This window comes from Trichechus manatus, unplaced genomic scaffold (genome assembly GCF_000243295.1).
Source record: "Trichechus manatus latirostris isolate Lorelei unplaced genomic scaffold, TriManLat1.0 scaffold00008, whole genome shotgun sequence".
Taxonomy (NCBI): Eukaryota; Metazoa; Chordata; class Mammalia; order Sirenia; family Trichechidae; genus Trichechus; species Trichechus manatus.
This window is the reverse complement of record NW_004443944.1, coordinates 12,391,403-12,535,581: the sequence shown is the minus strand read 5'-3', so window position 1 is coordinate 12,535,581 and position 144,179 is coordinate 12,391,403. Positions and strand designations below refer to the sequence as shown.

At 42.4% G+C, this 144,179-nt stretch overlaps 1 protein-coding gene across 5 annotated transcripts; it reads right to left on the bottom strand.

Annotated features, from left to right (window-relative positions):
• Positions 1-65,608: 65,608 nt before the first annotated feature.
• On the bottom strand, positions 65,609-142,740 carry ZFP64 (ZFP64 zinc finger protein). Of its 5 annotated transcripts, XM_004370230.2 has the most exons (9): positions 142,387-142,740; positions 138,353-138,592; positions 122,636-122,797; positions 120,663-120,725; positions 115,873-116,124; positions 82,168-82,317; positions 81,840-81,902; positions 69,966-70,217; positions 65,609-66,660 (listed from the first exon to the last, which is right to left on the bottom strand). In XM_004370230.2, the coding sequence occupies exons 1-9, from the start codon at positions 142,430-142,432 to the stop codon at positions 65,951-65,953; spliced, it is 1,938 nt and encodes a 645-aa protein (XP_004370287.1). In that variant the 5' UTR covers positions 142,433-142,740; the 3' UTR covers positions 65,609-65,950. The 5 variants fall into 5 exon arrangements, with proteins under 5 accessions (XP_004370287.1, XP_023598647.1, XP_012414679.1 ...); XM_012559225.2 differs by lacking the exons at positions 65,609-66,660; positions 69,966-70,217; positions 81,840-81,902; positions 82,168-82,317 and adding an exon at positions 108,567-109,883 and having other exon boundaries at positions 142,387-142,432; XM_004370229.2 differs by lacking the exons at positions 65,609-66,660; positions 69,966-70,217; positions 81,840-81,902; positions 82,168-82,317 and adding an exon at positions 108,567-109,883 and having other exon boundaries at positions 138,353-138,586; positions 142,387-142,432.
• Positions 142,741-144,179: the final 1,439 nt, after the last annotated feature.

The following is a 144,179-nucleotide window of genomic DNA, read 5'->3' as shown; positions in this document are numbered from 1 at the left end:
GCAGCTCTAGGGAACTGTACCCAACACCACCATGACAAAGGTGGGGCCACAGAATTTGGAAATAAAACATCTGCCTCCGTGACTTAGCTGTGTGACCTTGGACACCTTCCCTCACCATCCTGAGCCATGATTTCCTTATCTGTAACATAAGAATTAGTCAAGATAATAGACAACCCACCCTAGGAAACTGTATACATTTGTTGACATTTTTAAAATTGTAAATGGCCTTTGTCATCATGGAATTCTGCATGTAAGATATCAACATTGCATAATTCTTAGGCAGCTGTCTTCTTGTTCTTAATCATGGGGCTGAGATACCCATCAGGCCCTACCTCCAAGCTTGATAATCTTCAGATTCCAAAGGACAATGTTCCTCATATGACAATAGCTGCTATCTTCTAGAAGGATCATAAAACAAGAGCACCTAATCCCAGAGCATTGGAATGTGAGCTCAACAGGGGCAGGAATCCCAAATAGACTTTGAGTCAAACCATAAGGCCTGTTTTTTCATCCCTAAGACCCAGACTGTGCAGTTCCCCTCATCCAGTTCTAAGAAGCACCTGAATGGAGAGGTAATGCATGCTAGTCTGGAGCTGGCAGGAGAACCTGGTTCAAATTGCAGCTCCATACTTACCATTTGCAGGACTCAGGCAAGTTACTTAAAAATCTCTGGGCCTCACTTTCCTCGTCTGTAAAATGGGTGTAGTACCTACCTCATATGAGATGATGCATTAAAACTTTTAGTACAGTACTTGGTACACACTAAGTGCTCAATAAACGCTAGCTATTAGTATCAGGCAGCACTAAAGGGCCTCTATTTTCCTGTTTCCTCAGGGTTGGAAAAACTAGCCTGAAAACCTGCTTTACGCCTGGTGTGTATGTATGCATGGGTGTTACTACTGATTCATTTTCTTCAAGAAGTTTAGGTCCATTGAGGTTTCTGGATTCTCTTGCATCAGTTTCGGGTAGTGACGTTTTTCTAGGAAGTCCTTCATTTTGCCGTATGTTTACTTTTTTGACATGAAATTGTTTATGGTGTTAAATTTCAACTATTATTTTCTTCTGTATCAATAGTGAAGTCCTCTTTTTATCCCTAATATTTTTATTTACGTGTTATATTTTTATTTGCTTCCATCAGTCTAGAGATCATTCTTACTTTATTAGTCTTTTCAAAGAACCAGACTTTGGCTTAGCTAAGTTTTTTGTTCTTGAAATCTTTGTTTCCTATTTTGTTAATTATAAAAAAATAATATATATCTGTCTATTACCCTCTTCCTACTGTTTCCTTTGGATTGCTGTTATGTGCTGTTGAGTTGATTTCAATTCGCAGTGGCCCCATGTGACAGAGTGGAACTGCCTCATAGGGTTTTCTGGGCTGAAATTTTTACAAGAGCAGATTGCAAGGTCTTTTCTCCAGCAGAGCTGCTGGGTGGGTTCGAACCATCAACCTTTCAGTTAGCAACTGAGCACTTAACCATTGCCCTACCAGGGGACCTTTTCTTTGGATGACTCTCTTTTTTTTTTCCTTCTTCTTACTGAATAGCTTGTATTTATAAAAAGACTAAGACATGGATGAACTAACATTATCTATCTCATAGGATTACTGTGAAAATTAAATGGGATTATGCATATAAAGTGCTTATTAAGATGATTGGCACATAGTAAGTGCTTGATAAATGTAAATTATATTTACTATCTTTAAGTCAGGTTTATCATCTCTAAACCAGGTTCCTGTTGTTTTTGTTAATTGCCTTTGAGTCAATTTGAACTCATGGCAACCCTACTTGTGCAGGGTAGAACTGCTCCATTGAGGTTTTTTTTTCTTAATATTTTATTGTGTTTTAGGTGAAAATCTACACAGCAAATTAGATTCCCATTCAACAATTCATACACAAATTATTCTGTGACATTGGTTATAATCCCTACAATTGAGAGTGTCAGCACTCTCCCCATTTCCACCCTGCCTGCCCCATTTCCATCCCTCTAGTTTACCACCCCCTCCTTGCTTTCTCATCATTGCTTTTGGGTAAATGTTGACCATTTGGTCTCGTATATTTGATTGTTTAAAGGAGCACACTCTTCACGGGTGTTATTGTTTATTTTATGGCTGAAAGGTAACCTCCAGGAGTGGCTTCAGTTCTAGGTTAAAAAGGTGTCTTAGGATGATAGTCTTAGGGGTTCCACTAGTCTCTATCAGTCCAGTAAATCTGATCTTTTTTATGAACTGGAGTTTTGTTCTACATTTTTTCCCACTCAAACTGAGACCTTCTATTGTGTCCCAGGTCAGAACGGTAGGTAATGTTAGCTGGGCACCATCTAGTTCTTCTGGTCTCCGGTTAGAAAAGCTGTGGCTCGCGTGGGCCATTAGTCCTATGGACTAATTTCTTCCTTGAGTCTTTGGTTTCCTTCATTCTCTTTTGCTCCAACAAGAAGAGACCAAGAATTGTATCTTAGATGGCTGCTTGCAAGCTTTTAAGACTCTAGATGTTATGCACCAAACTGGGATGTAGAACATTATCTTCATGAACTATGTTATGCCAGTTGACCTGGTTGTCCCCTGAGACTATGGTCCTGAGCCTTCAAACCGAGTAAATCAATCCCACCAGGTGTTTGGATTTGTCTAGGGAATTTCCATAACAGTGCCCCCTATGTGCTTTATGGTATATATGAGTATACATATATATATATAATGACGTGGACGAAGTAAAGCTTTCGGGACCTTCACTGCTGATGTGGCATGACTCAAAATGAGAAGAAACAGCTGCAAACATCCATTAATAATTGAAACGTGGAATGTACGAAGTATAAAAATCAAAAACCAAACCCACTGCGAGTCAATTCCACTCATAGTGACCCTACAGGGCAGAGTAGAACCGCCCCATAGGGTTTCCAAGGAGCGGCTGGTGGATTCAAACTGTTGACCTTTCGGTTAGCAGCTGAGCTCTTAACCACTGTGTCACCAGGGCTCTGTATGAAGTATGAATCTAGGAAAATTGGAAGTCGTCAAAAATGAAATGGAATGCATAAAGACTGATATTCTAGGCATTAGTGAGCTGAAATGGACTGGTATTCTGAATCAGACAATCATATATATGGTTTACTCTGCTGGGAATGACAAATTGAAGAGAAATGACATCACATTAATCATCAAAAAGAACATTTTGAGATCTATCCTGAAGTACAATACTGTCAGTGATAGATTGATATCCATATGCCTACAAGGAAGACCAGTTAATATGACTATTTTCAAAAATTTTCAAATTTATGCTCCAACCACTAAGCCCAAAGATGAAGAAATTGAAGATTTTTACCAACTTCTGTAGTCTAAAACTGATCAAACATGCAGTCGAGATGCATTAATAATTACTGGTGATTGGAATGGGAAGTTGGAAACAAAAAAGAATTAGTAGTTGGAAAATATTGCCTTTGTGATAGAAATGATGCTGGAGATCGCATGATAGAATTTTGCAAGACCAATGACTTCTTCATTGCAAATTCCTTTTTCAACAACATAAACGGCAATTAAACACATGGACCCTACCAGATGCAATACACAGGAATCAAAACAACTACATTTGTGGAAAGAGATGATGGAGAAGCTCAATATCGTCAGTTAGAACAAGGTCAGGGTCTGACTGCAGAACAGGCCATCAATTGCTCATATGCAAGTTCAAGTTGAAGCTGAAGAAAATTAGAGCAAGTCCATGAGAAACAAAATCTCACCTAAATTTAGAGACCGTCTCAAGAATAAATTTGACTGAGACCATATAAGTTATGGAAGGACATCAAGGACACCATAAAAGAAGAAAGCAAAATGTCATTAAAAAAATAGGAAAGAAAGAAAAGACCAAAATGGATGTCAGAAGAGACTCTAAAACTTGCTCTTGAACATAGAGTGGCTAAAACGAATGTAAGAAATGATAAAGTAAAAGATCTGAACAGAAGATTTCAAAGGGTGGCACGAGAAGACAAAGTAAACTATTATAATGAAATGTGCAAAGACCTGGAGTTAGAAAACCAAAAGGGAAGAACAGGATTGGCATTTCTCAAGCTGAAAGAAATGAAGAAAAAATTCAAGCCTCCAGCTGCAATATTGAAGGATTCTACGGGGAAAGTACTGAATGATGCAGGAAGCATCAAAAGAAGATGGAAGGAATATACAGAGTCACTGTACCAAAAAGAATTGGTTGATAGTCAACCATCTCAAGAAGTAGCATATGATCAAGAACTGATGGTACTGAAGGAAGAAGTCCAAGGCACTGATGAAAAATAAGGCTCCAGGAACTGATGGAATACCAACTGAGATGTTTCAACAAACGGTTGCAGTGCTGGAAGTGCTTATTCATCTATGCCAAGAAATTTGGAAGAAAGCTACTTGGCCAACCGACTGAAGAGATCCATATTTGTGCTCATTCTAAAGACAGGCGATCCAATAAAATGCAAAAATTATCGAACAATATCATTAATATCACATGCAAGTAAAATTTTGCTGAACATCATTCAAAAGTGGTTGCAACAGTACAACTACATGGAACTGCCAGAAATTCAAGCCAGAGTCAGAAGAGGCCGTGGAACGAGGGATATCATTGCTGATGTCAGGTGGATCTTGGCTGAAAGTAGAGACTACCAGAAAGATGTTTACCTGTGTTTTATTGATTATGCAAAGGCATTCGACTATGCGGATCATAACAAATTTTGGATGACATTGCGAAGAATGGGAATTCCAGAACACGTAATTGTGCTCATGAGGAACCTGTACATAGACCGAGAGGCAGTTGCTCGAACAGACAAAGGGGATACACTGCATGGTTTAAAGTCAGGAAACATATGCGTCAGGGATGTATCCTCTCACCATACTTATTCAATCTGTATAGTGAGCAAATAGTCTGAGAAACTGGACTGTATGAAGAAGAACACAGTATCAGGATTGAAGGAAGAATCATTAACAACCTGCGATACGCAGATGACACAACCTTGCTTGCTGAGAACGAAGAGGAATTGAAGCACTTACTGAGAAAGATCAAAGACTGCAGCCTTCGGTATGGATGGCACCTCAACATAAAGAAAACAAAAATTCTCACAACTGGACTAATAAGCAACATCATGATAAATGGAGAAAAGATGGAAGTTGTCAAGGATTTCCTTTTACTTGGATCCACAATCTGTGCGCTTAGAAGCAGAAGTCAAGAAATCAAATGACGTATTGCGTTGGCCAAATCTGCTGCAAAAGACCTCTTTAAGGTGTTAAGAAGCAAAGATGTCCCTTTGAGGACTAAGGTGTGCCTGACCCAAGCCATGGCCTTTTCAATCACCTCATATGCATGTGAAAGCTGGACAATGACTAAGACTGAAGAAGAATTGATGCCTTTGAATTATGCTGTTGCTGAAGAAAAGTGAATATACCGTGGACTGCCAGAAGAACAAACAGATCTGTCTTGGAAGTACAGCCAGAATGCTCCTTAGAAGCAAAGATGGCGAGAGTTCATCTCATGTACTTTGGACATCTTATCAGGAGGGACCAGTCCCTGGAGAAGGACATCATGCTTGGTAAAGCAGAGGGTCAGCGAAAAAGAAGACCCTCAAGGAGATGCACTGACACAGCGTCTGCAACAGTGGGCTCAAGCATGACAGTAATTGTGAGAAGGGTGCAACACCAAGCAGTGTTTCATTCTGTTACACACAGGGTCACTCTGAGTTGGAACTGAATTGACAACACCTAAAAATAACAATATGAATATATATGCAGCACATACAAACATGTGTATACATATGCCCGCAAATGCATAAACATTCCTTCCCATACCCATATAGCATACATATCTACCTATGTAATCACCCACATATTTTTTGCTTGGTACTACTTTTGTTACAAAATTGTATATGTTATAGCATTTACCATAGTTGTCCTTTATTCTTGCGTACCTCTCAGTGTCTTCATTTACCCTGATCAAAGTAAATGATCAACTTGATCCCCTTGATCCCCTCCCTTTCCCTTCCATCAGTGGGAACCATCAAAAAACTTTGCTTTTGCGTATATACCTATTCTTGGCTTTGAGAAAAGTGGTATGCAATATTTGCCCTTTTGTGATGGCTTTATTTCACTCAGCCTAATGTCCTCCAGATCCATCCATGTTTTGTTCTATGGACTCATCATTCTTTATCGTTGCATAGTGTTCCATTGTATATATGTACCATAATTTGTTTATCCATTCATCCGTTGACTGACACTTAGGTTGTTCCCACTGTTTTGCTATTGTGAATAATGCTACAATGAACATGGTTGTGCATATGTCTATTTGTGTTATTGTTCTTAAATCTCTAGGATATATACCTAGGAGTGGGATTGTTGGATCATAAGGTATCTCTAGCTTTTTGAGGAAGTGCCATAGTGTTTTCCAGTGGTTGTACCATTTTACAACTCCATCAGCAGTGTATGAGAGTTCTAATTTCCCCACAACCTCACCCGTATGTGTTGTTTTGTTTTTTTGGTCAGTGCCATTTTTGCAGGAGTGACATGGTATCTCACTGTAGTTTTGATTTGCATCTCTCTAATGGCTAATGGGAGCCCTGGTGGCACAGTGATTAACAGCTTGGCTGTTAACCAAAAGGTCAGTAGTTTGAATCCACCGGCTGCTCCTTGGAAACCCTATGGGGCAGTTCTATTCTGTCCTATAGGGTCGCTATGAGTCGGAATCCACTCAACGGCAATGATGGCTAATGATCGTGAGCATCTCTTCATGTTTTGTTAGCTGCCTGAATGCCTTCTTTAATGAAGTGTCTGCTTATGTCCTTTGCCTATATTTTGATTGGATTGTTTGTCTTTTGTTGTTGAGGTGTTGAAGGTTTTTGTATATTTTAGAGATTAGACCCTTGTCAGAAATGTCATTGCCAAATTTTTTTTCCCAGTCTGTAGGTTCTCTTTTTATTCTTTTGGTAAAGACTTTTGATGAATTTAAGCATTTGATTTTTAGGAGGTCTCAGTTATCTAGATTATCTTCTGTTGTTTTTCATTTTTAGTTGTTTTTGATAGTGTATTTATGCCAAAAATTATGACCCCTAGCTTTGTCTCTATATTATGTTGCAGGGATTTAATAGTTTTAGTTTTAACATTAGGTCTTTGGTCAATTTTGGGTTACTGTATTTTTACGCAAATAACGTGTGCCTTCTATGTTTGCTAAGAGTGCCACTATGCCAATTTTTTTTACTTGTAGCTGTAAAAAAACTAGCATAGTGTGGTTATGAAAATGACTTGTGGGGAGGGCAAAGTTGGCAGACAAATGTAGAAGGTGAGTGTTATTTGCATAAAAATATGGCAGTTTTTGTGTATGGTGTGAGGTATGGATCCTGTTTCATTTTTATGCAAATGGATATCCAGTTTTGCCAGAAGCATTTGTTAAAGAGACTGTCTCTTCTCTATTGAATGGACTTTGACCCTTTGTTGAAGATCACCTGTCCATAGATTGATGAATTTACTTCTGGGTACTCAACTTTGTTCCATTGATCTATATGTCTGTCTTTGTACCAGTACCAGGCTGTTTTATTACTGTGGCTGTATAGAAAGCTCTGAGATCTGAGGGAAGTATGAGGCCTCCTACTTTGTTCTTCTTCAATATTTCTTTAGCTGTTCAGGGCCTCTTTCTTTTCCATATAAAGTTGGAAATTAATTTTTCCATTTTGTTAAAGAATGTCTTTGGGATTTGGATCAAGATTTCATTATATCTATGGATCACTGTCTTAGTTCTAGTGCCACTATAACAGAAATACCACAAGTGGATGGGCTTAACAAACAAATTTATTTTCTCACAGTTTAGGAGGTTAGAAGTTGGAATTCAGGGTGCCGGCTCTAGGGGAAGCCTTTCTTTCTGCGTCGACTCAGGAGGAAGGTCCTTGTCTCTTCTGAGCTTTTGCTCGTGGGCAATCTTCATGTAGCTTGGCATCTCTTTTCCCCCATCACTGCTTCTTTTGCTTGCCTGTTTAACCTTTTTTATATCTCCACAGAGATTAACTGAAAACACAGCCTGTACTAATCTAGTTTCATTAACATAACAAAGACCCGTTTCCAAATGGGATTATAGCCACAGGCTATACACAGGCTATACACAGGCATACAGTTAGGGTTTACAACGCATATTTTGGGGGGACACAATTCAATCCATAACATCACACCCTTTGGCTCCCAAAAATTTATGTCTTTCGCATGCGTAAAACACATTCACCCCATCACATCATCCCAAAAGTCTTAAATCAATCCCAAGTCCAAAATCTCATCTTCTGAATAATCTAAATCAAATACGGGTGAGACTTTAGGTATATGCCATCCTGGGACAAAATTCCTTTTCATCTGTGAACGTGTGAAATCTAGACTACAAGTTATCTGTTTCCAAAGTTATCTGTTTCCAAAGTACAATGGTGGAACAAGCACAAAGTAGACATTTCCATTACAAAAGAGAAAAATTGGAGAGAAAGAAGGGATAATGGACACCAAGCAAGTCCAAAACCCAGGAGAATAATTTACATTAGCTCTCAAGTCTTGAAAATAATCCTCCGTTCTTTGGGACCATCTGGGCAATGGCCTTGCCCTCCAGACTCTAGGTGTTGGCCATTCTCTCTGGATTCGGGGTGGAGGACCCTCGGCCCTGGGCTTCATCTCCACCTTCCAGGCCCACTAGGACAGCAACTCTGTATTTTCAGCTTTGGGTGGCCCCATTCTCCGAGTTCGTCTGAGTGGTGACCCCACCCCCTTGGCCTGGCAGGCCTCATTCTTCTGCCCCTTGGGCATGGCAGCCCATCCCATCAGCTTTAGGTGGTGGCTCCATCCCCTGACACACCTTAACAGCAGCCCTATACTCTGGAACTGAGTTGGCACAGATCTGACTCTTTGAAACCTAGGAGGCTGTGGCCCCAACCTTTGAAACTGAGAAAGCCCTTCTTCCCGTGCTCCTTCCAACAGTTCTGCTGATCTCCGAGCTGCTCCAGGGATAGTCCTTTTCTTTTCTTGGAGGATACCAGATGTAGCTCCTTTGGCCTGTTTCCTGCCGGTAGAATTTCAAGAGGCAGGCAGTTTTCTTTCCTTTTGTCCTATCTATCTCTGACCCTTTGGTCTAAGCTGAGGGATTTTCTGCTATGGTAGTTGGTTAGATCCTTCAGTCACAGGCTTAATCTCTTTAACAAAATATTGTGTAGCCACATCCTTAGTGAAAATTCTGGAACACATGTCCTTAGTTTGTACAACAGAATTTCCCAAATCTTTAAGCTCTGTTTTCATTTTGCACAGTTAATTTTTAAGTCCATATCTTTCCTCTGACATTTTACTATTAGTGGCAAGGAGAAACCACGTGATCCCTTTAAGCTCTTGCTTAGAAATCCAAGTTCATCACTTACAAGTTCTACCTTTCACAAAACATTTGAACGTAATTCAGACAACTTCTTTGCCACTGCATAAAAAGCATCGCCCTTCCCCATTGTCCAATCACATGTTCATCATTACCTTTTAAAGCCTCATCAGAAGCATATTTAATGTCTACATTTCCAGTAACATTCTTTGCTGGTGCCACATGTATTCTCTAAGATGATAGAGACTTTCTCTATAGTTCTCCTCACTCTCTTCTGAGCCTGCACCAAAACTGCCTTTGACATCCATAATTCTACTAACAGTCTCTTCAAGGCAATCTAGGCTATTAGTATTAGGCACCTTATGACTCTTCCAGCCTCTATCCATTACTCAATTCCAAAACCACTTCCATATTTTAGGCATCTGTTATCAAATTCTGTTTTAGCTGTCTAGTGCTGCTATAACAGAAATACCACAAGTGGATGGCTTTAACAAATAGAAGTTTATTCTCTCACAGTCTAGTAGGCTTGAAGTCCGAATTCAGGGTGCCAGCTCTAGGGAAGGCTTTCTCTTTCTGTCAACTCTGGAGGAAGGTCCTTGTCATCAATCTTCCCCTAGTCTAGGAGCTTCTCAGCACAGGGACCCTGGGTTCAAAGGACATGCGCTCCTGGCATTACTTTCTTGGTGGTATGAGGTCCCCCGTCTCCGTGCTTGGTTCCCTCTTTCATATCTCAAAAGAGATTGGCTCAAGATACGACCTAATCTTGTAGATTGAGTCCTGCCTCATTAACATAACTGCCTTTAACTCTGCTTCATTAACACCATAGACACAGGATTTACAACACATAGGAAAATCAGATCAGATGACAAAATGACGGACAATCACAATACTGGCAATCATAGCCTAACCAAGTTGATACACATTTTTTGGGGACACAATTCAATCCATAACATGCCCTTGATTATGTTGAGGAATTTCCCTTCTATTCTTATTTTTCTGAGAGATTTTACAGGAAAGGCTGCTGGATTTTATCAAATGCCTTTTCTGTATTGCTTGAGATAATCACGTGATTCTTTTCCTTTGTTCTATTTATGTGGTGAATTATGTTGATTGATTTTCTAATATTGAACCACCCTTGCATCCCTGGTATGAATCCCATCTGATCATGATGTATTATTTTTTTGATATTCTATTGGCTAGAATTTTGTTGAGAATTTTTGCATCTATATTCATGGGGGATATTGGTCTGTAATTTTCTTTTTTTTTTTTTTTGTGGTATCTTTACCTAGCTTTGTTATCAGGGTTATGCTGGCTTCATAGAATGAATTAGGGTCTATTCCGTTTTTTTCTTTCTTTTTTTATTTTATTGTGCTTTAGGTGAAAGTTTATAGAACAAATTAGTTTGTCATACAAAATCTTATGCATCAATTGTTTCGTGACATTGGTTAGAATCCCTTCAATGTGTCAGCACTCTCCCCCTTTCCGCTGTGGGTTCCCTGTTTCCATTCGTCCAGTTTTCCTGTCCCGTCCTGCCTTTTTGTCTTTGCTTTAGACAGGTGTTGCCCATTTGGTCTCATATACTTGATTGATCTAAGAAACATGTTTCTCACATGTGTTATTGTTTGTTTTATAGACTTGTCTAATCTTTGACTGAAGGTGAACTTCGGGAGTGGCTTTGGTTCTCGGTGGTTCCTCCAGTCTCAGTAAGACCAATTGAGTCTGGTATTTTTAGTGAATTTGAATTTTGTTCTACCTTCTTCTCTTGCTCTGTCTGGGACCTTCTATTGTGATCCCTGTCAGAGTGGCCAGTGGTGGTAGCCCGGCACCATCTAGTTCTTCTGGACTCAGGCTGATGGAGGCTGTGGTTCATATGGTCCATTAATCCTTTGGACTAACATTTTCCTTGTGTCTTTGGTTGTCTTCATTCTCCTTTGCTCTGAATGGAATGGGACCAATAGATGTATCTTACATGGCCGCTTACAAGCTTTTATGACCCCAGATGCTACTCACCAAAGTAGGATGTAGAACATTTTCTTTATGAACTATGTTATGCCAATTGACCTCAGATGTCCCCTGAGACCATGGTCCCCAACCCTCAGCTCCAGTAACTCGGTCCCTCAAGGTGTTTAGATGTGTTTAGGAAGGTTGTATGACTGTGCCCCCTTTGTGCTCTATTATATATATATATATATATATATATATATATGGATATACGTGCATGTAAAAATATCCATAGCCTAACCTATATATGTATGTGGGTGTCATGGATTGAATTATGTCCCCCCCAAAAATGTGTGTATCAATTTGGCTGGGCCATGATTCACAGTATTGTGGGTTGTCCTCTATTTTGTGATTTAATTTTATGTTAAAGAGGATTAGGGTGGGATTGGAAAACCCTTACATCCCTGATCCAGTGTAAAAAGGAGTTGCACTGGGGTGTGGCCTGCACCACCTTTTATCTTACAAGAGATAAAAGGAAAGGGAAGCAAGCAGAGAGTCGGGGACCTTATAACACCAAGAAAGCAGTGCCCAGGAGTAGAGCACATCCTTTGGACCTGAAGTTCCGGTGCTGAGATGCTCCCAGAACAAAGGAAGACTGATGACAAGGACCTTCCTCCAGAGCTGACAGAGAAAGCCTTCCCCTGGGGCCAGCGCCCTGAATTTGGACTTCTAGCTTATTGGACTGTGAGAGAATAAACTTTTCTTTGTTAACGCCATCCACTTGTGGTATTCCTGTTATTGCAGCGCTAGATGACCAAGAAAGTGGCTATGCTCCTATATGCCCTCCTTCCCCTATTCAGCATACATTTATGCCTGTGTATCTGCTTGTAAGTTATTGTTTTTACTGTCGTTGTAGGGTTGTATATGCTACAGTATTTACTGTGGTTGCCTCTTTTTTTTTCTCTTATGTTCCTCTATGTGTCTTCCTTTGCCTTGGTGAAGTTGTGCTGACTTCCCCTATATTGTGTATTATCTTTCCCTTCACCAAATTAACACTTGTCTACTCTCTAGATAGTGATTTCCCCTCCCCACCCCTCCCTTCCTTCGTAACCATCAAAGGTTGTTTCTTTCTATGTATAAACCTTTTCTTGAGTTTTTCCAACAGTGGTCTCATACAATATTTGTCCTTTGTGATTGACTTATTTCATTCAGCATAATGCCCTCCAGATTCATCCATGTTTTGAGATGTTTCACGGATTCATCATTGTTCTTTATCATTGTGTAGTATTCCATTATGTGTACGTACCATCATTTGTTTATCCATTCATCTGTTGATGGGTCCTTGGGCTGTTTCCATCTTTTTGCTAATGTGAATAATGCTGCAATGAACATGGGTGTGCAGCATATGTCTATTCATGTGACAGCTCCTATTTCTCTAGGATATATTCCTAAGAGTGCGATTGCTGGATCATATTGTATTTCTATTTCTAGCTTTTTAAGAAAGCACCATATCATTTTCCATAGTAGTTATACCATTTTATATTCCCACCTGCTGTGTATGAGAGTTCCAATCTCCCCACAATCTCACCAGCATTTATTGTTTTCTGAATTTTTGATCAGTGCCATTCTTGCAGGGGTGAGATGGTATCTCATCGTGGTTTTGATTTGCATCTTTCTAATGGCTAATGATCCCGAGCCTCTTTTCATGTATTTATTGACTGCCTGAATGTCCTCTTTGGTGAATTTTCTATTCTTGTCTTTCGCACATTTTGTGATTGGGTTGCTTGTCTTTTTATTGTTGAAGTTTTCTGTATATTTTAGAGATTAAACCTTATCAGATGTATCATTGCCAAAGATTTTTTCCCCGTCTGTAGGTTCTCTTTTTATTCTCTTGGAAAAGTCTTTTGATGAGCGTAAGTATTTAATTTTTAGGAGGTCCCAGCTATCTAGTTTATCTTCTGGAGTTTGTGCATTTTTAGTTATGTTTGATATTCTATTTATGCCATAAATTAGGGCCCCTAGCATTGTCCCTATGTTTTCTTTCATGAACTTTATAGTCTTAGGTTTCACATTTAGGTCTTTTATCCATTTTAAGTTAGTTTTTGTGTATGAGGTGAGGTATGGATCCTGTTTCATTTTCCTGTAAATGGATATCCAGTTTTGCCAGCACCATTTGTTAAAGAGACTGTCTCTTCCCCATTGAATGGACTACGACATTTTATTGAAGATCAGCTGTCCATAGATGGATAGATTCACTTCTGGGTTCTCAATTCTGTTCCATTGGTCTATGTGTCTGTTGTTGTACTAGTACCAGGATGTTTTGTTACTGTGGCTGTATAGTAGGTTCTGACTGAGATTGGGTAGTGTGAGGCCTCCTACTTTGTTCTTCTTTTTAGTAATGTTTTACTTATCTGGGGGCTCTTTCCTTTCCATATAAACTTGGTGATTAGTTTTTCCATGTCATTAAAGAATGTTGTTGGAATTTGGATCAGGATTGCATTGAATCTATAGATTGGTTTTGGTAGTATTGATGTTTTCACAATGTTAAGTCTTTCTATCCATAAGCATGGTATGTTTTTCCATTTATGAAGGTCTCTTTTGGTTTCTTGCAGTAGTGTTTTGTAGTTTTCTTTGTATTCCTTCTTCTTCTATGTACTGAAATAGTTTGAGTAGAATTGGTGTCAACTTTTCTCTGAATGTTTGGTAGAATTCTCTCATGAAGCCTTCTGGGCTGGGGCTTTTTTTTTGTCGGGAGTTTTTTTTAATGACATCTTCGATTTCTTTTGTTATGGGTCCATTTAGATTTTCTACCTCTATTTGTGTTAATTTAGGTAGACAGTATGTTTCTAGAAATTTGTCCATTTCTTCTAGGTTTTCAAATTTGTTGAAGCACAATTTTTTGTAATATTCTGTTAATGATCCTATTTATCTCGGTCAGTTCTGTTGTAATATCGCCCATTTCATTTCTTATTTTGGTTATCTGTGTCTTCACCTTTTTTCCTTTGTCACTTTCGCCAGTGGTTCATCAATTTTATTGATCCTCTCGAAAAGCCAACTTCTAGGTTTGTTGATTCTTTCTATTGTTTCTCTATTTCATTTATTTCTGCTCTGATTTTTATTATTTCCTTTCTTCTTGTGACTGTGGACTTCTTTTCCTGTTCCTTTTATTTTTGTACAAGTTGTCAGGTTAAGTTATTAATTTTAGACCTTTCTTCTTTTTTGATGTATGAATTTATTGCTATAAAATCTCCTCTGAGCACTGCCTTTGCTGTGTCCTAGAGGTTTGGTATGTTGTGTCTTCATTCTCATTTGCTTCTAAGAATTTTTAAATTTCATTTTAATTTCTTGTATGACCCAATAGTTTTTCAGTAAGGTGTTATTCAGTATCCAGGTATTTAATTTTTTTCCTTGCTCTGTTGGTGATTTCTAGTTTTATAGTAATATGGTCAGAGAAGATGCTTTGCATCATGTCAATGTTTTTGAGTTTATTGAGGCTTGCTTAGTAGCCTAGAATATGGGAATATAGTCTATTCTGGAGAACAATCCATGTGCGTTGGAAAAGAATGTGTACTGTGCCGCTCTTAAGTGGTGTGTTCTGTGTACGTCTATGAGGTCTAGTTGGTTTATTATTTAGATCTTCTGTATCTTTATTGAGTTTCTTTCTAGTTGTTCTGTCCTTCGTCAAAAGAGGTGTGTTCAAGTCTCCTACTATGATTGCGTAACTGTCTATTTCTCTTTTCAATTCTGTTAAAATTTGTTTTATGTATTTTGGAGGTCTGTCATTGGGTGCATAAATACTTATTATTGTTATGTCTTCTTGGTGAGTTGACCCTTCAGTCATTATAAAATGACCTTTGTTGTCTCTCATAATGGATTTTGCCTTGAACTTTATTTTATCCAAAATTATTATTGCTACTTCTGCTCTCTTTTGTTTACTGTTAACTTGATATATTTTTTGCCATCCTTTGATTTTTAATTTATTTATGTCTTTGTGTCTAAGGTGGGTCTCTTGTAGGCAACATATTGATGAGTCTTTTATTTTTATTATTCTGCACTTTTTCTTGCGCATTTAATCCATTTACATTCAGTGTGATTAATGATAGGTATGAATTAATTGCTGTCATTTTGTTACCCTTTTTTTTGGGGGGGGGTGTTCCTGTTAATTTTCTGTGCTGACTTTTTTTGTATATGGATATTCTTTTTCTATCAATCGTTGTTGTTTTTGTGTTTACTGAGTCTTTTTTATTTTCTTCCTTATTTTGGTGAGTAGATTTATTAATTTTCTTTGTGGTTACCCTGAAGTTTACCTTTATCCTCTTAAATTTAAAACAGTCTGTTATATCTTGAAATTGCCTTGACTTCTGCTCCATATGGAAGTCCTATATCTAAATCTTTTATTCCGCCTTTTTGTTTTGAAGTTGTCCTCATTTACAGCTTAACACCTCTGGTTCCCTGTAGTCAGTTTTGTGGCTTTATTTTACTTTTGTGAAATGTTTGTCTGGGTTGGTATCTGGGTGATGCTGTTGTGTGTCTTGACCTCAGGTTGTTGTCTGTTCTTTACCTGAAGGCCCTCCTTTAATATTTCTTATAAGGCTGGTTTGGTTTTCATAAATCCCCTTAATTTCTGCTTATCTGAGAATGTCTTAGTTTTGCCATCACTTTTGAAAGACAATTTTGCTGGATATATGATTCTTGCTTGGCAATTCTTTTCTTTCAAGATTTTATATATGTCAGCCCATTGCCTTCTTGCCTGCATGGTTTCTGACAAGAAATCAGTGCTTAGTCTTATTGGTGCCCCTTTGTAAGTGATATTTCATTTTTCATGAGCTGCTTTCAGCACTCCAAGTTTGTCTACACAGTTTCTCTGTCTCCTATTGGGAATTTCATGAAGTTGCCTTCCTGTGCTCCTCACCTGAGGTCACTGCTTGCTTTGTCTCAAGATGGCCACACTGTGCTGGGTTGGCTGGTAGGGCACCTCCAGTCCATAGTTCTCCTCATTGGCTGTTTTTGTTCAGTTTCTCTTTCTAACCAATGTTCGAGCTAATTTTTTATCCTTGCTTTTGATGCTCAGGGTTCCAGGATGATCATCTGTATCTGTTTCACTTGCTTTTTGGAGTCTTTGCTGTAGGGAGACAGCATGGTGTGTCTGATTAAGCCTCCATCTTGGGCTGTTCTCTTCTGCTCCATAAAGTTTTCAAGGCTGAGATCTTTTGGAACCAGATCACCAGACCTGTCTTCCGAGGCACCTGTGGGTGGGTTCAGGCTAGTTGTCTCGTCGTTAGGTGCTTAAATGTCCGCACCAGCCAGGGCCACAAAAAAGATTAAATAAGACAGTCCAGGTAATGTGCTTGGCTTACACATGTCATTTGTGATCTGTATTATTACCTGAGTGTACAATATACTTGTCATCAGTTCTAACAGTCATTACTGTGCCTGGGGGTGAGCAAGAGCCTCAATTCATCAAAGGCCCCAGGGCATTCCTTTCCCAGGACCAGCTAAAGGAATCGTGGGGCTCTGTGCAAAATGAGAATGCAGGGCCCTTATTTAAAAAAATGATTAAGAATTTCAAGATGGTGATAGCAGAACATGAAATCCTGTGTAGGGCCCTAGGTTGCACAACCATGCAGTTGGCCCTGTCCTCTCCCAAGGTCACCTGGGTGGAGAGCTGGTATTTGTGTCTTGGAGGATGATTTTTATAAAGGCTTCTTCTTCTGCCCCTTCACACATGTGCATTTGACATTCTTCTAACTGATTCCAGAACCTTGGAATTCTCTCTGACCCTTAAGGGCTGCTCCTAATGCAATCACTAGATCCAGAGTCAGCCCCCAATCAAAGGCCAGGACCCAACCCTGGATAAATTACAGCGCTGTTATCAAGAAGCCACCTTTTTACCTTGTTTGCATATTCCTTATGTTCATAGTCATAACTCAGTGAAGCCAGTAACATTTGCCATCGATAAACTTGGTTGGATTAGCAAGGCTGATGGATTGGCAATTACACCCAGAGCAACTTAAGAAAGTGACAAGCTTCAAATTAGAGGCCAAACCACACCTTTAAATATGCCAGGTTATTTTTTAAAAGAATGTGTCATAGGTTATACTGACATGGCTCAGAGTGGCATTTTTCTATAAGAAATTGCTTAACAGTTTAGCAAAGGCTCCATCAGTATGTGTACTGTGTGCAAGCCGATGAGCATTATTGAAATGTTGTCATTGCTGGAAATGCTGCTCCTGTCCACTATGAACAAGCCCACATGTTCCCCACATCAGAGCCTTCAATGCAGCCAGCATCACTTGAGCACTAACTGTGTGCCAGGTCCCTTGCTGGGAGCTTCACAATGATCAAGTCATTTAGTTCTCTCAACGACCTTATGGCCACTAACTCACAGTTCACAAAAGAAGCAGGTAAGATGAGTTTCCAACTCACCCATCGGACCATAGAACCTGTGTTCCTAACCACTGCTCAATATGGTCACCCTGCCATATAAGCAAAGAGATATAAAGATTCAGGAACAATAACTAAGACATGTGTGTAATGCAAACAGTGCTAAGGCCTTTGCACACATCACTGCATTTCACATCATTTTGGTTTTGTGAGGATGATACGACTATTATTATCCCCATTAGACAGATGAGGAAACTAAGGCTTGGGGAAGTTAAACAACATACTGAAGGACACACAGCTAGTCAGGGATCCATGGAAAAGCTGTATAATGTCTTCAGAAATCAGAAGAGAGGCATTTCACTTTCTTTACAGCAATGGAGAATTGTGCTGCCAACTCTTTAATTTGTACCTATTTATTTTTGTTCAGCATGGAACTTGTCTGCCTTCAGTGCTACAAATGGTGAGAGGTACAGGGGTGGGCGAGGCCTTGGAATCCTGAAGCCACAAAAGAAAACCAAATAGGTGGCTAGATGCCAGTGATAAAAGACTTAAAAATCCTCTTAATTGTCAGCTTCCAAGACATTGCCGGAACAGGTCAGCAACTCTCTTTACAGCAAAGGTTATAAGTAAACACAGTATGTAATAGATACGTACTCCCTAATTACAAACCACGGTCATTGCTAGGTGGTTACAGAATCACAGGAATAGATGATATATGAGGCCTTGTGATGACTGAGGTTCTTTTCCCTTTTTATACATATATGTGTGTGTATATATATATGGAGCCCTGGTGGCACAGTGGTTTAAGAGCTACATCTGCTAACCAAAAGGTCGGCAGTTTGAATCCACCGGCCACTCCTTGGAAACCTTGTGCGGCAGGTCTACTCTGTCCTGTAGGGTCGCTATGAGTTGGAATTGACTAGATGGCAACAGTATACATATATATATACATATATATATACACACACACACACACATACATATGGTGGAGTCCTGGTGGTACAGTGGTTAAGAGCTCAGCTGCTAACCAAAAGGTCGGCAGTTTGAATCCACCAGCCACACCTTGGAAACCCTAGGAGGGAGTTCTATTCTGTCCTATATGGTCGCTATGAGTTGGAATCGACTCAACTGCAGTGGGTTTTGGTTTTCCATACATAGGGAGGGAGTCCTTGTGGCGCAGTGGTTAAAGAGCTTGGCTGCTAACTGAAAGGTCAGTGGTTTGAACCCACCAGCTGCTCTTTGGGAGAAAGATGTGGCAGTCTGCTTCCGTAAAGATTATAGCCTTGGAAACCCTATGGGGCAGTTCAACCCTGTTCTATCGGATCTCTCTGAGTCGAAATTGACTTGACAGCAGTGGGTTTGGTTTGCATTTCTGTTTGTTTGCCAGCTGCACCCTTCCCCCTCAAGGTATTTTCCTAAGCATGCTATGCTAATTTTTTTTTACAGCAACATGTGGAAGAGGACTGGCACCTAGGTGCTCGTGAGCATGTCTGGGGTGGGGCGTGGCTGGCAAACAAACGCAGAAGGCACACATTATTTGCAGAAAAATACGATAGAACATTCAAAGCAACCAAAAAGTACAAAACATAGCATAATAAACACCTATATGTCCACTGCTCAAAATCACCAAATATAACCATTGCATCATAATCTCTTAGGTATTTTAAAATAAAAGAATAAAACATTATCGATAAAATTGAGCCTTCCCAGAAGCTACTGTTATTACGAAACTGATGTTTCCTTCCGCATGTTACAGTAATTTTAATACGTATGTACACACACACATATATCTGTGTCTATAAATGTTATAAGGTACTTTTAATTTATATACATACTTGCTTATTTCACCTATTATTTTGTTTCTGAGATGTATCAATGTTGATAGAAGCCTGGGTAATGCAAGTGGTTTCTGATTGGCTGCTAACATAAAGGTTGGCGGTTCATGGGGTTGCCATGAGTTGGAACAGCCCTGACAGCAATGAGTTACTGCTAACTGATTACAGTTAACCATGTTGACACATATGATTCATTCCAACTGTTGTATCATATTCCCTGTCAGGAACATAACATTTTATTTATCCTTTCCCTCACTGGTGGATATTTAGGCTCTTTGCAATATTTTGCTATTATAGCATCACTGTATGATCTCCTATGGTGTCCCAGCGTGGCACAACGGTTTCAGCCCTCGACTACTAGCAGAAAGGTTGGCAGTTTGAACCCACCCAGAGGTGCCTGAGAAGATAGGCCTGGCAATCTGCTTCCGAAAGGTCACGTCCTTGAAAGCCCTACGGAGCAGTTCTACTCTGTGCACATGGGGTCGCCAGGAATCAACTCAACGGGTTGACTGTGACCTTCTTTGGGGTATGTCTCCTTGTGACCTTCTTTGGAGTATGTCTCTAGGTTGTATGGTATGCACATTTGCAACGCTACCAGAAATGGACACACTACTCTCCGAAACACAATCACAGAGGTGCTTATTCCTAGCCTCTGCCACTTCTTCCCAGTTTGGTACTAACAAGTCATACTTACAGTAACTCTGAACTCCTTGCCAAGCCCATGAGATACAACATGCTGTGGCCTAAGCCTGTATTCTACCTCTCTCCCCTTCCTCAATATACTTGGGCTTCTGGTCACTGTCTGTTCCTGGAATAAACCAAGCTCTTTCCAGCCCCAGACCTTGCCCATCCGATGCCCCTGCTGCCAGTGTTCACCCCCAGAGCTGCACTGTCCGATATGGCATCACTTGCTGCATGTGGCATTTGACGTGTGACCAGTGTGTCTGAGGAACTAAATTTTACAGTTTTATCTAATTTTATTTTAAATTAAAATTTCAAAACGGATGCTTCCTTCAGTTATTAGAGAACTCTTAAGCATATCTGGCACAATTTGGGTATATGAATTTATCTTTTCAGTGATAGGAGCCCCTGAGTGGTGACAAATAGGTAATGTGTTTGGCTACTAACCAAAAGGTTGGAGGTTTGAGACCACCCAGAGGTGCCTCAGAAGAAAGGCCTGGTGATCTACTTCTGAAAAAATCAGCCATTGAAAACCCTATGGAGTACAATTCTACTCTGACACACACGGGGTTGCCATGAGTTGAAATCCACTTGATGGCAACTGGTTTTTTTTCAACTGTAAGCTTCATGGAATCTAAATTCAGATCAAGTCTTTCTGATGAAATTTAGTGTCCAAATCGAGATGTGCTATTAGAGCCCTGGTGGCACAGCGGTTAAGCGCTCGGCTGCTAACCAAAAAGGTCAGAAGTTCGAATCCACCAGCCGCTCCTTGGAAACCCTACAGGGCAGTTCTCTGTCCTCTAGGGTCGCTATGAGTCGGAATCCACTTGATGGCAGTGGGCTATAGGTGCAGAACACACACTGGATTTTGAGGACTGAGTATGAGAAAAAGAATGTAAACTATCTCATTCATAATTTACAAACTAAATCACCTTGAATGATAATATTTTGGATATAATGGGTTAAAGGAAATATATAATTCAAATGAATTTTGCCCATTTCTTTTTTACCTTTTTAAATCTGGCTACTAGAAAAAAAATTTGTTTACATTCAATTTTTTTTCAACGGACTTTATTTTTTAGAGCAGTTTGAGGTTTACAGGAAAATCATGCAGAAAGTATCAGGCGTCCCAACATACCCCCCCTGCACCTAGCACAGTTTCTCCTATTATTAACATCTAGTATTCATGTGGTACATTTGTTATGATTGATGAACCAGGATTGACACATTATTATTAACTAAAGTCCATAGTATACATTAGGGTGGATACTTCCTGTTTTACGTTTCTATGGATTCTGGCAAATGCACAGTGTCATGCATCCACCATTAAGCTACAGGAAAATGTAATGTTACATATGTGGAGGCTTGCGTGTTGCTATGATGCCGAAGAGGTTTCAGCAGAGCTTTCAGACTAAGGCTTTCAGACTAAGGCGACTAGGAAGAAAGGCCTGACAATCTACTTCCAAAAACCATCCAGTGAAAACCCTACGAATCCCAACAGTCCAGTCTGCAACCGATCACAGGGCTGGAGCAGGACTGGGCAGGACTGAGCAACTCCACTTCAGCTGACAACAACCATCACCTGTGGCTCATATTATATTTTTCACGGACAGAACTGACCTGTATCTTCCCGAGGCTGACTCCTTCTCCTTATTCAGATCTTTGCTAGCATCACTTCCTCAATGAGGTCATTCCTAAGCACACAAACTCAAGTGCTCTATGCAGCTACCTTCCGTCACATTGACCTGGCTTATTTTCATCAGACCGTGTTACTACCTGCCATTTTGGTTGTTGATAGGTGCCACTGAGTCGATTCATAGCGACCCTAGGTGGTACTGAGTAGAACTGCCCCATAGGGTTTTCTAGGCTGTAATCTTTACTGGCGCAGATCCGTCAGGTCTTTCTCCCGTGGAGCCACTCGGTGTGCTCGAACCACTGACCTTTTGGTTAGCAGCCCAGTGCTTAACCATTGAGCCACCACAGCTCTTTGCCATTTTGGGGTTGTTGTTTATTTCTGTGGTGCGTATCTCAGCACTAGATCATGAGCACCATCTCAACAGGAACCTTTGCTGCCTTGTTCACCGCACCAAGCCCAACGCTTAGAGCAGCGTTGGCCTCATGGTTTAGGCTCATAAATATTTGTTTTGTGAACTCATTCCAATCATTTCTTAGGAAAATTTCCAAGAATTTACAAAGCAAACCACACGTTCACACACGCTACCAACCCAAGGTCTCTGAACTATTTAACTTGCCATCTAATCTTAAAAGACTACGTTTTCTGGTGGGGTTCCTCCCACAATCTAATCTAATTATTTTTAATTTGCCACCTAGGACAGAGAGGAGGGGAAGAAGACAGACTCGGTTTGGATTCATGCGGGAAGCATGTCTGCATGCAGCTTGATAAAAGATCATGGCTAAACAACAACAAAACATGAATCCATCATTCCTTTCTTGATGGCTACTTTAAATATTTAGCTGAAATTGTCCTCATCTGGGCGTCAGCTGTTTTCTCTGCAAACACCCATAACCCTTGTGTTCGCAGGGCAGAGAGGCCGGGGGCAGCCCCAGCTGCAAGACACCTTTTGTGTTTGCAATTTAAAGCCTCTAGGTTGATAGTTCACATTAACACGGAAATAAATATACAATTTGCGGGTTGAGAAAGCAGTTTTTACTCATAAAATCCTTTGATAGGTTAGCCATGTGGTCAGAGTGAAGCCCCGCATAAAAGCAGCCCAAATAAGGTTAAAGGGCACTCTCTTTGTGGGTCATCCTTTGATAGTTTAGCCATCTGGTCAGAGTGAAGCCCCGCATAAAAGAGGCCCAAATAAGGTTAAAGGGCACTCTCTTTGTGGGTCAAGGGGCCTAGCGAGTTTGCTCTCGTGGACTTCACTAGAAGAATGCCTGACAAATTATTGCGCATTCCATAGCTTTTTGCGTAAGTATTTGATTACAGTGGACAGGAATGTTGTTGATATTTTCCACCTTGAGCCTGGAGGAGGGGAGGATGGAGCTGTGTTCATTAATGCTTCTCAGATCATCATATTCCCTGCCTGCGTGAGGAGACTCGCTATAAGCATTTTATTGAATGATGTCTGCTCTGCTCTGTAGTATCTGTTTATTCAAAAGCCTTTTGGCTTTGGCAAGGGTGTGAAGAGGTATTTTCAACCCCCTTGGGGAGAAAAAGAGAAACACATTACTTTACCCTGAATTACCAGGAGACCTCCTCTGCTATTTTTCTCGCTGCTTAGGAATAAAATAGGAAAGGAAACTGCAATACTTGGAAACCTGTGCTATTTCCGGTGTGAAAGTCAATATAAGGAATCATATTTATAGCTTTATTTCTCAGGGGTGACCACAGACAGAAGGGAATTTGAGGTGATTCAGTATCATTTTCTTTACAGGCCTGGACAAAAGAGAAAATCACTTGATTTTATGGGGTCTTTGATAACTCTAGTACAGTATGCAAATGGCAGGTCTTTGAATGGCTCTAGGGTACCTCTTGGATTTTTAAAAAGTGCCAAAAAGGCTTTCCCTTCGCTTGGAATGAGGAAGAAATAAGATATTATCTGTGAATATACTTCTTGGCGTGTCCTTGGAAGGAGAGTGTGGTTACGGTGTTAGAGAGGAGGAACGTTTCATTCCACCAGAAGTCACAGATACCCGGGACCGCCTTGCCTGACCTTGTGCACAAGATATTTTTTGGTGTATCCGCAATTTTTCCAGCGGCAGTCCAGAAGGAAATGAAGAGGTAGTGTAGGAAGAAGGCACCTGTCGGTCCACCAGGCGGCAAATCCGCCAGTGGAGACCTATATCCTCTCCAACAGACACAGGGTTCACTGTTGTGAGGTGATCTGAGTGTCAGGAAGGCCTTTCCTCACCCTGATACCTCCCTAAGAGGGACCAGAAAGTTCCTAAGGCCTCCTTTGTATTTATTGTGGTAAAATACACACAACATAAAATTTACCAAGTTAACTATTTTAAAGCGAGTGACACTTTAAAGTGAGTGACACTCAGGGCATTCAGAGTGTTGTGCAACCATCCCCACTATCTAGTTCTGGAATATATTCATCACGCCAAAAGGAAACCCATACTCAGGAAGCAATTCCTTGGGCCGCTTTTACAATAACAATTCTACTCAAGGTGGGGACAATGCCATAAGCCTCTAAAGGCACAGTGGGAAATTGTTTACTCCATTCTAGTTCCTTCACAGCAGGATACAAAGTCAGGACAGAGATAAATACACACACATTTAACTAGCTGTATCTGTGTATGCACGTGAGAGACAGAAAGATAGATAAAGTAGATGAGGATAGGAGGAGAGGGGAAGAGCCATCTCACCGTTGCCCGGTTGTGAGAAATTTAAGTTCAGCTGACAGTGAGGGGGCCACAGGTCATTGTGGTCCTGCCTACATGTCCCATTAAAACATCACCTTGGCAGTTCTCGGTTTCCTCAAGGCATCAAAAGTTTGTAAGAATGATTGTGACTTATAACACTACTAAAAGTCATAAAAAAAATAATGCAAGCTCACTCTGACGAGTACTTACTATGTGCCAAGGCTGGTACTAGGTGCTTAGGTGCTTCAGCTCCTTTAACTCACTAAAAGACTGAATCTGCAAAATGGAAAAAATGGTCCATTAACCCATTCTACAGAAGGGGATATTGAGGCTCCCAGAGATGAGGAAGATTATACAACTAATTAGTGCCAGAGCTGTTGGGTCTAAACTCTTAACCATGAAGCTCCATGCTAGGAAGAAAGTGTGAGTTTACTATAAATCATATACTGAGATGCTTTTTAAAAAGTAGTACAGGTACTTAAGTTGTACACATAGAGAGTGATCGCTGAGCTCTTGGCAAGTGTAGCAGACACCCTTGCTTGCCTGCTGAACAGCCATTTCTTCTCATTCTTTATAACAGGACCCTGGTTCTGTGCAGACCAAATGGTGCCTAGCTCCTGGAGTTGTCTAAACTTTTTGGACTCAGGATGACACCAAGTTAGAAATGAAAACTGGTATTTTTAGAGTTTATGTTTTACCTCCTAGTTTGGTGAGTAGAACCTGGGGTCTTAAAAGCTTACAAGCAGCCACTCAAGATACATCAATTGGTCTCTATTTGCCTGGAGCAGTAGAAGAAGAAGCAGGCCTAGGAATCGGAGAAGGAACTGTATTGCAGGTCTAATTGCCTCCATGAATTACTACCTCCTTTACTGTGAGAACAGAAGAAATGGATGGTGCCCAGCTACCATTACTGAATGTTTTGATCCTGGTCATCCAGGACACAGGCTTTTCCTATCCTCTGCTTCACCTTTCTCAGTGTTTACTGATGTCTCACCTCATGGTCCCAATAGATGGATCCTCATCAAAAGGAGGAAAAATGTGAAACAGAACATAAAATTCCTATGGAAACCAGACTTACTGGGTTCATTAAGACTGAGGGAACCCTAGAATCTATTATCCTTCAATAATCTTTAAACCTAGACCAGAAACTATCCCATGGAGTCATCTATAAACAAAACAACAGTTTAGCCCAAGAAATAAAGAATGTCGGCCTTGAACATTTTGCTCTTTTAAAGATTGTCTATATGCAGTCAAACTGACAGCAGTAACTCTAAAGCACAGATGAGAATTTTAAGGGGCAGAGAGAGTAAAAGCCAGTGGTAGTGAAATGAAATAGTATGGTAGAGATAGTGAGAATGGTGACACACTGTGAAGAACGTCACCAACGGCCTCGATCTGCACCTGCAGAAATTGTTGAACGGGTGTGTTTTGTTGTGTATATTTTCAACCAAAAAAAGAATGAAAACTGAGAAACTTTAAAAATTTTTCTTTATTAATTCATTTAAAAATAGCAACAGTAATCCCATTATAGATGAACATAAATAATAATTTTTATAAAATACATTATGAACAACTATATTTTCCAAAAAGAACAAACAACAAACATTTAATGAAAGGAGTGACATGCAGTCTTTTACATTTTTTACAAGACTATTAAGTGCGGCTTCACAGAAGTCAGCAGGACTCTCCTATCTGCTTTTGCATCCAGTCTGCTGTGATATGTTGTTTTGGTTGAAGTATAAGAAAAAATCTGGTTCTCACAGACATGCAGTCAGAAAAGGGAGGAGGATCTTAATGGCTTTTTCAGATAACTGTAGCGCTTCTAACTTGATACCTTCACCAAAATTCGCCAAGTGGTAGTTTCTTAAAGGTTAAACTGTATGACTGAGTAGAACTATGAGAACTGGCTGGTTTACATCAATGATAGCAATTCTGTTGCCTTTTGCCAGTGATTGCTCTTGGGAAGGTCATATGACCCAGCTGTGGCCAAGGAGATGGACATCAGCTGGGGCCCTCTAGGAAAGATTTTCCTCCCTGATAAAAAGAGAGCTACTTAAGGATAAAGCACTTTGGTCCCCATCCCCTCCCCACTTGTTGTGTGAGAATACTATGCTGGCAGCTGTAGAAACCATCTTGGAACCATGAGGTGAGACATCAGTAAATGAGAAAGGTGAAGCGGAGGATAGAAAAAGCCTGTGTCCTCGATGACATTTTTGGCTCATAGGGTCGATTCTGGAGCTGTTCACTCCAGGCTTTTGTTTTCTGAGGTAAATAGTTTTAATTAGTCTTTGTCTAAACCATTTTGAGAGTCCCTGGGTGGTGGCAAACAGTTAATTCTATTAAGGTTGGAGGTTTGAGTCCACTCAGAGGCACCTCAGAAGAAAGGGTAGGGACCTACTTTTGAAAAATCAGCCATTGAAAACCCTATGGAGCTCAGTTCTACTCTGACACACGAGGTTGCCACGATTTGGGGTCGACTTGATGGCAACTGTTTTTTTTAAAAACTATATTGAGTGATGAATGCATCCAAATACATCCTACATGATACATCACATTATCAAAAACACCAGAAGCTAGCAGTAAATTTTGGAAGGTACAGGATTGGGAACTTAGTTCATGACTTTTACCACATTAAATGTTAATGATTGAGAAAATGTTTGCAAACTGAAAACCTAGGAATGTATGTGTAAGTTCTTCAGTCAATCAACAAATATTTTACTGAGCCTGGAGGAGTTAGGATTAGGTCTGGCTAGGCAGGATAGAAGGAGCCCTCATGGTGCAGTGGTTAAACGTTCGGATACTAACCAGTAGGTCAGTGATTTGAACCCACCAGCTGCTCCATGGGAGAAAGATGTGGCAGTCTGCTTCCATAAAGATTGTTGTTGTTGTTATGTGCTGTCGAGTTGGTTCCGACCCATAGCAACTCTGCGCACAACAGAACGAAATACTGCCCGGTCCTGCGCCGTCCTCACAATCGTTGCTATGTTTGAGCCCACTGTTGCAGCCACTGTGTCAATCCATCTCGTTGAGGGTCTTCCTCTTTTTCGCTGACCCTCCACTTTACCAAGTTCTACTCTGTCCTATAGGGTCGCTATGAGTTGGAATCGACTCCATGGCAATGGTTTTCTTTTTTTACGGGACAGGACAGAAAACCCAAAGTTACAGTGGTTTTAAACAAAGAGAGAAGTTTACTTCTTTCAGATAAACATAGGTTGTATGGTACCAGTATGACTTCCCATACTGATTATTAGAAATTGAGGCACATTCTATCTAACTGTTCTACCATTCTTAATATGTGGTTCCCACTATGGTCCAATATGGAAGCATGAGCTCCAGATATCATGTCAACGTTTATCTAGTAGCAAAGAGAAAGGCCAGTAGAGAGACCATGCTCCTTCCCTAAGCCCATTACTGAGAAGCTGCATGTGAAACTTTCATTCACATTTCATTGGCTGGAATGTAGTCACATGACCATACCTCGCTGCAAGGGAAGCTGGGAAATGTAGCCTTTATTCTGGATAGCAATGTGTCCTGCTAACACTGTTTATACGGGAGAAGAGGAAAGTGGCTACTTGAGGACAAGAGCCATTTCCACCACAGTTACCTACCATGTGCCCTTTATGAAACACTGGTAAACCAAACCAAACCAAACTCACGCCGTCAGCTCGATCCCGACTCACTGCGACCCTATAGGACAGAGTATAACTGCCCCACAGGGTTTCCAAGGAGTGCCTGGTGGATACGAACAGCTGATGTTTTTGTTAGCAGCCATAGCTCTTAACCACTACACCACCAGGGTTTCTGAAACAGTGGTAGCACGGTTTATTAACGTATCAGCTCATACCAGGAAAATATAGTACACTTTTTACTCATTCACATATTTATTCATTCAGTAACAATTGCTTCAGAGGTTATTTGTACAACCTCTGAGATATAACAGTCTGGTGACAGGAAAATAAAGCAGAAGGAACTGTTATCAATGAAGAGAAATAGCCTAGTTGGAAAGAGAAGCTTATGCTCAAGAAATAAACAAGCCATCCACAAGCCTTTTTTCCTAAAGAAATAATTGAGATGTGCAAAGTTTTTGCTATAAGGAAGCTCACTGCACTTTTGTATAAACCAGTGAAAAATGAAAAGCAGACAAAATATCCAGCTATTGTTAAGACCAATTATGACAAATAATTAAAAACAGTACTATAAAATGATAATTGTAGCTAATATTCATCATTTACTTTATTCCACACAGTGCCTCAGCTCTTTACATGTGCTAACTAACCGCAGTCCTGTGAGATAAGAGAATGACTATTCCCTCATTTTACAGATGAGGAAACTGAGGCACAAAAAAGTAACTTGCTCCATGTCACGCAGCTGGTAAGTGGCAGAGCTGGGACTTGAACACAGAACCCAAGCTCTTAATCACTACTGATTTATTCATTAATAAGCCTTCTATTGAGCCCCTACCGTGTACCAGTATGTTCTACCTGCATGAGACACATCCTAAGGAAACTCACATCCTAATGGTTGAAGAGGTCAGACAATGAATAACAGAACCATCAAGTTTATCGTAAGATATGTCAGAAGGTTACATGTGCTATGGAAGAAATACAGCAGTGTAAGGGGATCCAGGGCTCAGAGTTGGGGGAGGAAAGGGTGTACATTAAAAGAGAGGGACCAGAACCGTTGTTGAGAAAGGACATTTGAGCAAAGATATAGAGGAGAGGGGGCTAGTCGTAGGGATGAGTGTCTGCCAGAAGAACACCCAGGCAGAGGAGCCAGCAAAGTCCTTAAGATGAACACATCTGAGGTGCTGGAGGAAGAGCAAGGAGGCCAGTGTGGCTGGGGCAGAGACAGCAGGGAGAGGGGGTGATGCTAGAACAAACCAGAGCGTTAGTGAAGGCTGGGAACGAAGGGATGGTCCCACCAAGAGGGTCCTTGCATTTTGCTGTGAAGACTGTGGCTTTGACTCTGAGTAGGGTGGGAGCCACTTAGGGGTGGCTCAGAGGGCTGCCATCTCCCTTAGGTTTATCAGAATCCCTCTGGCTGCAGAGTGAAAACTAGACCTCAGGGGCAAGGGTGGCATCCAGGAGACCAGAAATATTTAACACACAGAAAAATGTTCACATTAGAGCAACAAGTACAAAAAGAAGTTACAAAAGAGTATGCACAGATATGGTACTATAGTTATGTCAGCTGTGACCAACAGGGGAAGCTGGAAGAAGGGCCCACGGGACTTCCCCGTCCGTACTCATTTCCCAATGTCCTGTGAGTCTGTAATTACATCCAAATTAAAAAACAAACAAACACCAACAAAAAACAGAGTATGTCTAGAATGATCCCATTTTTATTTAAAAATATATGTTGCTGGTGGCTGCTGAATTAATTCTGATTCGTGGTGACCCCATGTGTGCAGATTAGAACTGCTCCACAGGGTTTTCAAGGCTGTGACCTTTCAGAAGCAGTGAAAAAGGAAAAGAGAAGAAGAATTGATTCATCTGAACTGTGATGTTGGTGAAGAATGTTGGATATACACACCATGGGCTGCCAGAAGAACGAACAAATCAGTCTTAGATGAAATACAACCAGAATGCTCCTTAGAAGCGAGGATGGTGAGACTTGGTCTTGCTTACTTTAGACATGTTATCAGGAAAGACCACTCACTAAAAAGGACATCATGTTTGATAAAGTGGAGGGTCAGCAAAAACAAGGGAAACCCTCATGAGATGGATTGACACAACCACCACAACAATGGACTCAAACACATGAACAATCATGAAGATGGTGCAAGACCAGGCAACACTTGATTCTGTTATACATAAGGTCGCCAAAGGACAGAGCCAACTCAATATCAACTAACAATAACAGTTTGTTATCCAAACATGTCAGTTTCTGGTGATAAATGGAACAGGGGAGGGATGCCTCTGGGTGGGTTCGAACTACCAACCTTTCAGCTAATAAGTGCTTAACCTTTTGCGCCAGCCAAGGGACTCCTTAGAAATGTACGGTAAAACCTGTGAAAGCCAGAACTTTGTCAGATGGAAACCTGTCAGAAAAAGAAAACTCAAATATTTTCCACTAATAGAGCGATAGAAAAGTGCTAAGACTGCCCCTTGGTAAAGGCGGAAAACTTGGAAGACCTAGAAAAACAAGGCAGCCCCATCGAGTTCTGGCTCTCACAGGTTTCACTGTACATGCAAAGAAATAGCACTGAAATTTTAGCAGGGGTCATTGCTGGGTGATGGAATAATGAGTAATTTTTTCTTGCATGTGTGTTTTATAATTTTTTTTACAACATTCTCTTACTTTGTTTATAATTTAAAGAAAAACCATCCAGAAGAGTCTAAACTTGATGAATCATGTACACAGTAAGGAAATGAAGCATGAGGGTGGTTCAGGACAACAACTCTTTCTATAAACGCCGACCTGCGTCTGGAGTAAGTAGTCGGACAGATTTGAGGAGTGGCCTGACCCAGTGATGGCACATTTGAACATCATCCACTTTATGGCCAAAGCCTTAACATGCTACATCCAGCCCCTAGTCATCACATGTCAAACTTGCTTTGGAGGGAGGCCATCAACCCCCTCCCCCCCCATTCCATTTGTCACCAGAAGCTGACATGTTTGGATAACACACTGTTATTGTTAGTTGATGTTGGGTTGGCTCCGCCTTATGGCGACCTTACGTATAACAGAACAGAATGTTGCCTGGTCCCGCACCATCTTCATGATTGTTGATAGGTTTGAGTCCATTGCGGCCATTGTGTCAATCCATCTCATGAGGGTTTCCCTTGTTTTTGCTGACCCTCCACTTTATCAAACATGATGTCCTTTTTTAGTGAGTGTTCTTTCCTGATGACGTGTCCAAAGTAAGCAAGATGAAGTCTCACTATCCTCACTTCTAAGGAGCATTCTGGTTGTATTTCTTCTAAGACTGATTTGTTCGTTCTATTGGCAGTTTGTGGTATATTCAATATTCTTTGCCAACACCACAGTTCGAATGCATCAATTCTTCTTCTGTTTTTCTTTTTCATAGACCACCTTTCACACGCATATGAGGCGACTGAAAAGGAAAACAAACCAGCCCTCTCCATTTTGTCTGGCACTACAGAATTCTCTGCCCATGCCTCCCCTGATGTTGAATGCACAGCTTTGTTATTACTTGTCTCCAGTCTGATACTCCCTCTAGCCAGTAATCTGCTTGAGGGCAGGAACGAGGTCTCCCTGGGCCTACAGCAGGAGCTGCTATACAATCTGTCAGAAGATGACTTCCACATTTGCTTGTGCAGAAATTGTCAACTCACCTTTGTCCGTTCTGCTTGTCCTCTTAAAGAAGGCACCAATTTTCATCCCCCTCCACAACATTATATATAATACACGAATTAGCAAAATACAAGAGTTACCACTTTATATTGATCCTAAAGGGTGTCCATTCAAACATCAAATGAAGCCTCAACAGGTCATTTCATATTTTTTTCAAAAAACAAAGCCCTGGTTATCGTTGTTTTCCTGCTCTTCCTATCTTCCTTCTTTTCTTTCTAGTAAGCATATACGAAGCATCTCCTATGGTCTAAAATACATACCAAGCAACGTAAAGGACAGTAAAGAGCAAGAAAAACATGTTGCTCTCATGAAGCTTAGAGAGTCTAGGAGGCAATCAGATGCTGAACAAATGCACAGAGACAAAGATGTGCCTGCCTTGGTGATGGGTACCATGAAAGAGTTGTTCTCAGCACAGCGAGAGGGTATAATGAGGGACCCTGACCCAGGTTTCGGGGGTTTGGGATGGGCAGTGGACTGTCCCAGAACAAGTAACTTTGGTTTTCTGGATTTAAGAAAAATCAATATTTATTTCCATATGCAAATGCTTGACAGTACTATCCCAGAAGACATCACGAAGAAGTCTGATGATGATTCCAACCAATCATGACCAGGTTTGGATTTAGGAGTAGAATCAAAACAGGAAAAAATACCTTAAGACCATTAAATTCAGATTTTTTTGCCCCCTACCAACAAGTGCCCTCTTGATTCTGTTATCTTGGGCTCATCATGATCAAGGACAAAGAAAAATTGTCTCAGGCAAGTTCATGCCTCTGAATTTAGGATAAGATGTACACGCAGAGCCAGGTGTGATATGCTGAGCTTCGTACTAAGCATGTATGCTATTTCATTGAATTTTGCTAACAACTGTAGGAACCCCAACCTTACGCTTACCTTGGCTGTAGGACCCAAGGTAATCAAAGACCATTGAAAGCAGCGACTCAAACAGACACATGTACACCAAAGTTACTGCCACACTATTCACAAGAGCCAAAAGGTACAAACAAACCAAGTGCCCATCAACAGATGAATGGATAAACAAAACGGGGTATATCCATACAATGGGGTATTGTTCAGCCATAAAGGGAAATGAAGTTCTGACACATGCTACCACACGGATGAACCTTGAAAACATTATGTTGAGTGACTTAAGTCAGACACAAACGAACAAATATTGTATGATCCCACCTATATGAAATATCCAGAATGGGCAAATCCATGTATATAAAAGACGAGTGGTTTCCAGGGCTCGGGGGAAAGGGGAATGGAGAATTAAAGAAAATAAATAAATAAGACTGGCTGTTGAAGCAGCATGGACGCTTCACTTTCTTGCAAATATTAACCTCCCAACAAGTAGATTAAATACATTATCCTCCATTAAATCCTAAAACAGTGAAAGTGAATGATCCATCTCTGACAGTGTGATATTTCCGGGGGGACAGTGATTATGAATCTCTCTTGGATTTGTACGCGCCATTAAGCCCTGTTAGGAAGAATACTCTCAAGTGCCAAGTGACAATTAATATCTTACTGGCAGTGGCACTCTTGAATAGAAAACTGGGATTTTAATTACACTTGAGCAGAAAGTAATAACTTTCTAGGGCTGGGTAAAAACACTCCTTCGGAAGTAAAGTTGGGGCCATAAAAGCTGGAGATTAGTCAGTCATTTGTAACAGGTAAATGGTTGTGTTTCAACTTCCTGGAGTAAGGGCTGGGCAAGCAGGGGGAGACCTTAGGAGGAGGGAGGAGAGTCTAGTGAGGGAGGGAAAGGTTTTTATGATTTTTTTCCAGGGTTGTGAATTTATAAATAACAATAGTATTTTCCATAAGAAGGACAGAACTTCAGGATTAACCTTTTGACACATTTGTGAGTGTGATGGTTAAGGTTATATGTCAATTTGGCTAGGCCATAATTCTCAGTGGTTTGGCAGATATTATGTAATCATCCTCCATTTTGTGATCTGATGTGAGCAGCCAATCCGTGGAAAGGGAGTTTCCTTGGGGGTGTGGCCTGCATCCAGTATATCTTGATGTTATGGCAAAGCTTGCGCTCTCTGCCAGTTTTGGGTTTGTCAGCCCCTGCAACCACGTGAGTCAGGAGAAGCAGCCAGCCTGATGTGTGACCCACGGATTTGGGACTTGCCAACTTCAACAACTGTGTGAGCCACTTCCTTGAAATAAACGTCTCTCTCTCTATATATTTATATATATACGCTTCACTGGTTTTGCCCCTCTAGAGAATCCAGCCTAAGACAGTAAGTTACCTATGCCCCAGTAAAAGACGCTGTTGTTTGCTCCACGCATCAATCATTTCTGTAGGACAGGCAAACATCGCACCACAAGTGGGAAAGAAAAACTGGGAAATGGTCACCTAATCTTTAAGTGACTTGCGTGGTTCCGCCCGCTAGTTCTCAAGTGGGAAGATTTTATCCCTCAGGGGACATTTACCAATGTCTGGAGATATTGCTGATTGTCACAACCGGAAGGTGGAAGGGGTACTACCCTTTATCTATGCTGCTAAACATCCTACAGTGCACAGGGCACCCCCAAAACAGAATTATCCTAACCAAAACATCAGTAGTGCCAAGGCTGACAAACCTTGGTCTAGGGCTTTGTTGGATGACATACTGGAGGGAATTCTTCTCTTTGCAATTCAGTACAATAGGAATTCAGAGCAATAATTCCTTCTTAGGATGGGGCCTGTCATGGATTGAATTGTGTCCCCCAAAAATGTGTGTCACCTTGGCTAAGCCAGTATTGTGTGACTGGCTACCATTTTCTCATCTGATGTGATTTTCCTATGTGTTGTAAATCCTACCTCTATGGTATTAATGAGGCAGGATTAGAGGCAGTTATGTTAATAAGGCAGGACTCAATCTACTAGATTAAACTGTATTTTGGGTCAATCTCTTTTGAGATATAAAAGAGAGAAGCAAGCACAGAGATGGGGGACCTCATTATCACCAAGCTAGAAGATCCAGGAGCGCATGTCCTTTGGACCTGAGGTCCCTGCACTGAGACTCTCCTAGACCAAGGGAAGACTGATGACAAGACCTTCCCCAAGAGCCGACAGAGAAAGAAAGCCTTCCCCTACAGCTGGCACCCTGAATTCGGACTTCTAGCCTTCAAGACTGTGAAACAGTAAATTTCTCTTTGTTAAAGCCATCCACTTAGGCTATTTCTGTTACAGCAGCACTAGGTAACTAAGACAGGGCCTAAATCATGACAGATAATATCGTTTGGGGAATTACTCAGATCCCAGGAAGGCATGCCATTAACCAGGAAAATACTGGAGATCATTTAGGGAGCAAGGAACATATCATTTCTCTCTACCATAGACATCACACACCCCATTACTTAAGAAATAGCTAAAAAGACATGGAAAACAGAAATAAGATATTTAGTTATTTCCTTTGGTAGTAATGGTGTAGGGAAAATAAGAGAAAAAAGTTGAAGAAAGTCTGGCTGCCTGGTAACCTCTCATTGAAGTAGCATTATGTAAAAGTCTTGGATGGAGTTCCAGCGGGTCTGTGACTCACCTTGAAATTAAATGCAGAATGGGGTCTGTATGTGGAGTTTTTGGGCAGAGGGGCTGCAGTTTTCGTTACCTTCTCATTGAGATCTATAACCCACCATTGCCTCCATGAGCAAACGCCTCCTTTGCCATAAGACCAGAAGAACTGGATGGTGTCCAGCTACCATTACGGAACATTGTGATCAAAGATTCTATAGAAGAATCCTGATCAAAAGAGGGAAAATGCAGAACAGAATTTCATATTCTCATGGACTCTAGACTTTCTGAAACCATAGAGGCTGGACGAACCCCTGAAACTGTTGCCCTGAAATAATCTTTAAACCTTCAACCAACAATATCTCCTAAAGTCTTCTTAAAACCAAACAATAGTTTAGCCTAACTAGTAAATAAGGTCTGCCTTGAGCATTATGCTCTTTTAAGAACTATGTATATGGGATCAAACTTACAACAGCAACTTGCAAGATTAGATAGAAACCTTAGGGGGCAGTGAGTTTATATTAATGAGGGAGGAACAACTCAGAAAAGGAGGATGAGAATGATTGCACAACTCAAAGAATGTCATCTATGTCACTGAATTGTACACGTAGAAACTGTTGAATTGGTGCATGTTTTGCTGCGTATATTCTCAACAACAACAACAAAATAAATAGTAATAATAAAGAACCACCACTGCAAAGGGTTCCAAATATTACTTGTGGCTCAATGCACATATTTTCTTTCTATTTTTTAATAGGTCAGACTTGTACATGATGAAAACCATCTCAACCAGGAAGACAGGAGAACCAGAACCGGGACTAGAGTGAGGGGATGCCTCATTTTACTCAGATGCAGAATTTAAGGGGGTGCCAAAAAACTCGGTAAGCAAGATAAACACTATTTTGATGTAATGTTTAAAAAAAACTCAAAATTAATGGAAAAATCCATGATGAACGAAATATAAAAATTTAAAGTAAAGACAGAATCAACAATACTGATTTTTGCTTTCGCCTCAGGCTGTGATATGGCTCAGAAGGGTACTATGACTGATCTCGGCTGTTAGAAGTTTCTTGGGTATTCTTCCAGAGAGTCTATGCAAATGCAAGCAAATACGTATATATTTACCACCTACATGCCTGCTTTTTTATTGCACTATACACACCATTCTATATCTTGATTTCTTCATTTAATATATCTTTGAGCTCATTCCGTTATCAATATGGAACATATATATTTATATACTTACATATTAAATACTTATATAAATCAAAACCAAACCCGTTGTCACTGAGTCAATTTCAGCTCATAGCAACCCTATAGGACAGAGGAGAACTACCCCATAGGGTTTCCAAAGAGCGGCTGGTGGATTCGAACTGCCGACATATTAGTTAGCAGCTGAGCTCTTAACCACCACGCCGCCAGGGATCCATATAAGTCTATGTAAATATCTATTTCGTATAATTATGCAAGAAAAGCTTCTTACTGTCTTCTGTTTTAAAGAATTGAATCAAACCGATTGCTTTACATCATTAAACTTCCTTCTGCAAAATTTAGTTTTCTCCTTAGAATCCACATCTCTAATACTTAGTGGGATTTTGGTTTGCCAGGTTATCATATAAAAATCCCCAGGAAAACTATACTTAATTACTTCTCTATTTTAAAAAACCATATACCCTCACTCCCTCCTTCCTGGTGCTGGCAAAGCGGCTAGAAATGGTTCAATTGATTTGGGGAGACACCCAGGTAAGCTGAGTATCCTAAAGGGCATGCTGGTCTCCTCAAGTTTCTGGCCACTGCTAATTAGTTTAGAGAGTATAAACCCTTCATATTCTCGAATTCCATTTTCAAAGAAACAGAAGGCTTAAGTCACCACAGATGTGAATGATGTCAACGAGAGGAGTCTCGTGAACTGCTGCCGAAATCATCTGAAGCTGGTAACGCAGCACAAACCCACAACATGGCCCTCTGTTAATATAATTTAGCCAACACAAGAACCATACGGCTTGTGCCTTCATGAGCTCAGTGGCCCCCAACAAATTCTGAAGAAAATATGACTTTTGTTGTTTGAGCTCAAGCTATGGAAAGAAAATTAAAAAAAATAAAGTTGGGAATACGGTTTTCATAGGAAATTTGACCACCCTGTTTGCTGGTATGATTGGTATTTTTCTGATGCCAATAACAGCAGCAATTTAGACATAGTGTACTTTATGTATTACGGTGTTGGTGAAGAATATTGAATATACTGTGGACTGCCAAAAGAATGAACAAATCTGTCTTGGAAGAAGTACAGACAGAATGCTCCTTAGTAGCAAGAACGGTGAGACTTCATCTCATGTACTTTGGGCATGTTATCAGGAGGGATCAGTCCATAGGGAAAGACATCATGTTGGTAAAATAGAGGACCAGCGAAAAAGAGAAAGACTCTCAACAAGATGGACTGACACAGTGGCTGCAACAATGGGCTCAAGCATAAAAACCACTGTGAGGATGGTGCAGGACCGGGCGGTGTTTCGTTCTGTGGTACATAGGGTCGCTATGAGTCGGAACCGACTCGACAACACCTGTATGCAAGTAAATAAAACTTCTCTTTATAGCTTTTCTGACATCAAATTTACTATACATAGTAATTCAACACATGTATATGGAGGGGCTGCTTTGTGTCTGGCAGGATTAAAGGTCAAGATACAAGGATGAAGATGACAGAAGAAACAAAAAAAATCCCAACTGTTACAAAGTATGTTCCACAGAAAGGTAAGACTATGGTCCCACCCACGCCAGGGATGATGCATTTATCCAATTTTTTTCTTCTATGCAAATACTAACGTTGTATTATTTTACAAATCTGAGTTTTTGTGTGTTTCTACACATACAGATATGTAGATATTCTCAATACCATTGTGAAAGGAATAAGAATCTCCCAAATAAAGGATTTAAAAAATATTCCTGTTCAGCTTTCATTTTTACATGAAGATATCCTTAACATTTCTGAAATTTTGAGCCATCCACTATATGTAACAGAATTCTTTGCCTTTTGATTGTGGATAGATGTTATCACTCTTATAAAGAAAATCACACTTATGTGATTAAAAGTGACAGCAATAACAATAAGAGCAACAAGAATGATCCATTACTGACCTCTCACTGTATGATAAATACAGTACAAACCATGTCACTTAGGCTTGCTTTTTTTTTTTAATAATAATAATATTTTATTGTGTTTCAGGTGAAAGTTTACACAGCAAATTAGGTTCCCACTTAACAATGTCTACACAAATTATTCAGTGATATTGGTTACATTTTTCACATGGTGTCATCATTCTGATTCATTCCGTTCTGGTTGTACTATTTCCAGTACTCTAACTTCCCTATCCCCTTACCTTCTCGCCTTTGACTGAGAGTAATTTTTGACTATCTGGTCTCATACAACTGACTTTTTAAACGAGATAACTGCTCATGGGTGATTATTCTTTATTTTATGATCCAATCTGTTATTTACCTAAAAGGTGACCTCAAGGGATAATTTTTTTTTAAATAGTATTTTATTGTGTTTTCAGTGAGAGTTTACCCAGCAAATCAGTTTCCCATTTAAAAATTTCTACACAAATTATTCTGTGACATTGATTATATTTTGCAAAATGTGTCAACATGCTTATTTATTCTGTTCTGATTGTCACATGAGTGTTTTTTCCTTCCGCTTTTTATTTATTTTGTAGTTGTTGTTGAGAATATACACAGCAAACCATATATCAATTCAACAGTTTCTACAAATACAATTTAGTGATGTTGGTTATATTCTTCAAGTTGTGCAATGATTTTCACCCTCCTTTTCTGAGTTGTTCCTTCCTCATTAACACAAACTCACTGCCCCCCTAAGGTTCCTATTTAATCTTTCAGGTTGCTGTTGTCAATTTGATCCCATACCAATGATGAAGTAAAAGAGCTAAACAGAAGATTTCAAACAGTAGCTCGAGAAGACAAACTAAAGTACTCTAACGAACTGTGCAAATATCCGGAGTTAGGAAATCAAAAGGGAAGAACACACTCAATGTTTCTCAAACTGAAAGAACTGAAAAAAATTGAAGCCTTGAGTTGCAATATTGAAGGATTCTATGGGCAAAATATTGAGCGATTCAGGAAGTATCAAAAGAAGGTGGAAGGAATATACTGAGTCACTGTACCAAAAAGAATTGGTCGATACTCAACCATTTCAGGACGTAGCATACGATCAAGAACCAAGGGTACTGAAGGAAGAAGTGCAAGCTACACTGAAGGCATTGGTAAAAAACAAGGATCCAAGCATTGAATACCAATTGAGATGTTTCTACAAATGGATGCATCTCGGGAGGTGCTCATCTGTCTATGTCAAGAAATTTGGAAGATAGCTACCTGGCCAATCGACCGCAAGAGATTCATATCTGTGTCCATTCCAAAGAAAGCTGATCCAACAGAAAGCAGAAATTATAGAACAATATCATTAATATCACACACAAGTAAAATTTTGCTGAGGATCATTCAAAAGTGGTTGCAGCAGTACACTGACAGCAAACTGCCAGAAATTCAAGTCGAATTCAGAAGACTACATGGAACAGGGATATCATCGCTGATGTCAGATGGATCCTGGATGAAAGCAGAGAATATTAGAAAGATGTGTTTTATTGACTATGCAAAGGCATTTGACTGTATGCATCTATTATGGATTGAATTGTGTCCCCCCAAAATATGTGTGTCAACTTGGCTAGTCCATGATTCCCAGTATTGTGTGATTGTCCACCATTTTGTTATCTGATGTGATTTTCCTATGTGTTGCAAATCCTACCTCTATGATGTTAATGAGGTGGGAATTAGTGGCAGTTATGTTAATGAGGCAGCACTCAGTCTACAACATTAGGCTGTGTCTTAAGCCAATCTCTTTTGAGATATAAAAGACAGAAACGAGCAGAGAGACATGGGGACCTCATACCACCAAGAAATAAGAGCCAGGAGAATAGCGCATCCTTTGGACCTGGGGTTCCTGTGCTGAGAAGCTCCTTGACCAGGGAAGACTGATGACAAGGACCTTCCCTAGAGCCGACAAAGGAAGAAAGCCTTCCCCTGGAGCTGGCACCCTGAATTCAGACTTTTAGCCGACTAGATTGTGACAGAATAAATTTCTCTTTGTTAAAGTCATCCACTTGCGGTATTTCTGTTATAGCAGCACTAGATGACCAGGACAGGATCCTAACAAATTATGGATAACAGTGTGAAGAATGGGAATTCCAGAACACTTAATTGTGCTCATGTGGAACCTAGACATAGACCAAGAGGCAGCTGTGAGAACAAACGGGTTACTGCGTGATTTAAAATCAGGAAAAGGTGTGTGTCAGGGTTGTATCTTTTCACCATACTTACTCAATCTATATGCTGAGCAAATAATCTGAGAAGCTGGACTATGTGAAGAACGCAGTGGCAGGATTGAAGGAAGAAGCATTAACAACCTGTGATATGCAGATGACACAACCTTGCTTGCTGAGAGGGAGGAGGAACTGAAGCACTTACTGAGAAAGATCAAAGACTACAGCCTTCAGTATGGATTGCACCTCAACAAAAAGAAAACAAAAATCCTCACAACTGGACTAATAAGTAACATCACGATAAATGGAGAAAAGATTGAAGTTGTCAAGGATTTCATTTTACTAGGATCCACAATCAACACCCATGGAAGCAGCAGTCAGGAAATCAAAAGACACATTGCACTGGGCAAATCTGCAGCAAAAGAACTCTAAACTGTTGAAAAGCAAAGATGTCTCCTTGAAGGCTAAGGTGCGCCTGACCCAAGCCATGGTATTTTCAATTGCATCATATGCATGCGAAAGCTAGACAATGAATAAGGAAGACCGAAGAAGAATTGACGCCTTTGAATTGTGGTGTTGGCAAAGAATATTGAACATATCATGGACTGCCAAAAGAAGGAACAAATCTGTCTTGGAAGAAGTACAACCAGAATGTTCCTTAGAAGGAAGGCAGGCGAGACTACATCTTACATACTTTGGACATGTCAGCAGGAATCCGTCCCTGGAGAAGGACATTATGCTTGGTATAAAGTACAGGGTCAGTGAAAAAGAGGAAGACCGTCAATGACAGGGATTGACACAGTGGATGCAACAATGGGCTCAAGCATAACAACGGTTGTGAGCATGGCGCAAGACCGGGCAGTGTTTTGTTCTGTGGTGCATGGGGTTGCTATGAGTCGAACCCACTTGACAACTTGACAGCACCTAACAACAAGGGCACTAAGCTCGGCAAGACTCTCCCAACCCTAGGCCAGTTGCTCATACAGGGTTTCCTGCCTCTTCTCAATCTTATCATTGAATTTCAAAGCTTTACAAAGCACCCAACAAATTGCTATGGGCAGTTATTCACAGTCTCCTTGATTTGTGTAGGGTTTACAAAGCAAATGAACGCCTGGGTCTCTGGCCACAAAGCCAAAAATAATCCAGATAAAAAGAAAACATTTTAATTATAACAGGGCTTAGTTTTAAAGGTCCCCAAATACTGAATATTTGTACATGGACTTAAAATAATTCCCCTCCACTTTCTGTCAGTTTGTTTGGTTGAGGATGGATTCCATGCTTACTGCTGGAAACTTCCAGAAATAAAAGTTGGGCTCGACCGCATTTAATTCTTTTTAATACACTGAAATGTGGAGGACAATTCAAAACCTTGTCCATATCTGATAACTTGAGCTACCATTTCCTTTATAATGCAAATAAGACACTGTGAGTATTATTAGAAAAAAAATAACTAGATTATATGTAGCACAGCACAGTAAGATTACTTTTAAAAAATGACGAATGTTTCCGCAGGAACTAGCCCTGTTTTAATTCCCAGACAGGCAGTTTTACAGCTTCACAAAAAGTTGACCCTGGCTATTCTCTGAAGCCACAAACAAGCCCTGTACTTCTCCACATTCTTATGAAACGCAGTTTGTTGGTGATTACCCCAGTAGCGGCATCCAGCTCAAAACGGGGGAAGAACAATTTTAACAATGCAAAAATTTCCAAAAGTCCCATGTGGTCAGCCAGGCCGCTCCCACAAAGGGAAATGGTATCAGATCTGCATCATAATTGATCCCCCAGATTTCCATCCACAAAAGAAGGATGTGGTCCATAAGAACAAATAACACAGGGGCTCCGTAGAGAAGCCTTTTAGCAAACTTTCCCCTCCCTCCGCCAACCCAACTCAAACAACCTACACCAATTTCAGCATAATCACTCGAGATAGGATCACGTAGGACGTGTATAAAACATTACAAAGAGAGTAGACAAGCACATCTGCAATTTGTTTCTCCCTGAGATGTGAACAGTCAGGTTTTTTCCATACTCTGATTCCTCAAAACCAAAGCCATTGGAGAAGTCAAAGCTTTTTTGGTACCTTCCCTTCACAAACAACCAGCGAAAGAAAAAGGGAGAAAAAAAGGATGAAAATGAAGGGGAATAAGAGCAAATGGAAGAAATTTGACACGGATAAAAGAAACTAAGCCAGTCATAATGTCTGGGCTTTATTTTTACGGGGCTGTACTGCCCGCTGGGCTGCCTATAATCCCAGCCAGGAGAGAGGCCCCTGCTGGGTGGCTAATTAAAACAATTAAAAATACAAAGACAGTATCAATGGCATTCCAAGACTCAAACAAAGAAACAAAGCATTGAAGATTTAAATTGTCAATGACCAATCTCTCATCAGTCCCTTCCGAAGAGCAGTCAGTGTCCCCAAGACCCCCAAACCCCTTTCTGTTTGGTTACTTGCGGGGCCCTTCTCTCTCCTTCTCTGGAGTTTATAGACATCAAAATATGTCAGAGATGGAGTTAAGGGAAATTCTCTTATAAGCCCACAAATACTTCGTTGTCTTAGCATGTCAGGAGAGTGGATCTCAGTTGAAAAATAAAAACCTGCCAGAGAGAAAGGACTGTGACATTCCTTATGGAATCAATATCTGCAAAAACAAGAAAACAGAAAAGATCCCAAGTCCCTTTTGTCTCAGTTCAGGGACAAAATGAAAGTAGATGTAAAATGTGATTAAATTGTTTTTAGAAAGTATTTTGGGCACTTAAGAATGTTAAAATGTAGCCAGTGTGCTAGAGTACTTCCTCCCTGTATTTTTTAAAAATGATTTGAAGAATTAAACTCATTATCCAACAAAAACGGAATACTTTTCTAATTTTTTAAGCTAAATTTTCTTTTTCCATTCTGGTTTTTTGCAGATTAAACACTCAAAGGGACACTCAAAAGTATAGTAACCCATATATACACACAATGGAATATTCTGCTATAAAGAGAAATGAAGTTTTAGTACGTGCTATAACATGGATGAATCTTGAAAACATTACGTTAAGTGAAATAAACCAAACAGAAAAGGACAAATATTGTATGATTACACTTATGTAAAATATCTAGAATAGGCAAATCCATAGACATGAATCCAAGGAAGCAGCAGTTAAGACATCAAACTACTTATTGCTTTGGGCAAATCTGCTGTAAAAGACCTCTTTAAAGTGTTAAGAAGCAAAGATATCACTTTAAGGACTACCGTGCACCTAACCCAAGCCATGGTGTTTTCAGTCACCTCATATGCATGCAAAAGTTGGAAACTGAAGAACTGATGCCTTTGAATTATGGTGTTGGTGAAGAATATTGAATATACCATGGACTGCCAGAAGAACGAACAAATCTGTCTTGGAAGAAGTGCAGCCAGAATGCTCCTTAGAAGGGAGGATGGCAAGAGTTCTTCTCACGTACTTTGGACATGTTATCAGGAGGGATCAGTTCCTGGAGAAGGACATCAAGCCTGGTAAAGAAGAGGGTCAGTGAAAAAGAGGAAGACCCTCAATGAGATGAATTGATACAGTGGCTGCAACAATGGGCTCAAGCATAACAACAACTGTGAGGATGGCGCAGGACTGGGCAGTGTTTCATTCTGTTGTACACGGGGTCACTAGGAGCCAGAACCGACTCCATGGTACCTAACAACAGCAACATAGAAAAGAGATGAGTGGTTAGCAGAGGGGGAGGGGATGGCCTGGGGATGTACTGCTTTATAGCTACAGAGTTTCTGTTTAAGGTGATGAAAATATTTTGGGGATAGTGGAGATGGTTTGCACAACGTGAATGTAATTAATGCCACTTAATTGTACATGTAATGATGGTTAAAATGGCAAATCTTATGTTATATAACCCACTGCCATCTAGTTGATTGCAACTCAGAGTAGAACTGCCCCATAGGGTTTCCAAGGCTGTTATCTTTATGGAAGCAGACTGCCACATCCTTCTCCCATGGAGATGGCTGGCTGGTGGGTTTGAACTGTGGTCCTTTTGGTTAACAGCTGAGCACTAACCACTGAGAAACCAGGGGTTACCACAATAAGAAGAAACAAGCATAATTTAGTTCTCTGATTATGGTAAAGAGTCTCAAAAAGGGTATGAAACTTAATGCCATGTGCAAGACTGTATCTAGGAAAATGGGCAGCCACTCTGAGTAGCTTACAGCTCAGAATGAAATAGAGTTGTCAAGCATTGATTAAGATGTGGGAAAAGCAACTTTCCCAACTGCTTTATTAAAAAGCAATCTACCTTCCCGGGAACAAACCAGTATACTAACCATGGAAAGGATTCCAGATATGGTTCTGCACACACCTGGACACTTCTTTTCAACCTGCACATTTTGAGAGAGTAGCTCCATGCAGTTGAAGCAAACTCTCCCGACTGCAATCTGAATGGCCAGAAGAGACAGCAAGGCTCCCAGGTGAACCCCTTGGGGAGGGTGCTCGGTTTGCTCTCAGGAGCTGGGTGTGGCCAGTGAGAGCCTGCTCAGTGAGGCCTGGTCAGCTGAGCTTCAGGAGAAAGAGCTCAGGCTCGGCCTGAAAAGGAAGTTGTTACAGCAACTCTGGCTGGTCTTCCTTTCACCATGGAAAGAAGTAACTGGTAAAAGCAAAGCAGGAGGAAGGCAGGTTAAAGTCTAGGAGACAGGTAAACAGGACCTCAGGAGGGGTGAGAGCCCTAGAGGTCCCCTTCCCACTTCGTTTTCCCTCCCCCACCCCTTCTCCTCTCCAATTTCTCCTCTTCATCACCTCCTCCTCCGCCTTTTCTTTCTCCTCCTTCTCCAATACCTCCTCCTTCTTTTACTATTACTTCTCCTCCTCCTTATTTAAGGACTCAGCTTTTGCCTCTTCTTGCAAGGGAATTGAGACTTTCTTCTCTAGGAATATCAACGCACTCCTACTTTGCCATTGTGTTATTTCTTCACAAGTAATCGGAAGACGTGTCTCTTTCCTCGTGTGGAAATATTATCAATAATAATGTCAGAGGTCTTGGCCCAAAGCGCGTGAAACACCAGAAGGTGATTACTAAAAATAAAAATAGGATTCGACCAGAAAGCCTTTTTTCTTGGGGTAAAAATGTTGCCTAATAAGCACTTTTGCTGTATGCAGAGTATTAATATAAAGTACAGCCATTTCTCTATTCATAAATACTCAATTCAGAACTTCTGTTGATTTGAACAAAACTCCAGGCAGAGGCAAAAGTGTGACAACCCTGTCCACCACCAAGAGAGGGCGACAGAGATTGTGCTCTGTCATTTTAGTCTCCTGGCAAGAACTGAAACGCAAATGCCCTTGGGCCAGAGGGAAGCTGACCAGCATCTTCCAACATTTGTGGGCCATGCCCACATACCATTTGCCAGAATGTGTAAAAGTTATAAATCAAGCTAACAAACTCATATATAAAACATGTCATCTTCCTTCAACAAATACACATTCATAATGACAAATGTAAAACACGTGTAAAGCTGTAGTTTATGTCTGATTAAATGTCAGAAAACCATCAAAGATGAAAGAATTATTACTGCGCATGTCTGGGTGTTCTGTTGATAGGTCAATGACATTATTAGTATGAGTAACAAACATAAAGGCGGCACAGTGGTTAAGCACTTGGCTACTAACCAAAAAGTCAGAGGTTCGAACCCACCAGCCGCTCTGTGGGAGAAAGACCTGGAGATCTGCTCCCGTAAAGATTACAGCCTAGGAAACCCTATGGGGCAGTTCTACTCTGTCACATGGAGTCACTATGAGTCAGAATCAACTGGACGGCACCCAGCGACAGCAAATAACTCGTACATTATTATACGTTTATTCCATGGCATCTCCTTTTGTTGCTTCATTTCAGCAAAATCACTCAATACACAGTTATAATCAAGTTTTTACATTATTTACCATCTATTGACCAGGGGTTGGGCTGTGAAATTCTTTTTGTAATGAGTCAGATAAAAAATGCTTTCGGCTGTGTGGGCCATATACAGTCTGTCACATATTCTTCTTCGTCTGTTTGTTTTACAAACTTTTAAAAATATAAGAACCATTCTGAGCTCACAGGCCAGATTTGGCGCTTGGATTGTCATTTGTCAACACTTGCTATCAACAATAATGATTTAAAAGATGAAAAAAAAATCAAATGCAGTTATAGTCAAAGTGTAAAAAATTTGAATATTTACTCATAAAAATTTTAAATTAAGTGTTAAAAACAAAATAAATATTTCATAGATGTTTTCCTCTAAAATATTCAAAATTATCTAAGGTCGTAAGATAAAATACAAACGATAATTAACTGATATCAAGATTTTACATCACAATTACTTAAACAAAACTGAAATATATTTACATTTTTTAAGTTTTAGCTAAACCTTATTAAATATTTTTTACAAAAATAAGACAATTTTCAATCTCAAATTATTTCATAGATTTGACCAGAACGGCTTTTTTCTAGGGGTAAAATGCTGCCTAATAAGCACCTTCGCTGTGTTCAGACATTACTATGATGTACAGAAATTCCTCTATTTATAAATGTTCACTTTAGAACCTTTATTACAGTGAAATCTGTGACAGCGGGAACTTGAAGGGACTGTCTTGATTGTCCGGGTCTCGCCAGTTTTCCGCCTTTGACAGGGTGCAGTGTTACCACTTTTCAATCGCTTGTTTTAGTGGAAGATATTTGAGTTTTCCTTCTCTGACAGTGTCTGCCTCACACAGGTTCTGGCTTTCACAGGTTTTACTGTATAAAAATACAAAATTGTTTTTCTTCTAAAGTATTCAAAATTATCTAAGACTGAAAGGTAAAACACAAATGATAATTGATATCAAAATTGTTTAAACAAAACTAAAATATATTTAATCTTTAAAGAGTTTTAGCTAAATCTTATTCAATATTTTTTATGAAAAATAAATTTTTTTTTAATTTTTATTTTTTAATTGAACTTTAGATGAAAATTTGCAGAACAAACTAGCTTCTCATTAAACAGTTAGTACATATATTGTTTTATGACATTGGTTAACAACCCCAAGACATGTCAGTAGTCTCCCTTCTGGATCTTGGGTTCCCTATTACCAGCTTTCCTGTCCCCCCCGCCTTCTAAAAAATAAAACTATTTTCAATCTCAATATTCAATGTCCATCTAATCTAGTTGCCAATGTAAAGAATTTTAGCATTTACATATAGACCCACAAATAAGCAAATCTAAGAACAGTATAAATTGGTTAATATTGCAACATGTTCCTCAGCTGCCGTGTGCAACTATTACAAATACTGTGCTCTTTGTATACATCTTTGGAAGAAGGGAAAGGGACAATAAGCGAGAAAGGGGACACTCAGTTATTGCTGGGGTTACTTTGCTATGTTTAAGTATCTGTTGCATTCATGCTACGGGAGAGAAGGTGTGGGCAGTTAATTCAGTTATGTTTTCTCTTTCCTAAGAGCTTAGCTGATAATCAAAAGGTCGGCAGTTCGAATCCACCAGCTGCTCCTTAGAAACCCTATGGGGGCAGTTCTACTCTGTCCTATAGGGTCGCTATGAGTCGCAATCGACTCAACAACGTTTTTTTTTTTCTCTTTCCTAAATGCTTCCACTGCTCAATCCCCCCTCACTGTAGAATAGCATCGGTCTGACGTTGGCAGCAGCCCAAGGCACAACTTTAAGACCTTCAGAAACAACAGTCTTTTCTTTCGCACACACAGGACAAGAGGTGTGAAGACGTGGTTCCCTGGGGCCTGAACAATGTTAATCGTGGAGTGGGTGTTTAGTGCTATACGTTACACAGCGCCATCAGCGAGTACCAGATGCTGAGGACAGACCCACCCATAAAAGCTTTGTGTGTGCTTTTTATAATCTGAGCCACTAAATTGAGGTCAGGCCAGGGGCCCCCTCTCGCTCAAGTCTAAAGGTAGACATCAGGTTAGATTTAAAAACAAAAACTCAAATGGGACATAAAGGGCTGCTGACACTGGGCGTCAGGATGAGATGACAGGAAGTGGTAGAGATGGCGGTGATCTGGGGACCCACGTCCTCGCTAAAGAGAACTGCTGGTAATCTGCTCTTACCAAGTATTGGCACATAGAAGGTGGACCTGGCATGGCTGGACTATCTGATTTCTCAAAGAGGAGGCCAAATTTTGGATTTTTACGTTAAAAAAAATGATACTGTTAAATAATTCAAAATAAAAAAATAATATAAAAAGCACAGTTGGGGAGATCACTTCTTTAGGCTAAGCTGGTTGCAAACGCCACCCTGTTCAGCCTTCTGTTCTACTGCATTTTGTTGCATCTGTGGTTATTTTTGAGATGCTCATGATTATTAATTCCTCATTTTGGACAAATACTAAAGCAATGACGGGGTCGAAAGTATAGAAAACGAGGTGGTATATGATTAGGTTAGAAAAGAAAGACAATGGTAAGTTTACACAGGTGTGTGCACAAGAGTTACCTATATACTGTTGCTCTGATTTAGCAAAACATGAACTTAGCAATATTCTGTTTATAAATGTTCTGGAAATATTAGTCTATTTTTGGTTCTGTTTGGATAATTTTTTAAAGATCTTCATAGTTATTGTCATGTGCTGTTGAGTCAATTCTGACTCATAGAGACCCTATAGGACAGAGAAGACCTTCCCCATAGGGTTTTCAAGGCTGTAATCTTTATAAGTCAGTGGTTCGAACCCACCAGCCGCTCTGTGGGAGAAAGATGTGGCAGTCTGCTCCCATAAAGACTACAGCCTTGGAAATCTTATGGAACTGTTTTATTCTGTCCTATAGGGTCACTATGAATGGGAATTGACTAGACGGCAGTGGGTTTGGTTTGGGTTTTCTTTAATCTTGATGGGAGCCGACTGCCAGGTCTTTTCTCCCACAGAGCTGCCGGCGGGTTCCAACTGTTGATCTTTCGGTTACCAGCCCAGCACTTAACCACTGCGCCACCAGGCCTCCTTATCTTCATAGTACTTCAACTTATTTTCAGTAATAGCGGAGTGAGTGGTGAAAAACGTGAGATTATAAAAGTGGAAGAACGAAGTTAGATAGCTGAGGGGAGTATTTCCAGATGTTAAGATTCAGGACACGTAGTCACACCCCTGTGGTTCTGGACAGGCAAACAGAAGATAAGGGGTGCAGGAGAGGGAGCAGAGAAGGGAGCAGGTGATGTTTTAGGCACCTTGGAGCATGAGTAAGATAGCCTAGCGTGGTTCAGCATTCAGAACGTCCCAAGTTCAAAACCCCGGCTTAGGACTTACAAGCTGGGAAAAGTTGCTTCTCCCTCCGAGCTTCTGCTTCATCATTTGCAAGAGGGTGATCATGATGGCCTCCCTCAAGGGCTGCTGTGACAAGGAAATGAGCTAAAGAAAGTCAAAGGAGCCCTGGTGGCACAGTGGTTAAGTGCTTGGCTGCTAATCGAAAGGTCAACGATCTGAACCTACCAGCCTCTCTGTGGGGGAAAAGACCTGGCGATCTGCTCCCGTAAAGATTATGGCCTAGGAAACCCTATGGGGCAGTTTCACTCTATCCTATAGGGCCACTACGAGTCAGAATTGACTCGACGGCAATGGATAATGGAAGGCCTTCCTAAGTGAGTACCCGATAATGCTGGCCATTGTTAGTAGGGGAATGATTGGGATTAGTGGTGGCAATTTGGAACGAGTCTAGGGCGGGGTGGTGGGGGGAGGGGGACAGTTGAAGACAGAACCCTGTGTCGGGGGCATATGTATTCGGGGGTGTATGTATTTACAGGGCAGGGGAAAGAAGCGGAACCCTCAAAAGGAGCAGAGAAGAAAGAGCCAGGAAGATAGGAGGAAGTCCAGCCACGTGAAAACAGAGAGCTTCTTTTCAGAATACAGTAGTGCTGAGAGGGAAAGCAAGATTAGAATTACATTATACAAGCTTTACGGTGCTTAAGAATCACCTAGAGGTGGAGGGAGGGTTGTTATTGTTGGGTGTCATGGAGTCAGTTCCAACTCATAGCCACCTCAAGTGAGGAGAACTGCCCCACACGTAGGGTCTTCTAGGCTGTAATCTTAACGGGAACAGATCACCAGGTCTTTTCTCCCGAGGAGCCGCTCTGTGGGTTTGAACCGCCAACCCTTCGGTCAGCAGTTGAGCACTTAATCATTGTGCCTGCAGGGCTGTTTAAAAATATGAAAACTGAGGCTCTGACTGGAGAATCATTTGTCCAAGGTCACACATCTGCAAAGTGGTGGGGTTGGGGATTCATTCCCAGCTGTTTGATTTCAGGAATTCATTCACTGCCTCTGCAATCCTAAGATACGTAGTATCCATAACGCCCCAGCCAACACTGCCTTGTCCACTTTTTATTTTGGGACACTTAGATTTACAGGAACACACGGAGAGTTCCCGAACACTTTCCACCCTCATTCTCTACCGTTTACATCTTACATCATCATGGTACGTTTGTTAAAACTAACAAATTAACATTGGTACGACCCTATTAAGTATGGATTTTATTTGTATTTCACAAGGGTTTCCATTACCACCCCTCTTCTGCCCCAGGATCCAGCTCAGAACACCACGTTGCATGTAGTACCTTGTACTACCTTTCACTATTTCTCTCCTGTATGTTTACCTCCAGCTACTTCATGAGAGCAGAAACAGGACTGAACATTTCTCTTGGGTCCACTGTAGTACCCTAGGGACAGTGCTGGACTCCAAACAGGGAGTCAACCACCACGTGACCTGATTTATCAGCCTTGGCCTGATTTGCTGAGGTTCTGCCTATAGACGAAAATAGAAAGTTCCAGGGGTCTGGAACATCAGGTGTGCTGATGGGTGTCTTGTAGACCCAGGTGAGGCAGCTCAGCACCTTGTGTGCCAGGTGCTGGAGGAAGTGGGAGATTTGTTCCTAACACCAGGTCATTTCCTCCTTCCTGCCCTGACCTCCCAGCTCTCACCAACAGCCAGGGGAAGCCACGGCCAGCTCACTTACTGACATCTTAAGGTGAGACAAAGAACTGACAGGGCATGCTGGTCCTGAACTCTGAGGTTGCTGGTGTTGTGTGTGCAGCTGAGTCAATTCCCACTCATAGGGACCCTATAGGACAGAGTAGAGCTGCCTCATAGGGTTTCCTAGGTGGCACAGTAGTTAAGTGCTCAGCTGTTAACCAAAAGGTCAATGGTTTGAACTTACCAGCCACTCCACGGGAAAAAGATGTGCCGGTCTGCTTCCGTAAAGATTTTACAGCCTTGGAAACTCTATGGGGTGGTTCTACTCTGTCCTTTAGGGTTGCTATGAGTCGGAATCAACTTGATGGCAATGAGTGGTTTGGAATCTTTACGGAAGCAGATCGCCAGGTCTTTTCTCCCATGGAGCCGCAGGTGGGTTAGAACCGCTGACTTCGGGTTAGTAGCCAAGTGCTTAACCATTGCACCACCAGGGCTCTTTCCTACTATGTTCAGGGCTAGGTATACGCAGTAAATAATAGTCTTAGTCCCTGTCCTAAAAGAGCTTATGCACTTATACGGGGACAGGAGGCACTTCATCAATCAATCAGTTAATAAAATAGTAAACAGACGAGCAAAACGTTAGCTGATTCTGGTAAATGTTACATTTATTTAACAAATGTTTGAGGATCTGTGTGTGTCAGGCACTGTTCTAAATCCTGGAGATGTAAGGGAATAAAAGAGTCCTTGTTTTTAAGGAGGTCACACGGACCCTAATACGTTTGTTGTACTCTGGTGGCCTGGGTGTTGCTATGACGCTGGACACTATGCCACCAGTATTTCAAATACCAGCAGCGTCACCACGATGGAACGGTTTCAGCAGAACTTCCAGACTACGACAGACTAGGAGGAAAGGCCTAGCAATCTACCTTCCAAAATTAGCCAATGAAAACCGTATGGATCATAGAACGTTGTCCAAGATTTTGACTTGCTTACTTTAGATGCGTTATCAGGAGGGGCCAATCGCTGGAGAAGGACATCATGCTTGGTAAAATGGAGGGCCAGCGAAAGCAAGGGATCCCTCAATGAGATGGACTGACACAATAATCACAACAATGGACTCAAACATACCAACGATCACGAAGACTGTGCAGTACCGGGCAATGTTTCATTCTGTTACACGTAAGGTTGCCATAGGTTGTAGCCGACTTGATGGCAATTAACAACAACGTTTGCATCTTTTAAAAATTATAATGTATTACTTATATAATAAAAACAGAAACAAAATTACTTAGAAGAATAATAAATAAATCCTGTATCAATACATCTCTCTTGTGCCTTCTTGTGCAATGCCAGGCACATAATATTTCTGAACTGAAAGCACAGACTTTTCTGTCTTCTATTTAACAGTAGTATGAGCAATAAATTTTTCATGGTAGCTATGGCATCATTATGGGTATTTTGGGATAAGATTCTAATATTAAAGGTTTTGTTCTCTTGGTGCCAGTTTTTGGTTAGATAACACAAAAACCCATTTTATGGATATAAAAACAGAAATGTTGGGTACCAGGATTGTCTATTTGAAAAATGAAATCAACAAACCATGTATACTCTTCACGCCCTTTTACCATGGATGAATTCATTTTTGTATCACAGGTTTTCAGCTATGCTTAAAGGAAGCTGCTTTGCACCAAAATCAAATCTTCTTCCAAACAATTAAATGAAGTTACTGAGATGAGCACTTCTCCTTTCTTCCGTTTTAATACGGCGAGTATTAAGGGATGGCTGGCGGTGGATTTCCTTCATCCTTCCTCCCACTCCTCAACATGGCGCCTATTTATCCTCTGACATAAGGAGCTCTGTCAATTGCTGCACATTTCCAATTTTCAAGTTGCCCTCAAGAATTACTGAAAATCCGGCAAATCTGTGCATTAATTTTATTGTGGCGCCCACCCCCAGCCCCTTTCCTTGATCACTGCTTTGTCCAACTATCAAGATTTACAGTGAAATCTAGAAGTAGAAACAGTCTTGGAGGCTATTAGCAATGAAAGGTAATCAATTGGAAATGGTTCCCTGCCGGGCAATTTTCAGGCAGAGTCATCATCAAAAACCAATTGTGCCAGCAGCTTTTGGTTGTCATGGACATCGCTGTCCAGTTAGAAGTTACAGCATTTGCCTAGTCCTCTGATTTACCCACAGGCAGTATTTAGTATTTTTTAAGCAAATCGAGGCACATGGGATAAAATCCCAACCGTCTGGGGGCAAAAAGGGCAAGATGTGTAAAACTAATTTCCCATTTTGCTGGTTAGTACTAGAGTTATGTGATAAATAAAGTGGTGAACTTTCAAATGATTTTACATACATAGAGTACATACTAAGTTTCCTGACTAAGGGCTTGGTAGATTTTATATCTGCATATTGATGCCTGGTCATGATTCTTGATGTTTCTGGTACACTTTCGTGAAATATATCATCATGTAAACTATGGAAGAAATGACCACGTATGAATTTAAAAAAAAAACTCCTTTACTAATGCTATTAAAAGTTACTAGTGCAACAATAATAATCAGCTTATCTAGGTTAGTAGGATTCTTAAAAAAATAATACCCAATTCTGTAAAAGGTGACAGTGAACTGAACTGTTTAGAAATTGCCGGTAAAAGTGCAAACTGGTACAATCTTTGTGGAGAGCAATTTGGCAGCATTTAGCAAGGGCCTTAAAAATGTTCATAAACTTTGACCCAGTAATTCAATTTCTGGGAATCTATCTGAAGAAAATAATCCTATATACGGAAAGAGCTTTATGCATTAAGATGATAAATGAGCATTATTTGTAGTTATAAAAAATAAGAAGAAACCCAAGTGTCTACTAAGGCAGTAGGAGTTGAGTAACCTATAAGTAGTATATAATTGCATGAAGAAAATATCATGTTAGTTTTGAAGGGGGGGAATATAATTTTCAAATCGTACGCACACTAACATACAGTGACGCAAAAACAAAGCAGGCAAAGCAAAAGACTAAGAAAATACAGCAAAATGTCAATAACTGTTGTTGGGATTTGGGACTAGATGATACACAATTTTACTTTTCAGTATTATTGTATATTTTCCAAACTTTCCATAAACATGAATTTATATAAAAAATAATTGTAATAGTTCCTAAATTGAGATCAATAATTTCTTTTGATGTTAAAGTATCATTAATACATTGCATTGTCTCCTAAGGCAATATTAAGGGACCCCTTTGGATTATGATGTTGCTGAAGGATATCAAATATACCATGGACTGCCAGAAGAACAAACAGATCTGCTTGGAAGAAGTACAGCTGGAATGCTCCTTAGAAGCGAGGATGGTGAGACTTCGTCTCACATAGTCTGGACATCTTATCAGGAGGGACCAGTCCCTAGAGAAGGACATCATCCTTAGTAAAATAGAGGGTCTGTGAAAGAGAGGAAGACCCTCACTGAGATGAATTGACACAGTGGCTCCAACAATGGGCTCAAGCATAGCAACGATTATGAGGATGGTGCAGGACTGGGCAATGTTTTGTTCTGTTGTATATAGGGTCACTATAAGTCGGAACCAACAGGATGCCACCTAACAACAATAAGAGATGCCAGAATGTTCTTTGGGAATACTTCGTTAAATGAAACCACAAGAGTACAAGGTAAGTTATAGACGGAATCAGGGGAAACAATTCAAATAGATTTACTCTGACTGAAAATTTTTTTTTGCAGAAATAACGCTGTCTGCTGAAATGACTGCTTCACTAATTGAATCAACTCCTACTTTATCCTGAAGTTACAATCTCAGAGGAATCACAAAGAAACCCATGAATGCAATCAATCCTTCCAGACTCTTCTTTAGAAAGAAGGGGTTCCGGGCAATTCACCAACTGCATTATATAGACGTCTTTTCAGTTTGTCCTTCAAGCACCTTCTAGAGCCTAGGGGGAAATGAGGTTAAAAACCTCCAAAGGGGGAGGGGGAAAGACCAGTACAGAGGCAGAAACAAACAAAAACAAAACAAAACTAAAAACAATATTCTTGCAAGAAAGAAGTAAAATACGAGATGTTCACAGAATGTTTAAATTCCAAAGGGTTTTACACAGTTTACTTAATGCATCGTAGACATTTACACTATGGACATCAAAGTGAATAAATCAGTATCTGGCAGATAAATTTAAAAGGTTTTTTTTTTTTTTTTTTAAAAAAAATATACTTAATACTTGCTTGTTGTAAAAAGTCTAAAAGGAGCAGAAAGGCATTCAAACAATAGTCACCCTCCTCCCCCCTCCCTGTCTGCTTCACTCCCCAGAGGTGGCGGTTATTGAGTGCTGTAGAATCAATTCCGACTTAGAGTGACCCCATGTAACAGAGTAGAACTGCCCCATAAGGTTTCCTAGGCTGTAATCTTTAGGGAAGCACATCACCAGGTCTTTCTCCTGGAGCCACTAGGTGGATTTGAACCACCAACCTTTTGGTTAGCAGGCAAGTGCTTAACTGTCATGCCACCATTAAAGTTATTCCGTATCTTTTGAGACAGTTTCCATGCATCTACTGTCTTTTTAAACACAAATGGGGATTACACTTTCAGGGTGCTCTGTAACTTCCTTTGCTGTTTTTTTTCATTTAATACTTGACCTCCTGCCACCGTCCACGTCAACACACATGGATCGACCACACCTTTTAATAAGACTGAGGTCATTCCTTGCATGGCCGCATCATAATTTGACCAGCCCTTTACTCAGGAAGGAGTGGTTATGCAGTGGTGGCACAGGGGTTAACCACTGGTGGTGCAGTGGTTAAGTGCTTGGCTGCTAACCCCCAAGGTTGGCGGTTCAAACCCACCAGCAACAGCGAGGGAGAAAGATGTGGCAGTCTACTTCCGTAAATTACAGCCTTGGAAACTCTATGGAGCAGTTCTACTCTGTCCTATAGGGTCGCTCTAAGTCGGAATTGTCTCAATGACAACAGGTTTTACTCATGGAAATTTAAGTTGTATCCAATTAACTGCTCTTATGGACAGTACAAAAATCCGCACAGCTGGACCAATAAGCAACATCATGATAAATGGAGAAAATACTGAAGTTGTCAAGGATTTCATTTTACTTAGATCCACAATCAACGTCCATGGAAGCAGCAGTTAAGACATCAAACAACATATTGCATTGGGAAAATCTGCTGCAAACAACTTCTTTAAAGTGTTAAAAAGCAAAGACAGCACTTTGAGGACTGAGGTGCACCCGACCCAAGCCATGGTATTTTCAATCACCTCATATGCATGCGACAATGAATAAAGAAGACAGAAGAAGTGATACCTTTGAATTCTGGTATTGGCAAAGAATACTGAATATACCACGGGCTGCCAAAACAACGAACAAATCTGTCTTGGAAGAAGTATAGCCAGAAGGCTCCTTAGAAGCAAGGATGGACATATTTCTTCTCATGTACTTTGGACATGTTGTTGACAGGGATCAGTCCCTGGAGAAGGACATCATGCTTGGTAAACTAGAGGGTCAGTGAAAAAGAGGAAGACTCTCAACGAGATGGATGGACACAGTGGCTGCAACGACGGGCTCAAGCATAACCACGGTTGTGAGGATGGCGCAGGAGCAGGCCGTGTTTCGTCGTGTTGTACACAGGGTCGCTATGCGTCGGAACCGACTCAACAGCACCTAACAACAAAAACAATCAACAACAAGGGCAGCACTGCTCTGAAAATCCTTGTACATATTCATTCACATTCTTCAATTAATTCCACGAGAGAAATTCCTACAAACGGAATTGGCTGGGTCAAACCAGATTTGCATTTTATATTTTAGTAGATGTCACCAAAAATGAACTCAAACATACGAGTGACCGCGCAGATGGAACATGTCCCGCAACATTTCATTTTGTTATATATACAGTTGCCACAATTAGGAGCCAGCTTGGCAGCAAATAACCGAGTACACGAATTCTCTTTCCCCAAGCAGTCTCTGGTTGTGGAATCAATGAATAGACAAATTTCTATTCTATCGTGTCCACTCATTCCTAGTTTGTCTATTTATTTTCAAAGTACAAGTATCTTTTGCTTGACCAAAGAGAAGAGGATAAAGAAAGATCTGTGTTGTTGTCGTTGTCAGGGGCCGTTGAGTTGGTTCCGACTCACAGCGACTCCGTGTACAACAGAAGGAAACACTGCCCGGTCCTGCGCCGTCCTCACAATTGTTGTTATGCTTGAGCCCATTGTGGTGGCCACTGTGTCAATCCAATTCAACTATGAGCATCAGAAATTCTATTTAGCAAAGTAAATCCAACATAAAAATTATATAATAAATTCCAAAGTCACATATAAATGATTTGAGGATGAAGGAAACTCTTGCACCTCTTCATAAACCAAAAACCAAACCCATTGCCATTCAGTCGATTCCAACTCATAGCGACACCACAGGAAAGGGTAGAACTGCCTCATTTGGTTTCCAAGGAGCAGCTGGTGGATTTGAACTGCCGACCTTTTGGTTAGCAGCTGAGCTCTTAACCACTGCGTCACCATAGGCTTGGGTAATTGAGAACTGTCTGCAGTTACTAAGTGCTCATTTAGAAGTATAAATAATAATTGGCCTTCGATCTGGGGCTCATGTGCCAGGCTCTGTGCTAGCTCTTTAAATATATTAATTCATTTAATCTTCAGGACAATTCTATGAGGTAGGCATTGCCATTATCCCTATTTTACAGACTAAAAAAATGTGGCCCAAAGGTCTTAAGTCACGTGGCCAAGGTCATGCAGCTACTAAAATGAGGAGGGCAGAATTTAAGCCAGGCATCCTGACTGCAGCCTGTGGGCTCTTCACTACCACGCTATATTCAGAGTTCATCTTTAAGAAATAAGGAATCTCTCCAGCGAGCTCTACAAAGCTTTTCATCATAGCACTTACAACAGGAAAAAACTGCAAGTTCCTTACTTGCCTGAAGGCATTTGAGTTGGAGGTGCTCCTGATATCAAACATACATGGCAATGGCTGGATTTTAAGTTCTCATTTCCAGCTTGCTTGTCTACCTTTCCTCCAGTGACCACATATTGCTTTTGTAATAAGTAGACAAAGTTACTTTAAAATTCTGAAAAGTTCTTAAGGGCAGAGCACTTTCATTACTTGAAACGGCTCATCTCCTTGCCAATGTCTCTTCCAACTTCATGTACCAACAGCCACTTAGCATGAGAAGTATTTCATTGCATCAAACTACAAAACCACTTAGATACCCAGAGGCAAAGTTTCAAACTTGCTGATTGTAAATTATACCAGGTTGGTGTTTCACACATTTCATACACAATTCAACAAACCTCCCCAGTCTGCCCCAATCTGGTGTGTGCTCATAGAACCTAGCACAGCCTTGAACACCACAGGAGTTTACCACTGGCGGGGAGTAAGATATACAAAAAAGTTAAAAGAAACAAAGAAAAACAAAAAATAGAATTTGATGAGAGCTACTGACTGCTTTAGGAAAGAAGAAAGAGAAAGAACTTCTAGTTGGGGCAAGATTAGGTGGTGGCCATTGAGAAGGGCCTTAAAGGATGAATAAAACCAACAAAATCCACCAAATCCATTGCCATTGAGTCAATTCCGACTCATAGTGACATACAGCACAGAGTACAACTGTCCCATAGGGTTTCCAAGGAGCTGATGGTGGATTTGAACCGCTGACCTTTTTTTGGTTAGCAGCCGAGCGCTTTAACCACTATGCCACCAGGGCTCCAAACGATGAATAGAATTTCAATAAAGACCGTGACAAAGAAGTCCTGGTGGTGTAACAGTTAAGTGCTTGGTTGCTAACTGAAAGGTTGGCAGTTTGAACCCACCAGCAGCTCCGTGGGAGGAAAGACTTGGCACTCTGCTCCTGTAAAGATTACAGCCTAGGAAGCCCTATGGGGCAGTTCTGCTCTGTCACGTGGGATCTGCTATGAGTCAGAAATGGACTCGACAGCACACAACAACAATAACAACAAAGACTGTAAACGTGCTGTTAATTGCTGCTTTGGGGCCCTTGGAATACACCTCATTCAATGTAATTTTATGCTTAACTTCATCTACTGAGTAGTACACAGAGCCTTCAGAATGCCTTGTCCCCATTGCCATTGAGTTATGGCAGAAGAGACTTGGAGCAGTTCAGTGGTTAACACCGCAGCATCTTGGGCCCGGTTGCGTGGGTTTGAATCCCAGCTTTACCACTTACTATCTTTATGACATTGGGCAAGTTCCATAGCCTCAGTTGACTCATCTGTAAAATGAGGATAAGAGTGCTTACTACTTCATATAGTCTTGTGATAACTACATGAGTTAAGGAAGGTAAAGCACTTAGAAGAATGTCTGGCACATAGTAATCACGAAACACGTGTAAGTCGTTGCTACTAGAGTGACTATCAACTGTGGCAGGTTACAGTGGGGTCAGTAAACCTTTTCTGTAAAGGGCCAGGTAAATATTGGAGGCTTTCCAGGCCAGATGATCTGTGTGGTAACTACTCAACTCCGACAATGCAGCATGAGAGCAGCTGCAGACAATACCTAAATGAATGGGATGGCTGTGTTCCAGTAAAACGTTATTTATAGACATTGAGGTGTGAATGTCACACAATTTTCACATGTCATGATATATTCTCTTTTTTTTAAAACCACTAAAAAATTTAAAAACCACTCTTAGCTTGCAGGTTGTACAAAAACAGGTGGTGGATTACCATTGGGTGAAACTGGACGAAGTGTACAAGGGAGCCCTCTGCATTATTTCTTACAACTGCATGTAACCCTACAATTACCTCAGTTGTAGACTGAGACTCCAATAAAATATTTACAAAAACAGAGGGCAGTCTGGATTTAGCTGTAGTTTGCTGACCCTTGGGTTAGACTATGGTCCCAATTCTTTACTTCCCTGCACTATTACCTGTGGATTAAATACCCACACCCTTTGCCATATAACTTTGCAGAGTCCTCCCACTGAAGGGGAAATATCTCATTGCCTCATTGATGCTGGGCTTGTTTTGGCCAATGGAACGTTAGCGGACACCACATGAACACACGGCTTTCAACAGGTCTGGGAGTTGCGCTTCCTCTTGCACTCCTGTAGAGCTGCCACGAGAAGATCATGGTATTCACTGTCTCATGGAAGACTTGAACCCAACCTGGAACCTAAGCCAAGCCCATTTAACTAGAAGCCCAGACCAGAGCCACAATAGTCAATCCTAAGTGAGAAAAATGTTGTTGTAAGCCACTAGCTGTTGGGGGGTGGTCTGTTATGCAACAGTATCTCAGCAATAACTCACACACCACTCTTAGCCAGTGAGCACTAGGGTGCTGCTTTCCAGTTTGAGTGGTCCGTGTCAGGGTATACAGTTCGGTCACTCCACTGTAGTCTGCATTTTCTAGATGAAGGGCTATTGATTTGCAAAGGGTCTGACTAAACATATGTAGGAGCATTTTAATGGTCAACCATACCCACTGAACATAAAAATGCAAGAAGAGGAAGAGGAGAGAAAGGTCAGGGGGCTGTGTATCCTGTATGTCTTGACCTCCCCGAAAACCATTTTAGAGAAATAACTTTAAGGAACAAGAAGAGAGCAGATCATTAGTCGGTTCATCTTTAACGGGATGATTACAGGTAATGCACTATAATCTGCAGAAATGCATCTTCACGGTGACTTCAGTGACCCTTGGGGCAGCCTAGTATTGCATGCCTATCTCAGATGGGGCACGTGTGTAGCTGGAAGAAGTAGAGAGGGAAAAGAAAGAGGGGTGATGTCAGTCACAAAGTGGGAAAATCAAGGATTGATGCTGTTTGGTGTGTAACAAGCAGTTTGGGAGAGTAGAGGGAGCTTGAGGGTAGAGAGACAGCAGTCAATGCCATGTCGAGGCATTCCCTGCAGGCAATGGGGAGCCATCGCCAAGTAGTGTCTTCTTTGGCACTAGGGATATCTCCTGGGATCACTGCCTGTGTCTGATCATTCTTCTGCCAGGAGCCTAATCTGTAAAGTGCAGCCTGCATCACCCAGGTTGCAGAGTTCCTATCTGGAGTGGAGATGTTTGCAGGGCTCAGAGCAACATCTGGCACTGGTAGATACTATAATTATTTTTGGCAGCTAATTCAACACAGACAGTCACGATGACAAACTTTAAAACAAAAATTTTATAGATACACAAGATACTACTAATAGTGACTGCCTCTTGAAAGGGAAAAGGAGGAACAGGGATGGGAAAGAGACAGACCTTTCACTGTATATCCTTGGGTGTTGCATTAAAATATTTCTTGGTTAGAGTTTTTGGCACCTTCAATCTTGTGCCCGAAGTGAGCGCCTTGCTTGCCTCACTCTAGTCCCAGCTCTAGAGAATCAAAGAGGTAAATACAGGCAAAGTTCTTAGTAGAGTGCCTGGCTCATTGTAAGTACCTAAGTGTTCCTTAGTCATGATGGCAACATGAATTGAAGCTCATCCTTTTTCTTTAAGGAGGAAATTAAAAACAGGAAACAAAAAAATCACGTTCTGAGACTAAATAGGCAGCTCCTGTCTGGAGGCGAGATGAGAAGGCAGACAAGGTCAGGAGCTGGTTGGATGGACACGGGAAATCCGGGGTGGAAAGGAAGACTGTGCTGTCACAGTATAGGAAGAGCAACTAGGGTCTCATAACAATGTATGTATAAATTTTTGTATGAGAGACTAACTTGAACTGTAAACTTTCACTTAAAGCACAACAATAAGACAAAAAAAAATCACGTTCTAATTGCATTTAGGAGGGAGCAAGAAACCTGAAGCAAAAGAAGGTGAAAGAGGATATCACCTTGATTTCTGGACTCTTCACTGGAGACTGTATGTTGCTGTCATTGGGTGCCATTGAGTCGATTCCAACTCATAGCGACCCCATGTGACAGAACTGCCCCATAAGGTTTTCTAGGCTATAATCTGTACGGGAGCAGATTGCCAACTCTTTCTCCTGCACAGCCACTGGGTGGGTCTGAACCGCCAACCTTTCAGTTAACGGCTGAGTGCTTAACTGCTGCATTACGAGGGCTCCTTGGAGATTGTATAGCTGATCTGAATAAAGATATAGTAACAAGCTATGCAAAAGGGTCCAGTTTTGCCCAGGACCCTTCCTAGGACTCAACTATCTGTTGCACGAAGCAGCACCTTCCTTAAAGTGGCCCCAAGAAATGTAGCATTCTTAATGTTTATTACCTGTCCTTAATCCATGACCTGTTGCTTGCACTCTATGGTCTAGCTCAGGGCTTGCAAACTATGGCCCATAGGCCAAACAGTGGCCTGTTTTTGTAAATAAAGTTTTATTGACACACAGCCAAGCCCAGCATTTACATATTGTCTGTGATTGTTTTCCTTACAGTGGCAGAGTTGAATAATTTTGACAGAGCCTGTCTGGGGCCAGCAAAGCCCAAAATATTTATGATCTGACCCTTTACAGAAAGTTTGCGGACCCCCTGGTCCAGGTGAAGTCAAACTGCAAACACAATCACCTTCTGGATCCAGGTCGATTTTGCAGACCACCATTCCCCACATTTGCAGCCCCTTAGCCGTTAAGGCTGTTTCCCAGGTCCAGACTGCTGTTCTCTGTGTATTTTAAATCTCATCCTAGCAGATTCAGCCAGTTCCATCTCCCACTTACCAAATTATTTAACCCTGTCCATTGCTACCTTCTAGTTTCCTTGCCAACAAAAAAAGGGGTACAACCACCTCCTATTCCTAGAAGTTCAACTCTTGGTTTCCCTTATAACCCACTTTTTTCCCTAATCCTCTGAGTTCCTGCCTGTCTCAACATTGTTTTTAAAATTTTATTTATTTTGACAGTCCTAATTCAGCTTCTCTTGAAGGGAGTTCTCAGCTTTGTGCAAATATTATTTCTGTCTCTCCCAGAAAGTTCAGTCTCTTTTAACGTGCTCTGCAAGTTACACTTACCAATTCAGATAAAAATGCTCTACTGCCACGTTGCCCATCAAGTCAATTCTGACTCATGGCAACCCAGAGTAGAGCTGGGTTCCATAGGGTTTTCGATGGCTGATTTTTCGGAAATAGAGTGCTAGGTCTTTCTTCTGAGGCACCTCTGGGTGAACTTAAACCTCCAATCTTTTGGTTAGCAGCTGAGCGCGTTAGCCTTTGCACCACCAAGGGACCCTTGCTCTATCACCAACCAAAACCAAACCTGTTGCTGTGGAGTCAATTCCAACTCGTAGCAACCCTATAGGATACAGCAGAACTGCCCCATAGGGTTTCCAAGGAGCAGCTGGCGGATTCAAACTGCCAATCCTTTGGTTAGCAGCCATAGCTCTTAACCACTGCGCCACCAGGCTCCTGCTCTACCACAGGGTTTGGGAAATTATGGCCCATGGGCCAAATCTGGCCTGCCACCTGTATTTGTAAAGCTTTATTGGGATACATTTGTTCTTTTACCTATCATCTATGGCTGCTTTTGTGCTAAATGACAGAATTGAGTAGATGCAAAAGAAATTTTATGGCCCCACATGGCCTAAAATATTTACTATCTGTCTCTTAACAGAAAGATTTTGCTGACCCCTGCTGTACTCTGCATCCAAAGTTGCTAAGCAATGGCTAAGGTGAATCTAAGCCCTTTAACTGAGGAGAATCAAGCAGGGGAATACAGGTAAAGTTCTTAGAGCAGCGCTTGGGTCATTGTTAGTACTCAAGTGTTAACTAGTCATGATGGGACTATGAATTGAAGCCCATACAACTGTTAACGGCAATAACAAAACAGTGCCACCTTCTAGAAAGGTTATCTTTCCTGTTTATCTGAAGAGTTATAATTCCAGAAGTTCAAGGAGCATTTATATGTGAGTTTGATCTATGGGTTCCCACTGGAAAGGTCAACGACACTTCTGTTTCTAGAACAGAAAACGTAGATAAGACCTCATGACCAACAGCATCAAAGTAACAACAGGATCTGTACAATAGCACCAGCGCTCACCAGCCACTTTTCTCAACATTCAAAAACAATAGCTCCAAAGCAAAGAAATGATTAATACCATCATAAAGTCTCTACCATCATTTTAATCTTCTTTTTTCTTACAATAAAGAGATTCAACGCTGCGTTATCACCTCCTGATGTAAAACTTAAATAAATGGAGTCAGATTTGTTCAATTGTCATAACAAAATAAGCTATGTACCTCTTGCTATTTCATAAGTGAAATATCCCCGCGCATACAATCTATAAAAATTCGTTTTCACATCCTTTTCCCTAGTTTATCAAAAACAATGGATCTACTTAATCTAACTTAAAAGCACAGATGTTTAGTTTGATGAGGGTGCACGAGAATTTGTATTTAACAAAGATGGTATTTGCAAAAAAGATGCCAACACAGAACAAACAAAGCAATGTTGGATAGATTACATATCCACTGGGAAGCCACAGTCCCTAAAGCTTGGGCCAACTGAAACGTTCATTGATGTAAGCGCTGGGTTTTCACCTGTCCATTGGTTCAGCAAACATTAAGTGCTCCCTGTGACGAAACCATGCTCGTCTGTCCCACACATCACATATCCCAGAACCATGCTCAGGGCCCAGTGGACCCCTAGTCCTTTCTTTATGAATACAAGTAGATGCAGAATTTTGAATCTCACAAAGCAGTCACTGGCTGGTCAAGGGTTAGCTTGATCTTTGGCGCCACCTGCAGATCAAATTGCATTTCACTGCAGTACAAAATTGGGTTTTTTCACTTATCACTGAGGAAACCATGTGCATTTATAATTCAGTTACTGAAGTAGGGGATGAAGAATGTCACACCATAACTTGTCTGTGGAGGAATGTAAAAACAAAAAAAGGAAATGTCCTTCTTAGTTTGCCTTTTGATGGTAAAACACAGATCAAGGACATCATGTAAACACGTACAAGGCGAAGACTCTCGAGACCACCACCCACGTTAAGTAATAGAATATTTCCAGCCATCTGGGGCCCTCCACGTACCCGTCCTCATCTTAACTCCCTTCCACTACACAGATCAGTTTTCTTTTTCTACGTCATCTAAATAGTTCAATAATTCCCTCAGAGAATTTTTTTTTTTTTTTTTTTTAAGATTTAGGAATTCCAGATCAGATTTAAGACTGGAATCCATCATGAAGAGGTGACTCCTACTGGACAGAGCAGTGCCCCATGGCTCCCACCTCTGAACAACTGGCTTAGATCATTCTTGGAGGGAAGATGGCAACGTGGAGAAGTGTCATTACCGCGTTACTTGGTATCTGTCCTCACGCCAGGGTCACTTGAGCCATTGCTTCTAGAAGACTGAAAGGCAGGAAGAGGCATCGTCGGGACTGATAGCCAGTCTGCCTTGGAGGGCTGGGCAACAGCCTTTGTTTGGGATTCCTGACAGCTGACAACTCTCCTTGGCTGAACTAGAGGCCTTGGCTGGGCTCCAGGGGTGCCTCAAGCTGGCCCACGGAGACCAGGGTGCCAGGCTGGCTTGAGGCACTGCTCTCCGATGGAAAAGTGACCAACTCCGAGTTCTTATTCTCACTCTGGTCACTGTGCTGCTTCTTATGGCATCTTAGAGAGTCGTCCCTGACAAAGGAGGCACCGCAGGTATCACAGCAGAAGGCCCTCTGGGTCACTATTTTGGCCACGTGTTGGGAGCTGCTCTCTCTGGGCCCTTCTCTGCCCACCGGGGCCCGGTTCTCCGTTCTGGCCTCATCCCTGTGCACCTTGTCGATGTGCTTGGCCAGGCTGCTGGGCCGCTTGGTGTCGAAGCTGCAGAAGTCACACTTGAAGGGGCGGTCCTTGCAGTGGACCCTGCTGTGCACGCGCAGGGCGGCTGCGCTGGAGCAGGAGTAGCTGCACTCGGGGCACTTCTCGGGGTGATCAGCCTGGTGCAGCCGGCTGTGCTCTAGGAGGTCGGCCCGGTCCCGGCCCTGGAAGGCACAGTGCAGACACTTAAAGGTGTGCTTGATGCGGATGTGTGACTTGAGGTTCGCCTTCATGGTGCAGCGGACGTCACAAAACTCACACTTGAAAGGCTTCTCCCCCGAGTGCACGATCATGTGCCTTTTCAAGTCCGAGCTGATTTTGAACTTGGCGTTACAGAGCCAGCACTGGAAGGGGGTGTCCCCTAGCAACGGAAGGTGTGTTTCCATTAGAGCAGGCAGGCAAAACAGAACTCCCCCCAAACATGCGTCAGAACACCTGGCCGAAACGAGACCGTTGGGTCTTTTGAACTCCTATTACCCGCAGCCTCCTAGGGATGCCAACACGTACTGAACTTGTCACCAGGTGCTGTCACTGTGCTAAGCACTTCATGCAGATTAACCCCTGAATCCTCAAAAGAATCCCATGAGTAGGCACTGTTGCCCCACTTTATAGACAGGAATACTGAGGCTCAGAAATCAAGCGACTTGACTAGGTCAAATAGCAGGGATTTGAACCCACCAAGCATCCTGGTTTTCAAATCTACGCTCTTGATGAGGACATTTTGTCAGTGTCAATTCTAAGCTCTCATTTAACCTGGCATCTCAAAATTGAACATGGAAGATGGAAGATGTGAGATTTAAGTTACATACAACTGTCCCAAATCAAGCTGAGGCTTATGAGCATGCTCACTATCGTGCTTACGTTATATTTTACCAGGGAATTGGCTTGCCTTACTAGTTCCACTGCTTTATAACTACAGACTGAATTTTTATCTATAAAATTAACATATGAATATGGTAGCAGGAGACAGCGGTTGAATAATGAAGTCTCCTCACTAACTTACAGACCCACTCCCAAGAGGCAGTGCTAATGATTTTTAGTTCTTTTGGAAGTTACTTTAAACAAACATCAGTTGACGATAAGCTAAGATGAGACATTTATTCTGCACTCCTGGTACCTCCATCCCCCCCAAACCCCTCCCATGAAGTGTTGGTTGTGATTTTCACTCTTCTACCATTATCTTCTAAGCCAAGCAACAACTTCACATCTGTTAACCCACCAGCTTGAGCGGTTCTTTGAGGACCCCCTTCTTTCCACTACTCCCCACTTGTCAGAAAGAGCTTTATTTTCAATAATATTTGCATCCTGCCTTATGAATTCCCAAGCTTTATCTAGTCGTTTCCGATTTTCAACTTTAGAATCAAACTACAATTTACATTATGACTCTTGTTACTGCTGCTGCTGTGTGCCGTCGAGTCGATTCAGACTCACAGTGCCCTACAGGACAGAGTAGAACTGCCCATAGGGTTGCCAAGGCTGTAACCTTTATGGGAACAGATCACCAGGTCTTTTCTCCTGCAGAGCAGCTGGTGGGTTTGAACCGCTGACCTTTTGGTTAACAGCTGAGCACTTAACCATTGTGCCACCAGGGCTCTTACATTATGACTGAGTATGTGATATTCACCAGAGCCAAATGCTGTACCTTCTCTTTATTACGGTCACTATCACACCTGGGTCGTTTGATAGTGTCTCTCAGAATTAGGTCAAGTCGATTTATCTTACATGCTTATTTTGTGCCACATTTTAACTTGCTTCTTGATTGGATCATGCATTTCGTGAGTAAAAAGATTCTTACCATAATCTCAAAGTCGTCAGGTCTCCTGATTATATAACCTTCATAAGGAATATCTTACAAATTTTCTGAATTTCTGATCTACTGAATTTCTTCTCTTAACTTTCCATACACGTATCTATTTCCTTTTATTGCAATCTCAGCTTTATTTAGATATTCATGTAGTCATATATCAAATATCTCATGCCAAATTTTGTTTTTCTCCCCTCACTTAGTAAGAATTCATCTTCCAGTAACTTCCACTGGAACAATGGCTGGGAGTAAACTCTTGAGTCCTTGCGTATCTTTTGTCTATTCTGCCCTCAGACTTGAGATAGTTTGGCTGGGTATAGTGTTCTAAGTTCAAACTCATTTCCCAACTTTGAGGATACTCTTCCACTGTCTCGTAGGAGCCAAATGACTGAGAAGTCTGTCTACATATGGATCTCCACTGCTACTCCTTTCATCCTGCTTGGCAGCTCATGAGCCCTTTCACTCTGAAGACACATGCCTTCTAGAATTGGGAAATTCTTCTTATTTCTCATTTGAGTTCCTCATTTCTGTTTTCTTTTCTTTCTAGACCTGGTCAGAAACCAGATTTCCAGCTTCTTATTCTTTCTCTGTTCTCTAACCCATACTTTTTGCTCCAATCTCTGGGAAATTTCTTTAACTTTCTATTTCAGCAACCCTGACTTAATTCAGTATCCGTTTGTTCTCATTAACTTTCCACAGAACCCTATGTGGACACAACATTTCTGCCAGTGGGTGGTTGCCAATTAGAATTTAAGGATTTTTGTCTATTACTCAAGTAATCTGTACCTCCAGGGTTAGTTAGTTATGAGACTTGGCCCATCTTATGCCACTCATTTCTCTCAAGTGACTGGTAATGCTTGGCTGACTCTTTAGATTTAGGAAGAACGGATTGGTGTCATGGGTTTCACCTGCTGGCGGGTATATGTTGGGCTGTTCTGCTGCTAGGCTTCTCCCTTGAGCTCTGCAGCCTTGCCAGTTTATATTCTGGTTCTAAGTCCAGAACTTTCAGGCCAGCCAGACATTGGCTGGAAAGGCTAGCTCTCATGTCTGGCCTCCTGCCATTTGTTTGCAAGAACACAGCCTTTTTTTTTTAAACTCAATTTCAAAAGTCAGCAGACTCCTATCTGCTTGCCATCTTTGACAAATCCATTGAAAATTCTCATCTGCTTATGAACTTCATCTCCCATTTTTATGTGCCACAATGGGTCTATTTCTTTTGTATCTTTTTATTTTTATTTAAAAAAATTTTTTAAAACTGTATTTCAGTCGGGTCTCACAAAGGGAAGAAAAAAATTATTTGCAAATTCTAACTTCTAGACCCAAAAGTTTATGCTATGCAATTACATTTTAACTGATTTTGCTGCATGTTTCTGAATTAAGTCATACAACCAGAAAACAAGTTAAATTATTGAAACACTTAGCTTATACATCAAACATTTATTCAACATGTATCTATCCTTTGCTTCTTGACCGTGGTATTGCATACCCATACCCAGCTGCAGTCTACATCCCATACCCGTTGCTGTCAAGTCAATTCTGACTCACAGAGACCCTATGCAACAGAGTAGAACTGCCCCATAGGGTTTCCAAGGAATAGCTGGAGGATTTGAACTACCGACCTTTTGGTTAGCAGCCATAGCTCTTAACCACTGCGCTACGAGGGCTCCGCATTCTACATAGCCAAGTTATAAAACCCTGCTGTCAGACTTGCATGTTTTACTGAAAGCTATTGTGCTGGCCATAGAAAAACCACAAACCTCATAATCACCGCAAAAATTCCAAATTCGTTTACTAACACCACAAAGGTGCTTGGGTTTTAAAGTAAATGAAGGACAAGAACTTAGAAAGGGCCAGGGACTTACCCGTGTGGGATCGGAGGTGGACGGTGAGCTGGCTGGAGTTGCGGCTGGCGTAGGGGCAGAGCTGGCATTTGTACGGCCGCTCGTCAGAATGTATCCGCAGGTGCTTCTTCAGGCTGCTGCTGTCCACGGCGGCATAGTCACAGAGGTGACACTTGTGGGGCTTCACGCTGGTGTGGCACCGCATGTGCATTGTCAGGTTGTCCTTCCGGCTGAAGCACTTGTCGCAGAACTCACACTTGTGAGGTTTATCTCCTTGCAAGACACAAGGATTCAAGGTTAAGGGTTTCTACATCAGAGGCAACATAGAAATTTGACCAAGATGGTAGCCTAGGCATATAGGTTTGCCTCCTCTTTCTGCCCAAACACTCAGAGACAGGAAGATACTGAAGTCTCAATCAGCCCACTGGGAAACAAGAAGGGATGCTGTTGATGGCTCAGAAGTTTTGAACAATCCAGAAGGATCAACTTGAACTATCAGAATCAAAATGAGAGGACAGCAGGGGGCCTAGAAATATCAACACCCAAAATTCATTTTAATACAGCTTTGCTGCCTATTGACACTCTATACAGGGTCTGTCCCCCCTGTTCCCACCTCTCCGATCCTAGCCTTCTCTCTAAAGAGAACCAGATTTCTCTGAATTGGAGGTTGGAGGGTGTGATGACGGTTACATTAAATGCCAGGTGATATATGGCACTCTGTGATTCACTTTAAAAAAAAAAAACCCAAACCTGTTGCCATTGTGTCTATTCCAACTCATAGTGACCCTATAGGACAGAGTAGAACTGCCCCATAGAGTTTCCAAGGAGCGCCCAGTGGATTCGAACTGCTGACCTTTTGGTCAGCAGCTGAACTCTTAACCACTATGCCACCAGGGTTTCCATACATGAATATTAGCATTTATATTTCTTAGGTGAATTGCTTGTTCACATCCTTTCTCACTGAGGAGTCCTCTGTGTGGTCCGAATATCAATCCTGTCCTAGTTACACATTTCTTCTTGGGGGTCATTAGTCTAAACTTCTTTTCTTAATGGTGACTTGTTATTCACGCATTTTAACTTTGACTTAGTCAGATTTAATCTACCTGTGATCTTTGCCTCTCATTTATTTGCCTGTGTGCCTATACTATATTCCTGACTTGGTTGTAGACTGTAACATTTAGCTAATTCAAAATATTTGGAATTGGTGAAGGGTGAGGTGAAGAACTATATAATCTTTGCCCTAATAAATTATCAATTGTCCCAACACCATAAGAGTTCACCCATTCTTTTATCAACTTGAAATGCCACTTTTATTAGGTATGGAATTTGCACATGTACACGGGCCTACCTCTATACTCGAAAAACCAAAAAAAAAAAACAAACCTGTTGCCTTTGAATCAGTTCCGACTCATAGCGACCCTACAGGACTGAGCAGAACTGCCCCATAAGGTTTCCAAGGAGCAGCTGGGCGAGTTGAACTGCGAACCTTCTGGTTAGCAGTCAAACTCTTAACCACTGCACCACCAGGGCTCCTTCTATGCACTATTCTGTCCCTGTTTGTCTATTCCAGTTGCAGTAGCTTTATAGAATCTTGATTTCTGAAAAAGCAAAATTTGATTACCCAAGATCTTCTGACTACTTTTGTGCTTCCTCTCTTGCAGATGAATCTAATTATCCAAAAAGCAGCTGGGACAGTGACAGGGCAGTGCAGATGGCAAGAGGAACTCATCCTGTCACTGCAAACTTCCAAACAATATAATTGACACATCTTTTACTGGAATGATAAAAACATTGACTATAAGAGCAATATATACACTCCACGTAGAAAACTAGGAGAAAAAGAATTCAGGCTGCTCTTAAACCCTCTATCCAGAAATAGTCACTGTTAACATTATCATTTTTCTATTATTTTTTGTTTAAGATTCTACATGGGGGGAAAATTAATAGCATTAATAGGATGCTCCTATTTCCCACTGGCTAAGAGATCTGGAGAACTAGAGCAGCTGAGTATCCTAAGTATCCAGTACAGCCAGGTATTTCTATCTTCTCTTTCCTCCCTCATCCCCCACCCTCGCCCCTTTCTATTGTATATTTGAAAACTTTTTAGCTTTTTACCTCCAAGACAAACTGGGATTTAAGGCGCCCCCCCGCCCCGCCAAAAAGCAAAAAACAACGTAACTTTAGAATAACAGTAGTAAAAATAAGGTCAGATCCAAGTTCTGAGCCTGGTTTCCCAAGACCTGTCCAATGTGATCACAGCCTGGCTTTCTAATTCACTCTCCCCAAGAGTCCTGAGCAAGCTGCATCCTAGGGACACAGCTGCTTTTGATGGTCTCCATCTGTGCCCTGTTCTTAGCGGCGTCTGTATTTGCTTTTCCAGGGCCAGATTAAGGCATGTGAGGGCCCTCAACACTGATAATCTGTGGTGTGCCCCCCTCTGCTTACCCACGCATTCAAACAGGATATGTGAGTTACATATACATGTATATACGTGTGTCTTAGCTATCCATGATGTAACTTTTTAAATGCAACTATAATATTATCGATTGAATGCAAAAGTGGCATATGCCATTTTAGTGGAATGAGATGAAGTGGATTATAGAATTTTAGTGGATGTGGGGTACTAAGATTTTTTTTACAATATACCACATTTTCTACAAAAATATTCCATATATTCTACAACAAAGAAAATGAGTCACTGAACTTAGTTGTTTCAACAATGTAAAATTCTGTTGATCTCCTACAGTGAAAAATTGACTTTCATCAATTGTGCTTTGGAAACCCTGATGATGCAGTGGTTACAAGCTACAGCTGCTAACCAAAAGGCTCGCAGTTCAAATCCACCAGCTGCTCCTTGGCAACTTTATGGGGCAGTTCTACTCTGTCCTATAGGATCGCTATGAGTTGGAAGTGACTTGACGCAACAGGTTTGGTTTTTTTTGTTTTAATTGTGCTTTAAATGGCTCACACTTCAACTTTGATGCTTGTTTTGTAATGAATGCTATAATTACAAATGAACAAATGAAAAGATGTCAAAGGAAAATTTAACGATCAGAAAACAAATATTACAACTAATTACTACATCTTATTAGATAGACCTTTCATCTCTAGCATGTTATAATTAAAAATTTTTTTTGCTTTTGCTCTTACAAACTCTTCAACAGTTTTGCCACAATTAAGCTGCCCAACAATATCTACTTCTATAAACAAGGATAATGACTCGAATCTTTCTTGAATCATTGTTATATGCTGAGAGTTGAGTCTCTTTAGGGATGAAAATGAGTTTTGTTATGTAGTTTGTGATAATTATAGTTACGAATATGCATAAAGCAACTTCAACATTGGGAAATAACACATTGTATTTTATCTACTATTAGGGAACCATACATGCCTATGCGAGTAAAATCTGTCTTTCCTGAATCTATAAACTTACTTCTCATGTAAGAATGAAATTGAAGCAACTTCTCCGTAAAGGTTTGTATTTTAGTCAGTGGGATAAACCTGCATTAATTTCTTGGATGCCTTCCTGCATTCTTCATTAGGTATATCCACATTGTTTAAGAAGGAGAATCTATTTGGAAGAACTTCGTACACTTTTGCCCTTTTTTCATGCAAGATTCAAGTCTGTTAATGATGGTGTTGTATGTGGTTATGCAAAATTGATCTCTGGCACTCTATTTCTGGAGCACTTCTGTTATTTACTTGGTTCTAATGCTTCTGCCAACAGTGAACTGCTTGATAATAAGTATTTGGCGGTATTTGTTGTGTCCTCAAAATTTTCTCTTAAGTTATGTAAATACCCTCTTAATGATTGGTAGAGATCTGTGCATGCCTTTAAATTTACTTCTGACTCTTGGAGACCTTGACTCAGCCAATGAAAATGCTGCACTATATTATCCCACATAACCAACACAAATACATATTCTAGTGTTTGCATTTTGTTGGCGATGTCTTGAGCGTCTCTTGTGGTATCTCCTTTTTGTGGCTGGTCTTCAGCAATATTTTCTAAGGCATCTAGAATCTGAGCGCATGATTCCAGGGTTGCACTCGTTGCTACAGGATGCACCTCCCAATGTGTATTAGAAAGACATTTTAATATTCAATCATTGCCTAAATGTTTCAAGAACTGCCCATCAGTGAGCAGAGGTGGCAAAAAACGTGTAGAGTAACTGAACAGTAGGGAAAAAAAAAATCAACTTCCGGACAACAATCTACCGTGCTACATCCTACAAGATTAAGTGAATGTGCCGCACATGGTATGAAAATGGCATATGCATTATGTTCTAGAATTTTCTGTTGCACGCCTTTATAACGCTCTGAGACACTGGTAGCATTGTCATAAGACTGGCCTCTGCGCTTAGAAAAATCAATTTGCAAACTTCACATAAACAGTGAAGTTCTTGATTTGTAATTTCTGCACTGGTATGACTTTTCAAGCTAGTAAACGTGATAAATCACTCGGCAGGCTTTCCATCTGTGGGATATAACGTATCTTAAAACAATACTTAGCTGACCTGTATGAGAAAGATCAGGAGTGGAATCTACAGACAAACTGAAATATCGAGCTATACTTATTTCACTGAAAAGAGTTGATCAAACTTTATCACTTAAGTTTATTAATTCTTCACACATTGTTTTAGACATGATGTGTTGCCCTTTCTTATGTTAGCATATTTTGAGATGTGACCTGCTAAAAATGATCAAACTATACAACAAGTTCAAGTAACCTTCCCAAATTTCCATTTTGTGGGGACCCAAACCCTTCATTTCTTCTTTGAAAAGATAGTCCACATTCAGTGTTGTTATACCTAATACTGACATTCTTCATTAATTTGTGTTTCCAGTTCATGAGTTAAGCCAAAACCATGTCTTTGGTTTAAATATGACAACATACTATCTCTGTGAACTGTTTTCATGTGAATTATATTCGAGTTGTGCCATTTGCTAAATTCATTCATAGCAAATTGAGAATTAAATGATTTAGGACTGAAGAGTTTGCAAACAAAACAATATACAGAGCTGACTGATGGGGAATACAGTAGCCACTCTCTCTTGTAATTTTCACCATTAACTTTGCACCCTAGAAATATATTCTGACTACAGAACCTTGTTTAACATGCAGAAATTTTTGACACAAATTTTCAGATAGTTTACTGTGATAATGACAATCACTTGGCCCTCTTTAGATCCAATAATTTACATTGTTAGAAGAAAATTATTCCACAAAGTAGGATTAGTGTTTGTTATTTATGGAATCTGCAGATGTGACAATTTCAGATTCTAAAATAGGGAAACGGAAAATACATTTATATAATGTTTATTATCTAAATATTCATTTATTTCCTCAAGGAATTGTTTAATTTCCTTACACAGAAAAACAAGTACTCTGATAAAATATAAATGTGATGTTCTGATAAACACCCTTTATTGCTGTCTTGGAAGATGAATGTAGAAACTCACTGTAAAACAGAAACATTTTGTACAATAAATATTGAATTTTGCATCCTTTTAATGTGTCTAATACTTCGTTTATTAGCATATATAGTAATACCAAGCACTGTGTCCCACACCAACAGATAATAAACTCACTTGATACATAAATTAAGACTTTTTATTTTAGATAAATATTAACATTTCCAGTATTTTTTGGACGTTTGCTATGTTAGTATTCTACTAAGTATTCAGATTGCATCCACGTGTATGCCAAACATATTTTAAAGTTACAAATATTGTTTACAAAACTTAGGACATAATTCTATACATAAATGCTATACAGTTTAAAAGTAACTTGACTGAACTCGTTTCAACGGCCAACTTATTCGACTTCCCTAGCTTTTGTGCATCACCTGGGATTGCAGTTTCCATTGGCTGTTTACCAGGACATGTGTTAAGAGCATACCCTTGTGCTTGTATCATGGCAAAGAGCATTGCTGGCCCCCTTGGCTGGAGTTGCTGGATCAACAGACATGGATGTATAAGGTGGTTCTCTCAAAATGGATCAGAAACCTACTGTCTATTAATATAATCTGTCCTTGCCCAATAACCGTTCATGTTGGATCCAGTTGCACATTGAGTACATGTACCAAGAGTTGGACTCAAACAGCCCACCCCCACCTCTTGTTTATTAGAAATAGTATACTCATAAGAGACTGCTGAGATAAGGCGTTTCAATTACATGGGAGGGTACCATAGGAGACAGACATCAAGGAAGGTGTTGAAGTGGTAGGGGCCTCATAGCTTAAACAACCTTCCGTGCAGGTGCCCTTCTGACCCTGCGTGAACTTTATTCCCAGCCGGCACATTCTCAGGCACTGGGGCTGGTCATCAGTTTCATTCAGTGCCCTGCCAGTTCCGTTCCACTGCAGCTCTCCCTTTTCCTTGCGTCCTGTCTTCTTGGCATCTATGGGTCTTTGCTTTGGACAACTGGTGACCCTGTTTTGTTGATGCCCTAAGCACGTGCTTATCTTGCTTACTGGGTAATCCATCTTTGTGCCTGTCAATTTTATCTGCAGACTCCTGGGGGTCCCCAAGACTCTTCTGGTTGAGTCCATGGTCAAAACTATTTTTATAATAATACCCAATATGATCTACCTTTTTCATTGTTTACATTTGCACTGATTATATAGGAGCAATGGTGCATAGAATTGCTGGTGTCGTAGAATTGCTATGTCATGAGGTCACTGTGAGCCAGGACTGACTCAACGGCAACTGGTTGGTTAGCATGATTCAAGGTAGTGGCACCCACTGTGCCAGCATTCATGGAATTCCTCACCACCATGCTTTCCCACTAAAAAAAAAATCCAGTCAACAAAAAAATTTTTTAAAAAAGCAAAACGAAAAAAAAAAAAATATTCTCATTCAGTATTTAATTTCAAATCCCCAAAGAAGTAAACTTCACCAACATGTCATTGAGTTTATAGCGGAGCAATGTACTAACCTCTGACTGTACAGGGACAGAACACTTTTTAAAAGATAGTTTATTCCAGCAAGATACATGAAGTTAGCATGGGTCAACAGTTAAGGATGAACTCCAACATCCTGTATCGTTTTTACTACTATTCAAACTATAACTAAACACCTGTTGCTGCCAAGTTGATTCTGACTCATAGCGACCCATTAGAGCAGGGGAGAACTACCCCAGAGGGCTTCCAAGCCTGTAATCTCTACAGAAGGAGACTGCCGCATCTTTCTCCCGTGGAGTTGCTGGTAGGTTCAAACCGCCGACCTTCTGTTAGCAGCCAAGTGCTTAATGACTGCACTACCAGGGCTCCTTCAATCTATAGGTATCATTTAATGATAATTTTAAGAATTGCTTTTAAGCTTCTTTAATGTGATAAAGGCTTTCTACAAGAATCCTAGGGCATCCAATCTTACAAGATGTTGTAAAATCAAAGCATTCTCCTTAAAGTAAGGAAAGGGTATGGATGGTTATTTTCATAGCTACTCTTCAAGTCTGCACTGGTGGCCAAGGCCAATTACAGCAAAATCTGGCTTTGAACTATTTTAAAGACAGGTACTTTTCATTAAGTTTTTGTAAATTTCAAGCAAACTAGGTTAACATTGCCTAGTAGAACTTCTCAGGAAACGTGTTTGTATATATTATATATATTGCCAGTTCCATTCAGGGATAGCCTTGATAAAGCAGTAAAAACTTTGACTTTTATGAGATCTCTGCCTTAAGTCTTTTTCATATTCTAGGTGATGACATGGGAAGTGTGCACAGGTACTCGTGTTGTACACCAAGTCGATGGCTGGCACCGTATGACGGTTTGCACTGCACATTGAACCAGGCTTTTTTTTCATGGAGCACCATCTTGACTTGAAAGAATGACTCGTAGATAAATTTGGTAGACATTTTCTTAAAAATGAACTATGCCAGCCCGTCATTTCAAGGACAATTACTGACAATATTTGTTGCCAAGGATAACATTTGAGTTCTTAAGTGAAAGCTAGGATTTTGGAAAACTTATCCACTACCCAGGTTTGCAGCTTCCAAATACTTAAGATTCTTCTGATGAGATAAGTGATATTATTAAAGTTAGTTGTTTTTCCTGTGGTATAATGAAATGGGCCAACATTTGGAAGAATTACATAAAGTGGAGAACCAGTACTTTTCAAAGGACCAATGCATGATATGATAAAACCAAGTATGGGTAAGACTCATTCAAAATGCAAAACAACCAGTGGATTTTAATTTAACAATCCAAAAAGTTGAAAAATACACCTAATGGATTCCACACTGCAACTAATCTTTATTTAAAAAACCACCATTTGTTGCAGTTTGGTGTAATATTAAAGAAAAATATCAACAACTATCTGCAAAGGCTATCAAAATCTCCTTCTATTTCCAATTAGGTATGTGAGTCCAAGCAGCCCTGGTGGCCCAATGGTTAGGTGCTCACCTGCTAACTAAAAGGCTGACATTTCAAACCCACCATGGACTCCATGGGAGAAAAGACCCGGCGATCTGCTTCCGTCAAGAGTACAGACCAAGAAACCCTATGGGGGCAGTTCTGTTACTTGGGGTTGCTGTGAGTTGAAAATCGACTTGATGGCACCTAACATCATCATCTGAGTCCACATTTTTTTCGTATACTTCCAACCGAAATAACACATTGCAACAAATTACATACACAAACAGATATGAGAATCTAGCCAACTACTAAGCCAGACTTCAAAGATCTGTAAAAGTATAAACAATACCACTTCTCTTACTAAATTGTTTTTGTTTTGGAAAACAGTTATTTTTATAAAAATTTTATATTAATATATATTAGACTTACTGTTGTTTTCAAATGAATAAATATTTCACAGTTTGTTTTATTTTCCAGGTAAACATTTTTATTACCCCTACGGCAGTATAGCATCGACAGCATGTTCTAACGCACGTGCAGATGACATAAACGTTGTGTTTAAGGCTGTCAATATTTTGAAAATTTGTCTTTGTTCTTTTAAATCAGTTTTAATTTTAATGCAATAATTAGATAGGTAGAACCCATATAAACACAAACTCTTCGGGGGTCTTCAGTTTTTAAATGTATAATGGTTCTGAGAGCAAAACGTTTGAGAACCCCTGTTCTATCCAGTTGGCAAAGGTCCACCTCACGCGTTAACTAGTCACTGAAGTACACGTCACCATTCCTGCCTCCCATCTCCAGAGGTGCCACAGACACTATTTGGTAATATGGTAATACCAGTTGCCATCATGTCGATTTGGACTCATGGTGACCCCATGTGTGTCAGAGTAGAACTGTGCTCCATGGGGTTTTCAATGGCTCATTGTCCGGAAGGATACAGGTACGCCTTTCTTCCCAGGCGCCTCTGGGTGAACTTGAACCTCCAATCTTTAGGTTAGCAGCTGAGTGCATCAGCTGTACCACCCAGGGACTCCTCCATGGTAACGGAACTTTCTATCTGTAGTTTGTTGGGCACATGGACACTTAAGATTTCATCTCCCTGCCTCCCTCCCAACTGGGAGTGGCCACGTGACTGGCCAACTGGACATGAGCCCAAGTGATGTATGTCTTCTAGGAAAGGTGCCGGCCCTCGTTTCCCTGGCTGTAGTGCAGCCATTGTGGTGCTAAGCTGTCTTAGACCATGCCACTGAGAGCTATACTCCTGGATGGCAAAGAAACAAAAACAAAAGAAGAGCCTGGGTCCCAGGAATCCTGGGAGCGGCCACCACTGTAGCCTGAACCACTTACACCTGGACTGTCACAGGGCAGAAAGAAACTTTGGCTTTAAGCCACCATTAGTTGTGTCTCACTGTTCCACTAGTCACAAGGCATGCCGCTTTGGGGTAGCATTCTCCCTAGGGAGGAATGCTTGTGAGCTCCCCAGACCCTCTTCTATTTTCCATTGGCTAAGAGATTCTGAGAACTATAGCAGCTGCTTCGGACCCAGAGATGTATCTTAAGTATCCAACTAGGAGAGGAGTAACCACTCAAGTTCACATCTACAAGATGAATAATTTTCTGCCCCCCATTTGCACTGTTCATGTCCATCTGCTTTCCTGACTCAATGAGCCCCATCAAGGACAGGGCCTTGCCTTATACTTTTCTGTATTCTCCATCATGCTTTACAATACCTCAACAAACCATCAGTAATCCAGCCCCTGCCTAGGTCAACCTTGGCACTATTGACATTTGAAGCCAGATAACTTGTGGGGGGCTGCCTTGTACACTGCAGGATTTTGGCAGCATCCCTGACCTCTACCCACTGGAGCCCAGTAAACCACCCCCATTCCCATTGAGAACCACTCTTAGGTTATCCTCAAGACAAAGCCACCCACTTTGTTGCCTAAACCAGCCATGCTGGTGGTGCCTCCCCATCTTTTCTCGAATGACTCTTGCAGTCTGCACGCTCCCACCAACATCGTCATCTGGGCAGGCTCATCTTTCATGGTGAGCATCAGACATTTCCTTCACTCAGAGGCCCTTCATGACTCACCCTCCCCAGGTAAAACCAACCCTTCATTCCCTTATTTCTAGAGCACATGCCCACTTCTGGCAGACTGTTAACTGTCCAGAAAAACCTATCCTCTTCTCCTTAATGATAGAGCATCAGAGTTTTAGTGGGACATGTGGCTTCCCTTCCTGAAACCATTTCCTAGTCCCCATTGATGCTGGGCCTGGCAGTGTCAAAGCTCTGCCCATATTCCACTAGTCAGAAAGGATGCTACTTCTGGGTCATGGTCTCAGGGAGGGATGCTTGTGAGCTCCCAGGCCACCCATCTACTTTCCACTGGCTGAGAGATTCAGAGAACTAGAGCAGCTGCCTCGGACCCCAAGATGAAATCTGGTAGTCAGGATGGCAGAGCCGTTCCACCAGCTGTGGACTACTTGCTTCTGAAATGCTACCTGAAATAAACTTGATGATCTTATTTAAAACCACTTCTTTTGATTTCCTAAGAGCAAGCAAACCAACATCTTAACTCATACAGGCTAGTATATACAGTCTGTACTATACACGAGGAATTGGTAAAATTTTTTGTAAAGAACCAGATAGTAAATATTTTAGGCTTCATGCACCAGTCTCTGTCACAACTACTCAATTCTGCCATTTTAGCATCAAAGCAACCACAGACAGTACATAAATAAATGGGCATGATAGTGGGCTGGGTTTGGCCCATGGGCTGTAGTTTGCAGACTCCTCTTATGGATAGAGTCCCTGGATGGTACAAATGGTTAAGTTCTGGACTACTCACCAAAAGGTTGGCAGTTCAAACCCACTGAGAGGTGTCTTGGAAGTTAATGCCTGGCGATCCGCTTCTGAATGGTTACAGTCATGAAAACTCTAGGGAACAGTTCTACTCTGCACACATGGGGTCTCCATGAGTCAGAATTGACTCAGTCACAACTGACAACAACTTATAAACAATGGCGTTCCTTTACTTCAGCGTATCTTATTTCTCTGCATTCTCAGCAGTTAGCACAAGGGTTGCCCCTAAAGTGGCATCTAATCTTATCTAAGATCACTATGGCCACACCACCTCTGTGTGGTCCCCTCCCTCTTCCAACCTCTACAACTTCATCTCATACCCTTTTTTGCTCCCACCCCCAAGCCTTTGTACCTGCTGTCCCTCTGCCTGTAATGCTCATCCTTCTCGTCTGACTACTTACCCCTCTTTTATACTTCAAGTCAAGGGTCACTAATACCAGAAAGCCTTTCTTGACCAGCCTAGATCAAGCCCCCTCCTATAGGTTCTCCAAACACCTCTTCCCTTGTCCCTGCCCCAGTCGCCACTGCTGCCTTGGTGACTTGATCAGTCACCGCCTACTCCACTAGACTGAGTTCCGTGAGGTGCAAGACAGTCTGTCTTCCTCACCACCATGTGCCCAGCCCTTGACTCCTATCTTTTTCACTAACGCAATGAACAAATGAAAGAGTACTCACCCGTGTGGATTCTAAGGTGGCGGTCCAGATCTTTCATGCCATGAACAGTTTTGAAGTGGCAACCTAGAAGAGAAGAAAGAAAACACAGCTCTTCTTAAAACACAGCCTCTCAAGTAAGCTACTACAAAGCTGATGTTCTGGAAGTCCCTCGCCAAGCTCTGGGTGCCACGGGATCAGAACCCACAGGGACAGCAGTATATGCCAGCATAGATGCTCCTATGCCTCCATCACACCGGTAATGCAAGGATCAGCAAGTGAATTAATGAAGAGCTCGCCTAACAGGTTTGGCCCAGAGAAAGGGCTCATGGCGCTGGGCTTTATCCTCTACCTGGATAGCAACAGTTGAACGTCCTCTCTCCAAGGGTGGCTGTTTGTTCCTTTGCCTCTGAGGGAAGAGAGGTGGCAGGGGCCTTCTGGGTGTCACTGCTTTCAGCGGAGAGGCAGGGTGGCTTTGGAACATCGTTATCCAGTTCTGCAGCTGAAATGAAGACGTGAAGTGTTACTTATTTTCTTGGACATAACCATAAACCATGGTAAGTCTTCTATTATAGCAGGTTTGGGCTTATTTCACCTTCTTTCAATACCTCTCCAAAAAAACCTTATAAAACAAAAGTCATGTTCAGCCTAACCAGTCTTACAAAAATCCTGTTTCTCCAATTACCAATTTCGAGGAAATAACAAGGGACAGAGGAACATGGTAACACTGTGAAGATGGGACTGGCAGAACCCAGGCTGCAAAACTTGACAGCCGCGCGTCTCAAACAACGTGGTGGAGACTCAGGTTTCTTTTTTTTTCTTGTACTATAGATGAAGTTTACAGAACTAGCTTCTCATTAAACCGTTAGTACACATATTGTTTTGTGACGCTGGTTGCCAACCGCATGACATGTCAACACTCTCCCCTTCTCAACCTTGGGTTCCCCGTTACCAGCTTTCCTGTCGCCTCCTGCCTTCTCATCCTTGCCCCTGGGCTGGTGTGCCCATTTAGTCTCATTTTGTTTGATGGGCCTGTCTAATCTTTGGCAGAAGGGTGAACCTCAGGAGTGACTTCATTACTGAGTGATAAGGAGACTCAGTTCTTTGTTTAAAATTTCTGATCCATTGCAGGCAGGTATTTTTGTAAAATGTTGTTGATAGGTGCCATCAATTTGGTCCCTGTCTCATGGCAATTCCATGTACCACGGGACTGGACCACTGTGATGCATTGGGTTTTTATTGGCTGATTTGCAGAAATGGATGGCCAGGCCTTTCTTCCTATTCCACCTTAGTCTGGAAGCTCCACTAAAACCTGTTCAGCATCATAGCAACACACAGACCTCCACTGACAGATGGGTGGTGGCTGCGCGTGAGGTGCACTGGCTGGGAACTCAACCCGAGTCTCCTGCACGGAAGGCAAGAAAGAATTCTGCCACTGAGCCACCAACTGCCCTCCTTTGTAAAATAACCATGAACTATGAGGAAAGTGAAACAAGACGAAATAAAAGCCCAGGCAGTATTATTAGCTACAACCAAGAGCTGGATGCCACGGCAAAATCAAGTTGCTGCTTCTAAAGGCTTGCTTTCCATTTTGGAACTTGTTTGTCTCACACCAATAACAGGTCACAGACCATACTCCAAGCTCACTGCTCTACAAGACAAAATGCAGTTGTTTCAACAAATAACTTGAAAGGAAAAAGATGAAGTAGAGAAAGTCACAGATTAAAGACTAAGATGACAATTTGCAATATCAGGACTTTAGCTGGATCCTAATTCAAACATACTTTAAAGGCCATTTGACTTTGCCTTGAGCATCATGTTCTTTTATAAGAACTATCTACATGAGCTCAAATTGACAACAACTCGAAAGGTTAGAGGAGAAGCTTAGAGGGCACTGAGTTTGTGCTGATGGTGAAACAATTTAGAAGAGGCTATCGAGGAAAGGTGCGCACCTTGACGAATATAATCAATGTCACTGCATTATACATGTAGAAATTGTTGACTGATGTGTTTTGCTGTATATCATCTTCACACGCACAAAACAAAAACCACCTGAGACATTCAGAAACACACACTGACTAAAAGTCGGACATAAGGAATTTACGGTTCTTTAAGCTATGAAAATGAAGTAGCTAATTTAAAAAAAAATCCTGTTTTAAGGATACATGTTGAAATATTTATAAGTCATATTATACCTCTGAATTTTTTCTAAATTATCTGAGGCAGAATAGGATTTAAAAACAAAAACCAACCAAGATTGGCCACAGGTAGTTAACTGATGAAGCCAAGAACCGGGCACCTGGGAATTCACTGCACCGGTCCCTCTGCTTTGGTTAAGGTCGAGCCACGTGAAGTCGCCTTTTCATAGGCCAAAATGGTCAAATACCAATAACTTCATATGGTCCAATCTAATGTATTGGCTTAAAAACCTCTCTAACAAAGTACTCCTAAGAGATTTCTTAACCAAATGGACTTAAAGAAAACAACACAAAAAGGTGCTATCAGTGTCTGATCTCAACTTTTAAAAAATGAGATATCAACTAGTTTCTAAATTAAAGGCCAAGGTCTGTTCCCCTCCACCCCCCCGCCCCCAGATGATAACAGAAGGTGGACTCCATCTTCAAGACTAAGCTGCACTTTAACAAGATGCCCAGGTGGCACCAATGTACATTAAATTTTGAAAAGCACATCTCACAGCCAAAAGCCAGAACCCGTTGCCGTCAAGTTGATGCTCACTCATAGTGACCCTGTAAGACAGAGCAGAGCTGCCCCATAGGTTTTCCAAGGCTGTCATCTTTACAGAAGGCTGCCATGTCTTTCTCCCAAGGAACAGCTGGTGGGTTCAAATTGCCCACCTTTTAGTTAGCAGCTGAGCACTTTCATCACGGCGCCACCCAGGCACAACTCAGAGCCAGTGGTCCTCAAACTGCAGCATGCACGAGAATCACCTGGAGGGCTTGTAAAAACACAGACTGCTGGACCAGAGTTTGTATTCAGTAGGTCTGGGATGGGGCCTGGGAATCTGCATTTCTCACAAGTTCCCCAGTGATGCTGATGCTGCTGGTCTAGGCACCACACTTTGAGAACCTCTACTAGGAAGGAAATCGTCTCAGAAGATGCTCAAGGTTGCAGACTAGAAGTTATCAGCTGATGAGAACCCCCACTTGCCAGATCTAAAGCCCAACCTATGCCAGTCATGGAAAAATGCAAACACAATCTTACAACTACATAGCAGTTCACATATTAAAAGAGAAAACTGTCAAAATTCTTCAGTTTTTAATCCTACAGAATTAACAAGATGCCCAGGTGGTTCCAATGCTGAAATCTAAATAAGAGATTGTCAAGCACACCTGGTTAGTTTTAAATTCCAGTTCTATCGCTTGGCTATGAGACCCTGGGTACGAGTCACTCCACTTTACTGTTCCTCTGTTTCCTCATCTGTAAAATGGGGATTCTGGTCCCTATCTCACAGGCTGGATGAAGATTAAATTCTTTAGTACATGTACAAGAATCTTGTCCACAGTAAGTCAGTACTAGATAAACATTACTAGTTTTGTTCACTGATGAGCTACGAGATTCTCGGGGGAGGGGAGAACTGCATTTTGCAATGCAACCTTGAAAAGACACCCGAAGACTGTGAGTGGATTAAAGCTATCAGAAAACTCTACCCGTCCAACACTGGAAAGGATAGCCCAGGCGGAAGTGTCAGGAGCAGGCCCAAAAGACTTCCTTCTTTAAACATCCAGGAAGCCAGGGAGGCTCTGAAGCCCACACCCCCTCTTCAGACCTCAAGTGTAAGGCAGGGCCCCTTTCAGTCTGAAAGTGGGAGTGGGCCACACTGGACCTTAGAATCCAGTTTAGCCCAGTGGGCATTCTAACCCTTTGAGAGACTGCTGATGTTCCCCTTTGCAAGACTGGTTTCTTGCCCTCCCCCGTTTTTCAACTGGTGGTTGCAGGAGGACTACCAAATGACCTGTTCCATTAAACTTTCCCCCAAAAGCTACTTGAGTTGCAAAGTCACATGCAACTTAAGAGGGGCCCAATATTAAAAAAAGTGTCCCTCTTGCTCAGTGTCACAGACCTAAAGTGCACGGATAAAATACATCAGTTGGAAGAGATTCCAGAATGGGAGTTGATTCTGCTCTGCTCCCACAGGAGGGCCACCTAAAGTACTATACAACACAGATCCCCTTCCCCACCCCCGACACACAGGGTGTGGCTTTGGGAGCCCTGTTCCTCACTCCACGAGGACCCTTTAGTTTTAAACTATCTAGCCACATCCTGGAGATACGGATGTTCACCAGAAGGTCGGCAGTTCAAATCCACCAGCCGCTCTTTGGAAACCCTATGGGGCAGTTCCATTGTGTCCTATACGGTTGCTATAAGTTGGAATGGACTCCACAGCAATGGGTTTTGGGTACCCCTGTTCTAGGCCTTGGGTACAAAGGGAGGGGGCGGGGCTTCCCTCTAATAACTGGTTGCATTGATTCCATCCAACAAAGCTTTATTTTTTAATAAGACCCCCCACACACACCAAAAAAAAAAAAAAAAGCAGGGCATGCCGACTCAGGAATCCTACAGGACAGTGTAGAACTGCCCCACAGGGTTTCCAAGGCTGAAATCTGTCTCGGAAGTACAGCCAGAACGCTCCTTAGAAGCTAGGACGGTGAGACTTCATCTCATGTACTTTGGACATGTTATCAGGAGGGACCAATCCCTGGAGAAGAACATCATGCTTGGTAGAGGATCAGCGAAAGAGAGGAAGACCCTCAATGAGATGAGTTGACACAGTGGCTGCAACAAAGGGCTCAAGCATAACAATGATCGTGAGGATGGTGCAGGGCCAGGCAGCGTTTCCTCCTTTTGCGTTGGAACAGACTCGATGGCACCTAACAACAACCTTTACCTAAGCCGACTGCCACATCTCTCTCCCACGGAGCCGTTGGTAGGTTCGAACCATAGACCTTTCTCGGTTAGCAGCCCAGCCCTTAACCGCTGCGCCACTAGGGCTCCTTTCATTTTTTAATACACTCTATTAATTTAGAAAGGAGCCCTGGTGGTGCAGTGGTTAAACATTCGCCTGCTAACTCAAAGGTCGGCAGTTCGAATCTCCTGGCTGCTCCTGGGAAACTGTATGGGGGGCAGTTCTACTTTGTTCTATAGGGTCGCTATGAGTCAGCATGGACTCGACGATAACTGTTTTTTTTTTTTTTTTGTATTAATTTAGAAAGAGTTTCATTAAGCTATCCGCTCCTCCACAACCTCCTCGGGAGGCGTGCTCACCAGAGCCCACCCGACCGACTGTCGGAGAAGTTGGTACGCATGCAAGCAGAGGACGCACCCCCGAGGTCTGAGTCTCCCGGGAGAAGAGACCAGATCCCTCCTCGAGCCAAGAAAATACGGGCGAGAGAAGAGGAGAAAAGTCCAGTTAAAGCCCCCTCCTCCTCTTGCCCTTGCTTTAAAAAGACAAAAGGAAGAGATTTTAGCTAACTAGGGAGGGCAGAGACAAAGTACGAATCTACCCTGTCTACATCTGAGTGCAAGATAATCAGAAAGATGAAGCGCCTCAGAAATGCAGATTCCCGACCCCACCCCCCGAGATTCCGACGGTGCAGGTGCGCCCCACGTGAGTAACTGAGGAATTCAGCTGGTGGGAAAGTCCGAGCCTGCAGGCTCATTGGAAGAATCCACAGACCACAGGGCTGCCTCTGGGGCTTAAGGCCCCCGAGGGTCTCCTCCCAGGTCTCTGCGAAGTCCCTACCCCTTCCGCCAGTCTCCACGTGGCAGCCGGAGACAGCCTGCTAAGTCCGACAATATCACTGCGGGGCTCAAAACCTTCCCACGACTCCCACCTCACTCGGAGCACAAGGGCCTGCGAGAGCCTGCACGATCTAACTCCCCCCGTGACCTCTCAGACCTCACCACCCACCCCTGCCCGGCTCCAGCCTCGCTGAGCCCCGGGCCTCTGCACTTGGCTGTTCCTCGGCCTGGAACGCGCTTCCCCGGCTCCATCCCTCACATCTTTGTGATCTCTACTCGAAGGTCCCCTTCTCGGTGAGGCCTCCCCAGCCCCCTGGGCCTCATACCCCCCGCCTTCCCTGCTTTGTTAGGTTTTTCCCTAGAGTCACTCTTAACACTTCACGTGTTACCGATTTAACCTGTACCGTTCTTTCACGTCCCACTGGACCATAAACACCCTGTTAAAAAAACCCGTTGCAGTCGACTCATAGTGACCCTATAGGACACAGCAGAACTGCCCTATATGTAGGGTTTCCAAGGCTATAATTTTTACGGAAGAAGACTGCGACATCTTTCGCCCAGCGCGGCTGGCGGGTTCCTGCCGACCTCTGCGTTAGCAGCCAAGCGCTTACGCATTTGCGCCGCCATCGAATTTTGTCCGTATTGTTCAGGGCTGTGTCCCCAGTGCCTAGCATCGGGCCTGACACATTGTAGGAACTCAGACGTTTTTCAGACACCTCCCCCGCCCAGGCAAGGGCGCCCAGGGCGCGGGACCCAGAGTGCCCACCTTCCAGCAGCGCCGGCCAGCCCAGCACCTAGGAGGTCAGGGATCCGGGTGACCTCGCACCATCCTTCCAGGGTGTTCGGGGTGGGGGGTGGGGTCGCAGCATCCTTCCAGGGTGCTCGGAAGGTGAACTGCTTTCTTAACTCTTGGGGGGAGTGGCTGAAGGACTCCATGCGGGGAGGGGCGTAACTTACCAGAGGAGGGTGTAATTTACAAGAGGGTGTAACTCACAAAGGGAGGGGGCCTTCAGGTCTGAACCCCAGAACTCCAGCTGGAAGCTTCGCCCACACTTCCACGTCCCTTGAGTGGACCTGGCAGCTGCGCGGGTCCGGGGCACGTCCAGGAACCCAGCCCCCGCGGCCAGGCGCCCGCAGCGCTACTCACCCGGCTGCCCTGGCTCCCCCGCCGCCACCTTTCCCGCCGCCTCCGCCAACGCCCGACGCTCGGGCTGCGGCTCCTCGGAGTTAAGGTGCTGGGGTTTGGCCTGCTTGCGCCGCGACATGGAGCGCGAATCGGGGCTCCCAGAGAGTCCCTCCAAGTGGCCTACTTCACACAACGAATTCCTGGAGTTCGGAAATGAGCCCCCACCCCCCTCGGCCGGAACGCGCATGTCCCGGCAATTCTGCTCATCAGCGGCGCAGCACGATTTATCAGGAGCCCTGACGGCTGTTGGCCTGGAGCCAGGACCTCAGTGGGAAGTTTCCTCGGCGCCCCGGCAGCCTCCGCACCACCTAGGACCTTGTTAGAAATGCAGACTCTCGGGCTCCACCCTAGAGCCGCTGAATCAGAATCTGCATTTTAACAAGATCCCAAGGTGATTCGCATGCACATTAAAGTTTGAGAAACCGTGTCTGCATTTTAACGAGATCCCCAGGTGATACACTGGCCCATTAAAATTTCAGCAGCGCAGCGCTCCTCCAACTTTAATGCGCCCGGAGTCACTGGGGAGCTTGTTAAAGTCGTTAAAATGCAGATTCTGATTCCGGGGGTCTGGGCTGGGGCCTGAGCGCCTGTATTTCTAACAAGCTCCCAGGTGATGGCGTTGCTGCTGCCGCTGCGCAGGTCACAGTTTTAGATTCTGACTTAATTGGTTTGGCCTGGGACCTGGGCGTTGGGTTTTTTTTTTTCTTTTTTTTTTTTTAATAGCTTCCCAGGTGATTCTGATGCGTAGCCAAGGTTGAGACCCACGCGTGGAGGTCGTGCTTGGCTGAGAAGCCCGACCTCAGCTCACGGTTCTCCACTTGGGCTGCAGATTTGAATTTAAAATTTAAATCAGGCTAGAGAGCCTCCAGCTTGAGGGCGAACCACTGTTCCTGGAGGAACCGGTTAAAAATGCAGATTCCGAAAGCTGTGGATTCCGGCGGCGGGGCCTGGAGGTCTGTAGGTTCGCGCAGCGCCCTCTACCCCCACCTCCCCCCACCGTGATTGGCTCACTGGGCCTGGGACCACACATGTGAGGCCTCTGGGGCCCACAGGGGCGCCGGGCCCCGCCCGGCAGGTGACTGAGGCTTTGTTCTGGGGTGGTTGAGCTAATTAGCATTCGTGCTCAGACTGGCTGGGGCCTTGATGAGGCCCGAGGGGACCCCTCCTTATAGCAGATGTACGACATCCTACAGGGAGCAAGAAAGCCACCTTCTCCCCCCCAGCCCCGGTGTTTACTTTCTGCAAATTGGGGAGTTACCTAAAGCAGGGCTGTGCCCCGAACGTGCCTGAGCCTGAGACTCACGTGGGACTCCCGTTAAAAATGATCCAAGTTCAGCTTTGGAGCAGAGGGGCGGGGCCCGGGAACCTGTATTTTTCATCAGTGTGGCGGGGAGTTTTAGGACGTGGCAAGTTCCAGAAAGACCACTTGCACAGGCCCTGTGGGGTTTGGCAGCGTCCTGTAAGGAGCTTTTTGTGAGGTTGCCTTTGGCCAGATCTCGGGAGAGAACCTGCGAGAAGAGCATGTTTACTTGGTTTTTAACATTTCTCAAAAGCTAAGCTCTTTTCCTCCAACTTCGCTCTGATTTCCGAGTTGTGAATTGACTTCAGGGATATCTGTACAATGCTAGCTGAAGTAACTCAAGGTTAAAATCCCACGACACTTTTTCTTTTTTAAACAAGCTTTCTTTGGGATGCGTGTAAAGACATTTGAAAGGATATGTGGTGTTCATATTTAGGGGCCCTGGTGGCGCAGTGGTTAAGAGGTCAGCTGCTAACCAAGAGGTCAGAAGTTCAAATCCACTAGCCACTCCTTGGAGACCGCATGAGGCAGTTCTACTCTGTCCTGTAAGGTCACTATGAGTTGGAATTGACTGGATGGCAAGGGATTTTTTTGGTTGTGTTTATGGTGTCTCCTTTTGGGACTGTTTCAGAAGGCGACTGGATAAACTTGGAACAGTGGCTGTCTCCAGGAAAGCTGAACGGGGTGGGGGATGGGAGGATCCAATATCCTTTTACACTGGTTAAGGGGGGTGTGTGTGTACACACATACATACAGATGTATATATGCATAACATACATATACATACACACACACACCCCTACATATATATGTTGTGTGTCGTTTTGACTCAGAGCAACCCCATGTGACAGGAGAACTGCTGCATAGGGTTTTCTAGGCTGTACTCTTTATGGGAGCAGATTGCCAGGTCTGTCTCTCTTGGAGCTGCTGGGTGGGTCTACTAACCGAATGCTTAGCAGCCAAGTGCTTAATCATTGGGGCTCGGGCTCTCTCTCTCCCTCTCTAACCCAAACCCATTGCCTTCTATTCTGACTCAGCCATCCTACAGGACAGAACAGAACTACCCCATAGGGTTTCCAAGGGTGTAATCCTTACGGAGGCAAACTGCTGCATCTTTCTCCCTGGAAGCAGCTGGTGGGGTTGCACTGCTGACCTTTCTGTTAGCAGCCGAGTGCTTAACATTGCACCACCAGGACTCCATACATATACATACATACATATATATATATATATAACCAGGGGCTCTCTCTCTCTATATATATATCCTTAGTGTACACAATTGGATTAATCAGTCACATGGGGCCACCATAAATCAGAATCAACTCTTCGGCAACTAACAACAATAAGGATCCTTGCTACACAACACACTGTCATCGCTGATCCACCACTAGCCTATGCCTACGTTTATTTGGTTGCTTGTTTGCACCTTGGCTTCTGAGATACAACAGCACCCAGGAACACACCACCCACAACCAGGACCTCAACCACAACCTATATCTCACCATACGTCCCCATCGAAACCCCCTGTCCTCCTCCCCTGCGTCTGATAACCAGCAACCTGAATCCTACTTACTTCATTCCTTTGCTTTCTCTTTCTAGCAAGTTTTATTTGCACCTACATGTATTCCTAAAAAGTATACAATCTTGATTTTTTAAAAACTTTATAAAAAGGGTATGTAATCTTCCAGGATTATTTTTTTTCCCCACTTAATATTATATTGCCAAGGTCAGCTAAATTGCTGTGTGCTGTGTCATTGTAGTTCATCCATTTTGACTGATGGGTGATATTCCATTGTGTGAAATACCAGGTTTTATTCATCTACTCTCCTGTTGACGGGCACTTGGGTTGTGTCCAGGTCTTCGCTATTGTGAACAGGTCTGCTATGCTCTTTCTCGTAAGTGTCAGAGTTTCTCTTGAGTGGACTGTAGGTGACAGTTTACTGGAGAATGCTAAAGTGATTGCACCAATTTATACCTGAACCAGCAAGGTATAAGAGATATGGAGACACATCCTTTCTTGGTATTAGCAAACATTTTAATTTTACCAGTCAAATCAATATAAAATGGTAGCTCATATACGGGAACTCTCTGTACTTTCTGCATAGTTTTTCTGAAAACCTAAAACTGCTCTAAAAAATAAAGCCTACTTAAAAAAAAAAGATCTCACTTTGGTTTTTATTTGCCTCTTCCCTGCATGTATTATTTTACCAAAAAAGTGAAAATTATTAATGTTTCCACAAATATATTTAATGACAGCAACTGATTAAATTTGTCTCATTTTTTGAAAGCATTATTTTAATATTTTGCAATACATCCATTCAAAGTTCTGTCCTAAGTTTTGGTTACCAGGCTTGCTTTTAATGACTTGATTTCAAGGGTCGTAACTCACAAGAATACATAGATTTGAATGAAAGAAAGCTATGCTTACTAAGTCATGATTCTTTTTTTTTTTTTAAATCCCATTCAACAATTATACAGTTGACTATTTTGTTGAAATCCAGCTAGTAAATTTCCGTCTTTCCTGATAGTCAACTAGGGGCCTCTGCAAACTCAAGTGAGGAAGGGGCATCACTATCTCTTTAACAAATGGGTTTCAAATCCACTGAAGCTCTTTACTTGAAAGATGTTTAAACAAGTTAGAAAATTCTGTTGCCGGGTTTAAGCACGCAGATATGAGTTTTTATGGGTGACAACTTGTCATTGTTTTCAGCAACAAAATCACATAACTAGGGAATTATGGCCAAACATGTATTTCAAAATTTTCTCTATAGAATGTTTCCATTGCAACTATTTTCTTTCTTTCTCATTCTTTATAAATCGCCTTTTCCTGATGGGTGGTTTGTTTGGTTTTCAATGGTTGTTAGGTAGTCCCTTTGTCTTCACAGAGAAAGTTTGCAACCTGTGTTGCTTTGTAAAAGAAAAATAGGGATTATCTGTAATTTTGACAACTCAAGTATTTTACCAAGAGATAAACAGTGCACCTCTGAATTATACAAAGATCCTCCTGGTCACTCCGCATCTCTTTACAAGGCATTGGAAAGATTCCAGTACCAGTTGCCATTGAGTCAATTCCAACTCACAGTGACTCCAAGTGTGTCAGAGTTGAACTGTACTCCAGAGGATTTTCAATGGCTGATTTTTCAGAAATATATTGCCAGGCCTGTCTTCTGAGGTGCCTCTGGGTAGACTTGAACCGACAACCTTTTGTTTAGCCCCATAAAGATTCCAGGGACCGTATAATGTAATGACTGAGAGCACAGACTAGAGCCAGCCTGAGTTAAAATCCTGGCTCTGTTACTTACCATCTGTGTGGCCTAGAGAAAGCTGCTCTGTGCCCCGGTTTCCTCATCGATCAAATGGTAATGCTAATACAGATAGGGTGGTTGTGAGGATGGATGAATTTATACAGTAAAACCTGCAAAAGCCAGAACCTGTGTAAGGTGGAAACCTGTCAGAGAAAGAAAACTCAAATGTTTTCCACTAATAGAGAGCGATAGAAAAGTGGTAAGACTGCGCCCTGTCAGAGGTGTGAGACCTGGAAAAACAAGGCAGTCCCATCGAGTTCTGGTTCTCACAGGCTTCCCTGTACATGTAAGGTGCACAGGACAATGTCCAGCACATGGACAGGACTTCCTAAGGGTTAGTGGCTATTATTTATAATAGGGTGAGGGCTATGGTTGTCTAAATAGTTAGCGCTCATCTATAATTGATCATTCTACTTAAGTCAGCACAGATATTCCGTTTTCCATGGAAATAAACTGGAAGCCAACAAGACTATAGCAACACTACTCATCGTTTCCAAGTTGTGGAACTCCCAGGCTTCTGTACCAGTTTCCACCCGTATATTAAATGAGTAAAGTTAATTGTTCAAGAAAAAAAAAAGATAGATCAAAGTAAATTATAATGTGTCACTGAACCCACGGGGATTGTTCTGGGACTTCATGGGTGGGAGCACCTGCTTGGGACATGCTTTTGTAAAACACCTCATGTGACTTGTCTCATTACTGCCCTTACCCTCCACTCTAAATATATGAGTGAGTGAGTATTTACCCAGGTACAAGTGACTCCCAAAAGAGATGTCAAAGCTAGCCAGGGACAAATCTTACTTCGTCTTCATTACTTTTGCTCGTTTATTTGTTCATTTGATAATATCTTGAGTCCACACTATTGCCTGGCCCTGTCGTAGGTGTTATGGATAGTGATGTACGAGACAGATAAGGTCCACCAGCGGCATCTGAGAAGTAACCAAGCAATGAACACACAAGACCATTTCAAATATGGACAGGGACTATGACCAAAATCAAATGGAGTAATGTGATCAGGAGGGACTGAGTGGTAGTTGGGGGGGGGGGCAGTATCTGAGTTTGGGTGGCCAGAAGTAACCTTTGAACTAGAACCTAAGTTACTGATGAAAACTAGGGAGAGAACATTCCTGGTAAAGGGAACAGTGACTTCAGAGACTCTAAAGGAGAACAACTTTGGTACGTTTAAAGCAGAGCAAGGAGATTCAGTGAAGAGGTGGATCCCAGCAAAGAAAAATACGGCTTGTAAAAATTTGGAAAAAATGTTTAAGCTCACTTATATTTAAAGTTATAATTAAGCTATAATTAAAAATGTTCACGTTCACTTATATTTTCAAATTTAAATTGAAATATTGTTTCTCATCTGTTTGAATAGCAAAGATTGATATATACATGTTTGTAAGGGGTGGAAGAAAGGCCTGGCAATCTACTTCCATAAGATTGTTGTTGTGTGCCGATGAGTTGATTCGGACTCATAGCAACCCTGTATGACAGAGCAGAACTGCCCCAAATGGTTTCTTAGGCTGTTATCTTTATGGGAGTAGATAGCCAAGTCTTTTCCTTCTCGGAGCCACTGGGTGGGTTTGGTTGCCTTCCCTTTCCTGCTGACCTTTCTGTTACCGGCCGAGCACTTAAACTATTGTGCCACCAAAGTTCCTTAATAAGGTTACCGCCACTGAAAACCCTGTGGAGCACAGTTCTACTCTGACACACACGGGACCACCATGAGTCGCAATCGACTTGGCGACAGTGAGTTTGGTTTTTTTGAGGTGGAGAAACAGGTGCTGTCAGACATGTGGAAGAGTAAATTTGTGCAACTTCTTTGGAGAGAAACTTGGCAGCATCTACCAAAACTGTAAGTGCACCTACTCTCTGACCCAGTAATTCTCATTTTTGCAATTCACCCTGCAGATGCCTTCACTTGGGCTCAAGGAGAAATGTATGTGCATGGTTATTACAGCAGTGTCTGTGGTAATAAAACAGCCTCATGGTCCTTTCCTAGGGGACTAGGTAAGTAACTTGGAAACCCTGGTGGTGCAGTGGTTAAAAGCTACAGCTGCCAACCAAAAGGTCAGCAGTTCGAACCCACCAGGCACTCCTTGGTAAACCGTATGGGGCAGTTCAGAATGGACTTGACGGCAACAAGTTTGTTAGTTTGTTTTTGAAGATAAGTAATTATAGTCAATATCCATGAAAAAAACTAGATCCCTGACTCACATCACTCACAAAAATAACTTCTAGATGATTTAGAGACTCTAAGCAATGACAACAACAACAACAAAATGCAAACAAACAAACAAAACTATAAACAGCTGGACGGACAGACTCCCCCCGCCCCCCAAAAACAAACAAACAAAACTATAAACAGCTGGACGGACAGACTCCCCATGCCCCCCAAAAACAAAACTATAAACAGCTGGCTGGACGGACTGCCTTCGCCCCCCCCACACAAACAAAACTATAAACAGCTGGACGGACAGACTCCCCTCGCCCCCCAAAAACAAATGAACCTATCAACCTCTTGCCGTCGAGCCTCTTCGGGCTCCCCAAAAACAAATGAACAAACCAACCTATTGCCATCGAGCCAATTCGGACTCCTTGCGACCCTATAGGACAGAGGAGAACTGCCCCACAGGGTTTCCAAGGCTGTAATCTTTACGGAAGCAGACTGCCATAGCTTTCTCCCTCGGAGCGGCTAGTGGGTTGGAACCACCGACCTTTCGGTTAGCAGCCAAGCGCTTAACCACTGCACCACCAGGGCTCCTCCACAAAACCAAAATAGCACTGCTTAATTTTGCTTCTTTTTGAACTTTTTCTAAAAGTATTTTTTTCTGTGACTTGCTTCTTTAAGTCTATGGAATTCAACATGTTACTGCAGGTAGCCATAGTCCATCTTCAGTCCCAATTAATCTCTGTTGTGTGACTGTAACGCAAAAACCAAACCCGTTGCCATCGAGTTGGTTCCAACTCATAGTGAACCTACAGGACAGAGCAGAACTGCCCCATAGGGTTTTCTAGGCTGTAATCTTTACTGAAGCAGATTGCCAGGTCTTGTCTCCCATGGAGCCACTGATGGGTTTGAACCCCTGACTTTTCAGTTAGCAGCCGTGCCCTTAACTAGTCTGTCACCAGGGCTCCTTTGTGTGAATACAGTATAGCCTATCTACACATCTCCGCCAACAGGAGGCTTCCAACCTGGTAATTATGAGCAGTGTAGCGACGGACACTCTTGCACAGGTTTCCTGATACACACGGGAAAGGGCTTCTCTAGGCCCTGAATCTGCATTTACCATGATTCCCAGATGACTCTCCTGCAGGTTTAAGTTTGATAAGAACCAGAATCGGAATGTGCATTTTAACACGATACCCAGGAAATTCTAATGCATAGTAAGTTTGAGAAGCACAGTGTCAGAGTTGAATGGCTGGGTCACAGCTTATGGTAAGACCATGTGAAAACAGCAAGGGGTAGAACTGCGTATGTAGTACGCTACTTTTTGTGCAAAAGGGAAGGGGGTAATGTAAGAATATATTCGTATTTGCTTATGTTTGCATAAGGAAGCACTGGAAGGCCACATAAACATACCAAATGCTGGTGGATCTTCACCCACATCCCCGCCCTCTAACCACTCTGGTGCATGCTGGACTGGCTTTCAATTACAGCACCTGCAGTCCTTGGCTTGAGGGTTTTCTCTGATGGCCAGCACCCACTTTGCCCACCTATGCAATAGGCTATGAATGCTTCTCCCTCCACTACCACAAGAGCAGCCTTCAGTCAATGACTGTTGGGTGCTGGTGTATAAACACCCAAGCTATCCCACCTAGCTCCTCAGATGGATAACTCTGCTGCACATGGTCCACACTGTCTCCCAGAGTTCCCAGTAGGATTCAGCTCCGGTGCCCACAGTGGTAACCGCGTTGATAACACACCCTGTATTGGTTGCCTTCCCTTCCCTGTCTCACTTCCCCACTCTCCTACTGGTGTTTCCTGGGATCGATTCCCAATCGACTACTTCAAGATCTGCTACTGAGGAAACCCCAGCTGAGGGAAAAAGAAATGAATAAAAGGGGTTCCCTCTAGGGAACAGGAAGGTAGCACAGGTGGGAAGGAGGCTTCTCAGTGTTTACCATTATATATTGTTTTGATAATGCGAACACTGTTAATGTAGAAACTATTCATAAAAGACCCCACAAAAACCTCAGGGGTTCTAGTCCTAAAAAAAAAAAAAAAAAGAATAGCAGACTGCTTTGGCATCCACTTGCCATATTGCAAAGGTGTGAGTCGCCCCCCGCCCCCTCTCCTCTTTTCACTGTTCTGTTTGGGGTACAAGTCCAAGGTTGCGAGTGGAATGGGAAAGTTGAATGATGGTGAATTCTGGGGTGTGGCTTTGTGGCAGGGCCATTGGCTGGCTGGCAAAGAGCAAGGTGGACTGGAGCTGAATCCAAGCTATATCACTCCATGATGCCCTCTGGGTAGGGGCAGACAGAGTTGGACTGCCAGGGACCAGTCCTTAGAGAAGGACATCATGCTTGGTAAAGTAGAGGGTCAGTGAAAAAGAGGAAGACCCTCAATGAGATGGGTAGACACAGTGGCAACAAGGCACTCAAGCATAACAACGATTGTGAGGATAGAGCAGGACCGGGCGTTGTTTTGTTCTGTTGTATAGAGGGACGCTATGAGTTGGAACCAATAAGATGGCACCTAACAACAAACTGAGAGAAAATAAATTTCTCTTTGTTGAAGCAAAAAAAAAAAAAAGTTAACCAGCTTCTAAATTAAATCTTTAAAAATTTTATAGTTAGCACTTTGAAAAAATAAAGAGGTTTGTTAAAGGAAGACTATTCTAAAGTACTATTTTACTTATAATTTTTTTGCTGAAAAAATCTTGACTATCCTAAGAAACTGTGTTTTAAAAATACAAAAAAGTTATACCTTTGTGTGTTATAAATAAATAAAGCAGGTAAATGTGATATGTGTATAGATAGATGTGTTTCCAGAGAGCAAAGAGATTCCAATATTCTGGAAGAAATCTCAGCTTTTCTCTGGTTTACTCCTGATTTTTTGAGAGCTGGTGGAAGGCAGTAGTTAAATGCTTAGGCAAGTACTTGGCAGACAGAAAAACTTGTTGCTGTTGAGTTGAGTCTGACTCATAGTGACCCTACAGGACAGAGTAGAACTGCCCCATAGGGTTTCCAAGGAGCAGCTGATGGATTGAACTGCTGACCTTTTGATCAGCAGCCCTAGCCCACCGTAGCTTTTATTAGCTTACTAAGAGAATACAGTAGCCTCTTGGCCAGGCTCCTCCAACTTTTCTACTCATCTGAAAGAGACATGTGCTACTTCCTTGCCATGTCCAACCATTTTCCCATTGGCCACTGGGCTAGAATCAACTGCTTTGTCTTTGTGTTCTATGCAAAGATGGAAGAATGAGTCCCCCTCTTTACTAGAGTTGCTTCATCCGTGTTGATTACAAGGAAGCATGTAATTTGAGTGTTAGCTCTAGATTTAAACCTCTTAGGGCTAATAACTGTGTGACCCTGGGCAGGTCCCTTACCACCTCTGAGCCCCTGGTTCTTTATCTTGGTATTTCCCAAGCTGCCTAGATCAGAAAAATCACTTGATTTTAAATACCCAGGCTGCACTCAGATTCATTCCATCAGAATTTCCAGAACTGGGCTCTGGCAGTTGGTATTTTTAAACAAGTTTTCCAGTGAACCTTACAGCAGGCAAGTTGGGAAATACATCTTTCTCCACAAAATGTGGATAATACCTTCCTCGTGGCCTTCTGGGAAAATTAAATGATGTAATTATGTATACAATTTAGTACTGTTTTGGCATACTGTGAGTCAATAAATGCTCGCTTTTACCATTTAAAAATCATTATTGCCATTTATACTTGGATCAACAATCAACGTCCATGAAAGCAGCAGTCAAGAAAGCTAACGATGTATTGCACTGGGCAAATCTGCTAGAAACGACCTTTTGAAAGTTTTAAAAAGCAAAGATGTCACTTTGATGACTAAGGGATGGTCTTTTCAATTGCCTCCTATGCATGTGAAGGTTGGATAGTGAAAAAGGAATACAGAAGAAGAATCAATGTGTCCCAACTTTGGTGTTGGCAAAGAATACTGAATATACTGGGGACCGCCAAAAGAACAAACAAATCAGTCTTAGAAGAAATCCAACCAGTATGTTCTTTAGAAGTGAGGACGGTGAGACTTTGACTCACTTACTTTGGGCGTGTCATCAAAAAAGACCAGTTGCTAGAAAAGGACATCATATTTGGTTAAGAAGAGGGTCAGTGAAAATGAAAGAAATCCTCAATGAGATGGATTGACACAATAGTTGTAACAGTGGACTCAAACATACCAGTGATCATGAAGATGGTGCAGGACCGGGCAATGTTTTGATCTGTTATACATAAGGTCGCCGGGAGTCGGAGTTGACTGATGGCAACTAATAACAACATTGCCATTTATATAATAAATACTTATTACGTACCTATTATGTGCCAGGCACTATGCTCTGTATTGGGCTATAATGGTGGTAAAGACACATTGTTCCTGCCCTCATGGAGAATGCTCACTGCAGGTGACAGTGATGTGTATTAAGCAAATAGTTATACAAATAAGTCTTTAATTACAATTGTAAAAACTGCCAATGAAACTAAGGTCTACCTTGAGGAGCCTCGGAAGAAAGGCCTGGTGATCTGCTCCCAAAAGGTCACAGCCATGAAAATCCGGTGGAGTGAAGTTCTACTCTGACACACGTGGAGTTGCTATCAGTCTGAACTGACTTGACATCAACTGGTTGGTTGGTTAGTTGGTTGGATGAAAGCACTTACTTAATCGCAGCTTGTTAAGAGATAATGGGATTTAAGAAGGGTAGGTAGAGGGAGAAAAGAAATTTCTAGACGGAATAGAGAAAGCATGGAAAGAAGCTATCGGTGCATTGCAGAAATGGAGAGGAGGTCTATTTGCTTATATTTAACATCCTTCCTTTGTACTAGGCATTGATCTAAGTCTGGCCTTCTCAACCTGGCACTACTGATGAATTGGGCAGGTCTAAATTCTGTGATTTTTTTCCTCTCCAGGGTACCTAAGACCCCATACACATTTCAAACATGAGATTGTTTATTTTGCCATGTGTAGCAACATGCTGCTTCTAAACTTTCTCTGTAATGAATACTTCCACTTCATCTTCACGGCAATTATCAATTACAATCACTCCAAAGCAACTGTGGAAATTGCAACTAGGAACAGAAATCAGTTAGTTAGTCACTAAGATAAATCAGGACAGACAGACACGTTCCTTTTTTAAAGCATTTCCATTAAAATGAAAACTCAGAATTAAAAGACAATGTGCTTTTTGTACTCCCTCCTAAGAATACACGAAGCCCTGATGGTGCAATGGTTAAGCGCTAGGTTGCTAACCAAAAGGTTGGCAGCTGGAAACCACCCAACGGCTCCGCGGAAAAAAGACAGGGCAATATGCTTATGTAAAGATTGTTGTTATTGTGTGCCACTGGGTCGATTCTAACTCATAGTGACCCTATGTGACAAAGTAGAACTGTCCCATAGGGTTTCCTAGGCTGAAATCTTTATGGGTGCAGATCGCCAGGTCTTTTCTCCTGCAGAGCCGCTGGGTGAGTTCAAATCGCCAGCCTCTGATTTAGCAGCCAAGGGCTTAACCATTGTGCCACCAGGGCTCCTGACCTGTAAAAATTACAGCCTACAAAACCCTACAGGGCAGTTCTACTCTGTCATGTGGAGTCGCTATGGGTCAAAATCGACTTGAGGGCACCTGACAACCACCACCGCCGAAAAATACAGTCAGATTTTTCTGTTCGCCTCTCTCCCCCCAGAAGTCTGTGATCTCAAGTTTGAGAAAGTCTGATCTAAACCAGTTCTCAGGTGGTCTTCTGTGATGTTTTCAGGAAGGGTGGTATCAAGGGTCACACACTGCCCTATGGCTTTTCAGGAATTTATGGGTCATTCACAGTGGTTAAGCATTGGGCTGCTAACCAAAGGTCAGCAGTTCGAATACATCGGCCGCTCCTACGAAACTCTATGGGGCAGTTCTACTCTGTCCCATGGGGTCGCTATGAGTCAGAATCCACTTAACAGCAATGGGTTTTTCTTTTTTTTTCGGTCCCATAATAGGATGCAGGGTGACTCTCACCCCCATAGGAAGGGGTCTGTTTGTTTAATCAGATGCCCCCAATCATCATCATCATCCCCCCAAAGGTGGTCTAGTATTTAAACAGAATATTCCAATAGAAAAAGTTGCCATAAAATGCAAATCCAGCCTAAACACACTTGGGTGCCTGACCTTCTGGGACTCCTTTATATTTGCATGTTATCTCCTAACCTCAGGGGTCAGGGCAGAGTCTAGAGCAAGAGGGGACTAACAAAATCTTCAAAAGATTTTTTAGGGGCAAAGGCTGGATAAAAGGACAGTTTATTTGGAAGAATAAATATCTAAGAATTGCTAGGAGAATTTGGGAAAGAAGAGCTAGAAGGAGGCTTTGCAAGTCTAAAAGATATTAAGTTTTATCTTGTTCTTGCGTCTCACCAAGTCGATATTCACTCATAGCGACCCCATACCTTAATGCTAATATAATCAGAACATGTGTTACTGGCAAACTAGAAAAGATATAAAGATCAGTGGGATAGAAGAGAGATTCCAGAAATAGAGCCCAGTCTATACGGAACTTCTTTTACACTGAAGGTGAAATTAGAATCTCAGTGCCAAGGAAAAGGATATTTTATTTAACAAATGGCCCTGGCATTAGTGGTTAGCCAACCCCCTACCTCGTATATATATATAAATATAAATTCTGGCTGTGTTGAGGTATTAACTAAAAGAACAAAACACACACACAAAACAAGCAAACAGACAAAATATTAGAAGACGGAATCCTTCTAATCGCAAGGGAAGAAAGAAATTTCCTAAGAAAATACCAGAGTCACAAATGAAGGGAAAGAATAATCTGACTATATAAAAACATAGTTATTTTTGTATGGGAACAGCAACACAACAAAACTCAAAAGACAAACTACAGATGGGGAGAAAACTCGGCAATACGGGACAAATGGGGGTTAGTACCCCCAACAGCCCAATGAGGAAAATGAGGTAGTTTGAGTCAGAAGTTTATAGAAAAGTGCAAATGATCAACACATTCATGCAGAGATGTCACAGAAATGCAGATTAAAACACCAGCTGGGGCTCCTCTGCCATGAGACCAGAAGAACTGGATGGTTCCTGACTACCGTTACTGAACATTTGGATTGAAGATTTTATAGATCAAAAAGGGGAAAATGCAGAACAGAATTTGAAATTCTGATAGAATCCAGACTTTCTGGGGCCATGGAGGCTGGATAAACCCCCAAAACTACTACCCTGAGATACTTTTTAAACTTTAAACCAAAAATATCCCCTGAAGTCTTCTTAAAACCAACAATAGTTTAGCCTAACTGGTAAAGAATATCTGCCTTGAGCACTATGTTCTTTTAAGATCTATCTATCTGGGATCAAACTGACAACAGCAGCTTGAAAGATTAGATAGGAACTTTAGAGGGCAGTGAGTTTATGTTAATGGAGGAGGAGCAATTCAGAAAAGAAGGGTGAGAATGGTTGCACGACTCAAAGACTGTAATCAATGTCACTAAACTGTGCACATAGAAACTTGAATAGGTATGTTTTCGCTGTGTATATTCTCAACAATGACAACAACAACAAAAATATAAAAACAAAATGAAATCACCAGCTGGGGAAATGCACAAAGACCATTTTCACTTACTCATCAGATTGATAACATCCAGAAAGGGTGATGGCTGGGGCTCATACCACAGATGGACTACCATTTTGAAAAAGTAATCTGATAATACCCATGCAAGTACTAACTATGCAACCTCATTGAAACTCGCTTTTGGGACTCTAACCTAAAAAAAACAAAAAAACCTTAGTATAAGGAACTATGTAGGATGTTTACTGTTGAGGTTTGCAATGGCAGAAAATCTCCAAGCCCCTAAATGTCAAAGAACAGGGAGGTCGTTGAATAAAGAATGGTATGGTCATACTACTGAATATTATGCAGCTCTTAAAAAAAGTCAGAGGTATTTGTATTGACCCACAGGGATGTTAGTAAAGGGAACAATAAAAGCAAATTGAAATATACATAGTGTGATAGAATTGCCATAAACAAATAGAGAAAAACCCATGCATTCGAGTTACAACAAACCACACTTATGATTGTCAGTGTATCGGAGCATTGCGTCTTCCTGGGAAGAAGTTATAGGAAAATGCAAGCAGAGGATATGGAAAAAATTGCTGAGTTATGTAAAAACGCTCCAAGCATTTGATCAAGATAGTATGATGGAAGAGATTGGTGGAAAAATCGTCCATATGGCAACAACACTGACTTCACAACTTGGTATTGCCAATGTGGAACAGCTCATAGATCTCCAAGAAGGGAAATTGACAGATAAGGACTTAGTGGATTTTTTTTTAATTGTATTTTTGGTGAAAGTTTACACAGCAAATTAGGTTCCCCTTTAACAATTTCTATACATATTGTTCAGTGTCACTGGCTCCATTTTTCAGCATGTGTCAGCATTCTCGTTATTCCCATTCTGGTTGTCTTGTTTCCAATAATCTAGCTTCCCTGCCCCCCTCTCCCCTTACCTTCTCATCTTTGCTTTAGGGTAAACATTGACTGTTTGGTCTCATATAGATGATTATTTAAAAGGAACACAGTATTCATGGGTGATATTGTTTATTTTGAGCCAATCTGTTATTTGGCGAAAAGGTAACCTCCAAGTGTAGCTTCAGTTCCAAGTTTAAGGACATCTCAGGGTGACAGTTTGGGGGTTCCTCTAGTCTCTACCAGTCCAGTAAGTCTGGCCTTTTTTAGGACTTTCGGTCTACATTTTTCTCCCATTCTATCTGGTACCATCTATTGTGTCCTTTGTCAGAACGATTGTTAGTGGTAGCCAGAACCATCCAGTTCTTCAGGTCTCAGGATAGATGAGGCCATGGTTCGTGTGCGCCATTAGTCCTGTAGACTGGTTTCTTTTTGAGTCTTTGGTTTCCTTCTTTCTCTTTTGCTCTAGATGAGTACAGACCAATAGTCGTATCTTACTGGCCGCTTGCAAGCTTTAAAGACACCAGATGCTACTTACCAAACCAGGACGAGAACAATATCTTTATGAACTGTGGTATGGCAATTGACCGAGTTAGAACTTAATGGATTTTGAAGAGGAAAGAAATGCTGAAGAAGAAAAAAATAATGAGGAAGAGGAAGGAAAGAAGTTGTCAAAAAAATTGACAGTGAAAGGATTAGGGGCAGTTTTTTCTAAACTAAATCAGGGGCTTCAGTTGCTTGAAAACATGGACCCAAACACTGATCGCTTTGCTAAAGTCGATAGGGAGATTCGGGAAGCAAGGAGATGTTATATGAAATATACGAAACAAATAAATAAAAGCACCATACAGATAACTCTCATAAATTTTCTGAGTAGAAATGCCATCCCCATTCCCAGGAATAATGCAGATGATCCAGAATCTTCCACAAGTTGAGTCATTACCACAACTGACAAAATGCCAGCGTTGTCCAACTCTCCATTATCGGAGTAAATTTTTATGACTTGTGTATTTTTTATGTATGCATGTATTAAAATATATTTGTAAGTTTATATGTAATGTTTCAAACCCCCAAAAACAAATCAAGAATTTATAATAAAAGGCAATAATGATGAAAACTGAAATAAATAAATAAATGAGGTATTCAACTAACCTCAGCACTGACAACAGAGTCGTCAGAACGAAATCCTGTCGTAAGTTGGGGAATACCCGTATACAAAAAGAAAATGGTATGCCCAATTCAACCTAGACTATAACTAGAGTAGAAAACATATACGTAAGCATCGAAAAGATTAGAAGAAAGTCCACGAAAATGGCTACAATTTTTATATCCGGGTGGTAAGATTATTGATTTTAATTTTTTCTTAATATAGCTAGTCCCTGACTTAAAACAGGCTTCCGTTCTGACAACTGTCGTAGATCGGTTCTGAAGTCAGTGGAATACCTCACTTTTTTTTTTTTTTTAAGTTTTGCCTTTTATTATCAGTATCTTTATAAATCTGATCTTTATTTGTCTTTGGGAGTTGGAAACATTACATATAAACTTAGGGATATGATGACTGCAACATTGTATGTAGTACCTGTTACTACCTGTAAGACAAAATGTACAAAAAAATGGACCCTCGTAAGAGCAGTTCCTTGTAACTCGAATACATCGTAAATCGAGGACTACCTATAATATTGTTTTCTAAACTTTCTATCTTGAATACATATTACAATTGTAATTAGGAAAAAATCACTTAAAAGTCGAAAAGAGGGGCACTCTTGGGAAAAAGAAAAATGCAGAAAACATTATTCACGACAACAGAAGTTTCCCAGCTAAAATTCAAGAGCCAAATAGTTTTCTAAAGAGGTGTAAACAATAATTCCAAAGTGCTGAAATTATTAAAATATGAATACAGTATGTTGGAAACTTTTTCTATTTCTTAGCAAAACTATAGTTAGTAATTCATTAGTACTCTTGTTGAGATAAAAATAAAGAAATTCTGGCAAAGAAAACACAGCAAGTCATCAGAATTGTGTTCAAATATTAAGTATCAAAGAAAGAAGGAAGAGAACAATCCAGCTTTAACTCAAACCGTCAAGTTTTTCAAATTAACATTTTGTAATTTCCTAGTTCGTTACTTGAGTCCCTGGGTGGTGCAAATGGTTAATGTGCTCTGCTGCTAACTGAATGGTTGGAGGTTCCAGTATACCCAGAGGCACCTCGAAAGAAAAGCCTGGCAATCTGCTTCTGAAAAATCAGCTCCTGAAAACCCCATGGAGCACAGTTCTCCTCTCACACACGGGGTCACGAGTAGGAGTTGACTTGACACAACTGGTTTAGTTTAATCACCAAAAAAGAAAAGGGTGGGGGGGAATTGTATCTTCATACAAAAGTGAGATGATCTGCATGAAAATTTTGACTAAATAAATTTATGTGTGTAGGAAAGAATCAAAGTGACAACAACACTGGTAAAAACATCTCTCGCAGTGGTGCACATTTGGACTCTTGGCAACCCCACGTGTGTCAGAGAACTGTGCTCCATGGAGTTTTCAAGGGCTAATTTTTCTAAACTAGATTGCTAGGCCAGCCTTTTTCTTAGCCCCAGCACCTTAACCATTTGCAAATGGTTCTCCGAAGTAGAAAAAATGTATCAAAGTGTTCTCATAACGTTCTAAATATACTTCTGTCACAAGAGTAACCACTCCTCACCAATCCTTGCTGACACTTTTTAAGAGCATGTTTCAGTCTCTCGATATTTATTAACTGCCCACCATGAGCTGAAGAGCATGCTAGAGGGGAGGAAGTCAGAGATGAAAGAGGTATTACAACCTTAGAGAAAGAATGTTGTTGGACATTAGTATGGGTAAGTCTAGCTTGCTCTCTGGCGCCACCTACTGGTCAAACAGCATTTAATTCAAAACAATGTAACTTGAATTTCCCTCTTCGCAATACAGTCCTCAAAGTGAGGACTAAGGTGCGCCTGACCCAAGCCATGGTATTTTCAAGTGCCTCATGCATGCAAGAGCTGGGCAATGAATAAGGAAGACTGACAAGGACTTGATGCATTTGTATGGTGGTGGTAGCAAAGAATACCGAATAGACTGTGGACTGCCAGAAGAACAAACAGATCTGTTTTGCAAGAGGTACTGCTGGAATGCTCCTACTAAGTTTGGACATTTTATGAGGAGGGACCAGTCCCTAAAGAAAGACAGTGTGCTTGGAAAAGTAGAGGGTCAGCAAAAAAGAGGAAGACCCTCAAAGAGATGGACTGACAGAGCGGCAGTAACAATGGGCTCAAGCATGACAAAGATTGTGATATGGTGCAGGACCGGGCAGTGTTTCGTTCTGTTGTGCATGGGGTCGCTATGAGTCGAAACTAACTCGACGGCACCTAACAGCAACAATAACAATACGGTCTCTGCTTTGGAGAAACCTAGGTGCTTTTACAAGGCCACTCATCTGGACCCTGTGTCTGCTGCACAAATATCAATATCTAAAAAAGTGGCATCCTAGAAAATTCTGTCCTAAATATTAGTAGACACTTACATCACCAGTGCATACAAACAAATGGCAGGATTAGTCAGTCTGGGGTTTCAAAATGCAAATGACAGTTGAATCACTTTAGGTACCACACGAAATTAATTTGACTGTGAAGGAGGTAAAATGCACGTTTAATATTTATGTTGTGTTGTTGTTAGGTACCGCTGAGTCAATTCCGACTCATAGCTACCCAACGTGACAGAGTAGAACTGCCCATAGGGTTTCTTAGGGTGAAATCTTTACGGGAGCAGATCACCAGTTCTTTCTCCTGCGAAGGTTCCGCGTGGGTTTGAACCGCCAACCTTTTGGTTAGCAGCCAAGTGTTTAACTGTTCAGGGCTCCTTAATATTTATGAGAGGGGACTAAAAGCCTTTCTTTGCTTCTTCTGGTTCACTTTAACTATATGATTATCCACACCCTCAAATCATGCCTTGACTCTAAAGACTCATTAACATTCAGAATATTTTAATTATGTATTAATTTATTAGGAAACCGTTTCTTTTTTGCTTATTAACACTAAGCATTTTTTTTTCCAGGGTGGGGGGTGTCAAGAATCCATGTAACATTATATAGAAAACAGTCCATCATGCCAACAGATCTGTATCCATGTACTAAATTAAACCATAAATACCCCAAACTCTGGGGGACGTTTCAGAATGGGGGCTTAAGAAACCGGGAAGTACCATCTGCTAAACAGATTTAATGGGATGGAAAAAAAACAAATCTTTATTAGAGTTGGGAAATTAAGTTGGAAACAAAAGAATGTATTCGCAACTAGTCACTGCATTTAATTTCTTTCCCTCCCCTCACTGGAAGCACCCTGGTGGCATTTGAGATTCTACAACAGTTACAACGTGGCGATTCAGAGGTGGTCTCAAGGTTATTACAGTGTTAAAAAAAATATAGTAAACCATATAAAATGACAATTGGTTTTTCCCAGGGGGTCCACAACATTCCTTAAAAACATTTTCAGCAAACCTCTTACAGAATTCTACTTAGGATTTCTTTACTTTGCTTTGCTTTTTTCCCATTCCTTTTTCTTTCTTTTTTTTCCCAAGTACTAGTCCGGTATGGAATCTGCTGGACAGAGCAAAGCGGGGTGGGCCCCACCTTGAATGATGGAGTAAGTCTGCTTGGGGAGTTCTTGCTGGGAAGAAGAAGAGAATATGGGGGGCGCCGTGGTGGCCACGGTTATGTTCTGGCCTCCGTCGCTCACCACCGTCACTTCAGCTGTCCCCTCCTGGATCAGAGCGTTAAGGCCTTCAAAGTCCGTGCAAGTAATGCCTGAGCTGGTAATGAAAGTCTGGTTGCTGGAACCTTCTGGGGGGCCACCGGGGGGTGCAGGGATCAGAGTCTGGTGCAGCGCGGCTCCCTCCGCCTGGTCATGGGTAGTCAGCAGGACAGCCGGCTGGGCCATCGCCCCCGCCTCGCTCGGACACCCCGAGGCCTCAGGAGGGGCGATCAGACTGACCTGGCGCAGGATCTGCAGCCGGCTGTTCCCCGGGAGGTCCTCTGCGCTCTGCGCCACCAAGGCAGGGGGCACGATGTTCACGGCGGCGGCCGCGGCGGCGGCGGCCTGAACGATGGTGTTGGTCTGGGGCACCTGATGTCCAACGATGATTTTGACTCTCCCGTCGCTGAACTGGGGCACCTGGCTGGGCTGGAGAGGCACCTGGAGATGCCCCACGGCCAGGGGCGTGGTGGGCTGCTTGCCGGGGCCGATCTGGAACTGCAGCACCGTCACGTCCGAGTTCTTGTTCTCACTGTACTCACTGTGCTGCCTCTTGTGGCTGCGGAGCGAATCCTCCCGCATGAACGAGGCGTCGCATATGTCACAGTGAAAAGTCTTCTTGGCGTCCAGCTTGGCCACCTGCCGGCCGCTCTGTCTGGCCGTGTCCTTCCTCTCCAAGGCCTCGGTCTTGACCATGTCCCCGTGGAACTTCTTCATGTGCTTGCTCAGGTTGCTGGGCTGCTTGGTGTCGAAGCTGCAGTAGCTGCACTTGAAGGGGCGGTCGGTGCAGTGGATGCGCTCGTGGATCCGCAGGGCGGCCTTGCTGGAGCAGGAGTAGCTGCACTCAGAGCACTTCTCGGGGTGCTCCGATTGGTGCACGCGGCTGTGCTTCCGGAGCGTGGCCTTGCTGTCGCCCAGGAAGTCGCAGTGCGGACACTTGAAGTTATTCCCGCTGTGCTTGATGCGGATGTGCGACTTGAGGTTCCCCTTCATGGTGCAGCGGACATTGCAGAACTCACACTTGAAAGGCTTCTCCCCCGAGTGCACGCGCATGTGCCTTTTCAAGTCCGAGCTGATTTTGAACTTGGCACTACAGAGCCAGCACTGGAAGGGGGCGTCCCCTGTCAACACAAGGTGAGTTTCGATAAGAACAGGCAGGCAACAACCACAGCGGATCCCCCCGAAGCACACACCAGAAAATCGCTTATACCAAGGCAGGCAGGTGGAGGCCTTCTAACTTCAGCCCCTGGGAGAAGGAAGAAAAACAAAACGGGGCGGGGCTTCTCTTCTTTCCCCAAACTAAACCACCACCGAAGTTATAAAACCCAGAAGACAAAAACGGGAGATTGAAAAGAGCTACTTCATTGTCCCAAATAAACTAAGATTTGCAAACATACCTAGTATGTTCGTCCAAAACAATCCAGCTACCGTTCACAGAGTTAACATGTCCACTCTGCTAGTGAACGGTTCACGGTTGTATAATTGTGCATCGTCCGTCGACTATGATTCAGCTACGTGTTGTTACTGAGTCAATGACACATTTTCAGATCACTCTGCTCCATGCTGCACTCCACAGCGTATTCTTTTTTAAAATGATTGAAACACCCAGCTTATGCTTCATGCAGATCTTTATTAACAAAGATGTGTTTATTGCACATTTATTTATCCCACATTGCCAGCTGCGTTCTTTACTTGTGAAGTTCTAAAATCCAGCTGCTTGATTTAAAAAAAAAAAAAAAAAAGTTCTGATTCACTGAAAGTTGAGGAGGGGAAGTGAAACTGCAAAACATCTGAGAGGACAGAGATTCCAAGTTTATTTTCTCCATGAATGCCAAGTCCGAATGATCTAAGGCATTGATAGTTCAAGCAAATTGGTGACCCTGCCCATTCCAAAATTGTCTAAGTGAGTAAAATGACAGTAGCTTATGTTCTTCAGTGGCTTCTGGGATGGCAGGTACTACCCACACTAAGCACATCATGAGAACGTTCTCATCTGATGCTCACAACATCCCCACGAGGTAGGTACTGTTACTGCTACTATTATTAACACTACTGTACAAATGAGAGTGAGGTCTAGAAATATTATAAAACTTGTTCACGGTCACCCGTAATATATGGCAGAGCTTGGATTCCAATCCAGGCTTGAGTCCAAAGCCAGTCTTCTTAATTGCTAGGTAAATTATCTGTATATGCAACCAATGTTTGCTTTCCTAGGCAAGAAGCTCAAAAGAGCAGGAATTGTGTTCTAGCTTTTTGGGATAGCGCCTACAACATCAGCATATGATGCTTAATAAATGCAATTAAAGATGGCCGGGAGTATTTTAACAAGCTCCTATAAATTGAGAACCCTGGTGGTGCAGTGGTTAAGAGCTCGGCTGCTAACCAAAAGTTTGGTGGTTTGAATCCACCAGCGGCTCCCTGGAAACCCTGTGGGGCAGTTCTACTCTGTCCTATAGGGTTGCTATGAGTCGGGATTGACTCGACGGCAACGGGTTTGGTGTTTTGGTTTTATAAGTTAAGAAACCTACACCTGAACAATGCTTTGCTTGATTAATACCACAAAGATCATGCATACTAAACTCTACAGGAACCAATAAGCTACAGCTCATAGGCCAAACCCAGCCCTCTGCCTGTGTTTGTAAATAAAGTTTTATTGGAACACAGGCACGCTCACTTCTTCATGTATTGTCTATGGCTGCTTTTGTGCCCGATGGCAGAGTTGAGGAGCTGTGACAGAGACCGTAGGGCCCACAACGCCTAAGATATTTACTATCTGAACCTTTACAGAAAAAAATGTGCGGAGCCCTTCTCTGGAATGTTGTTCTTAACCTTTTTCATGCATAACCCCTTTTTGGCAGTTTAGTGAATACTACAGGCCTTTTCTCACACTAATGTTATAAATGCATAAAATGAATGAAAATAAACATCAATGGGAATACCAAAGAAACCAATTATATTGAAACAGTTATCAAAATATTAAAAGTAAAAAAATTGTGATATGGCCACGCATGTTCTTCATTAACGCATTAAACAAGATTGAGCGGCGGGTCCATGATTTCTAAGTAGCAAAGGATGTAAAAGAGATTCTGATCTATCGGAAATAACTGTGATGTTTTATGAAAATATCTGTGATTTCTGCTGGTGGCAAGGTCACATGCACTGTTATCAGATTTCTTGCCATTTTCATAATTGCAAGACATGCCTAATTTCTATAGAGGTTAGTGAAAATAATGAAGATGTTATTTTTTTTCCAAGTTATGGACCTTCTAAACGCTATTCATGAACCCTTGAGGGGAGGTATCTATGGGCCTAGATCAAGAATCCCTGCTTCAGAATGTTCTATTAGGGTATTCAGTTACATCCCTGCCCAAGATACAGGATGGGCCTTACATTTCTTTAGCAGCCAACAGAGGTGAACCCCAAAAAGCCGGATAACCCAATCTCACAGCTGAGTTGCAAAACTGAACACTTCTTGACATGAAAGCGAAGGGTTTAAATCCCTCCTTTTCTTTTCTTTAACCATAGGTTTATTCCTTAAATGAGGCACGCTGGTCAGTAAACAGTTCTATGGACTATATGCTTTCTGAAGCTAATGACTATGCCTTTTCCTGTCCGCGACCTGCTCCCCACAGTATCTGCTATGTAGTGCAGACTTAGTGTTTGTTGAGTGAACAAGTGACTAATAATTTAAGCTGAAAGATCAATCTTGAGTGGAGGTTGCAACCAAGACAAATGACAATGCAGTCGAGCAAATCTACGGGAGGATAAAAACAAAACCTTATTAATTTAAAATTTTACAAGTGCCACAGATTTATTAAAAGGAAAAGGAGCATTCCATAGAGAGAGTGCACACACAGCACACCTAGACATTTTTAGAAAACACGCCTTTTCTAGACCCATTGAAAGGTGCTATAAATCGCAAGTTTATCCTTATACATGGCACACATAGAAATTTTTAGAAAACACACCTTTTCTAGACCAGTTGAAAGGTGCTATAAATCACAAGTTTATCCTTACAAGTCAAAATGATTCTGAACTACTTTGATAAATGAATCCTTCAGTTTCTCTAACTGAGGCTAGGGAAGATTTCCAAAGACCATCAGTTGGGCATAATGATGCCAATATCTTAACTTGCTGTAGTGGATTAAGAAAATGGCCCCAAATCTCTTCCCCCGATCCCAGCCTGACTCCCACCTGTAGCCATGGCTCTGCTGTGTAATTCTGCATGCTCTCCCAACAGGGGCAGGTAGACCTACCATGACCCCTGACACTAGGATCAACCACATCATTTGATTTGGGCAGTGGGTGTTAAATGACTTGAAATGGGCCTTGTGCACTGGGGCTTGCTTGCTTGCACCTCCACCATTGCCGTGAGAAGGTCAAGCCTGGCCTAGCCCACTGGTTCCAGAAGGAGGATGAGAGATGCAAAGCAGAGTTGGACTGCCCCAGTCCAGGCCGCTGGGCAGCTAGCCGACTGCCAGGAGACCCCCAGACATGTAAGCGAGCCCAGCCCTGATCAGCAGAGCTGCCCAGTCAATACCCAGCTGACCCCCAACACATGAACAAAAAAGACTTATTGTTGTACGTCACTGAGGTTGTGTGTGTGTGTGTGTGTGTTTTAGTTTCACTGCATTATTTTGATAATTGATACAGACGCTGGCACCTAGAAATAGGGTACTGTCGTACAGAAACATCCCTGGATGGCTCAAATAGTGAAGTGCTCCACTGCTAACCGAAAGATTGGCAATTTGAGTCCACCCAGAGACGCCTTGGAAGAAATGCTTGGGGATCTATTTCTGAAAACTCAGACACTGAAAACCCTATGGGGCACGGTTCTATTCTGACACACACAGCGTTACCGCGGGTCGGAATCAACTCAGCAGCAACTGTTGTTTTCCATAACAGAAACCCAAAATGTGTAGCATTGGCTTTGGGACTGGGTAGCAGGCAGAGACTAGAAAAACGGCAAGTCTTACTGTTTAGTGACGACACAGTTGGTAAAACTGTCACCAGTGGTAACTTAGAGGATAGAAAATGCAAAGAGATTCATTCCAGTGTCTCACAAGCTGCGTAGGATAAAGTCCTACAAGAAAGAGACAAGTCAAAAAAGAACTGGCCATTTTCTAAGCAGAATTTAGAGGGAACGTAGAAAGTCCAAGACTTGCTGGGTTGGCAGGGTTTCTCATCTCTAGCCTCACAGGTCAGAAAAAGATTTTTACAGTAAGATAAAGCCTTGGGACAAAGATCATATCCAGGGAATGGATTTTAGCGTAAAAACCAAATGAGGGGTGTGACTACAAGACACTTTGTTAAAGCCTCTAAAAGAATTCAGTTGATGCCGTATAGGTTGTCTCAGTAGTACAGAAGGATTCCTAGAAATCTCAAGGAACTGAACCCACAGATGCATGATATGCTGAAAGGGCCCATAATTGAGTTTAGAGAGGAAGGCAAATCTTTAAAAGAATTAGGGGTGTGGCTTTTGGCACATGGATACACAGGAAACTCATGAAGTTTTTAAGACAGCTCTACTGGCAAAACTTTTGTCAGCCTAGACTAAAACAGAATGTAAAAAGACCCCAAGCTTTCTCTAGGCAGGAAGCAGGCTGAGAAAGTTTCTCAAAGGACATAGCTAAGGAAGGTGATGGGAAGGATATTCCAGGGGACAAGAGTCAAGGTGTTGATCAAGGCTTAATCAAGAAATACTCCCTGTCCCTAGAGGGGTTTCAGAAGTGCTGTGGACTGCTAAATGCTTTTCAATCTCCCTTTTGAACGTCAGGATTAACACCATTATCCTGGCTCTGTTTCACCATTGCATGATGGGTGTATTAAGGCAGATAACTTATCTTTTTACTTCAAAGGTCTCTAGATCAAGAGGAGCCATATCCTAACCTGACAAAGATCACAAGATACTGGTCTTTAATGATCCTATGATTGTATGAGACTTGTAGGGGTTTTGGGAGTGCATTTTGCATGTGGGAGAGATGTGAATGATGGTGAATATGAAGGGAGACTGATCATTTGTAAACATGGCCACAATTCTCTTCCCCTCCCTATATCCCTAACCTTTGCCATGTAACCTTGTGGTAACTACCCACCAGCTCCACCCATACAACTTGCTTTAGCCAACGGCATGTTTTCAGACTTATTGCAGGCAAAGGCTTGAAATGGGCTTATGCACTAGGGCCTGCGCCTCTGCCATCACTGTGAGATGGACAAGCCTGGGCTAGCCCACTGGTCCCGGCAGAAGGATAAAAACTACGCAGAGCAGAGCTCGATTACCCCAGCCAAGTTCAGCAGCCATCCAGCCCACCCCACACATGTGATTAGGCCCAGCCAAGATCAACAGAGTTGTCTAGCCAACTCCAGCTGACCTCAGGCATGTAGGCAATAAATGCTTATTATCATATGCCACTGAGGTTTTGTGGCTATCGTTACACAGCATCATTGTGTCAACAGCTAACCTATACACTCACCAAAAGGAAAATGTGCATAACTTGAGTTACCTACTCTGCTGACTTGGCCATGTAGTTTTCAACCAAGCTTTCCCATGCTGAACTAAGCAGAGTATGCTTTATAAAATGATTGAAATGCCTAGCCCATATATTATGTAGAAATTGGTTAAAGATGCATTGTTGATATCTCTTTCATTTAGCGCACTTCCTCAATTACATAATTTACGAGTGAACGAGTTATAAACTTATATAAAGACATATGTAAAGATATATATATATATGTATATATATATATATAGTTATAAATTTGACTCCCCTCCGCCTGTTTTACTTAAAAGGAGCCCTGGTGGAGCAGTGGTTAAGAGTTTGGCTGCTAACAAAAAGGTTGGCAGTTCAAATCCACCAGCCGCTCCTTGCAAACCCTATAGGGTAGTTCTACTCTGTCCCATAGGGTCGCTGTGAGTCAGAATTGACTCCACGGCAACAGGTTTGCGTCAGTATTTTACTCCACAAGGCTCTCCCGGGCAGATGAAAGGCAAAACTCCCAATTCATTTACTTACACCGTGACTAGATTCCTCCAGGTGCTTTAAAGATGCACTCATGATTTAAGCAATAGGAAGTTAGGAGCCTCAGGAGAGAACAAGCTGAGGGACTTACCCGTGTGGGATCGGAGGTGGACGGTGAGCTGGCTGGAGTTGCGGCTGGCGTAGGGGCAGATCTGGCACTTGAAGGGCCGCTCGTCAGAGTGTATCCGCAGGTGCTTGTTCAGGCTGCTGCTGTCGGCTGCGGCGTAGTCACATGTCTTGCACTTGTAGGGCTTGACGCCCGTGTGGCACCGCATGTGGGTCTTCAGTTTATCCTTCCGGCTGAAGCACTTGCCACAGACGTCACACTTATGGGGTTTGTCTCCTTCAAACATACGCACAGATGCATCAGGAAACCAGGTTTAAAAAGAAAAAAGCTTATTTCCCACCCCCCTTATGAAAAAAGGAATAGAGTCACCCTAGAAATATTTAGAAAACTCAAAAAAAAGCTGGATGATGATTGGCAATCAGCTAACATCTTGGGAGAGGGGAATTTTCTTCTTCCGTTTTGCTTATGGAGCCCTGGTGGCGCAGTGGTTAAGAGCTCGGCTGCTAACCAAAAGGTTGGCAGTTCGAATCCACCAGCTGCTCCTTGGAAACCCTATGGGGCAGTTCTACTCTGTCCTATAGGGTCGCTATGAGTTGGAATAGATCTGATGGCAGTAGATTTTTTTTTTTTTTTTGCTTATTGGTATTTTCTAAGCTTTTCCTACAGTGAACGTGAATTTCGTATTATTTAAAAACAGAAAGCAACTAAAGTAACATGTTAAGGTACCAAAACCAAAACCAAACCCATTGCCGTCAAGTCGATTCCGACTCATAGAGACCCTATACACAGCTAAGTAAATAAGAAACTGCTCATTGTGCCTTGTATCCATTCTCCCCTTCTTCCTCTTCACAGTAGAGCCCCACTCTAAAACTTAGCATCTGTAAGTTTTAGCAGATCTCATGGCTGACCAAAGGAACCCTGGGGGCGCCAACGGTGAAGCGCTCAGCTGCTAACCAAGAAGTTGGCAGTTCGAATCCACCCAGCGGCTTTCCAGGAGAAAGACCTGGTGTGAACATTACAGCCAAGAAAACCCTACGGGGCAGTTCTACTCTGTCATCTGGACTCACTGTGAGTCGGAATCAAGTAGCCAGCGCCTAACAACAACAACAGTGGCTGACCAGCTGAAGACCCCATTTCCCAGACTCCCTTGCAGCTCGTTGTCAATCTGTGACTCAGTTCATGCCAACGAATGGCAGAGAAATTAAGGTGTGTCACGTCTGTAAAAGGAAATTGACTGTCTTTTACTTTTTCTCTTTTTCCTTTTCTTGCTAACTGCAACGAGGGCATGGGGGTCAACCAGCAGGTGAGGCCAGGGGAGGGTAGGACACCTGCAGGCAGTGGAGTAATGTAATCTAATGTAACATAATGTACAACAACGAACTGCAAGACTCAGCGTCATGTAACGAGATAGAAGGAACTTGAGGCCCTGCATGATCTCGTAGGCAGAGCCGCCTGCCTGCCCCAGACTGCCTGTTTACCGATGGGCAGTTATGTGAGAGAGGAATAAACCTCTACCTTGTTTGAGCCCATGAGCTGCCATGTTAAAGCAGCTCAGTTTGTACCTCATTATCTGCCAGCTTGCCACCCATGAACTGCTAATTCTTTGATGTATATTTTTCCAGTCTTCTTTGTACGTGTGTGTAGTTTTTTGGTACAAAAAAAACTCCTGTATAACACCAATTTCAACACTTACTTTTTGAAAGGCATCGTGCCTTTGAATTATTTTATTTAATCTTCTCAACAGCTGGGACTACAACCAGGATCGTCTTACCTTCTTAGCTACAATGCCACCCTGCCTCTCCATCGACTACCTTCTTGCATGTGAAACAATTTCAGTCATTTTTTTTCACATCCTTAAATATCCACAATGTGACAGCATTTCACTGTAGGGATATATTATAAATTACTGAACTAACTGCTTACTTGGCCACTGAAGAGAATGAAGCAGATACGTACGTACTGATATGGATAAAACTAAACCACGCCCGTTGCAGTCGAGTCGATTCTGACTCATAGCGACCCTATAGGACAGAGCAGAACTACCCCTTAAGGTTTCCAAGGCTGTAGTCTTTACGGAAGCAGGCTGCCACATCTTTCTCCCATAGAGCGGCTGGTGGGTTCGAACTGCTGACATTTTGATTCGCAGCGGAGTGCTTTAACCACTGCACCACCAGAGCTCCTTAAAACCAAAACCAAACTCATTGCCGTTGAGTCAATTCCAACTCATAGCGACCCTATAGGACAGAGTAGAACTGCCCTATACAGTTTCCAAGGAGCGGCTGGCTGGTGGATTCGAACTGCCGACCTTCTGGTTAGCAGCCAAGCTCTTAGCCACTGGGCCACCCGGGCTCCTGATGTGAAAAGAGATCCAGTATTTAATGGAAAAAAGCAAGTTGCTGTGATAGTGTACATTGTTGTTGTGTGCCACTGAGTCGATTCCAACTAGTAGCGACCCTACAGAACTGCCCCTTAGGGTTTCTTAGGCTGTAATCTCTACAGGAGCAGATCGCCAGGTCTGTTCTCCCAAAGCAGCTGGTGGGTTCAAATCAGTGACTTTCTGGTTAGCAGCTGAGTGCCTGACCACTGTGCAGCCAGGGATCCTTGATAGTGAATATAGTACTAACTTAATAAGGAGGGAAAAAGATAAATTGTGTGTGTTTTTAGGCCCAGTATAGGCATGTAAAAATTTTGGCATGATAGATACTAGACTATCAAGGCTGATAACTTCTGGGGCATGGAATTAGAAGGAGATGGGTTTCGGGTCAGGATTTTCACTTTTTTACTTTACACCTTAAGGGCACCCAATCTGTATTTTGGCCAAAGGCTAAAGAGTCAAGTGCTAAAATCAATTGTCAGTCAAAGCTGATCACTTTCATCACAGAATGAACATCTGGGATTTAAGACTATATCTAAAAGTTCATTTAAAATAATTTGACTATTAGAACTTGTAATGATCAAATTTTAAACTTCAGGAACAATAATTTCTCAGCACCGTCAGCTGCTAAGCAGCTCTTGGGGTGGCCATACTGGGTATCTGCTACCTGGAGCAGCTGTGTGATGGTGGTGGGGCTGGGTCATTTTTCTAGCTCTGCCAGCAAAGAGCCTTGCTGCTGTTACAGTTTATAAAGCACAGCTTCCTCTCTGAAAGGAACTACAGTAAGGAATCACACCGTCTCCTCAACTTTCCAACGGGAAGATGTCAACGGAGACGCTGCTCTTACGTGGAATCATCCCAGACTGGAAACTAACACAAGATTGGCTAACTGTGTGAAGTTGCTTTCTGAAAATGTGCAGAAACAGACTTAAGATCGTTGCCCTCCTTTACATTTATACAATGCTTTTTCAATCATCATTAATAATTAGAGCACTTTACTCTTTCAGTGGTAACCATGCTGTCATGGACTGATGGAACTTCAACATATGAAACTGAAAGACAAGTTTTATTCCTTGTTATGTTGAAAATGCTTACCAATATTTGAAACTCAACATTTGGGTAAGTATGATAATTCCAAGTGACGTGATGCTGTGAGGCTGATTACATATGATGGTGACCTCAATGCAATAAGGCAATATTGGTCATGGCCAAGGAATAGCAAACTGTCAGCTATTTCATCTTCCAAAGGCTGAGGCTAAATAGTAGCCTTTGGGTGGTTAATGAAGACAAAGCTGAACTGGAATGTCGTTCTACCCTATACACATTTATACTCTTTGAATTCAAACATGTTGACATTTTTTGAATTATGACCCCCTAATACTTTGCTAAAAGTAGCCTGAAAGCAATTTCTTCCCCATGCAGAAAATCTGGGAAACATAAAAAATAATACATTAAAGAAAATTAAAATCATGAGACATGATCACTTTTTTCTTTTTCCATGTCTTGATCTTTTTCTTTCCTTTTTATTTTACTGTGGTAAAAATTTGCCATTTCAACATTTTTTTTTACATGTACAATTCAGTGACATGAATTACATTCATCATGTTGTATAACCATCACCACTATCCGTTTCCCATTTTTTCCATCAGCCATAACAGAGACTCAGTGCCCCTAAAGCAAGGATTCACCCTTTCCTCCTCCCTCTTGCCTTTTTATATAAGGTAGTCTCCAGCTTAACAGTGTATTCGAGTTACGACAAACTGTACTTACGGCCATCTTTTTTTTGTACATATTATCGTTAGTAATATGCACCACATACTGTGTTGCAGCATGTATGTTCACTTGAAGATGTTCAATGTTATGATTTTAAAGTATTGATAATAAAAGACAATAATAATGAAAACTAAAAAAAAATGTATTTGACTTTTGTCACAGCAGACTTACGACGGAGTCGTTGGAACAGAACCCCATCATAAGTTGGGGACTACCTGTAATGATCTATTGCATTTCCCTTCACAACTGCCAAAATAACGCCAGCTCACTGTATCCAGTGATAGAGGAAAAGTTACTTTCTTCCCCCTTATTCCTCTTTGCCAGTCTTACACAGAATCATACACACACAGGTACATTTATTTTTATATCTCCTCACAATGAGAAGAATATGTACATTCACACTGCAATTAATTTTCCCAGATCAGTTTTCAAAACAGCTATAGCAGTTCACAGTCCCACTAGCAAAGTTTGCTCACATCCTCTCCAGCACCAGATTTTATTGCTTTAAACATTTTCTGCCAAAAAATGTATAAAAATGAGCCTCTTAGTCAATTTGAATTTGAACCAATGAAGTTCTGCATCCTGTAATGCATCTGACTTTTCTGGATCCCAGCTCCTAGCATAAAGCAGGTGTTCAGGGCACATGTGCTAAACAAATATTACTTACCTGTGTGAATTTTTAAATGCCGCTCCATGTCCTTCATGCCATAGGCAGTCTTGAATTGGCAACCTAAAAAAAAATCAAGGAAAGATCAATTACAAAAGGATACATATAATCTTTTTTCTTTTTTTGGTGGTTGTTAATATACACAGCAAAACATATACCAATTCAACAGTTTCTACATGTTCAATTTAGTGACATTGATTACATTCTTTGAGTTGTGCATCCATTCTCACCCTCCTTTTCTGAGTTGTTCCTCTCCCATTAACATAAACTCACTGCCCCCGAAGATTCCTATCTAATCTTTCGAGTTGCAGTTGTCAATTTGATCACATATAGATAGTTCTTAAAAGAGCGTAATGCTCAAGGCAGACGTTTTTTACAAGTTAAGCTAAAGTACGCTTTGGTTTTAAGAAGACTTCAGGGGATATTTTTGGTTTAAGGTTTAAAGATTATCTCAGGGCAGTAGTTTCAGGGGTTCACAGATACACACATTCCTTAGAGTGAAGAAACCTGGCAGAAACCATCTTAGCCATGGTGTTAACCGCCTTAGTTAACATCACAGAAATGGGACATAGATATCAGGTGCCTCTTGATACAAGGCACCAAGAAAGACATAACATTACTTCTGTGGTTTCTGCCAAGATTGCATTGATTCTATCTAATCACAAGCAACATCAGACAAGCTAAACTCCCGGCATATGCTACAAAATAACTGGTCTGTACTTTCAAAAAAATGTCAAGGTCATAAAGGACAAACACTAAGGAACTATTCCTGATTAAAGGAAACTAAAGACACATAAAAGCGAAATGTAATATGTAATCCTGAATTGGCTTATAGAGGAAAAACAGTATTTCTCTTTTGTTATAAAGGATATTCATGGGATAACTGGTACAATTTGAAAAAGGTCAATAGAATAAGGTCAGTAGATTCGATAATACCAGCTGCCATCAAGCCAATTATGACTCTTGGTGACAACATGTGTGGCAGAGTAGAACTGTGCCCCATAGGGTTTTCAATGGCTGATTTTTCAGAAGTAGACTGCCAGGCCTTTCTTTTGAGGTGCCTCTGGGTAGACTTGAACTGCCAACCTTTCAGTCAGTAGCCCAGTGCTTAACCATTTGCACCCAGGGACTCCAGACTTGATAACAGTGTGTATAAATGTTAATTTCCAGATTTGACAATTGTGCTATGGCTATACAAAATTTCTTTGTTTTTAGGAAATAACTCATCGGTAAAAGGGCAGCACATCTATAACTCATTCTCTAATAGCTTGAGAAAAAAAAATACGTCTGTGGAGAGAATGACCAAGCAAACATGGTAAAATGGTAACCTTTAGGGAATCCATGAGGGGTATACAGATATTTTTTGTACTATTTTTTAGCAAAGAATTTTTTTTGCATGCTTTTTGTCTTTCTCTCCCACCTTGATCATGCAGGTTCAATGATGGCAGGGTCTGCATCCATGGCTGTAATTTCATCGTCATCCATAAGGTATTTATTGCATGACTACTAGGTGATGGGAGCCATATACATCACAGATTCAGCCTTTCCCTATATCTCATACTATCTAATGGGGATGTTTTTATGAATAAGTAATGTGGCTGTTTTGTACTATTTCTGCAACTTTCGTGTAAGTCTGAAATTATTTCAAAATGAAAAGTTTTTCTGAAAAGGAAGATATCTTTCTCAGTGTCTTTCTAAGCTATAGCCCTGGAAGAAAAATCACAGCAACCTGAAATTCTCCCAAGTCCCATTTTAAAGCCTGTGTCTATAAAAGTCTTAGTGTCTGTATGCACAATGATGAGGGACAGAGAGGGAGTACTCGGATGTGCCAATGTAAATGCTGTAGAGATTTTAAGCCAGGGATGGCAGCTTGGAGCACATCAGCATCCAGTTGTTAGGATCCTGAGGGAAGAGCTTGAAACTTGGTTATAGGTCACATCCTCTGCAGAAGCAGGACTTAGTGCTCCCTTTACCTGGATAGCAACAGTTAAGCCTTTTCTGAGCAGGTGGGGCTGTGGGCTTTCTGGTGCGTGACTTGGCAGGGAGAGAGATGACAGTGGCTGTCTGGTTTTCATTGCTTTCCGTGGGCAGATAAGTTTGATAGCCATGTTCAAAAACAAATTCTGGAGCTGCAACTAAAAGACATCATGATGATTAATTTTCATAATATGAGCATGCAACAGATATTCCTTTGCCTGTCCCCCTTTGTAAAGAATAAACATGCTAGATTGAATTCCAAGTCTCTCGTGTGGCTTAGGAGTGTCATGTAGCCCAGATCTGGCCAATGAGATGCTAGAGAATAATTGCTTCGGGCTTCTGTAAGAGAGTTTCCTCCTTGATTCATTTTTAAAAAGGGAGGAGGAGAAAGAGAGGCAGTTGAGGAAAGCTCACTCAGACTGCCCTAGCTACTCCTTACTTCCGTCTTTGGACATGCTAGAGTGAAGATGTGATGCCTGGATCTGTGGCAGCCATTCTGTGAACATAAGGGGAAAGCAGGAGAATCAGATGTTCAGCCACAGTCCTGAAACCACCCAAATCTAGTCTTCTTGTTAAATAAACAACAAATGCCCCTATAATTTATTCCAGGTAGGTTTTCAGTTAACTGCAGTCAAGTGTGTTCTAATTGACATAGGCACTTTCATAAGTTGTATCAAAAAATTCTGGTAAACCACCCCAAAGGAAGGAATAGAAAGAATTCTGGGCAAAACTAGCCTTACAAATCTAAGGGACGCTCTCCCGAGCATGAGTACCCCTATCAAAATATCCTTTAGCTCACATTGAAATTTGTTGTTTTTAAATTTTATTGTGGTAAAATATACATAACAAAACATTTGCCACTTTTATCCATTTTTAAGTGTACAGTTCAAATAGATGTATAATTAATTATAGTCACCATGTTGTGAATACAACCGTCATCACTAGGTATCTGTTTCCAAGTGTTTTTCATCACCCTAAACAGAAACTCCGTACCCCTTAAGCAATAAATACTAATAAGCGTAGGTCTCTATGCACTGGCCAATTCTAGATATTTCATCTAAGTGGGATCATACAATATTTGTCCTTTTGGATCTGACTTATTTCAGTCAGTATAAGGTTTTCAAGATTCATCCATGTTGTAGCATGTATCAGAACTTCACTTCTCTTTATGGCTGAGTAATATTCCACTGTCTGACTCTATCATTTTTTTTTTATCCATTCATCTGTTGATGGACACTTGCATTGTTTCCACCTACTGCCTATTGTCAATAGTGCTGCAATGAATATTAGTGTACGAGTATCTGTTTGAGTCCCTCCTTTCAAGTCTTTTGTGTATTTGCACTGAAGTTTCTGAGGAAAAAAAAAAAAACCTTCAAACATGAAATATTATAAAAGATATAGCAGGCAGTGTCAAATTTCTATTTTCTTTTTTTTTCTTATAAAATAATTTTGTGACTACTTTGTTAATGAAAGAGCCTGTGGTTTGGTGCTTGGAAATATTTTCTTTCTTCTTTTACTATAATTTGTCACATAAAAATCTGGCTTACAATGAGGCGTGACTATGACCAATTGGGGCTTGTTACTGAGAGGACCTAAAGGAGATTCTGGAGCCAATGTCACATTCTGTTTCCAAACCTCAGTCCCTAAGGCACCACCTTCGATACTTTTGCCATTTTGTTTACTGAATATATTTACAGGTAGTCCCTGACTTACAGTGGGGTTCCACTGCAATTACTCCGTTGTTAAGTCAATTCGGATGTAAGTCGAACACTTCTTTTTTTTTAGTTTTCATTATTATTGCCTTTTATTATCTGTATCTTTATAAATCTGATCTGTATTTGTGTTTTGGGGTTGGAAACATTAAAATATAAACTACAGATATATTTTAATATGTACATAAAAAATACACAAATCATAAAAATTTTCTCTGATGATTAAGGAGAGTTGGAGGAAGTTGGCATTTTGTCAGTTGCTGTAGTAACTCCAGTTGTGGAAAGTTCTGAATCACCTGAATTATCCCTGGGAATGGTGATGGCATTTCTAGTCAGAAAATTAGTGAGAGCTGTCTGTATGGTCCTTGTCTTCACATATTTCACAGTAACTTCCCGAATTTGCCTATCGACTTTAGCAAAGTGATCAGTGTTTGGGTCCATGTTTTCAAGCAACTGAACAGTAAATTGTAAAACTGAACATCTACGAGTGAACGTCTGAGAATGATATCAGCAAATTATGCTCTGCCACATTGTATCTGTAGTACATATTACTAATAAGGTGTACCAGAAAAAAAAAAAAAGGTAAGTATGATTTGTTGCAACTTGAACACGTCTTAAATTGGGGACTACTCGTATTTCAATCAATGCAGGTCTAACATCACTACCTATTCTGGCTTTGGCGGAACTATACTATACACGCCACAGGTTTGAGGTGTTAATTATTCTGCCTTACACATTAAAACAAATACCATATTTATTTGGATCTAAGAAGTTATAGGTTATAAGATATACCATTATTTTATGGGCCGTTAATACAAATAACAAAAAAACCCAAACCCATTGCTGTTGAGTCGATTTTGATTCATAGCGACCCTATAGGACAGAGTAGAACTGCCTTTTGGGTTTCCAAGGCTGTAAATCTTATGGAAGCAGACTGTCATATCTTTCTCCTGTGGAGCGGCTGGTGGATTCAAACTGCCGACTTTTCATTAGCAGCTGAGCACTTTAACCACTGCACCACCAGGGCTCCTAGTAATAAAAATATGCTGCCAGTTAAATACATTGTGACACAATGATTTCATATTTTTAGAAATTTCATTTTATATCAATTGACTCAGCTCCTTTAGACATCTCTGGACATTTGATATGAAACTCAGGCTCCTGGTCTCCATCTCTAAAGCAGCTTTGGCAATGACAGGATAATTCTCATGCATGTCAAATGACATCTGGGTTTTGTAAGCACTTGGTATTTGAGTGAGCCCTGGAGGTGCAGTGGGTAAGCGCTCGGTTGCTAACCAAAAGGTCAGCAATTTGACCCTACCAGCTGCTCCACAGGAGAAAGATGGGGCAGTCTGCCTCCATAAAGATCAGAGCCTTGCAAAACCCTACAGGGTTGCTATGAGTCGGAATCAACTTGATGGCAATGGGTTTGGTTTTGGTTTTTTGGTGGTATTTGAGTAAACGCATGGTGTCAATGTTCTCAACTGGAATATGTCACATGAAGTGAAACGGCTTTGGTTCAAAGTCAGCAGAGAGCTTCTGGCATACCGTCTTAAGGCCAGGTCTCTGATGCATGAATCAGCCATACCTGCCTCTTGGTGAAATGTTGTCATCTACTCTGTGGGATCTGGCTACTGCTCTTCCTTTTATGTCCACAGCTTGGTTTCAAAGAGTGGTTCCCGATCAGCAGCATTGGCATCACTTGGGAACTTGCTTTTAGGCAAATTCTTGGGCCCCATCCCAGACCTGCTGTGAGGGTTAATGTTACGTGTCAGCTTGTCTAGGCTACGATTCTCAGTGGTTTGGCAGACACTATGTCTCACCTCCCGTTTTGTGATCTGATGTGAGCAGCCAATCAGTTGAAAGGGGCGTTTCCTTGGGGGTGTGGCCTACATCCATTATATAAATGAATGTTCTGGCAAAGCTTGTTCTCTTTCGGTTCCTGCAGTCTTCTCAGCGTCTGACCCCAGTTCCTAGGATGTGAGCCAGCGGAGGGCTCCAGCCTGTCACCCGACCTGCAGATTTTGGATTTGCCAACCCCTGCAACCGTGCGAGCCAGCAGAGGTCATCAGCCTGTCGTCTGACCCACAGATTTGGGACTTGGCAGCCCCCACAATTGCATGAGCCATTTCCTTGAAATAAATACCTATTTGCGTCTCACTGGTTTTGTTCCTTTAGGGAACCCAGACTACAACACCTACTGAATCAGCAGCTCTGGGGGTGGGGCCCAGCAATCTGTGGTCCAGCAAGCTTCCAGGTGACTCTGATGCACTCTCAAGTTTGAGAACCACTGGCACAGACAATCCTTATCTAAGCATCTCAGCAGCAGAACTCAACCCAGCTTTGTCTAATTGAGGGAATCTGCCCTTCTTGGCTGGTAACTTTGCAAGAATGGGACTGCAGTTATTCCTCCAACAACAAACATTTGTTTTATTACCATCCAATGGACCCCTGCTACTGTTTCCAGGCATTTCTGGTTACAGAGTTGTTACTTTTCATCTAAAGCTGAATCATCATGCCATATTGTAGATGACTTTTTGTTTTTTTAATATTTAAAAAAATAATTTGTGAAAATACACACAACAAAACATACACCCATTCAACAATTTTTACAGGTACAGTCCGTTGACAGTGATTACGAGTACGTACTTCACGTTGCATCACCATTCCCCCTATCTCTGCCCATACTGCCTTATGGCTTAGACTCTCCGCCCCTTAAAGTTCTCGTCTGTGTTTGAGTCACTGTTGCCCACTTAATCCCATATAGGTAATTTTTTAAAAGAGTGTAATGCTCAAGACGAACACTCTTTATTAAATGAGCTAAATTGCTGTTTGGTTTAACGGTTTCTCAGAAGACATTTTAAACAGCAACTGAACTCAACACATATAGTTCCAAAAATGCACACAACTCTGAAGTGACAAAAATGTGATCAATTATGACCAAGTTTGTTCACGTGCACAATTTTCTTAACAACTGCCTTTGGACGGACAGCAATTTCGTCCAGTCTGAGATGCCTCTCCATTTCAGATGTGTTACAGTGTGTCCTTGTATGGATGTGAGTCCAGGTTCAGCCACTTACCTCTTTGACCCTCAGTTTCCTCACCTGTAAAAGGGATAATCACCTGCCTACTTCATGAAATTGTGAAACGTAATGAGCGTGTTCCGTAGGGTGTGTCCATGGTCAAGTCCGGATGAACGTTAGCTACTACCATGGACTCGGGCACCGCTTCCCAAACTCAGCTGGAATGAGTATGACCTGGGATGCCCAACCATCCCTGTTTGTCCAGGACTGAGGGGCTTCCCAGGACATGAGACTTTCAGTGCTAAAATCAGGATGGTTGCTCATGCTATCATGATCTCCCAACGTTCTGAACACGTGGCTCCTGCAGCTGGGAGATGCTCAGAGTGGGGTGTGGGTGGGATGGGCAAGGAGGAAGCACTACCGTGGGCCAGGTCCTTGTGATCCTCAGAACCCTTTTGAAAGGTCAGTGCTGGGCCCAGGGACCTCTTGAGCCCATGACTTCCCTTCATCCCAGGACGTTGGTGGGGTTTTATCTCCTAATTGCCCACCTGCCCCTCCACCACGAGCCTCAGCTTCCCTTTACTGGCACGTCGCAGCAGAGGGAAACACAGGAGTATCCCAGTCCCGAGAAGGAGTCTCGGGGAGGCAGCAGGAAGCATCATGCGTGGGCAGGTTAACAGCAAAGGCGGACACCCAACTGCAGGGCTCATTTTAGGGATGGCGCTAACCACCTGCAATAGGTGAGCTACCCCAAATTTGGATGGCTACAAGACCAGCATGGGTTTGCTCAAGAGCTTGGGTTCTGAAATCTTTCCTCCCTGAGCCTCAGTTTCCTCACCTGGAAAATGACGGAAATTTCCATTCCTATCCCCTAGGGCTGTTGAAAAGACTAGAGATCAGGCATGTAAAATTGCTATCACTGCTGTCCTTACTCATTACTTTATTCAGCAAATATTTATGGAGTACCCACTGTGTACCAGGCACTATTCCAAGCACCAGAAACAAGCAATGAGCCAAAAGGACAAAAATCCCTGCTCTCATGGAGCTATTTCTAGTAAGGGGTGGGGGGATAGCTGCAGACATTAAATAATTTAAATATGTAGTAAGTCCAGTGGCACTGAGGGCTATGGAGAAAAATAAAGCAGAGAAAGGGTGCAAGGAGCACTGGGGAGGTGTGTGTGCAATTTTGAGTAGGGTGGCCCAGGAAGGTCTCAGTGAGAAGGTGACATTTGACTATAAAACATGGAAGCACATAATTATTACTTTAATAAATTCTGTTGCAGGTATCTGGAATTCAACAGCAACAAAGGGGCATTGGGTGACAGGGAATCTCATCCAGCTACCCAGTCTTGCTAGCTTAATCACCCCAAGGCCTCCTGGAGCTGGGTTACCCCAGGAACCCCTGTGACCAGAAGACCTGCAGAAAAGCCTTTAGGTGGCCTTGATCACTGAGGGGCGGTAGGTGACCAGTGGTCTCCCTCACCTCCTCTGGTTGGTTGTGTGCTATTCCATGCTGGAGTAACCACTCATTCATAGGTTGAGTGAGTGTGTGGGTGTATGTGAGAGTATGTTAGAGAGTGTATGAGTGTGTGTGTGAGTATGGGTGTGAGTGTGCAAGAGTATGTATGTGAGAGTATGTGTATGAGTGTGTGTATGAATGTATTTGAGTGTGTGCATGTGTATGTATGTATGATATGTGTATGACAGTACGTGTGTGTGTGTGTGTGAGAATATGTGTGTGTAGGAGTGTGGGTATGTGTGTGGTTGAGTGTGTGAGAGAATATGTGTGTGAGTGTGTGTATCTGTAGTCAGACTGATTTGAGACCAACTTCTGTCACCACTTCACCCACTGAGGGACTCCAACTAGTCACTTAACACTTCCGCTCTTTAGTCCTTTTGTGGGTAAAATGGGGATGTTGGTGGTGTTAGCGTCATTCTAGTAAAGATTCAAAGACACACACAAACAGCACTGTGAACTGGGAACTACAGTGCTGGATAGGTGTCGGCTGCTATTATCGTAATTATAATAACAATAATAGATTATTATTTAACGATCTGCACTCAGATTTGGCATGAGGAATAGCACTGGGCATGGGGAGCCTCAGAGTGCCCAGCAGAAGTGAAGGCAGCAGGGACAACCCCCAAGCACCCCACATCTGCTGAGACTGAAGCCTCTGAGCCTTGGCTGGGAGGTGCTTCTAGCAGAGGTGTGACTTGCCGCCGGTAAAAATGTTCTGTAGCCCCTCCTTTCACTGAGGGTGTAACGGGCCACCACTTTCTGCCAGAGCACAGGGCCTCATGCCCCACCCTGGTGTGACTGTTAAAACCAAGTGCCCTGTTTACAGACATTATGACACCCTACCGCCAGCAGCTCACAGCCTCACACACTTGCTGCCGGCTTTCGGTTTTGTTTTTTTTGGCTCCTTGGTATTTCCCCTACTTTCCAGTGCGCTCAGGTGCATCTGAGAGGCTGGCTGCTTTATTGAATCCTGGTTTGCAGCGGGAGGGTCTCGGGTCTTCAGGTTATTCATTCATGATATTGCTTAAAATGTAAGATTGTTACATGAATTTCACTGAGCACCAAAATCTTTTTCTCTGATGCTTCTGCTCATTGATCTCTGAGACCCACTGGGCTCAAATGGACTACAGGCAGTCCCCAGATTACAAATGAGTTCCGTTCCTAAATCTGTCTTTAAGTCGAATTGGAATGTAAGTCAGAACAGTTAGGTACAGTTCGTATCTAATGTCAGTCAAATGTTTGTCTTAGTATACAGTATACAGTGTACCTTTCTATGCATTAAAAAACATTAAAGAACACTTCCAGACACACTATCTTTAACATGATATACAGTAATAATAATAATGTTTTGATACATGCCCATTTATTACAAACCATTGTATGTACCTCGAATTTTTAATATAGTGGGCTTTACGGGGTTGGTTGTAACTACGGGTTGCATATAAGTCCAACCTTAGCAACCCTGGGACTGCCTGTGCTTGCAGCTCCTTTTCCACACAACTGCCCTTCAACTATCAGAAGACAGCTTTCACATCTCCCCAGCACACCTTGCTTCCTTACTCTCCTCCCAATGTTAAAAACTCTCCATGTGGGGGACTGTGGGGGGCGGGACTGTGGGGGGCGGGGTTGCTGCTTCTCTCATTCTCATGGCACAGGCCCTTGTAGCATTATCCCTGACTCCGTCTGAATTCGCTTCTCTGGCTAATTAAAGACGGCTTGTCAACAAATAACTAATTAATTACAACTATAAGAAGAGCTAGGTGGGAAAGCAGAGAGAAACCTAACCTAGGGGTGGGAGGAGAGGGGGAAATCAGGGTAGACTTCTAGGTGGAGGTGACTTTTAGAGTGGGATTGAAAAGTGGGAATTAACCAGAGGAGGTGGGAAAGATCATTATAGGTTAAGTGATGAACTCAACCCTTATTGGCTAAGGGCTTGCTGTGAGCCAGGCCCTGTGCTAATAAGCACTTTCCATGTGCTATTTCATTTAATTTTCACAGCCCTCTGATTTGGTAAGTAAGGAGACGTAACACAGAGCAGCTCCAAGTGTCTTCCATGTAAGAACCCACTGAAGCCTCACTAGAACCTTCTGAAGTGAGTACTATTACTGCCCCCTTTTTACAGTTGAGGAAATACAGACACCAAGACCGGAAGTTACCTGCCTGAGGTCACATGGTCAGCCACTGATAGTCAGGATTTGAACTCAGGCAGTCTGGTTTAGGACCCCAGACTCTTAACTACCAAATCTGATTGCCTCTCTATTTATTCTTGTCCCTACTTTAAAATGAGACATCAAGGACTCATGCAATTTGTAAGTGGTCACCCCGCTCCTAAGCCCCTACACAGCTAAGTTTCAAACTCAGGAACCTGACTCCAAACTCCATAATTTTAAGCCATGAGCTTAGAATGTGCATGTGGGGTGCTTACTTTTTCCCCCAGTATCAACAGCTAGGAGCCCTGGTGATGCAGTGGTTAAGTGGTCAGCTGCTAACCAAAAGGTCCCCAGCTCGAGCCCACCAGTCACTCCACAGGAGAAAGACGTGGCAGCCTGGTTCTGTAAAGATTTACAGCCTTAGAAATCCCATGGGCAGTTCTACTCTGTCAAACAGGGTTGCTACAGTCGGAATCGACTTGACAGCAACGGGTTGGGTGGTTTTTTATCAACACCTAACATTACTGCTCCCATATGACAGTGGGGCCCTGGTGGCCCTGGTCGGCAGTTCAAATCCACCAGCCGCTCCTGGGAAACCCTATGGGGCAGTTATACTATGTCTTATGGGGTTGCTATGAGTGGGAATCGACTCAGTGGCAATGGGTTTGGTTTTCTGGGCTTTATATTAAAGTACTAAAATCAGCTGAGAAACGAGAGGCAGCTTTCAAAGCCATCAGGCAGAGAGTAAGTTTCACTTTACACTCAAATATTACTGGACAAGTAGGGGACACGGGCTGTGTGAGAGAAAAGGGTTTGACTTAATGAAGAACTGAAGAAGGGACAAACAAGTTCTGGAAAGCATTTGGGTGAGGGGTCTCTCGAGAAAGCTGCTGGTTTGGGGGGGTCAGACTGGGTTCTTGGGTGCTGAGTAACTCTCCAACCCGGCTGAGATCCAGAATCTCCCAGGAGCTTGTTAAAAATACAGATGCCTGAGCCTCAGGCCCAGAGATTGGGGTGCAGATGGCAGGGCCTGGGCACCAGTATCTTTAACAAGCTCCCTGGGGATCCTGATCCATCGGCAGATTTGGAAATTGCCAGCTAGCCAAACCTTGAAGCTCAAACTTGGGAGGAGATAGATCCAGAACATCAAACTAAATAAATTAAAACAAAAAAACAAAGACGAACATACAAAAACAGGATTCTAGTTTATATTAAGGGGGGAGGAACAATTTGGAAAAGGAGGGTGAGAATGGCTACACCATTTGATGAATGTAATCAATGTCACTGAGCTGTACATGTAGAAACTATTGAATTTGTGTGTGTTCTGCGGTGTATATTCTCAACAACAATAAAAAAATAAAATAAATTAATAAAAACCAAAGAAACTGGATTCTGCTTGCTTTACTGGCACAGAAGCCAGAGCTATCAGGAGAAGCTGAGTCAGCCAGAGAGGAAAGAAAATACAGACATTTGGTTCACTCATCGTCCATCCCCACATGCCCATTAGTCTCTAAGTTAATAAAAGCAGTCGCTTATTGAATCCAAGTTCTCTGTCCCAGGCCCTTTAGATAGAGTATAGCAGAATCCTGGAAATAACCCAGTCATGTAGCTACGATTAGTGCCCTTGTTTGTTGTTGTTAGCTGCTGCTAAGTCGGCCCCAACTCATGGTGACCTCATGCCAAGAGAAAGAAACTGCCCAGTCCTGCACCTTTGCATGATTGCAAATAGGACAATTGTGATACATAAGGTTTTTGTTGGCTGATTTTTGGACGTAGATTGCCAGGCCTTTCTTCCTAGTCTTAGTCTAGAAGCTCCACTGAAACCTGTTTAGCATCATAGCAACACACAAGCCTCCGCTGACAAGCAGGTGGGATGGTGGCTGCACATGAGGTTCACTGGCCAGGAATCGAACCTGGGTCTCCTGCATGGAAGGTGAGAATTCTAGGACTGAACCAGCACTACCTCCCCCTTAGCCCTGTTTACAGATGGCAACTCAAGCTAGAGAGATTAAGTGAATGGCCCACGGTCCAGGGCAGGCTGGGATGCAAACCCAGTCTATCTTCGGAGCTTCTAGCTCCTTCAGTGCTGTGCAGTGTACGCACCGAGAGTTCGAGGCAGACCTCGAGCACGGCCAGAGGGAATGATCGCTGGGCAGTGGAGATGCTAAGCGGCAGGGAACATCTTTGTATCAAGGGCTCAGAGCAGCTCTCTGGACGTGCAGTCAGCTTCACCAATGGACGTGAAATGTAAGCAGCTGTTATTTACTCAACAACATCAAGTGTCTTTGTGCAAGCACCATCCTAGGTGCTGGAAATCCAGTGGTGAACCCGAGGGGGACAGGTCCCGACTTCACAATGCATATAATGTAGTAATGGGGGCAGACCTTAAGTCTATTTTATGATTTTTTTTTTTAAACACACAGCAGAAACGTTATTTTGGATATATTAAGAAAAACAACTGCAAAACTTTATTGCCAAAAAATTCAAAGATCATACCAATGTAAAATTCAGAAGGTAAAATTCACTCTCCCACTCATACGCCCACCACTCATCTGTCAGTTTGTCGTACTGTGCCGGCTGGCAGGTTGCTGTGATGCTGGAAGCTGTGCCACTGGTATTTGAAATACCAGCAGGGTCACCCATGGTGGACAGGTTTCGGTGGAGCTTCCAGACTAAGACAAATTAGGAAGAAGGACCTGGTGGTCTACTTTTGAAACCACTGGGCAGTGAAAACCTAAGGAATAGCAGTGGAACACTGTCTGATACAGTGCCGGAAAATGAGCCCCCCAAGTTGGAAGGAACTCAAAATATGACTGGGGCGGGGCTGCCTCCTCAAAGTAGAGTTGACCTTAATGATGTGGATGGAGTAAAGCTTTAGGGACCTTCATTTGCTGATGTGGCATGACTCAAAATGAGAAGAAACAGCTGCAAACATCCATAAGTAATTGGAATGTGGACTGTACAAAGTATGAATCTAGGAAAATCGGAAGTTGTGAAAAATGAAATGGAACGCTTGCAGGTAGATATCCTAGGCATTAGTGAGCTGAAATGAACTGGTATTGGTCATTTTGAATTGGACAATCATATAGTCTACTATGCCAGGAATGCCAAATTGAATAGGAATGACATCACATTCATTGTCAAAAGAACATTTCATGATCAATCCTGAAGTACAACGCCGTCGGTGACAGGATAATATTCATATGCCTACAAGGAAGACCAGTTAATACAAGGGTTATTGCAATTTATGCACCAACCACTAAAGCCAAAAATGAAGAAACTGAAGATTTTTATCAACTTCTGCAGTCAGAAATAGATCAAGCATGCAATCAAGATGCACTAATAATTGCTGGTGATTGGAATGTGAAAGTTAAAAACAAAGAAGGATCAGTACTTGGAAAATATGGCCATGGTAATAGAAAAAATGCCAGAGATCACATGATAGAATTTCACAACAATGACCTATTCATTAAAAATACCTTTTATAAACAACATAAATGGCGACTATACTCATGGACCTCACCAGGTGGAATGCAAAGGAATCAAATCAACTACATCTGTGGGAAGAGACGATGGAGAAGCTCAATATCATCAGTCAGAACAAGGCCAGGGGCTGACTGCAGAACAGACAATCAACAGCTCATATGCAAGCTCAAGTTGAAGCTGAAGAAAATTAAAACAAGATCACGAGAGCCAAAGTACAACCTTGAGTATATCCCACATGAATTTAGAGACCATCTCAAGAATAGATTTATTTGATGCATTGGACACAAATGGCTGAACACCAGACAAAGTTGTGGGGTGACATCCAGGACAACATACATGAAGAAAGCAATACATCATTAAAAAGACCGGAAAGAAAAGACCAAAAGGGATGTCAGAAGAAATGCTGAAACTTGCTCTTGAATGCAGAGTAGCTAATGCTAATGGAAGAAATGATGAAGTAAAAGAGCTGAACAGAAGATTTCAAAGGGCAGCTCGAGAAGACAAAGTATTACAATGACATCTACAAAGACCTGGAGATAGAAAACCAAAAGGGAAGAACATGCTCAGCATTTCTCAAGCTGAAAGGAATGAAGAAAAAATGCAAGCCTCGAGTTGCAATTTTGAAGGATTCTATGGGCAAAATATGGAACAACATGGGAAACATCAAAAGAAGATGGAAGGAATACAGTCACTGTACCAAAAAGAATTGACCGACATTCAACCATTTCAGGAGGCAGCATATGATTAGAACCGATGGTACTGAAGAAAGAAGTCCAAGCTGCACTGAAAGCACTGGCAAAAAACAAAGCTCCAGGAATTGACGGAATTCAACTGAGATGTTTCAACAAACGGATGCAAGGCTGGAAAGACTCACTTGTCTATGCCAAGAAATTTGGACGACAGCTACCTGGACTGACAGAGATCTGTATTTGTCCCCATTCCAAAGAAAGGTGATCCAAGAGAATGCAGAAATTATAAAACAATATCAATATCACATGCAAGTAAAATTTTGAAGATAATTCAGAAACAGTTGCAGCGGAACATTGACAGGAAACTGCCAGAAATTCAAGCCAGATTCAGAAGAAGACATGGAATGAGAGATATCATTGCTGATGTCACACAGACCTTGGCTGAAAGCAGAGAATACCAGAAATATGTTTACGTGTGTTTTGCTGACTACACAAAGGCATACAACTGTGTGGATCATAACAAATTATAACCATGGCGAAGAAAAGGAATTCCAGAACACTACATTGTGCTCATGCGGAACCTGTGCATAGACCAAGAGGCAGCCATTCAAACAGAACACGGGGATACTTCATGGTTAAAATCAGGAAAGGTGTGCATCCGGGTGGTATTCTTTCACCTTATGTATTCAATCTGTATGCTGAGCAACTAATCTGAGAAGCTGGACTATATGAAGAACAGGGCATCAGGTCTGGAGGAAGACTCATTAACAAACTGTGATATGCAGATGATACAACCTTGCTTGCTGAAAGCGAAGACGACTTTGAAGCACTTATTGATGAAGATCAAAGACTACAGCCTCCAGTATGGATTGTACTTCAAGATAAAACAAAAATCCTCACAACTGGACCAACAAGCAACATCATGATAAACAGAGAAAAGACTGAAGTTGTCAAGGATTTCATTTTACTTGGATCCACAATCAATGCCCATGGAAGCAGCAGTCAATAAATCAAATAGTGTATTGTATTAGGCAAATCTGCTGCAAAAGATCTCTTTAAAGTGTATGAAAAGCAAAGATGTCACTTTGAGAACTAAAGTGCACCTGACCCAAACCATGGTATTTTCAATCTTCTCATATGCATACGAAAGCTGGACAATGAATAAGCAAGATCAAAGAATTGACACCTTTGAATTATGGTGTTGGCGAAGAATACTGAATATACCATGGACTGCCAGAAGAAGGAACAAATCTGTCTTGGATGAAGTACAGCCAGAATGCTCCTTAGAAGCAAGGATGGCGACACTTTGTCTCATGTACTGTGAGCATGTTATCAGGAGGGACCAGTTCCTGGAGACGGACATCATGCTTGGTAGAGTAGAGGGTCAGCAAAAAAGAGGAAGACTCTCAATGAGATGGACTGACACAGTGGCTGCAACAATGGGCTCAAGCATAACGATTGTGAGGATGGTGCAGGATGGGACAGTGTTTTGTTCTGTTGTACACAGGGTCGCTATGAGTCGGAACTGACTCGATAGCGCCTAGTAACAACTTGTATATATCATCTGCTGCCCTTTACTAACTTTTCCACTTAGTTCTTTTTCTCTAGTTTTATTGACTTTAGGAGTTCTTTATATATGAAGAACATTACGCCTTAGTCATAGCTTCTGCAAAACTTTTTCCATGTTGTTGGTTTGCCCCTTGACTTTGTTTATACTTCTTTTTACAAACTTTATTTGTAACCATATTTATTATTCTTTTTTCTTGATGGGTGAGGTGCAGTCTACAAACCTGTCTTCTTTGGTAGGCACAGTTATACATATATATACTACATATAATACATATTATGTATATATATACATATCTATATACGCATAAACACCGGGTGCCATCAAGTTGATTCTGACTCGTGTAGAAGTAGAATTGTGCTTCACAGGGTTTTCAATGGCTGATTTTTCAGACATAGATTGTCAGCCTTTTCTTCCAAGACGCCTCTGGATGGACTCGAACCTACAACCTTTTAGTTAGTAGCTAAGTGTGTTAACTGTCTGTATCACCCAGGGTCTTCTACGTATAAAAAACCCGTTGCTGTCGAGCCAATTCCAACTCATAGCGACCCTATAGGACAGAGCAGAACTGCCCCACAGGGTTTCCAAGGAGCACCTGGTGGATTCAAACTACTCACCATTTGGTTAGTAGCTGAGCTCTTAACCACTACACCATCATGGCTCCCTCTTATATACAGATAGAGAGACAGAAAGGAGCCCTGGTGGCACAGTGGTTAAGCGTTCATCTGCTAACCAGAAGGTTGGCAGTTCGAATCCACCAGCTGCTCCTTGGAAACCCCATGGGGCAGTTCTACTCTGTCTCATAGCGTTGCTATGAATCAGAATCAGCACACAACAAACATGTATATATTTATAAATTAAAAATTTGAATGCCTTTAACTAAGCAAGGCTAAGTACTAACTATCTCATAAATGCATTACTTTATAATTTTAAATTATCTGTTTGGCCCCTTAAGACGAGTTACATACATTTACCAAGAATGTGTAGGTATGGGTGTGTGTGAAGTATTCACTCTAGGACTTTTATGATTTCATTTTGCACCTTTAAGTTTTGGATCCATTTGTCATTTGCTTTGGTGGAGCCAGCCAGCATGACCAAGAGCAGCAATGGGTCTGTTTTTCTGGGCGACAGCACAGGGGAGGGGAGGCATCAACGCCAGTTTGTATGTTTTTTTTAAAAACACTTTTTTCTTCTTTTACACAAGTAATGCAAACCCAGGGGTCACCTACATACTCCCACCACCCGAAACAACCACCCTTTAATTGTGATGTATTTCCTGCGAGAATTTTTTTTCTTAAAACATAGGTTTTTGTTTTAGAAACCTGCTTTTTGTCTATTTGATTTCTTTAACATGTGACAATACTTTATAACTGCTAACACTGAATGTTTTAACCTAGCAGTTCCTAAACGTGGCTGGGCAGCTGGCTTCCCAGTGGAGCTTGTTAAAAATAACGAATCAGCAACCCTAGGGGGCAGGATCTGAGAACCTGTATTTTTTAACAGGTTCCACAAGGCGTTTGGTGCACAGCAAGGTCAACCTAAGCGACCCTCCAGCCTCCAGCCGTACCTGTGATGGTCTGGGTTTCCGAAGTGATGGTTCTGGTGGTGGTCTGCGTCTGGGTGGCAGGCACTGTTTCCTCTGATACAAACTGGACTGTGCTGGGGGTCGCCCCGGGCGTGCCGGTCAGCTGGCAGCCACTTTGCTTGTGAGCTACAAAGGCATCCAGGTTGTTAAACTGTTGCTTGCAGATGCCACAGATGTGGATGTCAGGAGTCAGCTCAACCAGCACCGTTGTGCCACCTGGAACTCCATGGGACAAAAGAAAGTCACAGATCAACTCCAAATAGCTTTACATTACAATGCAAACCAGATTCCACAGGAGGAAAAAATGGCATAGTGGTGGAGGCCCTGGATGGCTCAAACAGTTAAGTGCTCCTCTACTAACTAAAAAGCTAGTGGTTCAGACCCACCCAGAGGTGCCTTGGAAGAAAGGCCTGGTGATCTGCTTCCAAAAGGTCATGGCCTTGAATTCTGACACACGACTTGATGGTTGGTTTAGTTAGGCAGCAGTCATGGCTAGCTCCTGGACCAGTGTCCATTCTGCTCCTCTCTTCTTCCTTGCAAAACCAATACCAAACCAAACCCATTGCTGTCAAGTCAACTCCAACTCATAGTGACCCTATAGGACATGACAGGACTGCCCCATAGGGTTTCCAAGGCTGTACACCTTTATGGAAGCAGACTGCCACATCCTTCTCCTGTGGAGCAGCTGATGGGTTTGAACTGCTGACCTTTCAGTTAGCAGTTGAATGCTTAACCACTGTCCCACCAGGCTCCTCTCTTCCTTGCAAACGGAATCTCAGTTCTGTCCTAGCAGCAATGTACCCAGACCCAAGTGATGGTCCATGATGCACTGCTGGCCATTTGGGTAGGAAAGTTCTTTGGTGTGTGGGGCTGCCTGTACTTTGCAGGACCAGCAGCCATCTCCTACCCCAACTAAAAGCTAGTTGTAGCTCCCAGTTACTGTGGAAACCAATCCTTCCACATTTCTAAATACTCCCCCATATGAAGAACCACTAGTCTAAATAATCTTGGTCCCCTAAATTCTTGGGAACCCCTCCAGCACGGTGCTGGAAGAACTTCTGGGAAAATTTTGGCTTTCCTGAAAAAAAAAAGGGAGCAGATTTGGCTGGTACTAGTACCTGTTCCCCTCTTCTTTTGATCTTGAATACAGATGTGATACCAGGGGCTTCTGCAGCCATCTTGTAACTATGAGGAAAATGCTAAAATCCCATCAGAAGTGTGGGCCCTTACTTCACTGATTCCATGCAACAACCCTGGAATCATCTACTTCCAGATTTCTTGTTAGGCCACGACATTTTAGTTTTTTGTTACTTGTAGCCAAAATTCATTCCTACAGATAGGGACATTATTTCATGCTAACAGTGCTACTAAGAGTTAATACCATCTTAATATTTGCAAAGCACTTAGTACAGTATCTGGCACCACCTTAGAAAGTGCTATAAAAATGTTTGTTAAAAAAAATAAATACAACTAATTAATAAATCTCGAAATAATGACTACTTAAGTTTTTAGGTTTTTAATTCCTTGCCTTATTATAAGATAACTCATGTTTATAACAGAAAATTTTGAAGAAAAGAAACATATAAAGAACCAGGCAGAAAATCACTAACAATCTTTCCACCTATGCCTACCATAAACATTACAAAATACTTCCATTTTCTTTACGCTTAAAAAGTTGCATAAGAGCGTGAGGTATTGTAAAATTAATCCTTTTTTCACATATCACATAAGCATCGTTCTATATCATTAAGAGCTCTTTATAAATATAATTAAGAGGACCTAGCAGTGCAATGCTTAAGTGCTCAGCTGCTAATCCAAAGGTTAGCAGTTCGAACTCACCAGTTGCTCCATGGGAGAAAAGACCTGGCAATCTGCTCCTGTAAAGGTTACAGCCCAGGAAACTCTCCAGGGCAGTTCTACTATGTCACGTAGGGTCGCTATGAGTGGGAATCAATGGAACATAACAGCAGCATAAATAATTCAATGGCAACACATTATTCCATGGTACACGTGTGTCATCATCTTCTGAACAAGTATATAGTATTGATGTTATTTCCAATTTTCCCTAAGTCTAAATAAAATGAGAAGCATCTTTGTGCATAGGTGGTTGTTGTCCAAGCATCATACTTTTCTTAACAATTGTAAGATATTTACCTTCTATCCAATTTTCCCCAGGTCAGAGACAAGAAATCTCTGTGCAGAAGTACACTGCTAAGGAGAGCTCCTCAGGGCTGGGGCAGAGTGTTCTACAAGCCGCCTTGCAGAGTGCCACGTGCACTCTGTTGTTGTTAGGCACCGGCCAGTCGGTTCCGACTCACAGCAACCCTACGTACAACAGAACGAACCACTGCCCTGTCCTGCGCCTCCTCGCAATGGTTGCTGTGTTTGCACTTAAGTTCTTTGAAACCAATGGACACAAGAAACGAAGGCTTTTCTTCTCTGGGGAGCACCCCGCCCAGTAGCTGCTGAGGTACCCATGGGCCTAAGAGGAAAACAAGGAGCTGAGCGATGAGGGGACTTGCATCATTGACGATTTCTTAACGACAGACGGGACTGATATCCAGGCCCAATTTCTCACTGGGACCTAAGAGGGTTTTAATAACAAATGATGTTCCCAGTATGGTGGAAAGTGCACAAGTAATGACCTTGACTTGCACTGGAGTCCTGACTGACACTTAGTAACAAGTGACTTGGACTTGGGTTTCCTCATCCACAAAATGGGGAGAAGGGAAGCTCCTACTTCACAGGGTTGTTGTGAGGATTAAATGAGATGTTGCTTACAAGAGGCCAGCTCAGGGGCCCCCACAGGGTTACGTGGTTATTACTGAAGTAACTTTTTGACTTTGAAAGCATCCCCGGCTGAAAATTTGGAATGATAAAAGATCCCTACCCTATGGGCTTGTGGTGAGAATTAACTGAGACCAAATTTAAAAAGGGGGCACGGGGAAGTGCCCACCACCCCCACTTCCTTTATCTGTCATAAGGTTCTCCAACCCTGTTTCAGCCTCAGAATGACCTGAGGGCGTAGAGGGGAGAGGGAGGGAGGGGGTTGTTAAACAAGCAGGTATCTGAGCCCTATTTCGGAGATACTGAGTCATAATGGGGGTAGGGCGGGGAGGTGGGGTTTGAGGAAATCTGTACTTCTCACAAGTCATATAAGCAATACCCAGCCAAGTTTGGGAGCCAATGTCTCCACAACTGTTAACAGTAGCAGCTCACAAGCTGAGTGCTTACTATGTACCAGGTGGCTGCAAACCCCTCTGCCGGGGGTTCTCAAAATTTATGTGCTTCAGAATTGCTCAGGCAGCTGGAGGAGGACGGCCGATTCCCGGGCCCCACCCCAGAGAGCTTCCGAGTGGGGCGGGGAAGCTTTCCTCAGTCAGCGCTTGTGCTCTCAGGTGGCTGGTGGGCGCTCGGCCTCTGGACCACACTTTGGGAAACAATGCACCGGGCGAAACCAGGGGCATAAGGCTGCTGCCCTCACAGGAAATGAAAAACGAACCCCAAACTCAAAGAAAGCGACCACGGCCCAGTTTTCCATTCAGAGCCCCACTTTTAAGGTGGAAAAGGCTTTGCAATGAGCCAGTCAGTCCTCATGAAAACCCTCCAATCCCAGGTTCCAAGGATTTCGAGCCAGCGAGGCAGAAGTTTTCCCATCAGCGTTGTCCCGGTTACCCGAAATTCCACCCCCACCCCCAAACTCCGCCTGGGGGGCGGGGAATGCCCCGAGGGGGTGGCGATTGTCTCAACAGCATTCCCCCCCACCGCTCCTCTGCAAGGGGTCTTGCCAGGCTGTAGAGCGCCCTCCACCTGACGCTGGGTTGGGTGCGCCCACCCCAAGCACCCTCCGGCGCCCCCTGCGCCGCGCGCCCGCCGCGGTCCCCGAGAACCGGCTCGTAGCCGTCACCCCGATTTCGGGGCCCCGGGCCTCCTGGCTGCGGCGCAGACGTGCTTGGGCCCGGGCCTTGGAGCGCGCACTGGGCCCCGGAGCGCGCGCTCGCCGGAAAAGCACTTACTTTGCACGGAGCCCGGGAACCCCTCGGCCTCGCTGCTCGCGTTCATGGCCGCAGATGGGGAGCCCGGGACGGCCGGGACGCCGATGCGGGGCGCGGAGTTACATGATGCGAGGACTTTTCCTTTTATTTTTCCACCCCCCCGGCGGCCTTCTCCCAGCTCCGCGAGGCTGGGAGGACGGATGTAAAGCCGGCGCCACTTCCGCTGCCTAGAGGGCGCTGGCCGCGCCGCCCAGCTAGCTTGCAGCGGTGCTCCCCTGGGAGCGCGGGGAGACCCGAGGCCGGGCACAAGGCCCCGGGGACCTGATGGTGAGCACGCGCCCCGGAAGCTTCGGGGACCCCGGGCGGCGAGGGGCGCGCCCCGCCCGCACTCCCGCGGGGCCTCCCGGGCTCGGCCGCCCGTGCACCTGCAGCCCTGAGCTTCGGGCGGCCCCCGGGCCGCCTCGCTGGTTTGCAAAGAGACCGCGTCCGGGTGCAGTTGGGGGTGGGGGGTGCAGGAGCGCTGCCGACCTGGGAGAAACTCCCGCTGAGCGGCCGCACGCGGCTGCTCTCCTGCTCAGATAGGGAGATAGGGAAATAGAGGACCATACTGATGTGCAAGATAAGAGTACCAACTGTGATCACAACGCTAAAGAGCCCCCCGCTCCGCCACTCTGGAGACTTTCCAACTTTATTGTGCACCAAGATCACCTGGAGGCTCATTAGAACACGGACTGCCGCTGCCCCCCACCCCCGAGTTTCTGATTCAGTAGTCTGGGATGGGGCCCGAGAATTTGCATTTCGAAGTTCAGTGGTGAGGGGCCCTGAAGCTGGTCGGTGTTCACACTCGGAGAACACTGCTCTCTTTGATCTGTCCCCGCTCACCTACCTTCTGCTTCAGCCCCATGAATCTCTGCTGACCGCCCAACGGACCAGCATGTTCCCACCTCAAGGCTTTTGTTGCCTCTGCCCAGATAGCCAGCTGCCACCCTCCCTAAAGCCTTCAGGACTTGATTCAAACTCCCCTTCTCGGGAGACGTCCTTGGCCAGCCTATTTTAATATTGCAACTCCCTATCTCCCCACCCACCCACTCCCAATCTCCCTCCAGAATGCTATATCTTTTTACTGCTTATTACATCTAACATGTATCTGTATCTATATGTAGATCTCTATCTACCCATACCACCCACCCCCCCAAAAAAGTTGTTGCCTTAGAGCCCATTCTGATTCATGGTGACCCCATGTTTTACAGAGTAGAACGGCTTCCTAGGTTTTTCTTGGCTGTAATTTTTAGGAAGCAAATCGTCAGGCCTTTCTCTTCACAGTACTGCTGGGTGGGTTCGAACCGCCAACCTTTCTTTCGGTTAGCAGTCAAGTGCAAACAGTTTGTTCCACCCAGAGATTGTCATCTACCCAGATGTTCTTCTTAGGTGCGGTCGAGTCGGTTCCAATTCATATCGACCTTATGTCCAATGGAATGAAACACTGCCCTGTCTGGTCCCACCCTCATAATCGTTATGCTTGAGCTCATTGTTGCAGCCACTGGGTCAGTCCATCTCGCTGAGGGTCTTCTTCTTTTTCGCTGACCCTCTGCTTTACCAAGCATGATGTCCTTCTCCAGGGACTGATCCCTCCTGATAACATGTCCAAAGTATGTGAGAGGAAGTGTCACCATCCTTCCTTCTAGGGAGCATTCTGGTACTTCTTCCAACACAGTTTTGTTTGTTCTTCTGGCAGTCCATAGTACATTCAGTATTCTTTTTTTTAATTTTATTTTATTGTACTTCAGGTGACGGCTTACAGAACAAATAGTTTC

Excerpts from the sequence above, each read along its gene's own strand:
- ZFP64 (XM_012559225.2), bottom strand. The coding sequence starts at position 142,432 with ATGAACGCGAGCAGCGAGGCCGAGGGGTTCCCGGGCTCCGTGCAAA. Across the intron at positions 138,593-142,386 it reads GTTCCCGGGCTCCGTGCAAA|TTCCAGGTGGCACAACGGTG; the intron begins GTAAGTGCTTTT and ends TGTCCCATGGAG. Across the intron at positions 109,884-115,872 it reads CCACCTCCGATCCCACACGG|GGGACGCCCCCTTCCAGTGC; the intron begins GTAAGTCCCTCA and ends TTGTGTTGACAG.